We start from the raw sequence: 126026 nt of genomic DNA on the forward strand, positions 1-126026 counted from the left end.
TTGAAGAGGAAGATGACAACGCCTCCTTCACAAAGTCGGTTAATCTTCCTGTGTTCTTGATATCTGGTTCAAATTATTTGGTTTGATGCAAATCATGTAAACCAACTTAATGGGGAAGAGAAAAACCAATTTGAGTTATAAAATAGAGGGTTAATTTGGGTATTTTAAAGTACTAGGGGAGGAGAGGAAATGTTTACTTTTTCTTTTTTATTTTTTTTTTGGGGGGGATCAGAAAAGGAAGTTCATGCAGGGGAGTTTTGAGTAAATAGATTGTAAATATAAGGGAGAGAAATTTTTCCTAATGACAATTCACGTGCACCAACCCCCACAAGTCCTAATCTCTTCCAGCAAAGCCTCCGAAAACCGCTATGGGGAAAAGCAGCTTTTGTGTAATAATGGAGGATGCTACAAAAGAGAAACTTTCGCAAATCCTTACCCGTTGCTTTAAATTGCATAAAGTCTCAGGTTCTTCATATCCATAGTAACAGCAAAAGTAACGTACATAAAAGGACCACAATATGAGAGACCCTGCCAGAGTGTTTAAACAAATATTCTCTTTCTATCTACAAATAGAAGATATTGATAAAAACCTGAATCCATGAAAGAAACAAACAGTAGACTTGCCAAATACAACATATAAACTTACAAGCATGAATGCGCTTCAGCCTTGAAAACAGTAATCACTAACACAATTTCATGGTTTTACAACGGCTTAAATTCATTCATATACAGATGCCGCACAGCAATTTACAAGTTGATAATCCCCTGCAATTCACTACAATTACCATGGCAAAGGTTTAAATTTTTCTTACCAGCAAATCAGCCTTGCTCCCAACTAGTACTTTCGTTCACGTGATACCAATCATATGAGACTGATGGTTTTACTGAAACTTTCCGTCGCAAACTTACTCGGGCTTCCCAAATGTTGTTCATTATACTGCAAATTTTACTTTGAAGCTTCTGCGCTAGAATACATAATTTCTCCTTGCTTCTTTGTTCTTTGGTCATGCTATAAGTATTTCATGGTCCGGTAAAGCATACTTTCAAACCTCTTCGACAAAGTTGGACACAAACTGACATAACTTGCAACAGGATCTGAAAATAGAAAGTCGTCCCACATAGAACTAAATCCAGGAGTCTTTATATAAGAATGATGACAGCATGGCATACTGACTACCCTGCTTTGATAGGTTACATGTTGAAACTAGACCATGCTGAACCAACTCACTTGAAGGTTTACGTTTGCCATTGAACTTCCTATGCGATGCTGATAACCAAGTCCACTGAATGAAGACAAAGTTCTGCAGACTAATCAAGCAACCATGACAAGAGGCTCAAGATTTAATCAAAGACTCATAACTGATGAACTTATTCTGTGATGCTGATATCCAATTCCACCGAATGAAGACTTTGTTCTGCAGACTAATCAAGCAACCATGAAGAGAGGCTCAAGATTTAATCAAAGACTCATAACTGATGAAACCCCCATAATCTTAAAAAACTGCATACTGCTGCAATACTGCTTATGGGATGTATATCTGTAATGTATGCAGCACTTCAAGTACTACCTTCCATTTCCTACTGATAGCAGCAAAGAACTCCACCAGAAATCACAAGTAAAATAGAGGAAGAAAGTGGCATCCCTAATTGTTTGGTCCACCATCTGTAATAACTACTCAAGTAGAAGCTTAACCACTTCTAGGAGACCCTCCTTTTGACTGTAATTATAATATCTACTTCTAATATCCAGGTCCCCTCAACCACAGCTGTTCTTGACTGAAATCAACCACTAGTTTTGGTACCCTACATCTCCATCAGTCTCTGCAACGGTAATACTAATTGGCTGCCAGCCGGATTGATGAGGGACAATCCACCTCTTGATGTCCGTAATCATATTCAAAATCTTGAGCATATCACCCAGTACAAGATCATTCAAGCACAATTTCCTTAGGATGATAGCTGCTGCTTCATACCTGTTAGTAGAAAGGAAAGAGTATAAAAGTTTCATCAGGCATTCAGTCCCGACAGTCAAAGGTAACTCAGCATTGCAAAAAGCATTACCTGCATTGAGAAGCCATTATAGCAGAACGCCCAACAGCGGAAGTTAGAAATTTATGGATTCCATCCCATATTGCTTTTGGATACTGCTTAGGATTACCACCTATAGGGTTCACACACTTCCAAAGTTTGTCATTTTTACTCACATAAAACTGTGATGCACCTACAATTTGCTTCACCACCATTTGTTGCTCAATCGCACAGTCCAGGGCCTTCCTAACATCTGTATTTCGCTGCTTGGGGTCTCCATAACGAATACAATCAGTTATATTTGCTTCCGTTGGTGTCATCTTATCATTTTTTAAAGTGTTCAAGGCAAGTAATACAACCCCTATACGGCCTTGGACATATTCAGAAGGCTGTGGACATCCTGGGGTTCCCCAAACACCATTGCTGGGTACAGGGTTACTACCCATTGCAGAGGAAGACGGGGGTGGAAATTCCAGTCCATGAGAAGGGTATCTATTGTTCAATGGGTCATGGTAAAAAGGTACATTGTTTTGCATCTCTTGTCCATTTTGTGGAACACTTAAACCTGCAGGGTTTGAAGACTCCATAATAGAATTTGGTTCGAACTCCCCCACATTTCGTTGTTGAAAACTACTAGGATTGTGAACACCGCTAGGATGTTCAGAAACATTCAGCTTACTGATATCAAGGACATTTGTAGGATGACCTGAGGTAAAGGTGGGCCCATCAGGCCTTGGAGGCACTTGAGGAGATTGATAGTTATGAGAATTTGGGGCAAACAGATTACCCGGTGCAAAAGAAGGTTGCATAGGGTTGTTGGCTGGCCTTAATGGCTGTGAAAACTGATGCTGATAATTGTTTGGGAATGATATTCCATTGTTCCAAGAAGGATCAGGATAGCCTGGAACATATGCGGGAGTAGGTGCACTTGAGGTGGATTTAGGCCTGTGAGAACCGTAAAATTCATGAGGTGCTTCCTTGAACTGCATTGCTTGTGCATACCCAGGTTGGTTAGTGGATCCATTGGTTTGACCCCCTGGTATCCCAACCGGCATGCTTGAAGTTCTCGATACGTTTGGTTGACTTGGATTTCTCCGAATTAGTTTGCCTTTATATTTATTGTCACCAATCCTTCCACTGTTGAAGAATTTTTGACTCCCGTAAGTTGAGCTTTCAGAAATAGTATCAACAGAGTGGTTTATCTGACCAGGGTCAGCTGTTGGTCTTTTTAAAATGTCAGAGTTGGTTAAATCATTACTATTAGCAAACTGCGATGATTCACCATTTGGAAGTGGCGGTCTTCCTGCCAGAAGACTTGTCCAAAGCCAGACACTCTTGGCGGCGGCAAGAAGTGGGGCAGATGCATTTTGTGGCTGTGCTAGAAGGATATTATATCTCCTCATACGCAACTGATGGAGTGCATTGGAGAAGTCACGATCACCAGAAATCAGCAAGTAATTTGCAGGAGCAGGATTATCCACTGCCCAAAACAGCATATCCACAAGAATCTTCTTATCACTGGCATCCTTAACACCTGTCCAAATTAACATGCCAGTGACTAAAGGCTTAAAACAAATACTTCTATTTTACCATTTGGTATAATTGGCTCATTAAGGGAAACAAGAGATCCTGTGCTCAATAAAGCTCCCTAGGTATGCTGCACCGGTGCTAAGCATCCAGGAATCAAATGCTGTCTACAACATAACTTCGAGAAATCATGGCACAAGGAGAGGACCTAGGCCATGCAAATTAGAAGTGCAAGAGTATAAAATCGAAAATACAAAAATCCATAAACACCATTATGAATACTACAGGATGATCATAAAGTGGTGAAAAGAGCATGAAATCTGATGATTAGAAACAGTTTACAAAGGAAAATGGAAGTAACAAGAATGGAATAAAGATAAAAGGGCATAAGACAATTTGACAGAACATGAGGGGTAGACATATCTCAAAGTTCCATGTATACTAGGAGAAACAAACAGGAAGAATAAATTGATAGAAAAGCACATGCTGGTTCGTGCAACACATTTTGATATGCAACGTGGGCACTGATCTGGCAAAAAATGTGCAAAACAACCAGTTCTGCGAATACCAAACACTTTCCCACACCCCCCCCCCCCAATCAAAAAAAAAAAGAAAAATAAAATGTGTGCCATTCCCCAGAATCATGCCACATTAGATAAGGTGCAAACTTACTATTCTGAATAAAGGTACAGGTTTATTTCCTAGACCCAGTATATATTTGGAACCAAAATGTACTGGATACTGGTAAAGAACAAAACAAAAGGATGGAACTTAGTAACTGTTTTTTTTTTCATTATTTATCATGACACATTCTTCAGGAACATTAGGTGCTAACCAAGGTTTCAAAAAATGGAAATGGGAATCACCGATTTCGATCTGAATCGGCTGGAATCGGCTGCAGACGGAGTAAAGCCGGAATAGGTCATGACCAATTCACCGATCTGATTCCCAATTCTTAAAAACCGTGGTGCTAACATCAAAGTGGAACATCATCTCTGCATTAGAACAAGTATCCTGCCATGGAAACTGGCAACAAGGCTTTAAACCCTAGTTATTGTGTATCCTGATAGTGTAGAATGCAGATGTTGAAGGAGAACAAAGAAGATATAACAAACATCTAGAAGATGCCTAGGGCCAAATTCCCTACAATTAAAATTCACAATCAGTGAAAAAAAAATCGATTTAGAGAATGCAAACTGTGCTTCACTGGGGACACTATGTACCGGTTGCGTGAAACAGATGCTCATGGGTCTGAAGAAAATGAAGAAAAATTAAGGATCTTCATTAAAGAAGATTAAACAAGCAAATATACAAATGATGAGAGTTGAAATTTTTGATAGATTAGACCAAACGCATACTCACAGACATGTCCTCAGGTTATATCTATTAACCATCATTCAACTAAGTTTACGAATCAGATCCAAGTTTTAATCGAAAAAGTATGAGATTCTGCAAGGTGCGATCCAATAAATTAGGGCAGAAAGAGCATCTATTTCATCAGAAGAACAGAAAATCTTAGTTCATTCAGAGATTTCTTTTAGGTCCAGGGGAAGGGAGGGGATTCCGGTGTTTTAGAAGGGGAACTACTTACAGCTCGATTTGAAAGGAGAGCAGAAAGAGTGGAACAATGATGGATTCAGATGCAGATGGAAAAATCTAAGGACCGCCAATGAAGAGAAGCAAGTGAGAGACCTGAGTAAACAGTAACAACCAATAAAATTCGGAACTCTATCTATCATGAGACAGAGTCAACGAACAGTGTAAGCGGGGAACTAGAATTGGCACGTCACAGAACCAGAAAAGCCTATATCTTATTCGTTAATAAGCTCAACAAGGCAAAGCCAGACTTTATCCGCAGGGATCAGAAGAAACAGATGAATTCCATAAATAATAGCTCCTACTCCGTGGAGGGATGTAGTCATCTATTAATCGATAGCGGAAAGAAGAAGAAGAAGTAGTTGGGGGGAGGGGGGAGGGGGGAGGGGGGAGGGGGAGGGGAAGAGAGAATCCACTGCTCTCTCTAATAAATTGAACAAAAGCAAAGAAGAAGACAACTTGGAAGAAGGCCTGTTATAGATCTAAACTTTAGGTAAATTAAAAAAACCTCAACAGTAGAAAATTCAAGATCTCAGAGAAAGGGGAGGAGATAGTGCGGAATCGCAAAACATCTTTAACAAAATTAGACAAAAAACGATGGAACAATCCTAACAGTTAAGCAGTTAGGTAAGCAGTAAGCAAATCGAGGTCATAGCCATGCAAAGAAGAATTTAAAGTGGAAAACTAGGGTTTTGAAGTTGAGAGTCGAAGAACAGAATAAAAATAAAGAATAATACCGGCGGGAACGTGATTGAGCGCGATTCCGGTGCTGGAGAGGGCGTGCTGGACGGAGGCAGGGATACGGTTAGTATCGCCGTAGGATGAGATCGAGACGGGACCGGAATAGTTCATCTTCATCAAGGCCGAGCTTATATTCTGTGCGATCGCGTGAGGATCACAACCTTTTGGAACCTGACAGTTCTCTATGTCCCACCAAACAGATGTCTTCGCCATTACATACTGCGCTTCCGCTCCTACTCCGCCTCCGCCCATCATCGCCGTCATCGTCGTCGTCGTTCATTCACCACCACCACCACCACCACCACCACCCATCCTGATCCTAATATGCTATGGCTATGAGAATCTGTGACTGACAGTCCCTCACTGTTATCTGTACACGCCGGCGCACGATAGCTGACGCAGAACAGAGGAAATGGGATCACTTGAGTTTAGAGAAGGAATCCTCGGAATTTTCAGGCTTTAAAGAGAGATAGAGATAGAGAGGCGTCTTGCGCCTAAAGAAAAAAAGTTAAAGAAAGTTAGATGCGCACCGGGACATTTCTTTTGAGGAGTGGGTGGGAAAGTGGGGCCTTGGGGAGACCTAAGGAATTTACGGATCTACCCCTATCGGCCTATATCACAAAAAAAATAATGAACACAATTGGAAGGAAAAAGGTGTAATAAAATAATATCAATGACGCTTAAGGGGTCTTTTCGGTGACAAAAATACCACACATGGGTCGCGCATCATATCGTGACTTTTACTTAGTTTTTTATTTTCTTTGTAGTACGTGGGGGGGGTGGTCAAGGAAGGTCCATTGGTGATTGGACCATGGACTTCATTCCCATTGGCCGCATGGAGGGTTCATGGATTTCTCTACACACATTTGGATCTAATTCTTTTTTTGTTTTTTTTGTTTTTTGGTATTATAAGATCGAATTCTAATGGGTTTTTATCAAATGCCCTTCTCAAATTACTCATAAATTCAAAATTCATTCCTGAACTTTCACTATTTCCAAATGCATCTTTATTTTCCAAACTTTGTTATATTCTAGTCTAGTCCGTTAGTCTGAGACGTTAGACGTTAGTTTCAGAGAATCTAATGATCAAAATACCCTTATGATAAACCTCTTTATTCTTCCTCTTTTTTTCCAATCTTTTCTCCCATAATACGCAAACTAGGATGAAACCCTGACTATCTCTTCTCTCTTGGCAACCACCATGCTTGTCGTGACCATCATTCTTGCTGTTGAAACCAAGTACTGAGAGAGGAGTTGCATTTTTCACTTCTATCATTTACTTCAGTATCTGGAAAATAAAAAAGAAGGTATACAACAGGGTTGGACTTTCTAGGAATTCTGGCATTTGCAAAGGAATTAATGTGCCTTTGGTTGTTGTTTGACTGCTTTCTGCGACATATATTTCTTCCATACCAACTCATCTGTCAAGGTTTTCTGTACAAAACTCAGCTGAAACTAACGTTTAATTACAACAAAGATCTGAAACTGTATTCCATTCTAGTGGCCTAGTGGCTAACAAGGTTATTCGTCAATTTGTATTTTATGATCAATTTAAAAGCCAATCTCTCCATTTTTGTGAAGTAAAATTGAAACAAAAGAACTTCCAAAAACTGGAGTAGAAAAAAAATTTAAAATGCTCCTGGTCAATTTCTTGATCTGGTAGGATAGCTCTCATCAACTCAAATCTCTATAAAGAATGAATCTTGCAATAGCATGGAGTCCTAACCTCCTTATAATGAAAGTTTCATTAGATTCGTTGAAACTAACGTCTAATGTCTCAGACTAATGTATTGAATTAAAGTGTTACAAAGTTTAAAAAGTAAAGATGCATTTAAAAATAACGAAAGTTCAAGAGTGCATTTGAAATTATGAGTAATTTGAGGGGAACATTTGAAAAAAATCCAATTCTAATTCTTCTTCCCCCATCTCCTTCCTTACGTTTTAACCGTAACGTGTAATGCACGATCTTTTTCAAAATTTCTCTCGTGTGCCTTGGAATTAGAGAATTAGACTAAAAACTAATTGTCAATTCTAAAAATTGGCCACCATTAGTGGAGCCAAACATGTTGGTAATGAACAAGGTTTTAAAAGTATCAAGGACAGAATCAGTCCTGTCGATTTCGTTTCAGATTGAATTAGAATTGGTCCGATCAAGAAATCGGAGGAATCTTCGGGTGAATAAATTCAAAACAGTAAAAAATCTGAATTGATTCTAGCCGATTCACTGATTTTTGAAACCTGATCATGAACCCACAAGTTGGTCAATTTAGATTCCTTTGCAGCCGCCCTGCCCGTGTGGCTCGCATGCAGCCTTATACAGGCAGGGTGTAGACCTTACATGGATACCACCTGGGCAGGATGCATGGGCAGTGGGTAAGGTGATCATTTTGCCCTTGTCTGTGTGAGGTTCCGACAAGAGGCAATAGAGGATCCAAATCCCAAGTTGGTACATGGGTAGGACATAGTGTTGGAGATTCTATTAGGAGTAGATGGTTAATTGTTACCCTATTTCTACCCAAAAAATTAAAAGAGAAATGGTTACATTATGGATAGTTATGGTAGGATAAGTTATATACGTAGTAGTTATTTTAGTAAGAATATGAAAGTAGTGTGAGTTGATACTTGATTATATAACACCTATTGTATTTCTTATTTAAAAACAATACACCAAATAATATAAAAAGAAAGTGGCGATTGGAATTTCTTAATTAATCTCTCTTGATAAAGTGGCCAAGATACCTCAATTAAGACAAGAGGTGGCTTCCTCGTAAGGCCAAATTATTCCTAACTTTGCTCTCTTTCTTTCCCATGCATCTTCTTCTTTCCTTATTTCTTTATTATCTTCTTTCCTCTTTATCCATTTTTGTAATATTACACTAGAATCTTGATAATTCTTTTTTGGGAGAATGTTCTCTGTGCCGCAGTGCAGGCTACGCCCAGGCACATAGGCTTGCAACTCAGGGGGTAGGGTGGTCATTACGCCCACCCCCATGTGCCTGGGCACAACCTGCACTGTGGCACAGAGAACAACACCCCTTCTTTTTTGGATAAGAGTTCTCTGTAAGATAGAGTGGCCCTTGTGAGTGCGGGGCCAAATGGAAGTGTGTGCGGCGTCATCAACAAGTCGGTCATTATCGCCTTTCATAGAGGTGAAGCGGTTATTTCGTCCCCCTCTGTATTTAGACCCAAAGCACACACTAAGGGTGTCAATCGGTCTAGTTCCAGTCATTTGATTCAGTTCCGGTGTGGTTAACATTTTGACAAGAAGAAATCAAAACAGAACCGGATAAAAATCAACAAAAACCATAATCGTTTTGCATTCGATCCTCTTTTATTGGTTTTTATTCAATTTTTGTTATTTAGTTCACAACTTGTTTTCATGCGATTTATAGTACCAATTTTGAAAAAAATAATGAAGACAATCTCAGATTTTCAAACCCCATATATATTCTCGCGTTCTTTTTTTTTTTTATATCAAATATATATTCCCATCCATACCATATATATATATATATATTCTCATTTTCCCCATTCTCTTCCGGTCTACCCCACTCATGCTGTTTCTGCGCTTATGTGGTTTTTTTTTTTTTTTTTTTTTAAATCATCCATCTTCACTTGTCCCCCCTCCCCCGCCACCTCCCTTTTTTTTTCCTTTTCAACTTTCACATGATAAACAAACCATTCTTTCTATTAGCAAATAGGGTTTTGTTAATCCATTTTAACACGACCTATCATTTTCAATCCATACTTTAACATATATAGTTAGTCCAAAGACATTTTACTTATTTTCTGTTTCAAGTATGATGCAACAATTGTTGTTTTTTAAATTAATTATTATTTTATTAATTGACCCAATTGATGTGTGGGCTAGTATTTGAGTGAGAGCTACTAGTTTTTATTTGATTTTAACGATTCCAATTTGGTTTAGAGCCATCGATTTTATGATGCAAATCAAAACCGATTCGAAAAGAGAACTTACGAAATAAAAAACTGGATCATTTTTTTTTGTGCGATGCAATTCGATTTGATCATAAACAGGTCGATTCTAATTCCATTTTGACACTCTTAGTGCACACTCCTCCGTAAAGAACTTTCTTCCTTCTTTTTATTATTATTTTTTTTAAACAGAATCTTGATAATTTCCATTCCTTGACAAAAACTATACCTTCCATAAGGTGGTTTTAAGTGGGTATGATTCCTTGTCCACATCAATTGTATTGTCGTATACATTTTAATATCATGTGTCAAAATAATTTTTTGAAATTAGTTGAAAAGATGGGAGCTAACAAATACAAATTGAGAAACCACAATCTTTGGGCTCATGACAATGTGCTATCCTGCTTACCAAATAAAAAAAACACAGACAATGTGCTATCCATGCTTTGTTGTTTTTTTTTTTTTTTCAGGGTTGGAAATTCATCACCTAATGATGTCGACATATGAATCAGAATACATTTGCTCTATAGGGAAGAAAATAATAAACTTTTCATCAAAGATTTGGATAGATAATAAAATTAAAAAGTAGTTTGATTTTGTGGGGTCCACCTCACAAGGATGTCTCCTAGCTGGAGACTACATTTGTTTTTAAAGGTGGTAACATGTGAGGTGGTTCACATAAGATCACTTCTTACTATGCAACTCTTTTTATATAAATAGGGTGAGAGAGGCGATGGGTTAGTGAGGTGCTTATTTTCCTCATAGGCTTCTTATTCTGGATAAATGTGATATAGCCACAGAGAGATCTAGCATCTATGATGAGTGAAGCTCTCTATACACGTTGTTGTGGTGTGGCGTGCACCTGCACTCAGACACAGCCGAGCGTGAAATGACTTGCACACTCCTAACTATCCATGGGGGTGGGATGGTCACTGCGCGCCCGGCTGTCTGGACGTAGGTACACGTCACCGCACAACACCGGGTGGCCTTCTTTCTCCCCCCAAAAAAGAGCTATTCTCTTGATGTTTGGTAGTCTCTAGCATTGACTAGAGATGATTCTATTCCTATAATATTATTGTGGAGATTTTTTCTTGAGTGAAGCTCTCTATACAGGTGATGTGGTGTGGCGTGCACCTACACTCGGACACAGTCGAGCTTGAAATGACCTGCACACTCCTAACTTTCCATGGGGGTGGGATGGTCACTGCGTGCCCGGGTGTCTGGACGTAGGTACATGTCACCGCACAACACCGGGTGGCCTTCTTTCTCCCCCCAAAAAAGAGCTATTCTCTTGATGTTTGGTAGTCTCTAGCATTGACTAGAGATGATTCTATTCCTATAATATTATTGTGGAGATTTTTTCTTGAGTGAAGCTCTCTATACAGGTGATGTGTTGTGGCGTGCACCTGCACCCAGACACAGCCGAGCGTGAAATGACCTGCACACTCCTAGCTTTCCATGGGGTTAGGGTGGTCATTGCATGCCAGCTGAACACAGGTACACACCACCCACAACAACGGGTGGCCTTCTTTCTTCCCCCAAAAAGAGCTATTCTCTTGATGTTTGGTAGTTTCTAGCATTGACTAGAGATGATTCTATTCCTATAATATTATTGTGGAGATTTTTTCTTGAGTGAAGCTCTCTATACAGGTGATGTGTTGTGGCGTGCACCTGCACCCAGACACAGCCGAGCGTGAAATGACCTACACACTCCTAGCTTTCCATGGGGTTAGGGTGGTCATTGCACGCCGGCTGTCTGAACACAACAGGTACACACCACCCACAACAACGGATGGCCTTCTTTCTTCCCCCAAAAAGAGCTATTCTCTTGATGTTTGGTAGTCTCTAGCATTGACTAGAGATGATTTTATTCCTATAATATTATTGTGGAGATTTTTTCTTGAGCTAGAGTCTCCTGGTTTTCCTTTTCACCTTAAAGGTTTTCTATATTTTAAAAAAATGGTATTTTATTGAGTAAATTACTTGTACTCCGGAACTAGCCCAGAACTCATGTTACCCCCTCGATTTGGAAAAAAAATACACTACCTCCCCCAATTGTACAAACTAATATCAGAGTGGTTCACTCCGTTACTTTATTTCTGTTAAGTGAAGAAAGGCAAGCTTACCATTTCTCCGTTGAAGGCGATCTTTCTGAGGCCATTAATCTCCAATGAAAACATATTGACGACCTGCTCATCGTTTTGATGGTGTCAAGAGGGTGGAGACAGACGTATGCGAAATCTCCAACTATTCCTCCAGTGGCTGCCCCAATGAGAGCCCTTTTGAAGACTGATAGGTTTCTCATTAGTGGCTACACTTTTGAGCTTCCTTTCTTTTCTAGTTGTAGTTGTAGTAGGCATTTCTAAGATGCACTCCTTTTCCCTCTTCTCTCTCGCGCTGGTCCATCTACTGCCATGTCTTCAATGTATCTTGGCATGAGTGAAACCTCTTAACTGATCTATTCAGTTCCCGAGACTATACTAATGCTGGTTGTAATTCGCTTATCTGTTCGTGTTTTTCTGTTTCCCTTGAGTCTGTTCTTTCATTATTTTGGCTGTTGTGCCAAGGTTTTGTTCTGTTGAAACGTGCAGAGTTCCAATTGATGGAATCGAGCTTCTGGAGCTGCAGTGACGGGTTTCATTTTTACCGAAATTCTGGTTTGGGGATGATTTCCATTGCAAATTTGCAATTCAAGAGCTTAATGGTGCTGCATTGGGGAGGATGCGTGATCTTGTTTAGTCTTGACAGATTCGGATCTTCTTTCATCGATTCATGCATCCAATTGTGGTTTGGCCTGGTTAAACACAAGGGGTTGAACTGCTGAGAATATAGGTGTTGTAGGTCTTCAAGCCTTCCAGTCTTGCAGGTCTTCAAAGGTTCAGGTTGAAGGTCTTCAACGGTAGCAAAAGAGGTTTCAAACCTAATGGGATGAGTTTATATGTAGTGAACTTAATTTTGCTTCATATAAATATTTGAATACCATGTAGAGAGACTCCATTTTTTAAAGCGGCACATAATTTATCTTAGTGGGCCACCTAATTCTCCCACATGACAAAATGATGTGACAATTCTAATTGTTGTACAGATAATGATTTTGAATGAGCCACTAATCAAATTTCATAATCAAATTCAATCATATACTTTCTTGTATTGACATGCATCCCCATGTGTATCTGTATATCTATGCACATGCATAAATTTCCAGTACTTCGACCACTACTGCTCACTTTCCCATAATCTTTCCCATAATCCTTGGTTTTCAAATATTTTACCACTTGGAAAAGTGCACATGGGTTGAAACATTACCTTTGACTAGGATGTCAAAAGGTACCTAGGGGTCTACCTGTCCACAAAATTTGAGTCTAACCAACAAACAATGTGACATATTTTTGGATCAATAAGCTTATCTTATCAGGCCGCCCATATACGAAAAATACATTTGGGAGACTTGACTACATAAGTCTATCTGATTGGCTTTAAAATCTTTCACAAGGCATGTGAAGTGTGACCCAAATTTTGTGAACTGGTAGACTCCTAAATCCCCTCTTCACGTGTCAAAGTTTTAACCCTTATAAAATTTGCCAAGTGGCAAAACAAAGCTCTTAAAATCCAATACTATGAGAAAGCATAATAGTAGTTAAGAGTGATGAATTCATTTCTTTTTCAAATACTCATACTCCTGACTGCCTACAAAGGGAATTCGAGAATCTGACGGCTGCATGTTTAAACATAGGACAGTCGCTAGTGCAGTTGAGCCTAGACCCCGGGAGGGTCCGAAATCGAGACTTCTTGTTCCTCATCTAGTTTAGGAATTCCAACCCCACCCTCCCCCCCCCCCCCCTCCCCATAAAAAAAATTCCCCGCCAATAAAAAAAAATACATCTGTTCCGCAACCCTTTTTGCCTTTTAAGGAAATTAGACTATAAAACACCTCTCAAGCAGAATGGTTTAATACTTGCTGTCTTCAGAGTGTCTGTGGTGCTAAAAGTAGAGTGTAACAGGGCTCAGTAACCTGAGCCGTTGGCCCAGAGGCTCACTCATCCCTTGAATAAGATCTGGAATTAACCCGATCCCGATTCCTGCCATTCTAATCTTAATCTGTGTCTGAATTTTGCAGGCAATGTGTGTGAAACAAAACACTCCCATCAAGCACTACACCAAACAATGTGTATGAAACAGAGAAGAAAAACGCTAAAAAACTGCAGTACAATTCTAATATCACAATAAACCACCCTAAATTTGGTCATAGTTACTTGCAACCTGGACAGTGCTCCAAGCAAAAACAAAATTCTGTCTCAATTGGCTCCTGGTTAGCAGATCCCAAGTTGACCCTGAGACCCACAGGGAGTAAACAATAAGACGAAAGAACTTAAGGAACTGTTGTAATGATGTTTTTTTATAAGAGAACAACCACGGAAGGCTAGTGGTAGTATGAGTTATGATGAAGAGACTTCAGCCAGAATGGCAAAATTTCCCTCTGATATAATGCAACAATATTAAACAGATCTTCACCACCATATGTATTGGTTCATACATAGAAACCAACATTTCCATCTTTTCCACCAAACAACAACAATTTTTATAAATAAGACCCAGAGATATGGGGCTCAAATATGCAACCCCCTTGCATGATTGAGCTATTCCGAACACTTATTTTCTTTACAATTCAAGCTTGTAACAGCATAATAGTCTTTGAATCCCATTGTTTAAGCCTCAACCAGGGCTTCAAGGGAGCAGTTACACCTTTGTATCATTTCTTGGCTTTGCCACTCTTGTAGAACCCCCATAACATCCACCACTGCCCAATCTCTCTCATCAATATTCATTTGATATAACAGGGGTAAGGCTGTGTACATTTGACCTTTCCCAGACCCTGCAAAATGCGGGAGCCTTGTGCACTGGGTACGGCTTTTATAAGGGGTGATCCTTGTGGACATAAGCAAAAGGATACATGCTAAAGCACTTTCTAAGTTGGTGAAATTCCACACATGCATATGCCTAAATAAATGGAGCATCATGACGTACCTGATAAAATAGTGTAGGAAATAACCACTACTATAGGGATAAAGTAAGACTTATCTTATTGCAAACAATTCTTCAAACAATGTCACACTTAGGAGAGTCAGTTTTCGAATCATGATCACGATCATGAACATCTACAATAGAAACAAACAACACTGAGACGTGCCAATCGGTCACTCTCCTTAAGATTCTATTTGTCCCTATAGGTGCAAACCGAGTTTACTTGCAAACCAATCTCCCAAGATATAACAACCTTTACAAGCCCACCCAAGAGTCCTTGTACTTGACTGAGGGCCACGTTGATAGACAAAGTAGTGCTCAACATTCAAGGAAAACTCACAAAATGTTTGATTCAACTTTTTCAATGTGAAAAGATACAAGAGAGAACTTTGAACGTATCTGGAGCAACAAAACATACGGGTGACTTGAGATAAAAGGCAAAATCACTTTGCACATGAGGAGACCACTCCTATAAATAGAGAAATGACATATCCTCCAATAAAATCTCAAAAGTCACACCTTTTGAAAACAATATTTGAAAAGGGAAAAGACATAACCATGTGAAAAGGTGCCAACCAAACAATTCGATTTTGACTATTGGGAACGAACTATTTTGAATTTTACTTCGGTTATAAGTATCGAGCACTTTAGAACATATAGGAGATATTGTTGTAGACGTCTTTTGGACTTAAATCTACACTAGTTCTGACAAGCCACGCTACTAAGTACTGGTGAAAACAACGTTTCTTGAACCTTTCCTCATCGGTGTAGCCGACTGACCTGCTAGCCATATCCCACAGTCCGACCATATGTCGTCCTGTTCGGTACACTGATGACCTGCCAGCCATATCCTACAGTCCGACCATATGTCGTCCCATCCGAAATAAATGGACATTCCTCCTTTTAAAGGACCAGCCTTGTCCCATCTCAGGTTAATGGTTTAGACAATTTCGCCTTTAAATTCCCATTAGAAGCGACCCCACTTCTTACAACCACTTAGGTCAACTCATAATGTGCACCACAAATAACACACCCCAATAGTTATGAGTTATAGTTGATTAAGAGCTATATACTCATCCTCTATCATTGTGGTGAGTACTACTTTCCCCATCTAACCAGAATGAGCCAAAATTATAATAGCACTAGCAAGTCATCCAGTGACCTCGTTTTTACCCTTTAAACCTAATTCAGGAATTTACCGCTTCACATAGGTTGGGTTTCCATCACATGACTTTAAGGTTCATTCATTTAGATGTATACAACGCTAGTGGTCAGAGGCTATATAGTGTTAGGTAATTTTTATCTTGAATATATTGAATCGATAACGCTATCTTCCTAAGCCTCACCAAATATATGTAACGAAGACATATATGTCTTTATTTCTCTACTAACCATGCCCTTTGCATTTCGTGTCACCACTTATATTGATTTGGCTTCGGGCATCACCATATAAATCTATGATGTAGACTTAGCCTTGTGGCTCTAGATTTGGCCTTCTTACAAAACCATATAAGTAGAATTATGGAGGAACCTATAACTCAGATTTATATTACCGATTCCATGAATCGCTTCCCCAACACATGTTTGTACATGCCACCTTTAGACCAAAGTAATGTTCAAGCATTTACAAACCAAATCTACGCATATCTAGATTCTATTTCCAAGTAGAGATTAACCATTCTATTTGGCTTTATTTATCTCTTTAAGAAGAGAGACTTGCATACAAATATATACATTCTCACAATAACCCCCACATTTCTGGGTTTACCATATTCATACAACTATATCAACATAATATGAATATATCAAGTGTAGGAAAAAGTGTAACCCCCACACATTTTATTTCATCGCAATCAAATTTCCATATGCCAACTATAGAACGGCACAATGAGTTTGCACATAGTGGGAAATATTGTGATCACCATACTTTCATTCTGATTTACCCATGCAACTTACATGTCACTCGATAAATATTCATGCTCATATACAACTTTATATGTACATAATTAAATGCACAATTACAGATGGACTATGTATTGATCAATAAGCATTATACAATGCCACTTGTCTCTAAAGACGAGCGGTTAGAACAATCTACTTGGTCACTCACTTAATTAGTCAATCTTTGGATTTATTGTAATTCAATCAAATATTAACACATAATAAGCAGGGTCATCCAAACATTAGATTTAGGTATGCAATCACTACAAATGATGCACAAAGTAAATACCTTAGAATTAGCATTAACACAATATCATTTAGATACCTAGGCCAAATGACCTATCACAAGGTCCACATGAAGAGATTGTCAATAAAAAAACAATATAATATTTCCATATTTGAGCCAAGGTCTGATCTTTTATCTCTGTCATAACTGGGTTACTAAATCAGAACAATTCCAAGTGATGATCAAATTTCCAAAAATGGATTCCATATATACCAAGTACTTGTATACAGATGAATATATTTGCATATAACCAAATAATATAGATTACACCTAATCAATAAAGTCAAACAATCAGACTTGGCCCCACAGGGCCATATCAGATTACATTTGATCCCACTAAATCCATAAGATAGGGCCTACTGCTGGCCCCAAAAATTTCAATAGGCCCACTCCTCATTTCTCTTCATTTTACCTATCTACACATAACCTGAGAGAATGAACTCTCTCTCAATTCCGTGTATTATCATTTGTCAAATTTGATTTTAAAACAATAAATGCTCATGCTCAAGACTGAACACAGATTTGAACTATATCATAGAGAAAGAAGTGCATTCCATGGTAAATAATAATACATTAGTATAGAGGAATTATCAAGAGCTCATCCACGTTTATAACCCATATTCTCACTTCAAGATATTCAACTCTTTGAATAAGTGAAATTAACCAAACCTTTAAGAGAACTCATGAAAAAACATGAAGTTTCTAATAACATATGCACTATCTCACGCACTTTTCCAAGGGTCATAACACCATTAGAGATTAACATATCGATCATCAACTAACACATGTGAGGTTTGAAATAAATTGGTCTCTAGACTGTTGCCACCCATTCACACTTAGAAACAAAAAGTTCTCTACAGATGCTCCAACATTATATGAGGCCCATGTCTAATAAAGACAAATGCTCGATAATCTTTAAAGTAAGAAAGAAAAACTTATGGTGGAATCTTCTCAAAGAATATATATAAATGTAGTGTCCTTTACTTGACAAGTCCTACTCTCAAAAGGTACTAGGGCTTGGGCTTAATAGATACGAAGAAAAAGAACCATTACTTACCTACCACCACCTATTTTCAATAACTGTTTCATATTCCAACGTTTCTTAGTCATCAAACAATGTTCCGGCACCATTTCAACTTTTAAAATAATTTCATGAAACGTATATCAATTCATGAGTGAAGAAACAGATCACTTCAAAACAATGTTACGAACGAATCATCCTACTGCAGTTTATGGATCGGTCACCAATGTACAGGAAGAATAATTAAATGGCCTGTCAAAGGATACATGACAATTGGCCTTGCAAACAAACATCCCCACTGTTCTCTTTCCTTTCTTTCACGTACATTTTTACGCAAATTGAAGTCATGGAAAAGAGATACTCCTCCTTTCCAATGTTGATTAGCGGTAGAAGAATAGCATATACTCAAGCCATTCTATAGTCTTAAGAATTACAAAAATTCAAGCAAAAATACAATCTTAAGAAATGTAGAAAATAACCACTTCTATAGGGATAAAGTAAGACTTATCTTATTGCAAGCAATTCTTCAAACAATGTCACACTTAGGAGAGTCTGTCTTCGGATCACGATCATCTACGGTAGAAACAAAAAAGACTGAGGCGTACCAATTGGTCACTCTCCTTAAGATTCTATTTGTCCCCTATAGGTGCAAACAGGGTTTACTTGCAAACCAATCTCCCAAGATACAACATCCTTACAAGCCCACCCAAAAATCCTTGCACTTGACGTGAGGGTCACATTGGTAGACAAGGTAATTCTCAACACTCAAGGAAAACTTACAAAAGGTTTGAACACTATTCAACTTTTTCTATGTGAAAATATACAAGAGAGAACTTTGAAAGTATTTGGAGCAACAAAACATACAAATGACTTGAGATAAAAGGCAAAATCACTTTGCACATGAGGGGGCCACTCCTCAAGACATCCTCCAATAAAGCCTCAAAAGACAAACCTTTTGAAAACAACATTTGAAAAGGGAAAAGACACAACCATGTAAAAAGGTGCCAGCCAAACAATTCAATTTTGACTATTGGGAACCAACCATTTTGAACTTTATTTTTCGGTTATGAACATTAAAACCACAAATAGGAATGGAGAGAAAGAATGTACAATAAAGCCGTGGCTCCGCAAGATACAGGATGATCTGCAAGATATGCCCAGCTTACATCAGTAGTAGGCAGACCTTCCCATTTCATATTTCTTGAATACAACTCGGAAGTTCAAGCAGGTCCTTGGATCATGGCAGGGGTTCTTGTGAATCTCCCAGGCGACTCAAATGAAGGTAGGCATCAGTCCCTGTAGAACACGTCATGGATCTTGATATGAGGATGTATTAAGGTTACTGAGGAAACAAGAAATATAACATAACAAACTTGAATGTCATGAACGTTGGAACCATGAACAACTTGTGTCAAGGATTAATTTAATTGACAAGTCTTTGGTGCATCTAATGAAACAAAGCAATCATCCTGCAATAGCAACAGGGATTCCAAGGAAGAATTAACATCATGAACAGAATTCAATGATAAGCCTGAGCGTCACCATGAGGCAACGTAGGACATGTGTACTCAACAAATGTGCCAAACTGCACAACTAGTTGGCAAATTCGGATCTGCGAAATATTTGGACAGAGAATTACTTGGAACAAGCCGTTTTGTTAATTTAAGATCTTGGTAAAAAAAAGGACAAAATAAAATTCGGCTTCGGATTCAGATTCAGGATTTATTCGTTTACCAAAAAATAAAATCCGTTTTAATATTGGTAGTACACGTTTCACATTACCAATCAATTACCATATGTGCATAATATAAGTGATATAAAAATTGGAATAACATTTGTTTCATTAATCACAAAACATAATAAAAATTCAAAACATAACATTCAATCCAACTAATACCATCATCCAAAACATCATAGAAAGTAAAAGTTGAAGTAGACTCTTGTAGTGCTTTTGACCCTGTTGTGTTTGCTATGTGCCCACCCAAATGCCACATACCCAAGTTACAAGGAAGGAGTGGCAAATCTGTAATTTATCACAAGTTTTCAAAGGGGAGTGGAAAAGATGTAATAAACCAGAATCTGAAAGGGATATTGGGTAACTCACCAAAGAAAGGAGGGGTAATACGGGAAATAATCACAAATGAGGTAATATCGTGGGAGGGTAAGGAGGGTCATCTTCAACCTCCAGCCACAAACAGAAACAATAGTGGAAAAAACCAGTCTCAATTTGGAGAAGAGATCTCCTTCGCTGGTGCCTTCATGACTCTGGGATTTTGGGGCAAGAGTTTCAACCCACAACCTTATTGAATGCCACCAAAGGCCACCCGAAACCACAGGTAAAAGATAAGGGAGTGTACTGTCGAAACCTGACCTAACAGTAGGTATGAGACCAGCAGTATTCCTTGGTCTCACTCTCACAACAGAGGGATTTTCCAGATTTGAAACTCAGCAGGGTAAGTCGATCCTTTGGGAATGAACATGTCTCCAAATCTCAAGACCAAATGGTCTAGGAGCGAAGGAAGTCCAACTATTTTCCCTCTTCTCAAACAACTGCCCAAAAGAGGTTTAAGGAAAGAAAAAAAGAAAAGAAAGGAGGAGAAGAATGAAAGAAGAAGAGAACTGACCTGAAGTAGGATCAGATCTGGAGTCACGCAGGAAAGGAAGAAAGAAGAGGAAAGGGGGGGGGGGGGAGGGGAGGGAAGGGAAGGCCACACAGCCAGCACTCAAACAACTCAATATTCAACTTAATTCCTTCTCAATCTATCTTCCAATCACTGGTAATGCATTCATATAAATAAGAAAAAAGAAAAGAAAACCTATACGTAATCTAAAATAGAAATAGAAACATTCTCAAACAAGGAAACTACAAAGTTACCTTCCTACCCAATTTCCTACCACAATAAAACAAAACAAATAAATTGAAGATACATATTATCCTAATATGAGGGTGGGCCTTGGTGCAACGGTAAGGTTGCTCCATTGTGACCAAGAGGTCACAGGTTCAAGTCTAGAAACAGCCTCTCTGCAAAAGCAGGGGTAAGGCTGCGTACATTATGACCCTTCCCAGACCCTGCAGTGGCAGGAGCCTCATGCACTAGGTATGCCCTTTTTTATTATTATTATCCTAATATAGAAAATAAATCTTTAATTATCCTATTAAACCCAAATACCAATTCGGGTCCGGTTCCCGGTCAGGCTCTCAAACAGATTCAGCCCGGTCCAAGGAAGTGTTCCTACATCAATTCCTTCGCTGTTGAGAAGAACTCGCCCACGAGTTTTGTAGACTGATAGAAATAAAGACACTCCAACGGGGGCTTGCTGCTTCTTGTTTGCAACCCGAATAACAAACAACAACAACTCAGCCTTATCCCAACTAAATGGGCGCTTGCTGCTTCTTGTTTGCAAACTGAATAAAATCCAGATATGAATCTTCGATGTTGCATCTGTGTCTTGAATTTTAAATATGTGGGAGGGGGAGTATGTTGTTGCCTCAACCATAATAACTGTCTCGTCTTCTTTGACCGTTACTTCTTGTCCCACATCCAAGCGGTTTTCCTCATGTGTTGACCCATTCAGCTAGCCCTGTGACTGCATTGTTGGTGTCACTTTCTGTGACTCTGAGCATACTTCATCAACCAATTCTTGAAGAACGGATGTCTGACGCATGTGAGAAGGCTGTAGGGTGCACAAATTTCTATTGCAATCAACAACACCTCTTTGTTTCTCCAACCACTCTTGACCCAATTTAATAATGTGCTAAGAAGAATCAAACACTTCACAATAAGCCCCATCACAATATTGAGAAATGGAGAATTTGACAAATACATCATCCTCAGACTCAATGATGTTCTTGTTGGTTTTTGATAACATGTCCACCATAGATTGAGATACGAGATTTCATCAATGAATATAATAAGAAGTTTTATGTTGGGCAAGCGAACTCTAGTCTTAAGCATAGTTTGAAATCTCGGTCGAAACCACCGAGATTTCGCGAAATATTTCGGTTTTGACAAAGGTTGAAATGAAACTGAGTGTGACTCAGTAGGAATGTACGGTTTCAACCGAAATATCGGTTTCAACTCGGTTTCGGTACAAAACAGTACATATAAAAGCAAGATTCGTGTAAGATTCAAACTTAGATGCATATCCTTTTTCCCAATGATTTTGAACCTTGCCGGAACTTTATGTCGTCTTGACATAGAGTTGAAGGAACGGTTTTGCAAGGGTGTTTAAACCTTGGTTGTACACTTTCACTTGACTGTTTATAACATTTGTACACTTGTACTTCTATCCATGGAACTAAATGTCGGTCGAAACTGACCGAAATCTCCGAGTTGTCCCAGTTTCGGGCTTGGCCGAAACAAAACCTATGGTCAAAAATCTCGTTTAGTTTCAACCTAGGGAGGCCCACCGGCATGTCTTGGTTTCGGGCTTGACCGAAACCATATCCAAAACATCTCTATCCTTGCTTGTAACACTCTGACATTGTGTAATATTAAATGGTTTTCTTTTTCATTCCTAATGCAAATTTTAGTCGTTTTCATTGAATTTTGTGTCTTCGACATTTCGTAATATTAAATGATTTTTCTGCTGAATTACGGTTTATTCAAGTATGTTTTTGGAGATTACTAAGGGTCTTTTTGGTATCATTTTCCATTTTGTTTTTTTGACACAAAAACGTTTTTGTAAGTGTTTAGTATCAGTTATGGACCCTATTTTTATTTAAAAACATCAAAATAATAGAAAAAACCATAATAGAGTTGAGACCTTATTATGGATTTTGGCCAAAAATCGTTTTGTCATTTTTGCGAAAATTTAATGAGCATGTGCTTATAAAGTCCCAAAATCGAGTGTAAAGGAGTCATTTCCTCCTTTAATTAGAAAGTCGAATCCCAACCACCTCCTCCTTCTTCTTCTTCCTCCTCCTCTCCTCCTCTCCTCCTGCTGCTGCTGCAACCCCCCTTCTCCAGAGTCTGGCTCAGTTCCTCGTACGAGGAGCAAGAGATCTCTCCTTGTACGCCCCTTAGAAGACACATCTCCTTCACAAAACCGAATACCAGTTGTTATGGTTTATCATATTTCACCCCACTTTCTCTTCTTTGAACACACCTCCCCGACCCCCTTCTACCTCGCCTCAACCCCCTCTGTTCTTCCTCCTCAGCCCCCTTCTCTTCCAAGCGTGCCCACCCCCATATCCTATCGCCCCCACCCCACCCCTGCTGCAACCACACGCCACCACCACCCCCTGCTTGCCCAAGGCACTGAGACCCCCTTCCGCGGGCAGGGGATGTGTCCCTGCCACTGCAACTCCTCAACTTAAATCAGATTTTGTTATTCTGTGTTCCTGTGAGTCCCTGTTTTGTTCCTTAAATCAGATTTTGTTTTGTTTAAAAAAATCTCTTTTCCACTCATGCTTGGGTGTGCTGAGAGGCATGGGAGCTGAGGAACATGGGGTGTTGCTTCAATCCATCAGAGCTAAACATTCAGTCAACCATAAGATTTTTATTATTATTACTTTTTTTTGAACAACCATATGACCCAGATAGATGACGAGGTCATTATGGAGTGGGACGAACCATCATCCTTTTAACACAGATCCACAAAGAAGTTATAGAGACCCATCAGATCTATGTGGGTTTGCGTTATACACATATACCAGAGCCTTAGACGCCATCTCAAATCTGGTATTGGATATAACTTCCACCAGGATGGATTGCAATTTTGGGGGGCATGTCTAAATCAGATGGGTTTCAGTTATACACATATATGGTGTTTTGAACTTTTGATCCAAGGGAGGATGAATAAAGAAACACAAAAATGTGTAAACAGCTTCACGGGTGGGGCGGAGTTGGTTGCAAAGGGGTGTGGGACAGGAGTCCTGCTCTGTGTTTCAGACTTGGAAAAGAAGATGGGAGATGGGGGAATTTCTTCACCTACCACTAAAAATTGTTTACACATACCTACTTTCCCAAACGATTTCTCATTCTATACTCTATTATGTCTGATAGTTACCAAAGAGTTTCGCCTCAAGTGCACCAACCTCAGCCCGAAGGAACGATTCTGATCCTCGATTTGAGTCTCGTGTAATTAAATTAGCTTTCCGATTCTGTTAGTGTGAGGTGAGCCTGAACTGACTGAACTGATCCAGTCCAGGGAGCGAATACAAAGTCTATTCGACTACTGACTGACTTATGGTATTCTTTCAGGGAGCGAAGCCTCGAGACCTCCTCGATACCTACATTTTATTATTAAAAAACCTTTTTATTAATGATTTTTTTTTAAATAGACCACAAACAAAATGAAAAAATGATACCAAAAAGACCCTAACAGTGTCCCTTATAGGGAAAGGACCTATTTGAACTAGTATATTCTAACCACTCTTGTATGTGTGCAGATTGTTTGAGGCAACAGTCTCTTGTTTGGTTAAGTCTCTATAAGAGCTTGGCCTTCCAATGTGTGGCAGCAAGTGGCAATCTATTTGATTACCACAAACCCTTGTGTAAGCCCACTCTTATAGATTGAAGTGTTTATATACTTTAGTAAGTCCAAACCTTGGCTTGTTAGCATCAATTACAATTGGTATACTTCAAGAGCACCTCGCAAAACCTCCAAAGATTTCATCAGAACACAATTGGATGAAGAAGCCATAACATTGGGTCAAGAGCAGGTCAAGAGAAATCAAAGGAATCACTCTTCAAAGGACTCCATCGGTGTGGATGAATCTTCGTGTGTTTAAGAAATTTATGCTGTAAATTATAAATCTTGTAATTCCTATGCACTTATGTAAGGTGATTCTCACTTACGACATCCTAGACACCTTTGACCAAAAAATCCAAAATATAACAAATTGGTAAACCAATGCTTGGATTTTTTGGTAGCCTGGCCTTGGGAAGACAAATGACCAAATTTGGGATTTTTGACTTAATATATATTTGAAAAGAAATATGAGGATCTTTATACCAACCTAAGCACTAAAGGAGGGGAAAAGGCTATATTTAAGATAGCTAAGATGAGAGAAAGGAAGAGTAGAGATTTCGATTAGGTGAGGTGCATCAAGAGTGAGGATGGAAGACTGTTGGTAAGGGATGAGGACATCGTGAAGAAACGAGATGAGTATATTTGTGACCTTCTAAATGGAGATAGGTTGAGTAGAAGTGATCTGGACATTTACATCCCTCCTCCAGACATCACATAGCATAGATATGTAAGAAAGATTAGTATGGAAAAAGTTAAAGAAGCCTTAAGAAAGATGGAAATAGACAATACTCTAGGCCCAGATGAAATACCGATTGAGGTGTGGAAAACTCTTGGAAGTTGTGGGGTCTATTGGTTAACCAATTTGTTTAACAGGATTATGAACACAAGGAAGATGCTAGATGAATGGAGGAGAAGCATTGTAGTCCCAATCTACAAAAATAAAGGTGATATCCAAAGCTGCAATAACTATAGAAGCATTAAGCTTATGAGCCACACTATGAAACTTTGGGAGAAGGTTATTGAAGCTCGTTTGAGAAGAGAGACCCATATCTCGATGAACCAATTTGGCTTCATGCCAGGTGGATCCACAACTGAACCTATCTACTTATTGAGGAAGCTCATGGAAAGATATAGAGATAGCAAGAAGGACCTCCATATGGTCTTTATTAACTAGGAAAAGCCTATGACCGAGTCCCTAGAGACTTAATCCGTCAGGTTCTAGTGAAGAGAAGAGTATCAAGTAAATATGTGGATATAATAAAGGATATGTATGAGGACGTTGTCACTAGTGTGAGATCTGTGGGAGGTCAAGGCAAGGAATTCCCAATTACAATGGGGCTCCATCAAGGATCAGCCTTAAGCCCTTATCTTTTTTAGCTTATCATGGGCAACCTGACCAAGAGCATTCAAGACAAGGTCCCATGGTGTATGCTCTTCGCCGATGATATCGTTTTGGTGGATGAGACAAAAGCAAGGATTAACGCTAAGTTAGAACTATGAAGATTAACCCTGGAAACAAGAGGTTTTAAGATTAGTAGAACGAAAACGGAGTATTTAATGTGTAATTTTAGTCACAATATGATGGATACTGACATGGTGCAAATAGATACCACAAAGCGACTATTTTAGATATTTGGGGTCAATCATAAATAAGGAAGGTGACATAGAAGATGATGTCTAACAAAGAACTAAAGCGGGATGGTTGAAGTGGAGAAGTACGTCTGGAGTGCTATGTGATCGACGTATTCCTTTAAAGCTTAAAGGAAAGTTCTATAAAACCATTGTTCGCTCGGCTATGATGTATGGGGCAGAATGTTGGGCAATTAAGAAGTGTCATATTGAGAAACTTTGTGTGGTAGAGATGAGGATGTTAAGATGGATGTGTTGAAAAACAAGGAAGGATAAAGTAAGGAATGATCATATCAGAGCTGACTTGGGAGTTGCTCCCATCAATGACAAGCTCTGAGAGAGTCGTCTGAGGTGGTTTGGTCATGTTCAAAGGAGGCCTAGGGAAGCCCCAAGGAGGAGTGATATGATTCCGATTGATGGAGCTAAAAGAGCGAGGGGTAGGCCTAAAATGACCATAGGAAAAGTTGTGAGAAAGGACATGCATAGTCTAGGTCTCGGGCTGTGTATGACCTCAGATAGAGCCTATTGGAGGGCAAGGATCCATGTAGCAAACCCTATTTAGCTGAGATTCTCCTGACTTGCTGAGCTGTGCCTCTTTCCTCTTTCACTTTTCTTGTATTTTCCTTTGTTCATTTGTCATTTTTCATTTTTCACTTCTCATCTCATTTTCCCATTCTTCTCTTTCACTTCGCAGTTTTTACCTACTTTGTTTGATTGGATCCATGTAGCCGACCACATTAAATTGGGATAAGGCTGAGTTTGTTGTTGTTGTTGTTGAAAAGATGATGTCAAAATTCAGATTTCATATATTGGCAAAATCTGCAACCGGATGGATGTAACCGTTTACCAACCGGCTGATCCTTCCTAAGGGCTCTGAGGTCCATCTGGCTGATGGAACTGGCTCACCGGTATCAACCAGATGAAGGGACCTGAGAGCACTATGTGCAACCGGCCCGGTTGATGGACAGCAACCGGCTGATGTACTGGCTCACCTGTGAACAGCCGGTTATTGTTCATCAGTTATTAAACAGCCATATACAGTAACGCCCATTGACAACCAGCTTGCTAGTTGGAGCAACTTTTCAACATGGTTTTAACTGCTTGCTTGAGTAAAGGGGCACATAAACCTGATGCTCATCTTTTCTTATGGCGTAGATGAGTGGGTCATATTTTTGTTCATTCTCTTCGTTTGTTACTCCTAAGTTGTTTGAGTCTGTCAAAGTTTCCTAATTGTCTTGTGAGATGGGTCAGTTGTCCAAGAGCATTGTAAAACCAGTTATCCTTTCAGCATGAATAAAACTGACTCTCTCTTTCATTTAGTGTATTCCGATGTCTGCGGACCTTAATGTAAGACTAGATTACTAGTCCCAAATAACCCACAAACCAAATTAGAAACTAGGACAAAAATTAGAAAGTTGGAGTTTCAAACCAAACCAGCCTTGGGAAGGTATCCAAACTTGGATCGAAGGTTTCTTGTATGGTGGTGAAACACTGCTGGAAATTTCACTCAGTTTGTATGGCTGAATTGGGAGATAAGGCAGCAACACCAATTAGAAGGTTGTTAGAAAACTTGCAAATTAGCACTGCACTTGGTCTCCAAGAAGGATCGAGTGTAAGGCTGGGTATGAAGGAGCTTTGCTGCAATTTTGGTGAGATTCTAATGGACAGAAGTGAGGATATGAGAGTAGAATGAAAATAGAAAGTTTGTGAATATGGAGCAATCCAGCCAATGGGATGGGCCAGACTTGGGATCGAGTGGGTGGTTGATGGTGTGGTTCTATGCTCCAAAGCCCAGTAGATTTCGATGGATGAATGTGGAGATATGCAGCCTTGAAGTTGCAGCAGGAACTTGGGGCAGAACTGAATCCGCAAGGTGTGAAAATCTCCTTATGTTGATCAGCAACAGCAACAGCAGCCTTGGATGGATCTGGGGATTAATTGTAGCCTTCCAGTGATTCTTCACAGCACTTGTATTGATCACAGGGTAGCAGCAACACAAAAAGGGATTGATTGCCCTGGAGGAGAAGATAGAGAAGAGAAGGGGGTAGGGGAATGGCTCTCTCAGCCTGGGTCTCTCATCCACAGCTATTCCAGCTGTTGAAACATGGAATTTCTCCCATAACCGGTGGCAAGCTTGGCCACAAATTCTATTCTCCAAATCTGTTCCTTCCTTATAGCTTAGGCAAGCTTACAATAAAAATAGAAACTAATCAGAAAATAGCAAATAGGGAAATAGAAACTATTAAAATCTAACTAAAATAGAAGGTAACTAAAATTAGAAACTACTAGGCTTTATAGCTCAGCCTTCTAAAACAAACAAGGAAGGACACTAAATAGAAACCACCTTGGGTCTTCTCCTGAGATATTATAGTGTTGTTCCTGCTGGCTATGGTTGCCGTTTACGTAAGGCGATTTATGGGCTCAAGCAATCTCCCCGTGCATGGTTTGAGAAGCTCAGTGATGCTTTGTCTCAGTTCGGTTTTCAGCGTGGTGCCTTTGATTATTCGGTCTTCTTTGTCAGGACAGTGCCAATACTACAGTGCTTCTGGTTTATGTTGATGGCATAATCTTAACTGGAGACGATCCTGAGCACATCACGAATACAAAATCTTTTTGGCGCTAAGTTTGACATTAAAGATTTGGGATTCTTTTAAGTATTTTTTTGGCCATTGAAGTTTCTTGATCTACTAAGGGCATTTCTATCTCCCGGAGGAAATATGTTCTTGACCTTCTGGTTGAGATAGATCTTCTTGGAACAAAGCCTACTTCCACTCCTATTGACGTGAATCATCATCTTCATGATACTATCTTTCCTCCGTTGCAAAAGAAAAAGACTTATCAGAGGCTGATTGGCAAGCTTTTGTATCTCAATGTTACGTGACCAGACATTACATATGTTGTCAGCGTGCTTAGTCAGTTTATGCAGAATCTTTGTGTTCATCAATATGATGTAGTGCTTTGGGTCCTTCGTTATCTCAAGCAATCTCTGCGGAAGGGGTTGTTGCTCACTAATCACAGTCACCTTGATGTTTATGAAGTACTGTTCTCTTTTCCCCAACTCGGCCAGCACTCAAATAACTCAATACTCGACTTAATTTATTTTCAACCTATCTTCCAATTGGTGGTAACACATTCATATAAATAAGAAAAAAATAAAAGAAACCCTATACGTAATCTAAAACAGAGGTAGAAACATTATCAAACTAGGAAAATACGCAGTTACCTTTTTACGTATCCAATTTCCTACCAAAATAAAATAAAATAAAGATTACTTTTTATAAATCTCTACTTATCCTACTTGACCTAAATCCCAATTCGGGCCCGGTTCTCGGTTGGGTTATCAAACAGTTTCAGCCCGGTCCAAGGAAGTGCTCCTGCATCAGTTATTTTATTGAGTATTGCTGCGAAAAAATTCTATCAAGGTAAAGAGAGACTACAAAGTTTTAAGCAATAACAGGCCATCTACTTCAATTGAAATAGGTTAAGCAAGCCTGAATATAAAGGTTCTGATCAGGCTCATGCATCTCTAATGATTATGAAGTCCCTGTTTCAGTTTTTTATTTGTATTTTCTTTGGGGGTGAATTGTATGGTTCAAGGCCCTGTTTTAGGTCACTAGCATATCATTATCATAAAGCAATAGAATAAATACCATTTTGTCTTTGCAATAGAACAGCTACTTGATGCTTTTACCAACAAAAAGGAATAGTTAAAAGAATGAAAGAAAACAGGAACTACATTACACCTAGAGTTATTTGAAACTACATTTCAAACACATTCTTCAGTGACTACAGAAAATTATGGAACCTAATGCAAGCATCACACAGAGTGAAAGAAGGTTCAGAAGTTTTACCTTCATCAATACCTACAATTGTAATGAAAAAAAAAATTCACTCTTTGAAACATAGTGAAGAACTTTCGTCATGAATGGAAAAGGGAGTACAAGAGAAAGAAAGGAATGCCAACCACTAAGATCACTAAAGATATACAAGATAACTACATATATTCTCACCAATAGATCTTTTGTTGAAATATAAAAGTTAGATAAGGAAGATATTGGACTCACCATATCCTTCCATTGAAATAATTTGCAGATCACCTCCAAAGTATCGAGCATACAAGCGACTTATTGGAAGGCCATATCCATATCCAGCCATTGTCACCCCATCAGTTGATCCAAGGTCTGATTGCTCGTCCAATGGGTTTTTTGCTGTACTATAAAGATATGTAAATATCTTTGGAAGGCCACTTCTTGGTATTCCACCTCCTTCATCTGAGATCTGAAATATTAAGGAAATCAATCAATCTGTTAAGCATATCAAGAAGTAAGTATATTTTTTTAGGGGAATCCCTTGGGCCTGTACTCTTTTTCTTTTTAAACAAATTAGGGGGCTTGCACCATTTTTTTTAAATATATACAAAAAACAATTTATTAAACTTGACTAAAACTTAACCCAACCAAATGGGTTGGCTACATGAATCTTATTTCTTAATCCTATAACACATACAGAATATAAACTCAAAAATAATGTGTGTAAGTGAGAGAGGCAGGTGTAGCTAGATGCTATTGGGATGCAATGGCACCAAAAACAAAAGCACTACAGATGCCTGCAACAATGTGTACCCTTATCCCTCATTAAAACGACCATAAACAAGACACCACATGAGAACCTTCTTAAATCTCAACAGGCATAAAGAGTTCCACACTGAGGCTCCCTGTGTTTTGCTGTGAAGTATAGAGAATGTTTTTCTGGAACATTATTTAGTCACAGCCTGGTAATTCTTGTCCTTCATAAAAAATTATGGAGTTAGCTGACCAAAACCGAGAAGAGCTACCCTTCCAAAAACTGACTAATGTAATTATCTACTGTACATCATTCCCATAATACTAGTATATCAAAGCTGTTAATTTATAAATTTTATTATATCCATAGAACTGATAATGTTAATCTAGGTGTAATACAACACTAGTTTTGGGGATATTTTCAACATATTACCTTAAATCAAAGCCTCAAATAAATTATCTGATAATAAAAAATACAACTCAATTCACCAAGCCTTATCCCAACTCAAATACATATAACGAAAAAGAAATTTCCATGTTTCGGATGGATACCTTTATCGTAACATCCTCAATTCCATCGGCAACTATTATTCGAATGGGAGGTGCAACCTTGTCTGAATCCATAAACCGCTCTTGGACAGCACGCAAGGAATTCTTAACCAACTCAAATAACATAAGATGCAAGTGTGTTGGAACATACCTGTTACAGTAACAAACAAAATAAATATACCATAGAATTGAAGGACGTTATGCATTCACTGCAGATACAACCCTAAATGAAGCATAAACAAGACTTTTGTGCACAACACCAAATACTTGGCATCCTAGTTCATGGATTCAGTGATCACCAGGAACTTTCCAAGGAGGATAAAAAATGGGTCATCTAATGGACCGGCAGAATCATCAGCTCTGGTTGGTGGATTGGGTTATCCACTCCAAATCCAAGTCAAAATCAGCAAGGATCAATCCAAACCCCAACCCTAATCCTTAAAACCAAACCCTATTAGAAAGAAATTTTGCATATTACATGAACCTGTTGAACCCTTGCATAAAGGTTCAACTATTGGAAATAAATAAAAAATGAGAATAATACTTGAACTTCTAAATATGCTTAAATCATCAGCGATATTAATTAAATCTTTACATACAATTTTTTAACTTAATTTAAACATTGTTATTGGATTGCAACCAAAATTATTGTGCAGTTACCGAATTGCTGTGTGTTCAAGTTATTACAGGTCAAAAGGTCTTGAGCTAAGCAATGTTCCAAAAACTTTTCATTAGTAGATTAAATAGCAAGCTGCAATGATTTTGGTAGTGTCTTTTTTTTTGGCACACAAGAGTAACAAAGATTCAAAAAACCCAATGAGTTTACTGAACAATAAAAATTCTCACTAAAACTGATCATATCTGATGCATTGACCAATATTACTACCGATCAAAATGCTCTTAACCTCTAACAAGTAGCAACATAAAACAAAAGCTAGATACTGATGACAAGTTCAAAAACCACAAACAAAATTGATTTCCCTAAATCAAATCTTCTACTCAAGCGCTCTCTTTTTTCAGCTTTGCAAGCTCTTGCCTGATAGCTCCACCCCTCTAGATTTTTGCTAGCATGATTTTGAACCTGTCAAAGTCGTTGAGAGAGGCTCTTTTCATTTGGACAATCAGCTTCCTTCCCCATGAACTTTTCTCCCACTTATTCTTGACATCTGCTGCCTCCATGGCAGCAATCAAGGTGTTCTTCTTTGGGATTCTCTTGATGTCAATCTTAATATCTGTCAGCGAGAGCCTCTTGAAATTCATTTGGCTTCTCACCATATCAGGAGCATCAACAAGAGCCCTATTCTAGTCGATAACATCAACTATCACGACAAGCTTCCCATAATCTTTGCCGTAGTTAAAGAGAGCAACTCTCCCGATCCCAACGTACTGCTTGAAAGGCATTGTAGCAGTTGCGGACGAGAGAGACGAAGATTTCAGAAATTAGGGTTTTCTTCTCTCTCAATTTTGGCAGTATCGTCTGTGCTACAAAAACACTATGTAACGATGAAGGATAGAACTTGTAACGTCTGTACACGCAAATAAATAATACCAGAAAATAATGTAAAAAGAAAACCAAAAACCTGAGAACGAGTGACAAAACCAGACCAAGAAAGGAGTGCTATGTTGCCACCAAAAAAAAAAGCAATTATTAAAGCTTCAACAAAATGGCAACGAAGAACATACATGAATGTAAAGTTGGGATCACCATAGATGTTAACATCAGGTGCACTCCCATACTCTTGCAAACAAATAGCACGGGCATCCTCACTTGCATTTCGTGCTATCTCCACAGGAGACATTTTGGTATGTATGTAACCTACACGATCAGGTTGTGGATTTGGATTGTGTAATACCACATGCTGCCCTGAGTTTCAGCCAAAGTCCAAATTCTGATCAGTAAAGTTCTTATAAATATGTAATGGAGATTTTTTGAGAACATGATACAAAATCAAGATAACCAGAGACGCAAATGCTTGTATAATGGGAAACTAAACAAAGGTCAATAAGAATGAAGAAAGACAGAGCTAACCAATGAGCATGCGGATCCCAATTCTTGACATGTAAAAACGATCAAGAAACTGGTGAATTTCATCAAGATCTTCTGTCACAACCTTTGGCTTCAAGTCTTTCTTCAGTTGTTGAACACCCAAAGCCATCATAGGAACCACATTGTTGTGTCTCACTCTGATCATTTTAATCATTTGTGTAAAATCCAACTCATCACTTGTATCTTTGATGGTCGGAAAGCTTCGAAGATCACGGAAAGAATCCAAGTACCAATCTCGAACCTATAAGAGAAATATTAAAATAAGTAAGACGAAATGGCTCTTAAACCTTCAATTTAATAAACCATGGGCCAAATTGCAAAGTCAGCTGCAAAATTCATAATTTTGGGTCTCAACTGGACTAGAATTTCCACACACCCCCACATGGGACCATCTCCCAACAACTCACGGTATGAATAATGTCAACAGACCTGTACTAAAGCTATTAGAAACATCAAATCTAAAATCACATACAGAGTTAAAATGAAACATTGTAGGAACTACACAAGTCACACCCAATTGCAAACTGTTTGCAGAACCAAAATAATGACACCAAGTATCAAAGTTTGTCTGCAGAAAAGTTCAGAAAGATCTAAGAGATAGACATTTATAACTCTATCTGAACTATGCAGAAAAGGACTCAAGAAGACTTTAATATCAAAAATTCTGTAGAATGGTAAAACCCATGTGCCAACTGCCCAGTCAGATAATCATCTCTAAACAATCTATGGTGTAAATGATGCCAACAAGTATTTTATCAAGGGCAAGCAGATCTTTGAAAACATTACAACACGGGTACTTATCAATCCTAGGAATCTGCAAAATGCTGCACCAATTGCAACCAATGTAAGGAAATCCACAAAAGAACACTAAAACCAGGGCGCATGTCTACATAGCAGGACAGAAAAATCTGCACTACATCAATTCTACACCCCTACCAACAACCTCCAGAATAGGTTCAGCCGATTTCTAATACCAACAAAAGAACGACAAAAGGAGGCCATAACGGGAGCTCAAAGTCTCATCCAACATCCACTAGAACCCCTCTGTCAATAGCAAGAATCCACAGGAAGCCTTAGTGAGACAAAAGATCTTATGCAACACACATAAGGAGATATACGCAAAATTTTGTCAGCGATTTAGGAAAAAGGGCGAGTGGAACCACATAAAACAATAGCAAACACAAAGGCCATTGCCCCTGGGGAAAACTGGGAAAAATTAACGAAAAGATACAAACAAGATTATGTCCATAAATAATCAGACATCCAAGAATCTTCTAAAGAAGAGAAAGAAGGAAAAAAAAAATAATCCATTGCCAGAGAGGCCAATCAAATAGTGAAATACCTTCAAAACAGCAGGTTTATCAGACAAACCATAAGGCAAGCTGTCAAGCTCAATGGCTCTCCTTGCAATTCTTATGGGTAACTCTTTATGAAGGAACTGAGCAGAGATAAGCAAGTTTTTGGCAGTGGGGTTAGAGCCAAATTCCATCATGTATCTCAAGCTCACGCCAGTCTGCTTCATGGCACCCAACCTGAGTACATCATCGATCAAAGCTTTAGAGAAATTCTCGTACAAGTTCTTGGCCGCCATGGCTGACGAAGGGAGACCAACAAACCCCGAAAATGTGAACAATAACAAACATGCAAACACAGGACGCAAATCAAAGCGAACATAGAGAGAGAGAGAGATAAACTGTGTGGCATTGAGTGGATTGATTCACAACCGATGAAAGGCTAACTAGGGTTAGACACTCAATTCCCAGGCTACCTTTTTTTGCCCATTGGTGTGGTGAACAAGCTCCGCACGTATTCACAGAAATGGATAAAGACACGTGCCTTTCTTCTGTGAGCCAGCTTGGATGCACGTTGATGATAATAATATGGTGGAAACCAGAGGACACGGTTTCGTAAAACTGGAGAGGGAGAATGTTCTCTGTGCCGCAGTGCAACCTGCGCCCAGGCACATGGGCTGCCTGTGCAAGGGGTAAGGTGATCTTTGTGTCCACCCCCATGTGTCTGGGCTCAGGCTGTGCTGCAGCACAGAGAACAGTGCCCCAATTGGAGAAGTAAAAATTCGTATAAGAAACTTTCATTGAGAAAGTTTTCCTACACCAGTAGTAGGGAAGGAAATTTCCAACACGGTATTGGACTATTGGTTATAAGGTTTTTTAAAACGATGATTATGGTATAAAAAGAGTGATGGAGAAAGAAGTGGCAACACCGGACCATTGCACCAAACTCTTTTTTTTCTTATTTAATAAATGGGAAAGAGATTGCTGGTTGGGCCTCTATAATTTGCACATAGACGCTGATCAATGGAAGCGCATGCGCAAGCATTGCCTTGGATCGAATTTTTTACTTTTTCATAAGTGTAGTGTGGTAATTTTGCGTGCTTCTGTGTCTACGAGCCACATCGACCAGATATCTTTCCCCTTAATAAAATTTTAAAGGGCCCTAGATTTTCAAGTATATATGTGGCCTTGGGCTTGAAAAGTTATATATACAAGTGGCTGAAGGAATGGACCACCGATTGAAAGGAGAATGGATGGAGGACCACCACACCACATCGTTCTTGACCTTTCATTTTTTTTCGGTGAAGTTTCTTGACCTTTCATTTTGGTACCTTTTGGTAGACGAGCTAATATTTTATTCATAGACTTGTAACCACTCTCATGAGTCTCATTTACTTGAACTTAGGCTTCCAGAGTAGTAAAAATTCAAACGTTGCAGCAGTGTTCATGGCCCAGCCCATGAAAGAGTTGGGCAACACCTTGCACTTCAGGCTCGGCCCATTGTCAGGGCCCACTTGCATTCTCCAACTCAGCCCATTCTTGGTTCTATGTGGTGGTTCGTGGAGTGGTAGGATAAGGACGGCATCGTTGTCAAAAATGTCACACAGAGAATACGGTGGTGACATGGTGGTGTGGCATGTCAGCAGGATCGACTTTATCCGACTAGTAGCCCTGGCGGGTCCCACCTGTTTTAAAGAGCCAATCATCCCATCCATTATTTTCTCCATCTTCGTTGTCAAACTGTTGTTTTGTCTAAATTAACGGCAGGTTGTCGTTGTTGTTTGCCGTTTTCTCTTTTTCTGTTTCTGGCCAGGTTGTTATGAACGAGAGTGAGAGAGATGGTTGCGAATTCCCAAAAGTTGCAGCCTTCCCCGGCTGATAGGATTTTGAGAGAATTGGGCTCCTCTTCCAACACGGCACGTCACATGTGTTGTTACGTGTGGAAATCTCCGTTACTCGATTCGTTTTAGGATGAGTCTGCAAAAACTGAGTGAGCACAAAAGAGTCGGTGTGGCTTCGACCAAAGACTCTCCGACACCTAAGTCAGGTCTCCGGTGTAACAGCGTTTCAACTTAGTGAAAAATGAGCTCCATACCTGAGTATTTATAGGATGAATCGAGGCAGCTGGATGAGTCCTCGTATGGTAAGAGTCCTTTTTTGATTGGGCTCTTCCATGTGGAGCAAAAGATGAGAGTTATTCTCGGAGTCGGATTCTTAATAAGGTAGGAGTCCTTATTAGAACGTGATTCGATTCCGTCATGGGATTGCGGCCTGATTCGTGTCCCGTGATTGTCGGGGTGCAATGGCATGGCCCCGTGATTTTGGGCGAGTCATAATTATCACCTCTAGAGGGGCCTCAACCTCGGACGACCGAGTCCGAGGGGCCTCAACCTCGGATGGCCGAGTCCGAGGTGCTCGACTCTGTTGTCGGTGTAGGTGGGGTACGATGTACCGGAATGCTCGTCCAGGGAGCTTCGGCACAAGGCTCAGCTCGGTAGCTTCTCTACTTGTGACCGATCTCTTGGTTGTTCGTCTCGGTATTCGTCCTCGGGGGTTTCAGCTGCTGGGATGACTCCAACGGGCTCGGCAGAGTGCTCGGCCATTTGTGCTCGACTGTGTCAGTGAACGGGATGATCTCCAGGCCAGGGCCTCATTTTATCCTCCGGTGTCCGGTTCGGTGTGACTCCTTTTGGTTTGGCTTGGTATTCGGGTTTAGCCTGAGTACGTCCACATGTCACCCTTCGAGTGGAGGACATTTCTATGACTCATCAACATGCTATGGAGAAGAATTTCAGCTCGGTCATCGTCAGATGTGCGCAATCATTAGAACCGTCCGAAGGGCACTTAGCCATCCGTTAAACTCGGATGGTGCGTCGAACATCTTCCAACGCACAGTGCCAGATCCATTTTTAGATGGTGATTGCATTAGAAAAATAATCCTCTCCAATTCCCTCGGTCGTGCGGTAGTGCTAGGTGGAGATGCTAACACATGGCAGCTCGGACATCCAATGGTTCGAGCTCATTGACTATGTTGAGCTCAGACCATTGGATGCTCGAACTGCCACATGTCGGCATCTCCACCTAACACTGTTGCACTACCGAGCTTTAGGAATTGGAGAGGATAAAAATCCGATTGCATTAAGAAGGCTGCATATTTTTTGAAATGGTGATTGGCGATATAGTTCCTGCATGGTCCACTTATGATGGTCTTGGTTGGTGTCAAAACTTGTGAACAAATAAATCTCAAAGGTCTTATTTATACATCAAATTGGGAAATTTACGAAACACCCCTTGAAAATGGGCCGATACTTAAATCACCCCCTCATATTTGAAAATACTCAAATCACCCTCTCTACACTAACGGTGTTAGTCTACTATTAGTTATTGATGTAGAAGGACTATTTTACCCTTATAATTATTTCACTCTTATTTATTTTTTTCCCCTTCCCCTTGTTTATACCTACCCTTTTGATAATGTAAAATGGGTATTTTGAATTAGTACAAGCTTCTCTCTTTGAAACTTGAAATGAAGATGATCTCTGTCTTTTGATGATAAATGTGGTTTTGAGCAGAAAGAAAAAAAGAACAACCCACCCCCTCTAATCCATGATTTTCTTCTTTTTTTTCCCTTTTTTTAATTCTTCAGGTTTAACTTTTCTTTTCTACTGTTATTCTTTCTCCACTTCTTTTTTATTTGATTCCATATCTTTACTCTTCTTTTTGTTCTTCTTTTCTTTAAGTCCATTCCATTACATAAATGGATGGATTTGCAGGTTTTATCTTCAGGAATGTTGGGTAATTGTATTATAATTTCTTACAAATAATTGAAACAACACGAATTGTAATACAATAGATTAAGCAGTAGAAACTAGGATTGACCTTTGGCTGAAATGAGAAGACCAAAGCTTGAATTTGATGCAGAACCACACCCGCAACAACTTGAACAAGCTTGAGGTTGAGTCACACTTGTGGTGCTGCCTTTAAGGTAATTGATGTCTCCTACTACCAAGGAGTGTTCTGCACCACTACCCCAAGATAAAACAACCTCCAACTAGAAGATGAAACAGTCCTTCTAGTCCCTTGAAGGAGCCAAGAGCTTCAACACAGCAACCCTCTAACACACTTAGAAAGAGAGAGAGAGAGAGAGAGAATAATACTCTTAGTAATTGCTAAGTATGGGCATGAACATGTATCCAAAAGATGTCTCTTACAAAGCAATTGGTTGAGTTTATATAAGCCCAAGACCAATCATTGCACTCCCTTGGAATTTTTAAGAATAACCATCCACTTATGACCAAATTGAAGAATAAGATTTATGGACATGAATATGGACATGAATTTGAGGTTAATTCTAAATTCATGGTCATTCCCCACTAAGGGTCATGAATGATCTTAAAATTCATTCATTCTCCATTAAGACCATAAAGGCCTTAATACCCCATATAGGGAAAGACATCACCTATGGCCATGAATTGATAAATCAATCTCATGCAATATCCTTGACCCACCTTCCCACTCATGATAGTGACCATGAATAGACATTAGGGTACCCATAGAATGTTACAACATTTGGAATTACTTATTTGATCACATGGGTTCCACACCATAACAAAGCAATCAAAATATTTTGAAACTTAAAATAAAATAAAATATATTTTAAATCTAACAATCCCCCACAAGTTTCAAAACGACACGAGACACATATGCTGTAACTGAATTAGACACTATAGGACAAATCATTGTAGGTGTCTTCCGGACTTGAACCTACACTAGGTCTAATGGACCGCGCTACAGAGTAGAGGTGGAGTCAGACTCCTTGAACCTTTTCTCATTGGTGTAGCTGACCGTCCCATCAACCATATCCCATAGGTCGACTCTTGCGCTACCCATCATAAAATCACTTTGGACTTTTGAACCAGCCATATCCCTTATCTTGAACTCGTGAATGTTTTAGAGAACTCGCCTATAAGTTCTCATCGGCGGCGGCCACATCCCATACATTCACTTAGGTTAGTCACTGGTGTGCACCACAACTGACACACCCCCATATTTCCTAGGATTAGACTAATTAAGAGCTTTATCGCTCAACCTCTTTCTTTGTGGTAGTATTACTTTCACCATCTACAGCTTGGAATGAATATTTATACAAGTAGTAGTACAAAATCGGTCAATCGGTGATTTCGTTTGTACCCCTTGAACCTAATTCAGGCATTTAACCTCTTCACATAGGTAGGGTGTCCATCACATGACCTATAGATTAGGCATTAACCCCATTCCTGTAGATGCACTACACAAGTTCTTGACAGACATAGGCTTTGTGAACATGGCAGCTTGGTTACTTTCTGACTTCACATAATCGATAGTTATTATTCCTTCATTTATGTACTGTCTCACAATGTTGTGTCTGAGGCGTATGTGCCTCCTCTTACCATTGTATATCCGGTTATTGGCTAGATGTATAGCCGCTTGGTTATCACAATGTAGTGATACCGATGGCGTCAATTTTTGCCACAATGGAATACCCGCCATTAAATTTCTAAGCCATTCGGCTTCTGTTCCTGCCTTTTCCAAGGCTATGAACTCAGCTTCCATGGTAGAGCCTGTCCCACAAGATTGCTTTGTGGAGTTCCATGAGATTGCACTGCCTGTTAGTGTAAACACATATCCACTAGTAGCTAAGGACTCGTTTATATTCGAAATCCAATTTGCATCATAATACCCTTCCAAAACTGCTAGTTTACCACTATAGTGTAAACTATAGTTTATAGTGCATTTTAGGTACCTTAGTAACCTATCAACCGCGCTCCAATGTTCCTTACTTGGATTATGAGTATGTTGACTCAACTTTCCTACCGCAAGGACAATATTTGGACGCGTACAACTCATTAGATATGTGACCGAACCAATAATTTGAGCATATCTTTTTTGATTCACTGGTTCACCTAGGTTCCTTTTCAAGTGACACCCCATATCATAAGGTGTTTTAACCGCTGGAACTTCATGGTACCCATACTTTTTAAGTATGTTTTCTGCATAACGGGCTTGGGATAATGTAATATGATTTTCTTGCTTGGTGATTTTGATCCCAAGAATCATATCAGCTTCCCCTAAGTCTTTTGTGTCGAAACTAGACATCAAAAGTTTCTTAGCTTGATTAACCATTTCCAAGTTTGTTCTCATTATGAGCATATCATCTACATATAGTAGTATGAATACACCCCTACCACCATGAAACCTGCTATATAAGCATCTTTCAGCATCGTTTACAACGAACCCATTTGAAATTAGAACCTTGTCCAATTTTTCATGTCATTGCTTCGGTGCTTGCTTCAATCCATATAAGGATTTTCAAAGTTTACAAACCTTTCGCTCTTGGCCAATTACAACACAACCTTCTGGTTGTTTTGTGTAAATTTTCTCCTCTAAATCCCCATTAAGAAATGCCAGTTTTACATCCATTTGATGGATGACCAGGTTATATATTGACGTCATTGCCAACATAACCCTTATCGTGGCAATTCTAGACACCGGGGCAAATGTGTCAAAATAATCAATATTAGGCATTTGCCTAAAACCTTTGACAACAAGTCTGGCCTTGAAACGATCAAGTGACCCATCACTTTTTAATTTCTTTCGAAATATTCACTTGGTTTTCAAAGTTTTGGACCCGAATGGTAAATCCACCAATTCCCAAGTGTTATTTGCCAAGATTGAATCTAATTCATTCTTGATTGCCTCTTTCCAAAAGACAGCATCCAGTGATGTAATAACCTCTTTGTATGTAAGAGGATCCTTGTCTACTAAATAGACAAGCCATTCATCATCTGTATATTTGGGTCTTTTGAGTCGCATGCTCATCCTAGGCCGACTTTCGTCATCATTACTCAATTCTTGATTGGTAACCCTTTCATTTGACTCAATTTTCCCATTAGTCAATTGACTATCCTTACTTATAGGTAAGATGGACTTAAAGAGAAATAAATTTTTTAAAAACTCAACGGCTCTTGATTCTATGATGCTAGTTGGTTCAATAACATCATCCATGGCTTTAATCACTATGAACCGATATGCCGTACTATTTGTAGCATAACTCAAAAATACATAATCACATATTTTTTGTCCCAATTTTCTTTTCTTGGAATCCGGTAACAACACCTTAGCCAAACAACCCCAAACCCGTAGATGTTTTAGACTTGGTTTCATATCAAATCATTTCTCAAATGGAACCATACCAGTCTTGCTATGTGGGATTCTATTTGATAGATAACATGCCGATAGCATGGCTTCCCCCCACATATCAAGTGGTACACCTGAACTCAATAACATAGAGTTCATCATCTATTTAAGAGACCTATTTTTTCTTTCGGTAACCCCATTTGATTCTGATTGGTATGGAGCGGTTGTTTCATGGATAATTCCATTTTTCTCACAAAACTTATCAAGGTTAAAGTACTCAGCTCCTCTATCGGTTCTAAGTCTTTTAACTTTTTTACCAAGTTGATTTTCAACTTCCATTTTGTAAGATATAAACGCCTTTCCGGCCTCATCCTTTGATTTGAGTAAATATACCATGGTATATCTAGAGTGGTCATCTATGAAAGTTATGACATAGTTATTTTCTCCCCTAGACTCATATGACTTGTAGTCACATAAGTCATTATGGATTAATTCCAAGAGATCACTCTTCCTATCCATAGTCTTGTGAGGTTTTTTGGTTAACTTTGCCTCTACACAAGTTATACACTTGTTCACGGGGGGTTCCACCTTATCGGTGATTATGCCTAACTTGCATAGTTTGGTGATATATTTCACATTACTATGACCTAACCTACCATGCCACAAATAAAAAAAGTTAGAAGAGACAATCATGTAAACAGAAGAAGTACTAGTTTTCTCAATTACAACATTTCCAACACTTAGTACAAACAACCCCTCACTAAGGTATCCCTTCCCTACAACAACATTGTTTTTAGTGATAATCGCTTTATCACTTTCAAAAGCCAATTTCATTCCTACTTTATTAAGCAAAGGAACTGAAATTAAATTGCGCCTAATATCCAGCACATGAAGAACATTGCTGAGAACCATAGTCTTCCTTAAAGTGAGTTTCAAAGTTACTTTTCCTTTTCCCATAACAGGAGCACTTTGGGAATTCCCCATAAATACCTTTTCATCATCTGTATTCATGGAATAAGAGAAAAACATCTTTAGATCACCACCAATATGTCTTGTGGCACCGGTATCCAATACCCAATCTTTTGATTTTTCAACCAAATTTGCTTCCGTGACCATAGCAATAAAGACATTATCTTCAACTAGGTTCACATTTTCAGAATTTTTCTTCCTGAACCAACAATCTTTCTTAAAGTATCATAACTTATCACACACAAAACAAGTAAGTTTTTTCTTCTTGAAAGAAGGCTCATCATTGTCTTGACGATTCTTCCTTTTCTTGTTTTGTTTGTTGGTCTCTACCAAGTTCGCTTTTAGGCGTCTTTCCCCAAGGTCTTTCTCACCCTTATCGTTGTGCCGGTTCTTCTCCTTAATTTTGATCCTTACAATTAATTGGTCTAGAGTCAACTCCGTCTTCTTGTGTTTCATAGACGCCTTAAAGGCATCCCAAGAAAATGGAAGCTTTTCAATCAAGGCACCGGTCACAAATTCTTCCGATAGAATTATCTTTTCCTTTGCTAGCTTTCTAACCAAAATTTGAAATTGATCAATTTGGTTTGAGACGGTGTCATTATCTTTCATAGCAAAGTTTAGAAAGTTAGCCACCTAGTATTTTCTTGAACCAGCATCCTCAAGAGAGTACTTTTTTACCAACGCATTCCAAATCGAACATGCATACTCCAAAGAACTATACACATGGTATAGGTCATTTGATAATGCATTCAAAATTTGATTCTTGCACTGATAATCCGCTTGAATCCAAGCCACCCTTTTGCCCTCCTTTTCAGGATCATTACTTTTTTTCAGCATGGGTTCAGTCAAGGCAAATACCACCCCAATTTGGGCTAATGCAAACAACATCATTTGCCTCCATCGTTTGAAGTTTTGACCTCCAAACTGTTCGATTTTGTCAAATTCAGAGATAATCCTCATCTTACCCAAATCTGGGAAAAGCTCCGTCACCGACGGGATAACATTGGTGGGAATTGAGTCAATGGTAGGAAAAAGATAAATCTCCTTACCATTGCGGCTAACAGGAACTTCGCCTTCTTGGTTGTTGATTGCTCCTTCAATACTTGTGTTTGAAGGATTTCTTTCATTGACAGCTCAATCAGTGGTGTTGTTGTTCGAAGCATCACCCTTGTTGCTTACAATTCCAAGATCAACCATAAGATCTTATAATATCAATTACCTTAAACTTGTTGGATAATTGTATTACAATTCCTTACAAATAATTGAAACAACACGAATTGCAATACAATAGATTAAGCAGTAGAAACTAAGTTTGACCTTTGGCTGAAATGAGAAGATCAAAGCTTGGATTTGATGTAGAACCACACCCGCAACAACTTGAACAAGCTTGAGGTTAAATCACACTTGTGGTGCTGCCTTTAAGGTAATTGATGCCTCCTACTGCCAATGAATGTTCTGCACCACTACCCCAAGATAAAACAACCTCCAACTAGAAGATGAAGCAGTCCTTCTAGTCCCTTGAACACACTTAGAAGAAAAGAGAGAGAGAGAGAGAATAATACTCTTAGTAATTGCTAAGTATGGGCATGAACATGTATCCAAAAGATGTCTCTTACAAAGCAATTGGTTGGGTTTATATAGGCCCAAGACCAATCCTTGCACTCCCTTGGAATTTCCAAGAATAACCATCCACTTATGACCAAATTGAAGAATAAGATTTATGGACATGAATATGGACATGAATTGGAGGTTAATTCCAAATTCATGGTCATTCCCCACTAAGGGTCATGAATGACCTTAAAATTCATTCATTCTCCACTAAGACCATAAAGGCCTTAAAACCCCATAAATGACCATTCTCCACTAAGGACCATAAAGGTCTTAATACCCCATAAAGGGAGAGACATCACATATGGCCATGAATTGGGAAATCAATCTCATTCAATATCCTTGACCTACCTTCCCACTCATGATAGTGACCATGAATAGACATTAAGGTACCCATAGAATGTTACAATCTTTGGAATTACTTCTTTGATCACATGGGTCCCACACCATAACAAAGCAATCAAAACATTTTGAAACTTAAAATAAAATAAAATATACATTAAATATATTTTAAATCTAACAAGGAATACTTTCAGGTCATGAGGTTGTCAAAATAAAACCCTGTCCCTGTAGCCTTAGTTGAATCAAGTCTGCAACTTGATCTTCTTCCTCTTCTCCTCTCTTTCATTCCTTCCCCTTCAAGACCCATTTCTCCATTATTTCTGCAACTGATAATAAGAAATATTTGATCTTTAAAGACTTTGGAAGTGATGTTGAAAATGATGGTTACCTTTTGCAGCTGTAATTTCTTCACTCTTCATTGTTTAGGGATGTTTGGAGTCATTGCAGTGAGAAAAGTTTGAGATTTGACAGCTTGAGGTGAGGTGCATTTACAAAACTGCACAAATGAGGGATTCAAATAACAGTGGTAGAAATGGAGGTGTAATTTGAATTTGGAGTGGAGGGTATCATGGTCAAGGAAGGAACTGAAATTTTATCCAGTCTGTGGTGTGGTCCTTGTCGCCATTAACGAGGACCAGTCTCTTAGAAGAAGAAGGTAAGAAACGAGATTAAAAAAAAAAAAGAGATTTGGCTGTACAGGTTTTTCCCTTCAAGTTGGTTCGTTGAAACTTCATGTTTCTCGATGAGGTACGTCGATAGCAGCGGCGGTGGCGGTGCTGCGAGCAGAGTTGTAGGAAAAGGGTGGGGTATTTTAGGTTGAAGATGAAGGAATGGTAGTATTGTAAATTTAATTGTACATGTTGGGTTTTTAGATCTAAGGGTAAAATTGTAATTATACTCTTCCCAAGGGTATTTAGGGTTTTCAAAAAATTTAACTAGTTGACTTCATCAGTTAACTAACGGTAGGGTCTAATTTTAGTATAGAGCTCTAATGCAGGGGGTGATCTGAGTATTTTCAAATATGAAGGGGTGATCTGAATATCGACCCATTTTTAGGAGGTGTTTCGTAAATTTCCCTACCAAATTTTAGTTTGTCAAGAGAGTAAATAGAGTTTTGATTTTACCAAAATATTAAAATTTTGTCAAGTGTGAGAAATTATATTGTTTCGTACACATCTAACTAAAGGCAAAGTTCACTTAGACATGCTGATTGCAATGATATTTTTAAGTGATTACTCAAGGCCACAAAAGTACTCAAGGAAAGCCAACTTGACGACATCACCAATCCATACCCCACTCAATTCATTAACTAAGTTCACTAAGACATTCATGAATTTGCCACTCAAACTAAGATTACAAAATATCTCAATAAGGAGTCTTAATATTTTAGAGTGCTTAACTCCTTTCTTAAACAAATTAGAATATTTGTAATATCGATTTTCTACTCATTTTCTAATTCGGTTAATTGACTGTTTTTCGGTTTTGAACCAAACCAAACTGGTAATAGGTCAAAATTGCATTGTTTTTTTACGATGCGATCGTAAACGATCGGTTCTGGTTCCATTTTGACATCCCTACTCCAATCCTTATAAGAACCATGGTCTTCCCTTTGCTCACCAATGTGAGACTATCTTAGTCACTCCCTATGCTAATTTTTGGCTAGTTTTTACCCACAACAGAGGCTAACACATAAAAATAACCCTTCGGCATAAGGCCAGTCGAAGGAGATAGTTGGTCCAAAGCTGATGAGTCCCATATGGAAACAAACTCACCAGCATTAGAGCCACAATAGGACGCAAAATATGCAAAAGAACTAACTCTCACTAGCGAAGTTAAATGGGATCCAGACTCTCCACCTCCTGCAAGAAATTAGGATGTGCCCCCCAATTCAAGTGCAATATGAACTCCACTTCATCACGCATAATCGAACTAACCAAATTTCCCAAAAGAGAAGGATTCTTCTTCAAGGTAGGATTCTACACCCGTCTATCCTTTATATAGGAAAAGCAGGGCACAACCCCAAGGGGCAACGCAGTTGGCAAGGGAGGAGGCCTAAGGAAGCTGAAGGTCTTGAGTTCGACTCCGCCTCCCCCCTTGGGGCCACCCGCTTGAGAGGAAACTCCCTGGTGAACATGGGGGCCCCAGTATCTCCCGGTTCGTGTGTGTTGTAGGGTCGTGCACAAGCCCTGGGGGAATTAGTCGGCCAAAGGCCGGATACCTCCAGTTTCCAAAAAAAAAAAAGCATGAGTATTAAGGCTTTTGTCTCTCTTGCATGTGCAGTTCTCCTTTTGTAATCGTTCGCGTCATTAGATCAAATTCCAGTGGCAACAGGTATCAAAGCCATAGCAAATTAGGTATCTTAAACATAATATTTCATATGTGATAATAATCGATGTGTGGATTTTGAATGAGTACCTAGGTTTGATTTATATATTTGTTATTATTTATTTAGTACTACAAATCCCATTAGGAGCCAAATTAACCAATGGGGCAGCCTGTGGCCAGATCAAAGGTAAAGAGGTTGGATTAGTGAAACCTACGGAGGCACAAACCAGGCCTCATTGTGTGGGAGGGGGGTGTTGTCTCGAACTCGAGACTAGAGAATGATGTCCAAGGTGCAACCAACTGCACTAGACAGAAAGTCCACAGGTGTAAGCGACACAAAGAGCGTATCGTGGAATAAAAATGATTGTAAATCAGCAATCAGGCTGCTCTACGGTGCATCCCAAGCTGGACAATGTATGATGCACCCCTAAAGGTCAACACATGGTCAAGGTGCCATTCGGACGGCAAGGATGGATGCATAAACCCGAGCTGAAAATCCCTCTCTATCACATGTGCACCATGCTTAGATGTGCACATCCATTCTTACCGTTGGAACGCCACCTTGACCACATAACGACCTCTGGGCCCGCGCCGTAGAAGAGCTCCATCCTGCAAATAAGAGCGGTTTTTTATTCTTGGTAAACTTTTGGTAAGAAGTAAGACAGCGGGGCCATTTCAAATGAGTAGGAGAGAGAAGACACAGAAACTAATAGTATGGTACCCCGATGGTTCAGAGAACCGTCTCACATTTTTTTATGCCCTTTCCATTCCATAACCTAAGAAAAAACCATTTTCTGAAAAACGAATAAACGATCCCACGCAGTGACGGACTGACGGCTGACGCAACCCTTACCGTTTTTTTTGACAGCATTTTTATATTATTTCCATTTTCGACATTCTTCATCTGGTTTTTAAAGACCGAGGCTCCGAATATCTTCTCCTCGATATTCTGTAACAAAGCTTCAAATTTGAAGTCTGTAACGATCTCCATTAATCCTACAGCCGAGAGTAATATTAAATTCTTGTTCTCTTCCCTCCACTCCTTCTGTTCCCCCTCCCCTCTTCCTGCTCATTTTCTAGGGTTAGGGTTAGGGTTCGGGTTTCACACTTCTCCTTCCAAAGTTCCGGTAATGGAGTTCGAGTCTTACTTCGAAGCACACTGTTCGAAGTAACTTTCTTTCCCTATTGGGTTCAACGAAATGATGGTTTGAGGTTAGGAAATTGGATAATTTGCTGCAGTCCGTTACTGGATTCGGTGTTCCGGCCACAATGGCGTCCGAGTTACAGATGAGCCCGCAACTGGAGCAGATCGATGGGGAAATTCACGACAATTTCCGGGCTCTCGCGTAAGTTTTCTTTGATTCCAGTTACTTCTTATTTCTCACTTTAGTGCTTTCTTCGTCCTTACACACGCATCCGAAGTACATATTTATCTTAAGATTCTGGTGTTGAAATCTGAATGACTTCCCTCAAGCCCTCAACCCCAAAAATAAATTAGAAAAGAGAAAAGTAATAATCGAAGTATTAGGGGATTTTCGTTCGAATTAAAGAGCTATAAATGTAAGTCTGTCCAGGATAGAGTCGGAACTCTTGGAAGTATTAATTTCACTTACAAGCACGGTAGTTATTTTGGCTATACAGTGCGCCCTCTCTTCCCTCAAGTTGTGCTTGAATTCTTTTTCCTTTTTCATCTTTTTAGGGAAAGGTAGTGGTACCCCACCTTTCTCTCCTAATACATTACCTGCTTCGTCTAAAAGACTCGGATAAAGTTGCTGTCTGGTTTTTAAGCGAGAATTGTAGTATCAATTGTGCAGCCAAAGCCTCCACCAAGACTTCGTGAACTGTGAGGACTGTGTATATCTCTGTTACTTATTTTCAACTTTGAAACCAAGGTTTACAAAAACTACTAGTGGGAAACTTTCACTCAAGTGGGGGAATCTTTGCAGGAAAATTTCTTTTCCACATAGTATGCTGGAACAGTTTTGGACAATGAAATAAAACAGTATGTGTTTTAGAAAATATTGAAATTCATATGATTACGTGCTAACAGCTCAAAGTAATTGATCCTGGATCTTTTGAGGGAGTTGGAGTTGGATTTTCATAGAGATATTTCTTCATGTAAGGTTCCAGGTGGTGGTTCTGGACGGGCTTATGGTAGATAAGGGTTCTCTAATATTAATAGCAGATAGCTCTAATGTAATTAAGAGTTATTTGGATGGATGAATGACAGTTCATAGACTGTTAGTGAATTGAAAAATGGTGTGATATGAGACTGTGATGCAGTTTTGGTGAATAGTGCATCACTTGAGGCTGTAGCCATGGTTTCATTGTAAATTGATGGAGAGAAATAGGCTATAGAGCTTAGCAATGGAGTTCTCATTCAAAAAGAAAAAGAAAGAAAGAAAGAACCGATGAAATAAAAATAGGGCATAATTTGATTGCAATCAAAAGCAGTGGAGACTGGAGAATAGGCCTTGACAGCATTAGCACCTTCAAGAAGAAAGGGGGAGTTTGGAATCTCCACCAAACTGGAGCCCAAATTGAAGTAGTTTATTCATTTGTCATATATTTTTATAACACAAAACCTCCTCTACATCTATCAAGTGAAGCTTCATAACTAAACGTAGATAATTCTTGATTACCATAACTTAAATAAGTTATATGTATATATATATATATATATATTTGTACCTCACGTACATTAAAACAAATGGAATAACAACAGACAATCTATATACATTTTAGGGTAAATTACATTTGGGGTATCTAACGTTTAGAGAACCTATGTCTGGGTACCTCATGTTTGATATATTATGTTTGGGATACCTCACATTTCATAACTATTAGGAAAAATTTTACGGACACCCCCTGTAAGTGAATCGTATATCACGGACACCCCAAAAAATGCTAAAATAACACAGACACCCATTATTTTTTGATTTTATATCGTCTTAGTCCACTCTATTAGATCATAGCAGTTAAGTCCCTGTTAACTCTTTTATAATGGCGAAATCACCTTTACCACAAGGTGAACTTCTTAAGGGTAAACCAAAATACAAACCATTCTCTCATTGTCTTTGTTGGTCTGAAGGCAGAACAAGCAAGAACAGGGAAGGGGTCTACTCTGCAAGATGCCATGGGTCTTTCGTCAGATACTTTTCTCCCCTCTTTCTAACGTATATTGAGTTTCTTGTTTGAACAAACTAGTAAAATTGAAGTTGGTTTTTGCCTTCTTTAGATTTTACCCCTTCTTGAATTTGATGAGGATAAAGAAGCTGTCAGCGTCGGCTTGCTGGGCACAACCGAAGGAGGAGGAAAACACAACCAGAGGTTGTTTCCTCACAATTGATGATACCTGGAAGCAGGGAGAACACTGGAAGTGGGAACCTTGATGTTGTCAATTTGTTAACCATTTTAACATGTCTGCAAGGTGAGGAAATCTTTCCCTCTTGAGATGGATAAAAGTGCAAATAGTAAGGACAGACTCATCTAGATTATCAGCAAGATTAATAATTCGCTATCTCTTGCTACAAATTCTGCTTCTTGGTCACCACCAGGAAGTTTTGGCAGCTCATCTGCTCCATCAACCACAGATTTGCTTGCTGTTCTTTCAGCTGCGTTAGGGTCTTCTCCTTATAGTCTTGGGATTAGGTCTAAAAGAAGCAGCCATGGCAATGATAATGATAAAGCCAAATTAAAGTCCTTTGACCAGGATGCAAGTATCACCTCACGGAAGGAATCAACTTCAAGGTTTCCATTGATTGGAGGAGATTGACAGGAGTAACAATGACTCCCGGAGATGCAGGTTCATCATAGATATTGGCTTATTTCTTTAAAAATAGGCCTAGGGTTGGGTTATATACATGTTGGGCCTTTGTTCCCAAGGGTTTTCTATGTATTAGGTCATTTTAATGAGCCTAAACTAGGGGTACATAGGTTGCATACGGGATTAGCCCAATACTTAGTTTATTTTTATGTTTTCTAATTGAACCGGTTCAAATTGGTTGCATCCAACTGGTTCAATTTAAGTGATCATGTGACTTGGTTAAGTGGTCATGTGACAACTTAAGTGGTCATGTGATGTAAGTTGGGCTGGATTAGGACTCTATAAGTCCAGCTATGTTTTGAGTCTATTTCCTTTAGTATTTTAGTTTCCTAGTCAATTTAAATTACATAATAGGTTAGGGATAGGATTAGGCCATTCTTTTTTAGTGTCTAAGTCTATTTTTGAGTCTTCTATATAAGTTTGTAAGGGAGGCCAGCATTGTACACGAATTTGATTAATGAAAAAAGCTTTTGCTTGTTGGCTGCCATTGTTGCTGCTCCTGTGCTCCTTGTGAGTGTGCATCCTTGTGGTTCTATCAAGGTGGAAAGGGACTGGTGGAATCCGGTTGACTCCTTACGCCGTGACGGCTGGGAGGATCTTCTTCAAATTCGAAGGTGGCTTTATCCTTCACAACTGTCGAAGCTTGCTGCCAGTGGAATCTCCAGTAAGTTTGACGCCAAAATTCTTCTTCTAATCCTCTAATCCTTTACCCCAATTGATCCCCTTTATTTTTTGTTTGAATCCCATAAACCCTAACTCCATTAAAGCCCAAAACCTGCAACTCAATTCTGTCCAGAATTGCAGAATTTCAAAACTCATCCAAACCCTAACCTTTTCATACCATATTGACCCCCTAGACCTGCCTATTAATACCCTATAAACCCCATTCCCAAATTCCCATCCTAAACCCTAATTTTGCCCTAAAACAGCCCCTAATCAGCCCCAAACAGCAGGCTTGACTAGACCTTGCTTTTATCTAGCTCCTAGTAGGATTATCTCCTATTCTAGGACTACATTACCCGGTCTCCAATTGAAATTTCAGATTGCTAGATTCAAAGAGCCTCGACCATGTTTGACGTTCCAGCTTTTTAGCTCCTTTACTGAGGGAGATAGCCCACCGATTGTGATGCCAACGAGAGCGAACATCAGGGGCTGAAGCATTTGTCTGATTGAGCGAGTCACCGATAGCCATGGCTTCGGAGGCTTCGACATATACACTTACGTCTTAGCTTACACTTAGAGTTTTCCATTATTTTTTTTTCGAGAGGTTGCAACGGAGGTGGGCGGTGGCATGGTGGAGTGGTGGTTGAAGAAGAAGAACAAGAAGAAGTGGTGGGTAACAGTGACTTCCGGTCTCCAATTGAGAAAAGGGAAGAAGATGGAATGAGAGGTTATTATTTAAACAACTAATGGGGTTAAAATCGACATTTCAACTTTGGGTGCTAGTTGTGCTTAACGTCAGGGGAAAGGTTGATATTTTGACATTTTTGGGGTGTCCATGATATATGATTCACTTATGGGAGTGTCCGTGAAATTTTCCCTAAATATTATGTTTGGTGTACCTCACATTTGACTAAATGTTTTGATTTTGCCCATATCCCCCACATTCATTACTCTTGCATGGAGGGGAAAGGAAGCACCCTGAGCTCTTACTCCCACTAACAACCATGCCACCGTCATCAACACCATCACCACCACCACCACCACCATAGCAATGGTGCCACCACCGCCAACTCTGCTACCCTAATGTTAATATTCTCTGGTGCCTACCACAAAGCCACTTCATCCGTCAATCACTTTCTGAAGGGACTCCTAGAGGTTTTTCTGCCACATATAGTCACTGGTAGATCCCCGAAACTGAGATTCGGTAAGAATAAGCTTGCGGCGAGCACAAGGGATGAAAGGGGTGTTGTATGGAGGGATAAGATGGTGGGGGAGAGAATGTGGATGGAAGAGAGAAGATCGGGGAAGGAGGGAGAGAGCACAAGGGATGAAAGGGGTGTTGTGTGGATGGATAAGAGGGCGGGGGTGTGGGAGGGTAAAAAGTGGGGAGGAGGGAAGAGGAGCGAATGAACCTGTGAGTGATGAGATAGAATGTATCTCTTTCCTTGGATTGAGCTTCGACAGACAGCTATGGAAGTATCTCTAACCGCGACCTGTTCCTTGTAGGTGAGCTATGAACTGCAGATCGACCCTTCCATCTCGCTTTCAAGTTTCGCTCAATGTGTCTATGTGTGTATTTAGTATTTACAATGGTAAAACCTACACGCTTCCGTGGTTGACCCAAACCTTCTCTCTCTCTGTTTGGTTGGCTGGTTACTTCCGTGTGCTAGGCATTCCTATTTTGAAAGGGGGTGCAGCGGGGAAGGGAGCAGAGGGCAGGAGTGCGGGAAGGGGGCTGCGATGGTTGGTGCGAGTGAGAGTGACACGGGTAAAGTGGAAATATGAAAAAAGGTACCCACACATAATACCTCAAACATGAGGTACCATAACCATTGTTTTTCTAAACGTTAGGTATGCTAGGTGTAATTTATCCTACATTTTATTGACCAGGCAGTCACTTAGCCAAATAGGTGAATTTTTGGATCTCTAAATCCAAAACTGATAATTTTTATATTAGGCACATCATTCTCTGCCATATGCACACATTTGCATATGTATCCATGCTTGTATACATGTTATCAGTCTTTCTGCTGCCAGTCTGCTGAGATTGATCTCTGAGCTTTATCTACATTTCCCTTCCCTGTCATGGCCATTGGGAACATGGTTCGAGGTCTCGGTCTCGAGCATGGTTTTGGCCAGCCCAAACACCGAGTTGTCTCAGCAAGATACTGAGATCTCAGCAGTGATGATGCTTTTTTTGAAATTCCGGCCCTTGGTTTCAGAGGCCATATGACCTAATTAGGTCATGAAACTTGCAGGACAGCCTATTTTAGGCCCTATAAACATAGTGGAACCTTTAGTTTTTTTAAAATCACACCCAAAATGGTTGTTTGACTTAGGGCCCTAGGTTCGTAGTGTACGCTGTATATATACTGAATTACTACTATGGCATATTCCATACAAGTCTCCTCCAAATGTTGTTGGGCAGCAAATCTCCTCCAAATGTGTTACCTACAAGTTCAAATATCCTCCAAGGAAGGTTGTTGGGCAGCAAATCTCCTCCAAATGTTGTTGTTGAGCAACAAATCCTCTTGTTCTGAGCTTGTTTGGGTAAGATTTGGAGCAAATAGGAGTTTTTTTTTTTTTGGGGGGGGGGGGGGGAGAGTCTTCAAAAGCTGATGAAACCAGTCAAGTCCACCGTGACAAGTCGAGTTTTGGTATTTATATAAGGTGGATTGTAACATTTCGACCCAATACGAAATCTCAGACCGAAGTTTCAGCGAGATACCGGAATTTCGGTCAAGATTATGTTCTTTTCTTGTTTCGTTTTCGTTTCTGGTTTCGACTCAGTAGCTTGAAATACTGAGATATTTACCGAGATCTCGGCGAGACTTTGAACTATGATTGGGAAATGATGAGTTCTATTGTTTGTTTGCACCTTATTCTTTAATGATTTGACATGCTCCAGTACTAGAATGATTTCTGAATAATTGTAACTGATGTTATTAATTTAAGTATGACATCTACATGTAACTTCTCTTTTATTTTGCAGAAATGGTTTTCAGAAATTGGATAAGATCAAAGACCCGAATAGGCAAAGTAAACAATTGGAGGAACTCACAGGAAAGATGAGGGAGTGTAAAAGGTATCTTTAATAAACTGCAGAGTGCTTACTGCATTTTATTTTCGCTAATAGATTATGATTGTTTCTACCCTCTGGAAACTTTAAAGCATTCATGCCAACTCTCACCATATATGGAGTGCCAAATTTTGGTTTGTGTTACATAATGGAGTGGGGTTTTAACCAAATGAAGTTGACCTCCATTTTCTGGTAGGATCTTGTTTTAAGGAATCTATGGTTTGACTACTGTTGCATGCTCTAATTATTTGTTTCAGGTTAATTAAGGAGTTTGATCGGGAAGTTAAAGAAGAAGAAAATGGAAATCCTCCTGAGATTAATAAGCAACTCAATGAGAGAAAACAATCCTTGGTTAGTTGTTTAAAATTTCTCTTTACTATTGTATATTCTCAGACAAAGACATATATGTCTGAACAGACAGTCTATTAATGACTATATGCTTCTCTCTTTCTCTATATTTGTTTTGCAATTGAATGAGTAACTGTTTGATTTCAGATCAAAGAGCTAAATTCGTATGTGGCCTTGAGGAAAACGTAAGTTTATTTCACTCATTCCCCTCTCATGCAGTCCAAAAGTTTGATTCTTTTCATCTGGAACTTTTCTGATGCTGCTGCTGTTGATTTGTAAAGGTTTGAAAAGTATAGTAGTAAATTCTTATATTATGACATGGACTCTGCATTTAGAAATTGAGAGAGGTGCACGTCAGAAATATATGAAACATTTGTTTTAAATTTTTATATTGCAGGGGAGTTGTTTTTTTATGCGATAGGAGATGTATTTTTCAATGTTAGTACTTATGTACTATTGTACTTCTAATATATCCATTTATGTCTCAAATATCATCTGTCAGTGCTGCTGTATTGCCTGTCCCAAGCCTGGGTAGAGGAGGAGGGTTGGTGTGTCAGGTTGATGGTCAGCATTGTAAAAGCTCATAGCTGAACCTTCAGCATGAGTCCTGAACATTCTCTTATTGAATGGTGAAACAGGATTGTGTAGCCAGCCCCATTTAGTTGGGAAAAGATTTGGTTTAATTGATTTGAGTATTTATGAAATATCAACTTGCATTAGGAATTGTATGTGCCTCTATCTGATCTAACATGAGCATAACCTGTCAATTTTCTTTTGTGATCCAAACTGACCTATTTTGACATGTCAACCTTGGCTGGCAGTTAAAGTACAGGATAAACGACTAGAACCAAAAGCAACCTGAGATCATGAGTTATTATGCCAGAATGACCCTGATACCTCTAGGGAGTTGTCCCCCTCCTCTCCCCCCCCCCCCCCCAAAAAAAAAAAGGGGGGGGGGGTTTGTATTTGTGCATTGCTTTTTTGTTCAACAATTTTGCATATTTAAAAAACAACATTTTGTCCCCTTATTTTGCTGCTTTCCCCCCCTCCGTTAATTCATGTGGTGCTTATAAATCATTGCCTTCTCCTTTAATATCTGCCTCTCGCAAAGACGTCTGATCCGTTTTGGTGACAATGCAGGTATATGAGTAGCCTTGGTAATAAAAAGGTTGAACTCTTTGACCTGGGAGCAGGAGCTAGTGAACCTGTGGCTGAGGACAATGTTCAAATGGCATCATGTGAGATCTAATCTTTGCTTTCATATCTGGAATAGTTCTACCTTCTGGATGGGTTGGGAGTGTCTGGGTTTCCTAATATGTTAGCGTGGATTATACTTCTTCCTATTATCATCTACTAGAATCCAGTCAATGAGATATTGTTTCTCCTCTATGTATATAGGAAATATTTTACATTAATGCTTCAAATAAAGGAAAGTCTGAAGATCATTAGCTGTGGAGAAATAAGTTTCAAGATCGAAGTGATGTTTTCTACAGTGAATAGTTAAAAATCACATGCTTAGATGGTATTATGTGGATTAAGCATTAGGAATTTTTTCAAGGAATATTCTGAGTGTTAACCAGGCATAATTATACTGAGACTGAACATGTGATGTGGACATAATAATACAAAACAATCATGCATATGATATCATTGAACTTTTGGTTATGATGTGTAATACCATTTCTGCCTCCCTACAATAAAAAGAAAATCACCCCCTTCCACATGTTCGAGGAGAGCAATTCCATCTGGTTGCAGTCTCAGTGTAACTAACTGTGGTTACATATGGATATGCAGATTCATAGTCATCCCCTTTCGATCAGTTCTATTCCTTCCTAATAGAAGGGTGCTGCTATTCCTTACCAGCCACCCTTGGTCAATCATACAATGGAATTTCTGTTAGTGGATATGGCTTCTATTCTTGGAGAAGAGAAATTGTCCTTCGAGTCCTAGCCGATTATGCGCAAAGACCCATTTTTAATCATCCTCACTGTAAACATGTAGTTGGGGTCCTTCGCCCCTGTTCCGACTTCTGACTCATATTTATGGGTTAGACCTAAGTTACTTGGACACTTAGAAATTGGAGCTTTAATTATGTCCAACTTGTGTGGGCACAGATTCCAACGCCAATATGCCTATTCTACTACTACTACAACCGTTGTTTAATCTATTTTTGTATCAGATTTTGATGCTGGCACCATTATCCAATTATCCAATATAGTATGTGGATAAAGGATGTCAAACCACCTCAAACTCTATTTTGCCAGTAACCAATTATCATTTCACATCCAATCCCGCTCTTCTCTATATATTTAGTTGTATTACTGATTGGGCAAACGTGAATGCTTTGATATATCAAATGCTTTTAGCCATGATGTACTTGGTACTGACCGGGCAATTGTGAATGCTTTTAGTCATGATGTTTTTGTTACTGACCGAGGTTGTAATATAGCAATGACTAATCAAGAGCTTATCAATGCTGGGACAAAGACAATGGATGAGACTGATCAGGCTCTTGAACGCTCTAAAATGGTGAGTACCTGAGTAACTAGATCTGAAGTATGTCTCTCGTAAATCATTCTCCTTGTCCTTACCTTGAAGATGGTTTCTTAGGTTGTGCAACAAACAGTTGAAGTTGGATCTCAGACCGCCGTATCCTTGAAAGGACAAGTAAGTACAGTTCTTTCCCGGATTAGTTGTACAGAAAAGATTGTTCAATTGTGGCTAACTTTTTATGAGGTCTTTTGTTATTGAAATTTTGCAGACTGAACAAATGGGTCGTATCGTTAACGACCTGGATACAATTCACTTCTCAATCAAAAAGGCTACTCAGCTGGTGAAGGAGATTGGTAGGCAGGTACACATTGCCACATTGGCCCCTATTCTTGTATTATATTTTCTGTTAAGATTTTTATATCTCAACTGACTTCTGAATCCTTTGTCTTAGGTGGCTACTGACAAATGCATCATGTTTTTTCTACTTCTTGTTGTCTGTGGTGTAATAGCCATCATTGTTGTGAAGGTACCCTTCTCAATTTAGCCACTATTTCCATGACATGCTTTCAATACGAAGTTTGACAAAAAAGTAAATTCTTCATAATTTATGTTTCATGAAATTCACAATCTAATGCTACCTTTGAAGATCTGAAATCTTTTTTTTTTTTTTCTTTTCTTCCCAAACGAAAAAAAGGAATATATGTAATTAAAATCCTATTCAATTCCATGATTTAAAATAAAAGATGTGATTGCATGCATATTTTTCCACATACAAATGAAAATTTGTGAAAGAACCAAGTTCGGTATGAAGCATCTGCATCTTCATAAGAGGTTTAAAGAAAGGAATTCCTGTGGTATTCACATCTTGTGCAATGGCAGCTTACATTTAGTTGTATATGTTTGCTACATTTTCGTGCAACTTTCTAATGCCCTCAGATGATTAAAAATTATCATAACATTAGAAGGTATGCATACTCGTTCATTCATCCCATGAATTTGGTTCTCTACTCTAAGAGTTGATTGTATTCCTTTAGATTGTGAATCCGAACAACAAAAACATCAGCAACATCCCTGGGTTGGCACCTCCAGCACCGGCAAGGAAGTTGCTATCTATGGAAGCCATGGGAGTTTAGTTCCCTTGTTTTCAGAGTAGTTGTGATTCTTATTCCCCAGCTGGTTCAGAGGAAGATTGATCCTCCTATCCTGTTGATGGTTCCATTGTCGCTTGGTTTTTTACGTCTACTCTTGTTTGCTGTGATGTTCATAATCCTGAGTATAATTCTTTATGTAAATCGTATATTGTGAGGCTGTTTTGTTTTATTTTATCCCTATTGAGTTGTATGAGTGATATGTTTGTCATTGTAATCCCTTTGAGGTTGCCTTGTAATACTGCCTTTAACATGTGATAAGGAGACACGGGCAAGAGAGGAGACTGAAACTGTGTGCCAAGTTCTTTTTGCCTCTAGAACATATTTTGAAATGTAAAAATAGAGAACCAGGTTTCATAATGCTTTGCAGTCCCAGAATCTATTCCAAGAATGCGTATTAAACACAGCCCAAAAGTTCCATAATATATGACCTGTAATTCATGAAGTTTCAATTTACCATTATAAAGAAAATATATGCCCCATTGGTTATCTGTCAGACATCAATCAAGCCGCATATTCATATAATCCAACAAGAATAAGAATCAGATATTAATAAGAGAAATGTAGGATTTTATGAGCTTAGCAGTTGGTGCATCCATATTCATAATGTCCCGATTTATAGTCGGATGCTATCCTTCATTGTACAAGCCAAGTAATCGCTCACTGTGTGGTTATTACTTGTTTTGAGGCTATGGAACACGAGCAGGGGCGTCAAACTCTGGCCAGTGAAATCGGACAGAACTACGTCCGCCAGTTTTTGATAAGTTTGAAGTTACACCAATCATAGTGCTGGTCATAGAAGCGTAAGGGGGTCTTTTTCAAAGGGGGAGAAGTTTGATAAGTTTGAAGTTACACCAATCATAGTGCTGGTCATAGAAGCGTAAGGGGGTCTTTTTCAAAGGGGGAGAAGAGAGGATGACACAAGCTGGGCACCATGGTGGGCGTGTCCAGCCTATTTCCATCTTTCTAATTAGGAAAATAAAATATGGGAAATTTTACGTACCTCCCTTGAGGTATCGATTAATTATCAATTCACCAATGACATTTCACTATTTACACGTATCTCCTTTACTTTCCATAATATTGAATAAGTTAATCAAGTCTTTTAATTGTGAACGGTAAGAGCACTTTAGACATTTTATGATCAAAAGAGGGGTTGGATCGTTATGTAAGTATTTATATTATGGCGAAGAGTTCTATGTGGGGAAGCATGACCACTGTGCCCTGGGGATGGGGGATGGGAGCACGCAGAAGAATCAATAGGGTAGGCCTTCAAAGAAGAATATGAAACTAGTTATGCTTCTTTTTCTGTTTTTTTTTTTTTTTTTTGCCCTTTTCAATAAAATAGGACATGATTTGGAAAGAGCCAATAGACGTAATAGACTAAAAGGTAAGAGGCAGACTACATGTTGACAAATAATATTAGAGTTGCTTCTAGGTCATTAAAGATTCAACCTATAACTGATAAGAAAAAGAATAAAAAAATACAAAATACATACATTGAAATTGATACCTAGAAGATTAGCATGAAACCATTGGACAAGAAGAGTTCTGGTTAGGTAGAAATAAATTCATGTCTAAAGTGTTACTGAAATTCCAATCGATTTCCCATCACATTAAGCTTATAACTTGAATCACATTGGAAATTATTTCATTGAGGACAGCCCATTAAGCTTCGTTTGTTCGTTGGGGAGCATGGAGTAGGATAATTAGGAAAGCGGTGGTCTCAAAACAGGGAGGGCAAAATCCAAATTGATATCTTGAGGGACAAAATTATCCAATCCAACCCAATACACCAATTCGTATTAGTATCAGTTTTGATCGCAATTGATACAGGTCCCGGAACCATGTACTAAAACCATGCAACCTTCTAACTCAATTGGATAGGAATAGGAATGTTCGAGTGAGAAATCACATAAGAGAGACCCCAAACAAAAATTGTTTTGGAAGGTCAGAAAAGCTTCTCTTCTTCCTTCTCCCAACTATTCAACTTCAAGTACTGTGTTATTAGTTAAAGAATATGTAATATACATAATCAAAGGAGTAATATATTTTTATTTGTGGGAGGGCAGAAGAGGGGGGGAGGGGGGAGAGGGAGTTTGAAGGGTGGCGAAGCAATGAAACAATTGTTGACTCTGGAACTCAAGGACCTTGTTTTAGTGTCATTATAACTTCGTATAGGCATGTTAGCTTAATAGATTTTAGCAACATTTGCGAAACTCTCCAAACCACGTAAGAGCAATTGTTCAAGAAAGGGCTGCAGTGCCTACAGAAAAACCACAAGAAGAAATATTGAATTATGTCAACCTATCCTGGCTCAAGCAGGATGTAAGCTTCTCAACAAAATATAATTTCAAATATCTGAGAAATATAGTGGTAAGTTCAATGTGATGTATAAAGGATACTTACTGATGCCACTGGAACCAAAATTTGAGGGACTTCATATGAAACAGTAAGCTGTATGAGTTGAGAATCACAAGAATAAGGACCTCTTTTTGAAATTTAAACCAACCAAATAGGAAATAACATCAATGGAATTTTATGGTAGTTTCCCTCCTCTGTTTTCCTTATTACCCGCCCTTGTTAAGGTAAAGTTCATATGTTCAGATCCAATTGATGAGCCTGAACAAGGAGATCAATGAATTGGAAGACTCTTGTGTTTTGTTGATCTGCATGCCCTAGTAATTTTTCCCCTCTGAGCAAAAGAGGGGTCAATCCACAACTTACTACAGATTTCACTTGATTAGGATTGGTCTCCTGCATGGGGTATGAATTGGACTAGCCTGGCCCAATATAGGAACTGAGGAGAGAAAGAAGCATAGAGGAAATGTATAAACCAATATTCATAAACCATACTCACATCTACAATGCATGATGAAGGACCTTTTGGATAAAATCTGACCGCTCCCCTGCATGTCAAATGTCAGTAGATCATTTAACAAAGGGTGGTCAAGAAACATGAGAAAATCCAGTAAACCACAATCACCAGAGAGTTCATGTAGGCATTTCATTAGATATACATGCAAAATAGATACCCCCAAAAAAATTAATGAAAAAAGTTATAGGACAGCCTTCAAAACACATCTGTTCTCAGCACCTGGAGATTTAGGATGCATCCACTTTCATTGACAGCATTTAGTTGACATTTTCTTTTTGTGCAGCTAAAGGTATGTAGCTCTCTGGTGTTGCAATGTACATGCAGTTGCATCTTTCACTTCTTTAATTATCATTTTTTTAATCAGTACCTACTCTAGTTGGGGTGGGGGTGGGTTGAGGTGAGAACCAGAAGGCTCCAACCTGAGACCTCCTGGTAGGATGGGCTTTACCGCACCAGACTCTACCAACTGCACTAGGCAGTTTAATTATGATTACTTGTTTAGAACTTGACTTCTTTAATTATCATTACTTGTAAGAAAAAGGGGTATCAACTTAAGAGGCCTCCAATGTAACAAACAACATCAGCACAAGTACACAAAAGTGAAAGGAGATATATAGGCCGTACCAGTTCATGGAGCTCCCGCCACTGCAGGATCTGGGGAGGGTCATACTGTACGCAGCCTTACCCCTGCTTTCGCGAAGAGGCTGTTTCCAGACACGAACCCATGACCACTTGGTCACAATGGAGCAACCTTACCGTTGCACCAAGGCCCGCCCTTTGAAAGGAGATATATCCATTATGTAAATAAATATAGAGCAAATTACTCAGACCTCCCCTGACCTTTCTGACAATTCAGGGAACCTACCTTGCTCTTCTGACAACTACTCAGACCCCCCTTACTTTTCGAACTGAGCTTCACTTGGCACCAGTCCGTTAACGGTGTTAATAATTAACCTGATGTGACCAAAATGCCCTTACTTAAACGGACAACACAACGAACCTTTTCCCTTTCTTCTTCTCCCTCCTCCTGCAAACCTTGAACACAGATGAGATGCAACACTCTTCTCTCCAAAACCCACCTCCTCTTCCTTATCGTTTCGCTTCCACAGCTTCAGATGCAACAACACTCTTCTCTCCAAAACCCTAGTGGCCGAACCAGAACCAGTCCTCATAGCCATCAAAACCTTCGCACCTGCAACAATCGCTAACCTTGGCTTCCCCGTTGATGGAGTAGGCGATTTCGTTTCTTTATGATTCGATCCAGATGTTCGTCCAGGTGAGATTTCAATATCTTCAATTAATGGCGTAGGAAATAGTTCCTCAAGGCTCAGCAAAGTGGTTCTCGAATTATCTCATTAATTCGCCGTTGAAAACCTAATCTGCATTCCCAAACCTAAGAAGTTGCGTTGCTAGTCCGTTAAATTTTTTACTCCTTCCAGATTCAGCAGAAGTTCTCAAATTATCAATTTCTCTTTTCTAGTAATCAAGTTCTCAGTATTGGAGTTCTATAATCTTCCATGCTCAGACCTTAGTTCTAACCCCTGCAACTATGGGAATCTGTTGAAATCATAGAAATTCGAATCAGGAAAAGTTGGAAATTTTGATTTAATAAAATTGGGGATTTTGCAATGGGAATTTGTTGAAATCCTAGAAATTCAAATCAGGAAGAAGCAAAAAGTTGGGGATTTTGTTAGCAGAGAGAAATTTCATTGATTTTCTTCAATTTTAGCGATTCAAAGAAGGAAACAATGTCAAAAATAAAGATGAAAAGTTCAACCATGGTGATTCAGAAAAGGGTTGCAGAAATCTTTCAGAACGGTATGGGGTGATTCATCCAATTCGATTCCCATTCTCTGGTGGCCTCCAAGGGCCTGACCCGTCTGGAATGTCTTGTTGCAAATTTTGCAGCGATAAGGCGACTCGATTGGGGTTGCAGAGGGGTGGGAGCAGGTGGGTTTGCAGGCGGAGACGGCACTGCCTTGGTTCCAGACAGGGGTAATACCACCTGCAGGGACATACAGTTACTGGGCAGATCCGTGCACGTTGTTCGTGATGGAGAAGGCGCTGATGGGTTTCGCAAAGCACAGGAGATTGTAGGACTGGACGAAGCCAGGGTCGATGGGGAAGCAATACTTCCTTGGGTTTGAGAAGTATCTAAGCGGGTCTGGTGAACCGGTGTGCCCAGGGGTCCGTTTTCAACTCGCTGGGGTTGGGGACGAAGGATGAGAAGGCGATGAAGGAGCTGAAATTGAAGGAGGTAAAGAAGAAGAATAAGTTTGCAGGAGGAGAGTGGGGATTGCAACCTGCGTGGATGGGGTTGCAGAGGGGTGGGAGCAAGTGGGTTTGCAGGAGGAAGAAGAAGAAGAAGAAGAAGAAGAGGAAGAAGAGGAAGAAGAAGAAAAAAGGGAAAGAGTGTAAGGGGCAATAGGGTAACTTCCAATAGGTAAAAAAGTTATAATTTACAGGTTTTTTAGTTTTTTTCTAATTTATCCGTTACCTATCGTTAAAAAACTAACAGACTGGGGCTGAGTGAAGCCCAGTTTGAAAAGCAGGGGAGGTCTGAGTAGTTGTCAGAAGTACAGGGGAGATTCATTGAATTGTCAGAAAGGTCAGGAGAGGTCTGAGTAATTTGCTCTCATAAATATAACTAACTAAATTCTAACAAATCAGGCAGTTTACTGGTATATATATACTACTGTTCCTTATCTTCCAGCAAGTCAGGTCCTGGCAAGATGGCTACCAAAACTTAAAAATAATCATCCCCTCACTGTCACCCCTCCCCACACCCCACCCCACCACCACCCCAAAAAAGGTGGAAAAGAGAAGGATCACACATTTGATATTTACTTCCAACTTTCTTCTCTTGTTATTGTGAACTTTAACTGATGTATAATGGTCCCTCACAACTTACAATATCGGTTTTAGGTTCTCTGTTATTACCAAGATTGATGATTGTTTATGATAGTAGACAAGCACAAACATAACATTAAATCAGTCATAGCTAAAACCAAGATAGATCGATATATTAATAAATCTATGTATTACTGAATAAACATGTCTACACTTTCTCAATTGATATAGCATACTGATATGCTTATGGCATAGAAATTTTCTTAATGGATTGTTGCTGTAATCTGTGGAATGAAGATAAGGGTTGCATAGAATCCTCTGAAATAAAATAACCATAAGATTGTCTGAATTTGCATTTATTATGGTCCTCAGGTAAGGATAGAAATATTTAAAAAAGAATAAAAAAAAGGAGGAAGAAACAACAGGTTAAGAAAGGAGTAATGAGAAGGAAAAGAAAAGGAAAGAAAGGTGCCATTGGTTTGTTGTTTTGCCCTTTACTTATGAAAGCTTCAGAAGTATTCCTCTGTAATACCTGTTAGGAAGACCTTCTACAGAACGCCAGTGGATTTTCTGATTAGGTATCGGCTGCAAGGATGGTGAAAAAGCAGGACTTTGAAACAGACAAATTGCCAAAGCATGTAGACAGCATTCAAAGCCGTAGGGAGAAAAAGTAGGAGATATTACATGGTACTCACCTGGAGATTTTGGGCAAGCCATGAAAATTCAATATCACGACCAAATGCTTCATACTTAAGTGACCAGCGTGATATATCAGGCTTATCCTCCAATATCTGTAAAACACCGGACATATGATTTCCCCAAATTGCTAAATCACCAATAATCATAAGTATTCTAAGTCCTAAGAAAATAAAGGAAATGTGAAACTATAATACTTCCCTAGAATTTAGGTGGCAAGTATTGAACTAGAAAAAGTTCCAATCCCTAGGAAGGTCAGTGTAGTAAACCCGAATACTTGATGAATTTCCTATCTAGTAAAATCATAGCCTCCAAGTCAAATATGGAGAGCAAATCAAACAGGAAACCTATGACCCGTGGACATGGGTAAGGAGTGTTCAATACAGAAAATCCCAATATCCCACAGTATTCTCTGATGGGTTATTTATGTTTGACATGCATTTGAACATCCCAAAATTAAAACATTTCAAGTTTCTGTCAGAAGGAGAAAGAAAATGTAAATCTTGTTCTGCTTGATTCATGGTTATGGAGAGCACTTTTTTTTTATCTCTGGCTTCGTTGTCTTACACATGTACACACTTTAGGCTAAAAAGGAAGTCAATGGTAAATCAAACCAAGGGCAACACATGCACACGAGCACACATGCACAAAAACTTTTTTCTACAATACGTGTTAATTGAGAAACTGAGAAGGAAAAGAGAAAAAGAAAATGGAGGACAGTAAAGCAAAACCATTGAAGTATCAAGTGAAAGCATTGTCAGGAAAAACATGTTTTGAGAAATGGACTTGGCGGAATGACCTAAATAGGTCAGACTAGAACCAGCCACAACACCAGCTTTGCCAGATATTAGATAAGAATACCATCACCTCCCCCTGCCCACAAAAAAATAAATAAATAAAAATAAAAACAGAATGAGTGGTTTGTATCTCTTCTTACAAGCTGTAGATGTATCCACTTTTCCCATGTTTTGCAATTCAAATTTCTTTTCATTCACATTTCCCATGGTAACTGCAAATTTAAACTCCAGGTTGTGGCTTTCCCTATTGAGTTTTCATAAAGATCAACATCTCTGCAGAGTTTCAGATCCTATTAACAGCTAATTGAAATGAAAATGGCTGAGATGGGGGAAAATACAAGGTTCTTATAGGTAAGGCTGCCTAGGGATTTTAAAATGGCTGTGGAGATGTAACAGAGTCCAGTTGATGGCGTTTTTAAAAAGGAGTGATGTTCTAACATTTGTATCCTGTAACTGTGTGAGTCCTACAGGTATTATTAGTTCAGATGAGTGGCCATGAGACAGCATTAGAACATATTGAGGAAACAAGCCATGTAAAATGGCAACCACCACAATGATTGTAAATTTTGTCTCTTTTCATGAGGGTCATTGTTGGGCAAAAAAACCTCAAGGAGAGATATGTCGTGTTTGATGGGTCCTACTTAAATGATGAGTGTTATGCGTCTCTATAGTGGTGTTGAGAGTTCACACTGGTGCGTGTCTATACAACCTAGAGGTCTATGCTGTGCTTACTGAGTAGTGACGTAATGAAAGCCTGTGTAAGCCTTTCTTTTTTGGTTGTCTTTACTTTTAAACAAATCGCGGACCACAGAAATTAACCAGTCACCAGACATTAACCTCTTGATAGTTCAATGACTCGAAAAGTTTTCAATACTATGCAAAAAAGGGCACCTGTCGAGCAGCTCATATATATGAGATACAACACCCCCCTACATGATGCATGTAAAGAGTGAGAATCTATAGGTAAACTGTTAGGTACTTGACCGATATGTCAAAAGCTCCAGAGCTGATGGAATGCGTTAAATCAAGCCCTTTAACCTATCCCATACTAAGCTGACCCAATCTAGAGCCCATACACTAGATCGAACCTCATTAGGCACATAACAGACCACCATGCTTCCACAACCGTCATCCTTGGTGGCTCTCACTCTGGCGGTAGGTAGGGTAGCCCTTTCCAAGCAGCTCCACTCTGCTCCAAGGTTTATGCCTGGCAGCAAGTAGCTCTTTCTTGATGGCTTTCACTCTACTCCAAGTAGCTCTCTCCTTAGTAGTCCTTTCTGTGACTCGAGCCCGTGATGTGGTGTATGGCTCTGATACTAAATGTTAGGTACTTGACCGAAACGGCAAAAGTTCCAAAGCTGAAGGAACACGTTAAATCAAGCCCTTAACCTATCCCATACTAGCTGGCCCAATCTAGCGCCTATACACTAGATCAAACCCCATTAGGCAAATAACATAAAAGGTCTTACAAATGATGGCTGGAAAAATATTCTATAATCTATACTTAGTTACTTACAAGAGTAGCGCCAGATTACTGGTGTGTTTCTTACTTTAAAAACCCCATGTTTCTGAATCAGAAATATAGCCAGAATTTTTCTCCCCATTTGGGTTTGGGGAGGGAGGAGTCAAATCTTGTAAAAAAGAAATAGACCTCTTCAAAATTAGTAAGAGATGAGAAGAATTTGAAGAGTTTAATATGGTGTGGTTGTTCCAGAACCTTCACATTTGAATCATTCAGACAGGTATACCAAAGTAAAAAATACTGAACATTCTGGTTTCTAAATGTGAATGGTATAATCTGATTTATAGAGCAAGAATCTATGGGTATACTTTGGACCTTCATACAAGCTTACTTCATACTTCAAAGCGTTTGGGTAAACATCTGATGCAAACAGAATAATGGAGGCTTGTATGGAGGAAATTTTGTAGATACCAGATAATAAATTTATTAAAATGTGCTTACAATTTACATCACAAATCATGGCAGCGCAAAAAACCCAGGCTTTTCTATCTTTATTTTACTATTGGAGCCTCCTCTGAAATAATATATGGATCAATGTTTGTAGATTGATTCGGTTCTTTTATAATTCAATTTGGAGTGGTCTAGGTCTGAGATCCATACCTCCTAAAACTCCATTTTACACCCTCAAAATACACAACCCTGTTTTGGAAACCCCTATATGTTATTCCTCACTATCAGGAGATTCAAGAGAGCAAGTTCTGAAGACTGAAAATAAAACTATATATCTTCTCCATCTCTCTTTGGAGTTTGATCCCTTGTTCTCATTAATCTTTACATCCAAGAGAAATCAATGGATCCAAATTAGTCACAATGAAATGTTGAGCCTTTCTCTGTTCAGTTATCCACTAGGTAAACAAAGAGTGGAGTTAAGATGTCAAATACAATAATAGTGTTAAAATTTATACTGTAACTATCATAAAAATTATTATATATGTGGTGTTTTGGGGTCAAAGCATCAGTATTGAACATACAAAGAAAAACCTCGAACCATTTCCCTAATGTAATAGGTTTTACTTGCAGTTTACACTTGTACAAACCTGTACAGATGATATAAAAGGCATCCAACGGGGAATGGATTCACGATCAGAGTAACAATTATAGGCAACCGAACAGGGGACGTCAATTTCCATCTTAGCCCTGCATTCACATTTTTATAGCTGATAATAGTAAGTTGGAAAGCATGGGACCAGAAATGGATGCTACGTTGCTAACCTATAGGACGAATGCAAGAGGGCAAAAAATTCCATAATAGATATCTGAAATCCTGGAACCTGTTCTTAAGAATGGTGAGGGTCCAACTGCAATAATCTTCTTGAACCCAAAAAGTGAAAATGGTATCAATAAAGCTACATTGATAAAAGCAAAGAATTACAAAGAAACATGATTGAAGTAATCTACGCACAATGGTTACAAAGGAATCTTGACCCAGCAATATATCTTCTTGGACCCAAAAAGTGAAAAATTGGTAGCAATAAAGCTACATTGATAAAAGAAGAAAATTATGAAAAAACATGACTAAAGTAATCAAAGCAAAATATTTACGAAGGAATCTTGACCCAGCAATATAACTATGCCAATCTTCACCAGTCGGCATCCACACAAGCAAGCATTTAGGCAGTTAAAGAAGGCATGGATTTCTATGAGTGAACTGGTGAACCTCCAAAGCCTCTTCTAGAATCAATTCACACTCCCAAGAGTGACTCAAAGGTCCCCTTCTACGACTAATTAGAAAGGCAAAGATTGTAGGAGTGGGTCTTGCCTCCTTCAGAGTACCAAAGTAAGGTCTCACTTGCTACCTTGAAAAGCACAGGCTAACCTGGACACGCCCAGTTTCCCCTACAAACAACCCCCAGAATATATTTTGTGGCGACCCAAAAGAGGATACCAAGAGATCCTACAACTCTGTGCAACCATTTTAAGAGGGAAGGAGTCCCGTACCAAAAACAATCTCATAAGATAGTGCTGAAGCTTGTTTGCCTTCATTCTGGAGACATAACTGCTCATTAAATGAGCACAGCCTTCGACCTTTCAAAGAGAAGTGAAGGTTGTTATTTAGGTTCTCAGAGATCCTCCAAAGCTCTTTAGTCCTCAAGCCATAAGGCACAAAACTTGAACATAAAAAGCAAGTCACCGAGTCACCATATCCCAAAGTTCAAAGAAAGGCTTCAAATCAGCAACACAACTCAGCAATAAAATAAACAGGTGTTCAATATTTCCACATCCACCTAGCAAGAAGACAAACATGGGGGAGAGGGCCTAACATTTCCTTCTTCTTCACAAGTGTGACACATGCTGCTCACTATCTTTCCTTCCTTTTCTTTTTATAATTAGTAATTTTGTACCAATAATTCCAAGAATGGGAAGGAAACCTAATGTGCAAAGTGATTGTATATCAAAGGATTATACAACAACGGTCAGCTACATGGATCCAAACAAAACAAAGTAAGGAAAACCGAGTTCTATCCAAAAAACGAAAGAAAAGATGGGAAAAGATGGATGGGGGAAGAGAAGAGAAATGAAAAATGGAAAATGACAAATAAAAAATGGAAATAAATAGTAAGAGGAAAGAGGCACAACCCAACACGTCAGGAGAATCTCAGCTAAATGGGGTCTGCTACATGGATCATTTCCCTCTAATAGGCTATGTTCGAGGTCATACTTGGTACAGGACCTAGACTGTGCATGTCCTTCCTCATCACTTCTCCTATGGTCACTTTAGGCCTGCCCCTAGCTCTTTTAGCTCCTTCAAACAGAATCATATTACTCCTCCTTACTGGGGCATCCATAGGCCTTCGTTGAATATGACCATACCACCTTAAACGACTCTCTCAGAGCTTGTCATTGATCGGGGCGCCTCCCAAGTCCGCTCTATTACGTTCATTCCGTATTTTATCCTTCCTTGTTTTTCCACACATCCGTCTTGACATCCTCATCGCTGCTACACATAGCTTATCAATATGACACTTCTTAACTGCCCAACATTCTACCCCATACATCATAGTCGATCGTACAATAATCCTATAGAACTTTCCTTTAAGTTTTACAGGAATACGTCAGTCACACAGCACTCCGAACGCACCTCTCCACTTCATCCATCCCACTTTAATTCTCTGTGAAACATCATCCTCTATGTCACCTTCTTTACTTATGATTGACCCTAGATATCTAAAATAGCCACTTTGCGGTATCTATCTTCCTTAATTTGCACCATATTAGTATCCATCATAGTGTGACTAAAATTACACATCATATACTCTGTCCTCATTCTACTAATCTTAAATCCTCTTGTTTCCAATGTTGACCTTCAAAGCTCTAACTTAGAGTTTATCCCTTCTTTTGTCTCATCCACCAAAACGATATCATCAGTGAAGAGCATACACCAAGGGACCTCGTCTTGAATGTTCTTGGTTAAATCGTCCATGATAAGCACAAATAGATAAAGGTTTAAGGCTGATCCCAAATGTAACCCAATCGTAATTGGGAATTCCTTTCTCTGATCTCCCACAGATGTCACACTAGTCATCACGCCCTCATACATATCTTTAATTACATCCACATAGTTACTCGAAACTCCTCTCCTCACTAGAACATGTCGGATTAAATCTGTAGGGACTCGGTCATAAGCTTTTTCTAAGTCAATAAAGACCATATGGAGATCCTACACAAATCAACTTTTATACATCCATGGAGTTGCACTTGAAATCTTAGTTTCCAAAAATCATTGCTTCAATAAACAAACAAAATTAGAAACATTATGCCACATAGAGATCTATATAGAGATAAACTGGAAGTTATGGTCGATTCATCCCATAAAAAGTTAATCCAGAATCAGCTATTGTAGCTCAAAACATTCTACCTATTGAATGGGAGGAAATATGATGGTATCCCATCCACAGTTTTCATCGGGCAACGAAGGTTGATGCCAAAAGCTAGACTGCAAATTCAATGCAACAGAATTGAGGCCAAAGTTCCCTGGAATCATATCATCTCGTAGGCAATGTGACTCAAAGAGGAATCTTCAAAGCCACTTCACAGAGCCTCTATTAACTACAAACACATGGAGCAAATATCATGAATTCACGATTTTGCAACTTCTTGAAAGAATTCCGGTATAAAATCTTTCTGGGTCAGGGGCCATATCCCTGTAAAGAAAGGGCCATTACCCAATGCTGATACCACTTATGTGAGGTCCTGGAAGGGGTGAGTTTGGAGGCAGTCCTAATCTTTAGTGTTTAAAGTAGCAGCCCTCAAGACTCAAACCCGGGTATTTTCCCTGGAAGCTCGAACCTTTTACCATTGCTCTAAGATTGAAAATGTCCTTCCCATATTCATTGAAGCTTCTCTCGAGTTACTCTGTACTACATTTGTGAATACAATCCCACCCAATAATGTCTACCTTGAGTCTATCCAAACATTGAACAAATAAAAAAGACTATCCAATATTTTGAGGGTAGACGGTCAGACGAATATGTCGACCAACATGGTGCAAAGCCAGTGTTGCCTCTCTCAGCTGAAAGGAGAAACTGAATAGATCATGCAAGGCAAGAATTTTCAAACTAACACCTCTTACAATTAAATTTGAGAAATGGAAGTTAAAGGAAGTCCCCATTACCCCCCACCCCAAACCCAACCCATTGCTTCTGTACTGCTTACTGCAATGACAATGCGATAACAGAATGCATCAAAGATGTAAGGTCTTCACACAGATATGAGCAACCATCCACCAAGCATATAGTTTGTTGGTCAAGAATGTTTCATCTCAGAGACAACAACAAATAATTAAAAAATATATATATATCTGCAGGAGAGACTGAGGAGGTGAGAAAAAGAAAAGATAGAGAAACTAAATTGAAACAGTTGTTTTACTGCACATACACTGACAATTTGAGTACGAAACCTAATGTTTGTCCAGAGAGATACAGTTGCTATACAGCACATGCAATGGCAATTTGAGTACGAAACCTAATGTTGTTAGAATTCTATTTTAAATAGGACTAATATTCTATCTAATTGTGGACTGATATTAAGTCTCCTAAACTCAGGTAATTATTGTTGGTCTAATAAAGGGGTCATTGGGTTATATTAGGAGTCCTATGTGGATTGGCTTTGGTGTGGGCAGATAGATTCCTACTGGGACTATGATGAGAGAGGCCCTATAGAAATTACTATATAAAGAGAGCTAGGTCCCCCTCTACCCATCACAACTAATTATTCTCAATCTTTGTTGAGGAGTGCATTCTAGAAAGAGAGGGCGATATTCAGTGTTCATCATCCCTATGCATATGGTATTCTCATCAAGCCAGTTATCTTTGGGAATAACGGGGAAGCACCTAGATCTTTGGTCTTTATTTTCCGCTGCGATCATCGTCACTATGGATGCGAAACAAGGTTAGTGGTTCTATCCCTGTTCTCTATTATTTATTTGATTGTGTTCTTGAACGTCCTATGGAGATCTTGGATTTTATAATTTTGTCCTGTTTCGATCAAACTATTCAAATAAATGTTTGTTCAGAGAGATTAATGTCGAAATTAAAAGTTAAAAAAAGGGGCATCTATCCAACAAAGTAATCAAGTGAGGCACTGGTAAATCGCCGTACCCCGCTCCCCCACCAAAAGAGCAAACTGATGAAGATGAAGAAGAACGAGGATGAGGAAGAGGTAATTTAAAAATCAGTAAATAACAAAGTATGCTTTATTTTTTAATGATGCAGATCACCAAGCTACCATTTCAGCTCACAAAAAAATACCGATAGCCAAATGCAAGGTTATAAAACAAAGAAATTGACTTTGCTGAAACGTACTTTTGTTTAGTGGATGCAGAGAAAACCTTACGTGCAATCCTGCCATTCCATGACAGGGGATAAGCGTCTAATGTTGGTGGTGGAGATTGAATTTCTCTTGTATCCACGTGAGCTTTTGAGAAAGAGTTCAGTGAAATGCCCCGAGGAACTTCTGAACGTTGGAACGGCGTTCACGAGAATCTTGTTCCCTGTTATTCTAAATTGGGTGAGGGAGTTTGGAGTCGAGCTTGAAGCAATGGCTGCTGCCGCCGCAGACATGGCTGCTAGCAGATAGGTAGAAACTTATAGAAGCTTAAAAGCGGCGACAAGAGTGACTGACTCGAACACCAAATCCACAAAATCACCGATGGAGAACGAGCACGGGGCACGGGCGCGTGTGGTCTTTCTTTTGTTTTTGTGTAATTTACACATACCTCCCCTGAGGTATCACATAATTATAGAACCATCCGTGAGTTTTGGATATTTATACATATCATCCCTGTTTTCCAAAATAATTAATAAGTAAACCCACTCTATTAGTTGTGAACAGTAAGAGTGTTTTAGACATTTTATGACCATTATACCCTTTCATCCCAACTTGCAATTGAAACCCTCATCCCATTGTCTCCGAGACCTCACCTCCATCTCCCATTATCTCACCCTTGGCTACCAACCCATTTCTTCTCCGACTTGATATTATTGGTTCGATTTGAGCTACTGCTTTTGAGGGTTTTTGATGCCTTTGTTGAGAATGGAAAAAGATTTTGAACCCAAGCAAAATAAATGAAGTCTACTTGTTGTGACCGTTGACGTTTCCGCTTGAGCTTGCTGATTAGAAGACTCACGGATATCTTGGTTCGTCTAGCCGCTGCTGCAACTTCTAGCGAAGCCCTTCCCCTGTTTAATTTAATTTTACTTTATTTTTATTCTTGTCTAACGTGGTAGAAGATAGGTGGGCTAAATATCATTCTAGTACAAACATCCCTCGAATCCACAAGGTAGAAGATAAGGACGAAAATGTCAAATTTCAATAGATTTCAAACTGGAGATTACAAACCCTAAAGAGATCTTATTTAATAGGTCAAATACAATTCAAAATAATAAAAAAAATGCTTTTAAATTCAAAATTCAAATTTAAAACTTTGGCGGGTTTTTTCACCTTCGAAACGCACACTTAATGATGGGTTCTATCCAAGTCCTAACAAGTAGTATCAGAGCCAAGGTTGTGGCACAACAAAGGCAGAAAGTAATAATCCTACATTAGATGTGAGTAGCCCGATGTGGAGACTTATAGATACTTGGCACATTCTTCTTAATGGCTAGCTTTTAAGAATAAGTTCTACCAAAGTCCATGCGTATATAGGAGAGTGAGTACATGTGTGGTCTTTCTTTGGTGTTTTTGTCAAGAACAACCATTGGCTCAAGCAACCCTATCCATGCCTCGATGAAGCACTCTATTTAGCTAAAAAGATGTTTGTAAAAAAAAACTCAAAATGTTTGTAAGTGGACGACATTGTTAGCCTTTGAGGTGGTGCAACTCAAAAACAAGGAAGGGGCAGGTGTGAGTTATGTGTTATGACTATGGTGGCAATAAATTAGAATGTCTATGGGGACTCAAGTTTTCTATCACCAAAGGTGAAGATAAAATCTCTTAAAACATTGTTTTAGTGCTTGGATGGTGCTCAGTGCCAAGGGTATTTCGAATTTTTGTACAATATAGGAAAGAGGGAATAATGACACTTCAATGGCTAGATTACCTTCACCCACAGTGAAGAAAAACTTTCATCTATGTAATAAGTTTCTCTCTTATTCTCCCTGCCAAGCTTATAGTCTTACTCATACTTACCTTCACTGCCAAGAAATTGCTTACCTTGTAAGGCATATTTGGAAAATCAGGTTTAATTTTGACTTAGGCAACACTCCAAAGTCGAGTAAAAAATACATGAAACTTGGTCATGAGTCATGAAGACTCGCTCAATTTTTAGAAATGACTAGACAAGGTCCGAGTTTGTCTAGTTTTTATTGACTCAATGTTTTTGCTTGAGTCATGTGAAACCATCGAGTTTATTTTATTTATTGGGTTGTATACTATTCTTAGACCTTAAGTTTACTCTACAACCAAATGAAACCCTAGAATTTTTGTTTGTTGTCTTCAAAATTACACCCCCCGTTTTTTTCTCACGGGAAGCGACCACAACCTCAGTCCCTCCTCACTCGGAGGAAAAAAAGGAAGATATTAAAAAAACTAAAAAAATAAAAGCATGACTCATTCTAACTAGGTTTGACTCACCTGACTCACTAGGTTTTGAAGGACAAGTTGAATCATAAACCTGTTTTTCCAACTATGTGGTAAGGTGTTAACAAATCAGGGGCCTTTGTCTATTGTTTGAATTTCTCTTTTGCAATTGGTAGTTTGAAATGGCTATTGGGTCATGGACTCATGGCCTATATGAGTTACAATAGCCTAAAATCTAATGTTCGCACATTCTTCGACAGGTAAATAATGAAGTCAGAGGTACGTGTACTACCCTTCTACCCGTATCCTACTTGTTTAGCTAAATGGGTACATTTGTGTACCCTTGCCGTCCGATCTCTCCTCATGTACTTAAAGGTTTCGTGCATAGCCATGCATGGTGCATGACCGTGCACATAATCATTGGATGGGTACAATGGTCCCTTTGAAATATCAAAACAACTTATCCCGCAATTTGATGAATCGACCGTGCACAAGCCCTTTCCCCTAAAAATAAATAACATTTTACTTACATGTGATTGGATGATGAGATTATAGGTCTTTTGTAAGGTTAGCCTTTTAATTTATTTATCTGCTCAAAAATGATATTTCACAAAATTATCTACTAATTAGTTGTTGAGATTTTTTTTGTCTTCCTATCTAATGGGATTCGTGATGCCCAAAGATGTGTTTGTGTTTGTGTTTGGAGTCAGGAGTTACGTCAATCAAGTTCTCATGACCTGAGTGGGATCCTTTATCATTACCGAAAAAGGAGGACCCTTTATCTACTTCTATTTGTGTCATGGGCATCACCATCGCTTTTGATCTAAAGGTCCTGAAAATCAGTTACTCCATCTGACTTAGTCAAAACGCAATCAGAATCAAGTAGTCTTGACCAAATTTTATGTCCTAGGAATAGGGATTCTGAGCCCATTTTGCCCCATTTTTTCTCATTTAGTGAGTCCCATGACCCAAAATAACTTTCAAGTTTTTTTTTTTTGGGTAGAAACTAACTTCCAAGTTCACCCCACATTCAACATGACTTGGCCCATTGGAGCGGTTTCCCGGGCCCGCACGTGTGATAGCATGCATGGACATGATACCAAGTTGACATTAAAAGTTTTAATGGAAGAATGTCCTCAAAATGATCATAATAAACTTAAGGGAAAAAGAATGCTATCTAGTCGCATGGCCCCTGCGCCTTGACACAAGAGCAGGTGAATTTATCGTCCCACCCTCCATGAAATCAAATATTCTACCCATGTTGATGTTATTGTTTGTGCTCTCATTGATCCCCCGTTGGTGCAGGACTACACAACTAGATAACGATATCTTGCCTTCAACTTTATAAGCATTCACAAAAATTCCATGAATGAATTGCCAAATTGACATTGTTTTAGGTAATATCTTGAAACCTGCTTCTTCTGCAGGCCTCATCCGAGTTTGGAATTTGTTGAGCAACATTGATAGGCTAACTGAATCAGATTCATACTACATTATTTGGAAAGGTAACTCTAATGGCCTATTTTCTTCTAAATCAGCTTGGGATATTTTAAGATGATCTTATCCTAAGTTACCTTGGACATCATGTGTTTGTTTCACTCTTGTATTCCTTGCCAATCCTTCACCTTCCCTACTTGAAGGTATATGTTGGTTGCACTCCCAACTAGAGACCAACTTCGGAAAAGATCTATTCAGGTTTCTCGATTTTGTTGTTTCTGTTGGGCGGGGCTAGAGATCAATAGAGACCATCCTTTTTTTTATTTTTTTTTATTGCCTCTTCTCCTCTTAGATCTAGGGAGATATCATAAGGTTGTGCTCGCCTTCAAGGAGCTCGAGGCGGAATGTGGAGTTGGAGGCTCAATGGATAGAGAGCTCTTTAACGGAGATCTAATTGGCTACTGCCAAGTTAGCTTTTTGTTGTACTATTAACCACATCTGAAAGGAAAGAAATTTCCAAATCTTTCTCAATAAGACTAGTACTAGACTGACCATTGTCAGTTTCATTCGTTTGGATGTGGAGTAACTATGCCAGGCTATCATTCCCAAGGTGTCAAAAACTCCTCGGAATCAATTCCTCGTGTAGAATTGAGGTGTTCAGCCCATATGGTCTTCTAGATAGTATTGTGAGGTTGTTGTTCACTTGTTTGCTTTTTGTCCTCCATGAGGATTTCCCTTGGGACTTTTCGATTGGGGTCATCTTTCCCTCTTTGGTTCATTCTTTGCTTTGGTTTTATTAAGGGCGTGTTTCGATCTACGGGTAGCCATATTGTAATTGTATATTGGTTTTCCCTTATTTTTCTAAAAATTTGATAGTACTTATAAAAAAAAAAGAATCAATATCAATATCGACGATGATGGATACTAATCCATGCACTGAAACCCTGCAAAATTGACGAGGGGTGAGCATACGTGAATGACTCACAGCCGTTCAGATATGGAATATTCCCACAGAATAGATTCCATCTGAGCGGCTCTGAGTTGTTCATGTATATTTACGTATATGAACTTTCCCTGCACTCCAAAATTGACTGATTCAATTCAGATCCGATTTATAGGACCATTACGCAGCTCTCAAGAAACAAGATCCATCATGAAGCTTTATGATTTATGACGGAAGAAATACTAACCATAGTTAGAAAATAGGTTTAACAAAAGGAGTTGACGGAGCATCTTCCAAAGCAACCGCACATGGCCTCGGTAAACAACCGTTTGACATTAATTGATGGAGCATCTTCTTCCCATTAAATTAATCAATCAATGAAATCTCTCCCTCTCCCCCTCTCTCTCTCTCTCTTTCTCTCTCACAGAGACACCAGCGCCGACGGCCCGCAGCCACCGTACAGCCACTACCTTCAAGTCTACAAAGACAACAGCAACAAATAATGGCTGGCCGGCCGGCTAGGATAGTTGAAGTTAACTGCAACAATAATCATTGGATTTGGTCGTGGGAATAACTACGAGCAATGATGGTGAACCCTCCATCAACAACCAAGTTATGTCCACTAATGTAAACGGATTCATCAGAAGCAAGAAACAGAGCAGCCTCTGCGATGTGAGTAGCCTTCAAGACAATCCCCTTCAAATTGGATATAGCAGCACCGTTAGCTTCCACAACATTAGGCTCCATATTGAAACCATCACAGACCATAGGTGTCGCAACTCCAAAGGGAGAGACGCAGTTGACCCTGATCCCGTATGCCCCAAGTTCACTACAAGTCGATCGGACCAGACCCAGCACGGCATGCTTAGCTGTAGTGTAGGCATGAGGCCCCGAGCCTCCCACCGTCGCGGCCACACTGGCGGTGCAAATGATGGAGCCCCTTATCTTCCTTGCCACCATAGCTCGTGCTGCGTGCTTTATGGTGGCTGCCACGCCGCGTACGTTGACGGCGAGAATGTTGTCGAAGGATGTCAAGTCAAGCTCTAAGATCCCATTCAAAGGGCCTAAGACTCCGGCATTGCTGAACAACACATCGAGGCTACCATACTTATTCAAGGTGAAAGCCACTGCTTCCTCCACTTGCTTCTCGTCTCGCACGTCACAGTGCGCGTATGTAGCTCTCTCCTGGCCTATGGATGCCACAACTTGATGACCTAACTCGTCTTGAACATCAACCACAACCACAAGAGCTCCGTGTTCTGCAAACAACCTCGCCGTCGCCTCCCCAATCCCACTAGCTGCACCGGTGATCAAAGCCACCTTACCCTTTAGCCTGAACAACATGTAATACACAGTTAGAATTACAGAGAGATAGGTAGAGAGAAGCGAAAACAGAAATTTCATTCAAAATGTGTAGGAATTGAGCAGACGAAATATCAATTCACCTTTGATTGGACATCGAAGCGCTTGAAGGGAGGGTAACTAGTGAGGATGTTGATTTTAATCGGTCTCTGAAAGCTGAATTGCTTGGTCAAACTACTTTAATTCATAAGGCTCTTGGATCTGCAGCTTTATATTGACAATCCAGTATAAAATAAAAGGTGGGGCTTTTTTTAATGACCACACCTGTGACGGTGACAAAATTCTTGAGGTGAAAATCATACACGACATTTTCTTTTTTTTTGTTTTTTAAATGAATTTTTCTTTGGGAAGTAGTTTTTTGTCCACTCCCATGTATCTATCTTTCTTCTTCAGGGCGAAGGTGTCTTTTCAAAAGGAGAGGAGAGAGATAGATTCATGGGAGTGCTAGCATAGGCTACACTCCTGGACAAAAAACTTTCTCATTTTTTTAATTTTTTGGTATAACCCAAGAAAAATAACATGTAGGAGAAACTAGAAAATTGGGAAAAGTTCGGCCCACCGTGGGTGTAGAAAAAGTAGAGTTGGGCATACGTTCATGTACGTGAACGTATGGAGAACCGCTCCCAACTGTTCAGATGAAATCCACTCCATATGGATCCCACATAGGGGATTCCATCTGAATAGTTGGGAGCTATTTTCGTATGCTCATGTACGTGAGTGTGAGTTGGATTCGAAGAATTACGTCCATCTAGGATCATAAATGTTCTAGCTCATATCATATGAAGTCAATAATACTCTTTGACCCTATCAAAAAAGAAAAAAAAAAAAATGATACTCTTTGATTGTTCTTGACACCATTAAGAGATTCTCTTTGATCGTAGGTGAACGAAAACTATTTTGTTCAAAATATCACAGCATCGCTTGTTGACAAACTAAAAAGTTTCGTGGCACCGTTGTGTAGGAAAAGTTCATCTATCTATAATCATAAATGTTCTGTCCCATACAGTATAAAGTCAATACTAGCTTTTGATTGTTCTTGGATACTTTCTTGACAATATTAAGAGATAGATTCTCCCTCGATCATAGGTGAAAGAAAACTACTTGTTCAAAATATCACATCCATCATTCAGTCATCGCCCACCAGTTTGTCAAATAAAAAATAGGAAAAAAGAAGGTTACTATGATTGTGCGGTGCTTGTGTTCAAAAACAAGAAGGGTGAAATGATCGCCTCACTCCAGTGAAATGAAAAATCACACTGCTGTTGGATGCTTCCCACACGATCTCATTGGCCCTGCATGGTGTAGACGCCACGTAGTCTTGCAAAGATCCCCCTCCCTAAAAGTATCACATCTGTCATTCAATCATCACTTGTCAGTTTGTCAAACAAAAAATAAGGAAAAAGAAGTTTCCTAAGCTGCGTAGAGCCTACATCCAAACATAGGAAGGGCGAAAATCACCGGCCCACACCCTTGTGAAATGAAAAATTCCATCTCTACTGGATGCCCTTGTGCATGTTCTCTTTGGCCTCGCTGTTGCCACACAACTTGATAGCCATCCTCCTTCCTAAAAAATAATTTTTTTCTCCCATAGTATAATTTTAGGGAGAGGGTACATTGCGAGTGCAATTTCACACTATCGAGAAGGTGGGAAATCAAATCATTTAGTGAGGAAGTTTTGATAAGGAGAGAGAGTGGAATCTACAAGTGGGGTGTGAGAGAGTGTGCGTAAAAATCTACACATTGGAACATGACAATCATTTTACCATAATTTTAACCGTTAATTGCCAACAATGTGTACGCATTGAAAAATCATGGTTTCATAAATTGGATTAGAATCGGTGGAATTTATGATTAAGCATAAACAGGTCGTCCAACCTACATTTCCAATATGTTTTTACCTGTATTTTCTTTGCAAAACTCTGTGTCTTCTTATCTCTTGTATCTCTCTTTATCTCATGTAACTAACACACAATTCATATAAATACAACATACAATTCCACACAAACAGTGTGCGAGCAATTCAATCATAAATGTTTTACATTGCCTATTTTTGAACCAGTCATGAATGCATTTGAATTCTTTTGCCCTTTTTTAGTGAATAAAATTTAAAAAAAAAAAAATTAATACTTTTTTTTAGCATAATCTATAAGTATTTTGAATAAAAGCACTCAACAAAAGTATATCATAAACGGTTATGTATGACACATTAACATCTCAACCTTCGGATAAGAATACTCGATTCTCTTATCTATCTAAAAAGTAAAATGTTAGACCATATTTCATGCACGGTTGTTGTAGAAATGACATACTATAACAATGTAAAAACGAATGGGAATAGTAAATAAATAATAATACAATACAAGAATTTACATGATTCAACAAAAGTGTCTATGTCCACGAAGAGATGAGATTGATTTTCATTAACAATGGAAAATAAAGTTACAACTTCTGCTCCTCACGCCTTTTGTATTTACAAAGAATTCCTAATAACCCTAATAACCACCCAATTCAACAATTTATGGGGAAACATAGAGATACAACTTTTTCAAATTACCCCCATCCCTAAAAAGCCATCGGCCTTAAGGGCTTTTAATATCCCTTTGAAATCATCCCACACACCCATGGGGGACTATATATAGCAGAGTTTCAAAGTATTAAAATCCTCTGCAGTAAAGGGGGGTGGGTGACAGTGTACATTCGACGGCACAATAGAGACCATGTGTGCCATGTGTGTCATTGAATGTGCACCGCTGCCCACCGATACTGCAAAGGATCCTGGTCCGAGATTCAAAGCCTCACATCACCAAGTCACCATCTTTTGTAGATCGAAAACCATGAGAAGCAGTGCAATTTATCCGATCGTCACATGATTCACAGACGAACATGGCAAGTAGTGATTTTTAATTAGTAAGCTAAATAAATTAAGTATGACTATGTAATGTGGTACGACCCTAGACGTGTTTGCAGGACTATGAGGATGAGGAGTAAGGGAATGAATGATAAAGTCAAGGGATCAAGGGGACACCATACGCCTAGCCTTGTTGGCTTTGAACATATAATGCCCAGACACTCCAACTCAATTTAATTGTTTTCAGCTAATAGATAGGCTTCTTATTATAGGAGCCTATCACACCCTATGGTCCCCTCTTTGTCGCCTATAAATCTCATACCGAAGAAAACAAGTGGATATAACGAGAGTAAGCTTCAAACATGGCAATTCATCTATCGCTGTGTTTGGTACGCATTTTTTGAATAGATTTTGGGTGTAGAATATTTTTTGATACCAAAAGAGAGAGACACAGGATTTTAACTGTGTTCTAAAGTACTAAAATTGAAAAATAAAATAAAATACGTATGTCTGAATGAGTGAGGGAAGATAGAGCTAGCTGATTGTTTTAATGAGAAATTTTCACCATTTAAGATGAAGAAGTCCACATGATTGTGTTGAAAACGAATCCTAAAATGATGCAAAAAAGAAGAGAAATTGTAAACAACAATCACACAAAAGAACACAAGGATTTACGTGGTTCAACAAGATTGCTTACGTCCACGATGAGATTAGATCAGTTTCATCATCGATAGAGAATAGGGTTACAGTTGCACTTCCTTACACCTCTCTTAGGTTGCGTTACAGAGAAAAAACCCTCGTTACATATTTATAGCAAAAAACCCTATACAAAAATTTTACCGAAATACCCATATATTCCTCAAAAAAAATTTCTCCTCGAGGCTTCGGCCTCTTAACGGCCCTTCGGAATTAACCCAAAAATTAAGCGACGGAATACAAGATAGTGTACCCACCAACAAATTGAACTTTCGGATAGTGATTAGTGAATTTCATCATTAAACTCCAGTCCCCTATTATTCCCCTTCACTGATGGCTTTAATGGGATTGAGATAAATGTCATAATAGCTTGACTGACATTTTGTATTTCGAACCTTCAATTAGGAGGGGAAATTAAAAATGATCACAGATTCGTGGGTGAATCCTTCTTACGGGTGAAGGAAAACTTTCTCATTGATTTAAAACTTGAAAACTTCACTTGACTAGAAATTTGAATTGAATAACCTTGATGAATTATGAGTTGTCTCTTTCATTGATTAAATTAAAATTTTAAAGCGGGACAGTTGGGCACGCCATCTGCTCCAAGTAAGCGGGCGACTTTGTCCAATGGGAGCTAGGGGTGGGATAAGAGGGTCAGGATGATCCTTTCTCATGAGGAGGAAAGAGTGATAGACATAAGGTGGCCTTTTCCCAATATTTAAAATATACAATGCTGACATACGCATTGGATATAATGGTTTAACTTTATAATGCACAAAAGTCTATGGATAGACAGTGGTGGATGGTTGTAAATATCTCCTCTTCAAAGATAAAAATTTGAGAGGGAACCGAGAACCCAATATGTTTCAAAATAGACGTAAAGACATTAATGGCTGCCTCGACGGAGGAAGGGACTGGGAAGAGAGATTTAAAATAAAATTAAATAAAACTTGGTAAGGGAACCACAACTATATAACTAGCCGTTTATAGTTACCACACCACAATTTGCCTAACACAAGGATTTAATTAATGCTTAGTTTGGCCTGACCATTTGTTGAATTTTGGGCTAGGCACAGTTTATCATACATTGAAAAAAAAAAGTAGTTGAAAAGTCAATACATTGATAAGATAATTTAATAGAGAATTACATAGAAAAATATTAAATAAAAATTGGTTATATGATCAAATTGGACCACCAAATATAATATATAACTATCTCCAAAGGGCACCCTATATGTCCAATTGTTTAGATTGCCTGCATAATCTCTCCATTTATATATTTGGCAAACATCTCTCCATGTAGTTGAAATAAGGATCCTATGAATTAGGTTTGGCATAATTGTTGATACCTATTTTATCCCTTTGTCTTGGGAGGGCCCCACTATGATCACATAATTGCCATGCCATAGTTTGCTAGCTCCAAATTGGTGCACATGACATGACATGATATGACATGAATAGCCATCCCTCAAATTTGATATGGGAAAGGATTCTCTAAGTCTTCAAGGTAAGTAAGCTAAGCATCTATATATATCTTTTATCTCTTACTTTTTCACACGAAATGATCTCGCTGCCCTTTATGTGATACTATTTTGTTGCATCTTATTGGTGTACTCTCCTATGTTGCATGCTCAGAAATCCTCTCCCACTTGATATAGGACCGAGTTTCCCTTCAGCCACAGTGAATGGGATCGACGGATGAGGATGGGAAAGGATATCAAGAGGGTATTTTAGGCAGATATTAAAACCTAGCAGACCGGGTTTGTAAACCCTAGAATGGTAGCTTGACCATTTACCGAATGGTGAAGGAAAACTTAGTCCTTTGATATATATTATGTAAAAGATTTAAAAAGAATTTCGTACTGCGAAAGTTACAATAATATATACCCAGAGGTAAAATTTAAGATTACGGGACAACACTCCATTGGTAATGCATCAATCAATTTGAGGACATCCTAGCAAGGCAATTCTCGATCGAAGGGTTAGATTTGTCCAATCATCAATCCACACTACAAATAAATAGAAGCATGAAAATGGGTCTGAGTGAGAGAGATGGACCCTTTCTTGGTCTGGTTCACCCTTAGGCAACCCTATTCCTAGGGGTAAGAATGTTAGTTTAGATTCGAAACCAAAAACCAAAATCAAAACTGTTTAAATTTAATTCTTGTTGAGACTTATCCAATAAATGTATATCCATCCAAATATTAAATATAATATAAAGGGGGAGTGTTCTCTACATTGGACAAGGGGCCATGCCACGCGTGACAATGAGAGCCCGCCCGTTTAGCTAATCAAGACAGGCCTGGACGGGCTTTGGTCGGTCTCAGGCTATGGGCCTGGACGGGTATTAGAATCGGGCTTTAACCGGGCTATGGGCCTGTTTATCTCTAAATGGTCTTTAAATGGACTCTAAACGGTACAACCTTAAAATTGGTCATATATCACCTCCAGGCACCTGCCCCCACATAGGATTATACACCTATGTCATTTAATTTAAAAATTAAAAGAATAAAGGGACTAAAATTGGTCATATATCACTCCCACCCACTTACCCAGAAGAAGCAGCTTTAAAAATTAGTTTGGATTCTCTAACGGAAATAGTTAAGAGACTATGCATGCATGAAATAAAACCCTCTTGAAGATGACTTGAAAGGTTTCTACCAAAAAACAAAAAATAAGATGACTTGAAAGGAGAAGAAAAAGAGTAATCTAACCATTGAGTTAAACAGGCCCATAGCCATTTACCAAAACAAAAAGGCCCATAGCTCTAAAAATGGAAATTTCAAGGGATATTAAAGGGTTGGGCTAGGTCGGATCGGGCGAGCTAGGCCGGGCTTATAAACGATCGGTCTGGTCCAGCGCCTAACTAGGACCCCACACCTGGAATGCCAAAAGGAGGTGTAAATTGATCCAATTCCTCACACTGCCACCTCACTGATAGAGTAATAGTCTAATATGAGGAAAATTATCGTCTCCATTTATCTGCCCCTCCATTACATTTAATAGGGGGGAGTGGACCCCACCAAGGCAGTGTGTTCGGGCAAGGGGTAGGGTGGTGATTTCCACCTCCTATGAGATGTAATGGAAGAAATGGAGGGGCAGATAAATGGAGACGATAAAGATCGCTAATATGACTAGGGGTGCAAGTTTGGCCCTGTCTGCCTGAACCTGCCCTGAGCCCGAACAGGGCCTGGGCTGAGATATTTGGCCTTGAGGATAGGTCAGGACTGGAAATTTCTGGGCCTGAGTCAGGGTTAGGTCGGGTTAGGGTTGAGGCCTCGGGCTAAGCTTGGCCCGGCCCCACCTGACCCTGAAATTTTTTTTTTTGACACAAACCTGACCCTGATTTAAGTTATACTATAAAATATATGTTGATATAATTTATAGATTATAAACTTTAAACATCACCCACATTTTTTTTATATAATATATTATATATGAAGACAATAAGTGATATAATACATTTTATTAGAGTGTTCTTTTATGTAAAATTGATAATGTTCTCCCTAGCCCATTCCAGCCCATGCATTTCTTTCCCCCTCCTCATGATCAGGGCCAATCAAGGTCAGCCCCGCCCGACCCTCAGGGCGGGTCAGGGTTGGATTTTTTTTGGCTCTGAGTCAGGGTCGGGTTGGGCCTGGGCCTAGTTAAGGGAACTTAGGGTTGTGCTAGAGTTCTACAAAGCCCGGCCCAACCCAACCCTGTTGCAACCCTAAATATGACCCCATGGGCCCTGACTGAGGAGTCGATGGGGAGGGAAGAAAGCCGGAAACAAAAGTAAGAACTAGGGCTACAACAGGGTTAGGTTGGGTCGGGTTTTTTAAAACCCTAGCCCAACCCTGAGTCCCCTTAGCTCGGCCCAGACCCGCCCTGACCCTGACTCAGGGCCTAAAAACCCTGACCCTGACCCTAACGGGCCAGGCCTAGCCCAAGTCCGCCCTGATTGGCCCTGACCCTGGCCCTGACCCCGACCCTGACCCTGACCCTGATAGACTATATGCTTTCATTGTATAGAGTGCAAACATACTATATCTTTAAGCCATGACCACGCATGCTTTCACACAAGCAGGTAACACTCTCTCATTTTATAATATAAAGTTATAAAATTTTCATTATCAAATAACAACAAGCATTACCAGTTAACTGGTATAGAAAAACTCTCTCAGTCACTCACTCTCTCAGCCTTTTATTTGTTCAATGAATTTACACATTAATCCTTTCCAATCCTGATTATAGATTATATAATATATATAATGTACTTAAAAGTCTAATTTATGAACCCTTGTTAGTTGTTATTTGTTACATTAATAATTTCTTATATAATATAATATCATATTATCATTATACATAATCAGGTTCAAAATCAGGGTCTAGCTCAGGGTCAAGATCAGGGCAAAGATCAGGGCCAAGATCAGGGTCAAGATCAGGGTCAAAATCAGGGCCAAGATCAGGGCCAAGTTCAGGGCTAAGTTTAGGGTCAAAAATCAAGGCAACAAATCAGGGCCAAAATCAGGGTCGAGCTGAGCCCGAAGCCTCAACCAGGACCCAATCCGACCCTGACTCAGGGCCAGGCATTTTTGACCCTAACCCGCCATCAGGGCTAGAAATCTTTAGCCTAGGCCCTGTTCGGGCTCAGGGCGGGTTCGGGCCAATAGGGCCAAACTTGCACCCCTAGTAAGAACGCAAACGTGAGTCATGCACGCTTTCTCCAAATACTAAAACCAAACAAACGGTCGTCGTAGCTACCAGCCCACCAATTCACTCGAAAATTAGGGAGTCAGTTTAAGGCTTTAAGCTGTAAAATTGTCGCTGCTACTGCTAACTACCATTCTCTCAAGGAGACGATGATAATACCCACGAGTTTCATTCCATCACTTGCTTTGATGGTCGTTTTGTTAAAAAGTTTATTTAATTTTTATTCAATCTTCAATCTTCACCCCCAGTTATGGCTTTTGAGTGAGTGAGAGAGCAGTTTCTGGAATCTCAATATGGCGCTGGTGATCTACTGGTACGATTTCATCTGCTTCGCCATTGTAGCAGGAGCTCTCTTATTCTCTCTGTGGATGCTCAGGATGAAAGAAGGTAGCGGCAAAGGCGAGTACGACCAGACCATGTACGAAAGCCTCTTGGTTGCTCACTCGGACCGTGATGGCTTTGAGGCTGAGGGTTTTCTCAGGCGCTCCGGTCATCTCGAGTCTACTCAGCTTTGGACTACATGCTGGCGAGGACTTCACCCTGTATGCCTCTTGGCTCTTCGAATTCTCTCCGCTGCCATCATGGCCGCTCATATGCTGTGGGACGTCCATAAATACGACACCAGCATCTTCCTTTATTATACCGAGTGAGTCCCAGACTCGATATGACTCTTCTTCAGTTTCTCTCCTCTGTCCTCACTCCTCAGTGCTCAAAGAAAGTAACGGCACAACCCCACACACAATAGACGGTAGTCAGTGGTAGTTGGAGTGTGCTCGGAATTACCCCATTTATCATACCCTTTTTGGTCATTTCAAAAATGAAGTCTTATCTGATATTTCTGTGTATGAGAGTTAAGCGTGTTTGACTCTCTCCCAAAATTGAGGCTAAAGCAGTCTCTGCAAAATCTGGGTTCGAGAGTTCGTTCATAAATAATACTTGATCGATCTAGGGCTTCAGTTTGAATTTATCGAAATGGGGAATCCGGACGAGCAAGGGTTGGAGTACTGGCTTCGATGGCAAGTGCCTGTGTGTGCTCTGATCTTCATGGCTCCAACCGTGATAGCTTTGATTCTCATCTCCAGAGTACAGAGGGCTCCTTTATCTGCCCACGATCTATGGCTTCCGTGCTGGAGAAGACTCAGTCCTATTTGGATTCTGATCTATAGAGCCTTCGTATTTGTTTTCATGTCTTGGTTACTGTATCAGATAGTCGCCTTACACGGAGCTTTTGCCTTTTATTTTTATACTCAGTAAGATTAACTCTTCACTCGTTCCCCATACCCTATCGAGACTAGAGAAGACTCTTTAGTTGGAATTGTCTTATCTTTTAATTTTCTGAATTCTGTTTTAAGAGTAGTGATTGCCAGCCGATCGACAAACTAGGTAGCCTTTGTTCATAGTCTGAATTTAACAACTATAGCAAGTATTAGGGGCTGGAAGATTGATAAGCAATGAGAAAGTTTCCTTCGAATTGCAAAATTTAAGCTACCATAGCTGCAAATGCAATTACAAAGTATATCTTCGATCATGCCTCGATGATACTTGGAATGAGAAATTAGACTCTATTAAATGACCTAAATTATTTGCCTCCCGTTCAAAAACAGAGCATAAATGAAGCTATGCAATTATCTGCAAAGGACTAACAGCTTGTATTCCATAAATTTTGTTAATGGAAATGTTAGATAGTGCATACAAGTGCACTACTTTTCAACTCTTAGTTCTGCCTCTCTCAGTTTGAATTCTCTTCCTGCTTTTGCCCTTTGTTCATTTGCTATGTAATTGATGACAGCTTTCATTATTTGCTCGATATTTACTTACTAAGGTGCCCGAATTTGGAAATGGTTGGTTTAAAGAAACAAGAAATAATGATAGGCAGAACATTTTTACAAAATTCACGAAAAAGTCTAGTATGGCATGTCATGAGTTTTCATTTTATTATGTTGAATAGTGCACAGTTGTCATGGTGTCCAAGCGCTCCTTGCTGGATGCCTTCTTGGGTCGCCTAGGCATCCAGGCTCCTACAATGCCTTTGGTTGCCTTAACAATTATGGAGTGGTGGCTTTGAATCCTTAAGCTTTTGTTCCTCTGTCATGAGGGTACACATATGACTAGGAATATATGGCATGACCTCCTGACTGTGCTGTTTTTCAGCTTCCTTTGCACTTTAAGAGTCCTACTGCCAATTTAGGCTAGTAAGAAGGTGCAATGGATGACAAATTTCATTCTCCACTATGCTTGCTTACTTTCTTCCTTTTTATGTAATTGAATATCCTTATGTTCTGGTGAGTTCTATTTCTGGAGTCTTTTGCATTGCAGTCCTTTTTTCTGCATAAGAAGGGTCCTAATAACTTAAATCAAGAAGATTTAGATCCATGAAATAAAATAAGGTGGAGTTAAAATGGCTTTTTTTCCCTCGTATTCTTTTGATGGCTATTTTACATCGTACCTATTTGCTAAGTATGATCTGCTGCTCATGGTGTAAGGTGCTATATTTTTTGTTGTCAACTCCTCAAGGCCTTATTCAGCCATTTGGGATTCCCCATACTAATCCTGTCCAACTATTCACCATCCCAGTTCATTAAGGACCCTGTCATCCACTCAATCATAAGTTTCAATCTTTTCCAACGGAGGGAAAAAAAAGAAAGAATTTATTGTCCTTGTTTTATGATTCATTTTGGTTTGTTAATGGTCTTTTTTTGTCATATTCAACGAGATTTTCGTGAGATGCATTTCCTTTATTAGGAGGGCATTTAATTTGCCCCAATCATGTCAAAGATTTTGTTATATTGGCCTTTTCTTCCCCTTCTTTTGATGGATATTGTCCAACAATAACTCCACCCCCCCCCACCCCCAACCCCGAAAAAAAAAATAAAAAAAGTTCTCTGCATCCATCCAGATTTACAAGTATTCAGAAGTATTGTTTCACATTAGATCACCAACTAGAAGTATTCTCATTCAGGATATAATCATAGTCTCTATACAGCAATTACAGTTTCTAGATAAACAGTTTTGGAAACAACTGGTGCCTAAACTTCTATTTTTATGATGCAACTGCTCTACAGGTGGACTTTTACATTGGTCATTATCTATTTTGCGGTATGTCCTGCTTTGCATACCCCTTTTTTTCGTCAACAATAAGAATGTAAAGTTTTCGTTCTTTCTTCTAGATGTTGGTATGTTGTGGATAGTATGTACATAGAAACAAATCTATTCTAGAACCCCAAATATTACACAGGTGGATTTCATTTTTGCCTTATTTCTCAGAGGCAAGTTAATGGTGCCATTTATCTTGATCAATAATTCAGCTGAATGCTTGTCCTTTTTGCTTTGTAGCTTGGCACCGTTATATCTGCCCATGGATGCTGGACATGTTCAAAGAAACCTGAATATGAAGAAGGTGATCATTTACTGAAAAGAGATACAGAAGAGTTTAATAAATCAAAAACCTCAACATCTTCCAGAACAAACAAAATCAAGGGTACCATAAAGTTGCAGAGTCATCAGGAGCAGGAGACTGAGCATAAGGCTGGATTTTGGGGATATCTAATGCAAGCTATTTATCAGGTTAATTTATCTGAGGGATCTTTCATGATTATTGTGCAAAGCTGTTGTCCAGATGTTCTTTTTTCCTCTTTATATTTCCTTATTTCTTCTGATTACTCACTATGTATTTTTGCTGAACCTGGTGCCTTTTTTTTTGCAGACTTGTGCAGGTGCTGTACTGCTCACAGACATTGTCTTTTGGTTTATTATAGTTCCATTTTTGTCAACTGAAACTTTTAGACTTAACCTGGTGAGACTCTTTCCCTGGACATGGAAAATGATTAAAATTTATGTCATATGAATTCTGTTAGATAAATTGATGACAATTTAGCTGGTAATACATTTCCCTTTACAGTATACTTGGAGTTGTGGGGTATGCATGGAAGAAACACTGTTATGGAACAAATCATCTGAAAGAGTTATTGTTGACCCAAAACTTCTATATGGTTATTTCCAGGTTATTTGTTGCATAAAATAAATGTTATAGTACAAGATCTGGTTCCTAATCAAGGATCATTTTATCATACATAAAATGCATGGCCTCACCTGGGGTGAAGTATCTCTTTGCACCCCTACGTACCTTCTTTGTATCTCATCATTAATATTTACACAAAACAAGATCAAAGTTAAGTGGTAGACCCCTGCATACTTTCTTTGTATCTCATCATTGATATTTATACAAAACAAGATCAAAGTTAAGTAATAGAACACAATGTTCTGAAAGGGCATACCCAGTGCACGAGGCTCCTTGCACTGCAGGTCTGGGGAGGATCACAATGTTCTGAATCTCAAAAAAAGTTTTTAAGTGCTCATAGTGATAAGATTCGTCAAGATCATCACAGTTCACATCTGGTTGCTGGTGTAGTTCTCTTCATGATAAGGGCGATTTGCTCAGTTTTCTGTTGCTCCTGAACTTACCAGAATACACCCAAGGTGCCATTCCAGCTGCCATGTTTTGAATTTTCTTGTGCCCTTCACCATACTATTACTTTTATGAGTTTTGTGTTCTCTAAAGAACAGAGTTGTACTTTTGTGATATTTGCAATCGTAATTCCTTATAGAGGATACTATGCAAATAATTTATTACTTTGTTATAAGAATATATTCAAATCCTTCATATCACACTGATTTATCTTAAGATGATTAAGACTTCCCTACCCAATTTTTATATTTGTATACATGGGTACTTTGATCCTCAACTTTGGATTTTTCTTTTTCTATTGAGTCAATACTTAAGAACTCTCATAGGATGGATCGATATAAATGATTCCTGATGGACAATGAGTCCAGGGAAGATATCTTAATAGGGAAGGATATTCCTTTTCCTTTCACCTCCCACTACTTCAGTATCTATTTGAACAAGTTACTTTACAAACTGTTATATTTGGAAGTTCTGGAGCTTTTATTCATATTACTTTTACTAAAAGTTGCTCACTTTTTCTCGACAGTTGATGGGGTGCATGCATACTCTCAATGTTGTTTTTCTTCTCCTTGACACCGCTCTTAACAGGCTCGTAAGTATGTTGGCATAGTGACAAAAATTTTCATTCTATTTTGTGGAAATATAAGGTATCAACCTGTCGATGGCTCTATCAATTGTGTAATGGTAACACATGGTGCACATATCATGTAGAGCATAACATTCTTTTGATTCTTTTCACAACCCTTGTTTCAACCCGAAGCATTGTTTTCACCTCCCAACCCCAAAAAGAAAAAAGGAAGAGTAAAGCGTAGCCAATTACTTGTAGAAGGCCAAAAATCAAATGGTTTTGGCTTGCAAATTGCAATAGTCAGACCTACCACAAACCCGCCCAATTATAGGCCAGCTCTTTGTATTGCGCAACATGTATTTGTGACCTAAATCCTTGCAGTGCACCCAGTGGTTATCTTAGGTATCCTGAATGGTTACTCTTTTTTCCTCATCTCCTTAAAGAAGACATTATGAAATTATTTCTGGTTTTCAGCCCTTCCCTTGGTTCCGGTTTGCGTATTTCGTGCTCTGGAGCTGTATCTATATCACTTTTCAATGGGTTCTTCATGCCTGCGGCGTTACATGGTAACTTTCTTCTATTTTTCTGGAACACACTATAATGTTTGCTATCAGATTTTTTTTTTTTGGTAATACACTATAATGTTTGCTATCAGAAATGAAGAGACATTGTTTGAGGTATGGTTTAAATAACTAAGACAAGTTATTTGTGCTTTCTCCTAGGTGGCCTTATGCTTTCCTTGAGCTCTCTACTCCATGGGCACCACTATGGTAAAAAAATTAACTCTGCTCACTCTTCTCTTTTCATTAAAATGCTGGGATAACAGTCACTGCAAAGAAGACCAATCCTGGTTTTTTTAAAGCTTTTTCCATTTCTTTTCATCTATGAGAAATTCCATTGCAGCGACTGTCAGACCCACAATACTCTTTCCTTTTTTAGCTCTTTCAGATATCTAATTGGGGATGTTATGTCACAGGTATTTCAGCTTGGCTGTGATTCACATTCCTTGTTATGGTATATATGCACTAATTGTAAAAGCCAAAAATGCAACTTTCTCTAAGTTCTTCCCATACGCATACGTAAGGCCAAATTAGTTTCTTGATTTACTTCTGATGTTAACCATAACATAGAAAAGATCTATATTATACCAGGGCTGGATTCATACTATTTTGGATGGGAGTAAGTAGAAGCTTTTTATGTGCTACTGCTTACCCCTTTGAATGAAAAACAATGTAATATACAAGTTCTGGGTGAAAATTCCATCATTGCCTGCTTGGTTCTAATACTATAGTGTTGGCGTTCTGTTAGGAGAAAGGTTTTACATTGACTCCTTAAAATGCTGATGGTGAATTGTGGATTTTGAGCTGTGCCAAGTTTAAAGAAAGCCGCTACTATGATTGCTCAGAAAAATGGGATTGGGGTGTCAATTGGAACGGTTCCAGTTAATCGGTACGGGTCCTAATCGATTCCACCTTTTAAGGCCAGGACCAGAACTGTCATGATTAACTAATCAATTATAAACCTTGGAACTAATGCCAATTGGTAATGGGATAGTCCGGTTCTGGTTCTTGATCGGTCCGAAAGACACTAACATCAGTCAATTAAGCCTAAAGAAAAGAAATTTTAACCCATATTTCGGCCCCATATACAATCTATGATAAAATTAGGCCAAGTGCTGTGAAATATAAAGCATGTGGATTCAATAACCCATTTTAAAATTTGGGAAGTAGTTTTCTATTCGAGAGTGTAGCCTACGCCAGCACTCCTATGTGTCTATTTCTCTCCTCAAAATAAGGGGGGCAGAGGTGTCTTTTCATATGGGGATGAGAGAGATAGACTCATGGGAGTGGTGGCATAGGCCACACTCTCGGACAGAGAATCTTCTCCCCCTTTATACTTTCGTTTATTTTCATGAGTTAAATCTGTTTGTAACCAAGCTGGTTACTACAACGGATTTATTTATCCACCCCCACACCATTTACCAATATTTTAAGATAGGGTGTTTTTTGTAATTTCTCTCTCCATCATTTTCACTCTCTCGGTCTTCTCCATCTCCAGCTCCCCTCCCTTGTTGGGTTCGGCGGTTTGACTGTCTCTCCCCCTTCGTCCTGGACCTTTATCCGCTGTTGTGCCATCGTACTGTGCAACAACGGCCATGTGTGTACAGTGGGGCCCGCTGTGCACACATGGCCGCTGTTGCCCAGTACGATGGCATAGCAGCGGATAAAAATTCCTCTATCCCTCCCTCCTACCCCTCTCTGTCTCCGCTCCCCTACGGCATCCTACACCTACCTCAACTGCATTGTCACCTGCAACTTCTCTCTTCGTCTTTGGTATTTTCTCGAAGGGAAAAAGTTCTCTGTCCGGGAGTGTGGCCTACGCCAGCACTCCCATGAGTCGATCTCTCTCCTCCCCATGTGAAAATACACCTCTACCCTCTTGTTTTAAGGAGGAGAGAGATAGACACAAGGGAGTGCTGGCGTAGGCCACCCTCTCGTGCAGAAAACTACTTCCCTTTCTCGAAATATTGGACAAACTCCTCCGCGCTGACATCGTAACTATTGCAACCTTTGCTATTGAATATAAAATTCCTTAAGATTTTTTTTCCTTTATTTTTTTAACCGACCAAAGATGATTCAGACCATACTCCTCAAAACCCAATCTCACTCACGCAGATAACAAGTGGAGATGCCCACCAAAGCTCACCTACTTGGAAGCCTCTTCATAATCAGAACTGAACCCTATTTTCATTCCGTAAATTTCGTTAACAAAAAGAGAAAGATGGAAAAAGATGGAGAAGGAAAAGAGATAATGGGGGCAAGTCATCCGTAAGGGTAATTAAGAACACATGGAAGAGGAAGCATGAGACTGTGGAATAGATCAAAATTTGTATTTTTGGTATGGAAAACTGTCAATAACCAAATATAGAGATAAGATGAGTGGTTAATTGCTGTCTCTAAGAGACAACAAAGCTATATTAATGGAGTGCCATTTTATCTATAAATTATCCATTCCATTCCATTCCATTAGCAGAAAGAAAAGATCGAAAAGAAAAGAAAAGATAAAGACAAGAATTATATATGTATCAAAGCCAAACCATGGTGGCCCTTCAAGTCGGATTTGCATTACTTTTTCTTCTATCAACTTATAATTACTTTGGGGTAGAAGCTGAATTCATGGTCTGTGACAGTACAGCATTCCAACAAATGAAAATTGAAATGGGCAGCTTACGCTTTTGTGACAAGAACCTGCCTTACGAGGTGCGAGCCAAGGACTTGATAGATCGAATGACACTGGAAGAGAAAGTGGCACAGCTTGGAGACAAAGCCATGGGAGTCCAACGCCTAAACCTACCAGGATACGAGTGGTGGTCCGAGGCACTCCACGGTGTCTCCGATGTCGGTCCGGGCACTCGTTTCAATCAAACAGTGCCTGCTGCCACAAGCTTTCCTACTGTTATCCTCACCACCTCCTCTTTCAATGAGACCTTGTGGAAAACCATAGGCGAGGTTGGTTGGTTGGTCATATAACTCATGATCATCATAATCCTCCTATATCTTTTCTTTTCTTTCTTTCTTTCATTTTGTTGTTTTAATTTTCTTAATTTCTCTTTCGATCAGGTGGTGTCGGATGAAGCAAGAGCTATGTACAATCTAGGATTGGCTGGATTGACATTTTGGAGCCCAACCATTAACGTTGCTAGAGATCCAAGGTGGGGAAGAATTACAGAAACACCTGGGGAGGATCCCTTTGTGGTTGGAAGTTATGCTGTCAATTACGTAAGAGGTCTCCAAGATGTGAAAGGCTTTGAAATAAGTAGGACTCCAAACTCAAGACCTCTCAAGGTTGGTGCATGTTGCAAACACTTTGCAGCTTATGATGTTGACAATTGGAAGGGGACTGATCGCTACCATTTCGATGCCCAGGTAAGTAATTAATTAATTATTTCAAACTGTTACAAGAAGTTTCCAAGTCAGTAAGTACCTATAAGTCTTCACGTCAGGTCACTTACATCCGATGTGGGATTATTACTTTCACCTTTCGCGTTGAACCCTAATTAAAATACTAACAGTATTTAATGACGATCTTGTCAAATATTATTAGGTGACGGCGAGGGATATGATAGAGACCTTTATTGAACCATTTAGGATGTGCGTCAAGGATGGAGACGTAGCCAGTGTAATGTGTTCATATAATCGAGTGAATGGCATTCCAGTCTGTGCTGATCCTGAGCTCTTGAATGGGACAATCAGGCAGCACTGGAATCTCAATGGGTGAGTTCGATATCTTCTCTCCCAAGTTCCATCACATTATTCTCAACCAAAAGGATTCTGTCCAGCACCCTACCCGGGCTGCACATACCGGACTGTGTGAGGCATGAAAAGACCGCCTCACCCCTGCCCGAGGAGGGGTGAGGCGGTCTTTTCACGCCTCACTATTCTCAAATACTACTACTACTACTACTACTACTTCAAAATCTCAAATGAAGTACACCTAACTTGACTTTCTGCATGTAAATACATAAATAGTTATATTGTGGCTGATTGCGATTCAGTTGAAGTTATGGTTAATGGTCATAAATTCCTTAACGATACACCAGTAGAAGCTGTTGGGCAAGCACTAAATGCCGGTAAGTTCATTGATACATAAACACTCAACCCTAATCTCTTTTTCTCTGATATAATTAGGCTTTGAGAATGTTTATATTTTGATTATTATTATTATTATTATTATTACCAGGGATGGATTTGGATTGCGGGAAATACTATCCAAATTATGCGACATCAGCAGTGAAGCAAGGGAAGGTGAAGGAGTCTGAAATCGATGAGTCTCTGAAGAACCTTTTCATTGTTCTAATGAGGCTTGGGTGGTTTGATGGTAGCCCTGGTGGGTACTCAGGACTAGGGAAGAACGACGTATGTTCTCCGGCACATCTTGAGTTATCGGCCGAAGCCGCAAGACAAGGCATTGTCTTGCTCAAGAATGATAAGAATACTTTGCCATTGATCATTGGAACTGGAAAGCCCAAGTTTGCCGTTGTTGGACCCCATGCAAATGCCAGTGTAGCAATGATCGGTAACTATGCACGTAAGTTGATTCCTTTCAAGTTTCTAGCTATTACAAATCTCTCTCTCTCTCTCTCTCTCTCTCTCTCTCTCTCTCTTTATATATATATATCCGACACATGGACCTGCCACTTAGGGGGCAGGGTGGTCATTGCACCTACCCCATGTGCCTGGGAGCAGCCTGTGCTGCGGCACAGAGAACAACGCCCCTATATATATATATAATTTTTGAATGAATCATCTTATTGATGGACAATTCCTTATCTTCCTCCACCACCACCACCACCAGTAAAGAGTGGTGTAGCATGCCATTATTCAATACCAATTGATGAGATCGCCGAGAATGGAGATGTGGTCTATGCAGCTGGATGCCAAAACGTGAAATGCCCAAACAGTGATGGGATCGGTCAAGCAGTTCAGGTCTCGAAGCAAGCCGATGCAACCTTCATCTTTGTAGGACTGGACCTTTCAATTGAGGCCGAGAGCTTGGATCGAAATGATCTCAACTTCCCTGGCTTTCAGAAGTCACTCATCACCCAAATCAGTGAAGCTGCCACCAAGCCAGTCATTGTCGTCATTTTCTCTGCAGGAGGCATCGATATCTCCTTCTTGCAACAAGACCCCAAGGTTCAAGCCATCGTTTGGGCCGGCTACCCTGGGGCCGAGGGTGGCCGTGCCATCGCGGACGTGATTTTTGGCAAGTACAACCCAGGTATTGAGAATCTACTTAAATCATGAAGAAATTGCATTGAGACTTAGATAGAACTCATTCTTAAAAGGTAAGGATCACGAAGGTGTCAAAGTAGAGGTTGGGTCAGGTTCTCCTACGTTTTCATACGCCCTTATATTTAAAGGCTTACAAGAATCTGATCTAGATTCATCCAAGTATTTATAAGCCTTCACGTCAAACCATTCACATCCTATATGAGATAATTGAATTTTTTTCCTCTCAGGTTCCCTGCCCGGTCAGGTTCGTAGGTTCCTCTCATAAGGAGGGTGGAAATGACAACCTCATCCTACCCGGGTAGTGTGTTCGGGTAGGGGGTGAGGTCGACATTTTCTGTCCCTTATGAGAGGAACCTACGAACCTGACCGGGCAGGGAACCTGAGAGGAGTTAGATTAGAGATAATTGCTTTTACATGGAACCCAAAATTATTTATTGAATCAAAAGAACTATATGGATGGTGCTGTGCAGCTGGTCGTCTTCCGATTACATGGTACCCGGCAAGCTATGTAAATCAACTACCGATGACATCAATGCCGCTGAGGCCAATCCCGGAGTCTAATTACCCAGGAAGGACATACAAGTTCTATAATGGATCAACCATCTATCCCTTCGGCTACGGATTGAGCTACACCACCTTTAAGTATGCCATTAGGTCGACAACAAATCCGGTTATGTTGAACCTGGGGCAGTTCCAACAATGCAAGCCGCTCCAGTTCTTGGACGGTAGGAAGACAGATTGCCCAGCCATCCTAGTGGATGAAACACATTGCACTCAACTGGTGATGGTAAAAGCAATGGTGACCAACACTGGAAAAAGTGATGGACCACTTGTTGTGTTTGTTTACTCCGTCCCACCATCCGGCATTGTTGGAACACCCATCAAGAGACTTGTTGGATTCAAGCGAGTGTTTGTAGCAGCAGGAACGTCACAGGTAGTGTTGTTCAAATTGAATGCTTGTCGTGATTTCAACATTGTCACTGACGATGCTTATGAGCTATTACCGTCTGGACAACATACGATCATTGTGGGAAATGGAGATGATGCAGTTTCAACTCAAATTACTATTGGTTTTAACCACAATTAGTTTTACCCCTCTACCCTTCTTTCAATGTTTAACTAGTTTGTTAATGTCAATTTTTGTCTTTTTAACACTTTCAGTAACTTACCAAAAAAAAACAAACAAACAAACTTTCAGTAAAGAAAATAATTCATTATTGCATCAGTCACTTCATCTTCAGCTCGGTGTTATTTTTTTGCCTGCTTGGAAGGCGTTCATTCCTTTCCTTGCTGTGTCTTGATAGTAGGGTCCTACCGGGCAGTTGGCAGTAGAGGATCCAAATTGTATTTTTTCAGTCTCGAAGTCTATATTTTGCTACGACATACATGTAGAAGTGAAGCACCCTATGCTACTTAGTGGCAACAAGGTTCTAGGAAGTGGAATCGGCAATTGAATCGGCTTCCATCGATTTCAATTCTCTTTTTTTTTTTTGGTAAGAGAAATTTATTATCTGGGGAGCAAAGTTCATGAAGAGTCAACAAATAACAAAAGGTTAAAACAATGAAGGGGGGGGAGGGGGTGATGCCAAACAGAAGGATGACATAGTTTCAAAATATCTCCTCAAGATTTGTTCAATGAATCTATTGATTCGGAATCACAGGATGGGTAGATGTTATAGATGATGAATCAATCTTTTTTTTTTCTTCCTCTAATTCTGTCACTTTATCTTTGTTAGTGCTGTCTATAATAATAATAGTGTAATGACTAACGAACCAAAAACTTTTAACTGGAACTTCTTTTGTCAATTGGTGTCAATTGGTATTTTTTCTTATCCTTTGTCCTCTGGTCTTGAAAAAATTGAAATTTAGGTAAGTATTTTATAAACAAACATATGTAGAAAAAAACGTATCTCATTTAGCTCTTTCAGGCCTACTATAACTAGTTATTTCGGTTTTCTATTGGCGGCTTCAACTATACCTCAGCTCTATTTATTAGTCTGAACAAAATATGACTTATTTGAACTTAATTGAATGAACAATTCATAAACATAAAAATAAATCTTTCTGCAATATTTCACATATTCTATAGCTCCTTCCCGAGTTAATTGCCAAATTTTGGTCATTAAGATTCATAGGTGATTCGGATTAATATTTAGGGATAAATATTACAAACTAAACTCAAATAAATCAAAATGATTGAAGTTTTTCTCTTTGGAATCGGGTTAGGTCTAATTCTTATTCCTTTGGGTAGATTATTCGTCACTGCATATTTACAATATAGATGTGGTGATCAGTTGGACCTTTGATTGATTAACATATCTTTTTGTTTTATTGCCCTCCTGCAAATTAAAGAAATGAAGAGGTCAAATCAAATATAGTACAACCCGCTGTTCAGTCCCGTAAAAAGGTAATCAAAAAATAAATGATCTCTACTCTCCAACCTCACCCAACAGAGGCAACAATAAGGGTTCGCCAACACATTGTAGCTGATCTTTGGTAGGCAGACTGTCTACCCACTTTCTCCAAGAAGTTATCGAGTGCCAAGAAATACAACTCTTGAACCATACAGTTGTCTCCCAATCCACCTTAGAAGAATGGGACCTCACAATGTCCCAAGCTGATCTGGTAGAGAAGGTCCTTGTGAGGGATCCAATCCATATACCAACAACTATCTAGTGTAGTTGGTGAGTTGTCTTGCGCTTCATGCTCATGTTCACCAGGAGGTCTCGAGTTCGAGTCTCCTGGCTGGTACTTTTCCCCCTCCCTATTCCCCCCCTAAAAAAAATGGATCCACTTCATATGATGAATTCTTAACCTAAATAGATATGACATCGAATAATGTCCAACTGCCCCCACACCTGGCCAAGATCCGTCGAAGTGGATGGCCCCTGATTCCACCTCCCATCTATCAAAATGGTTTGCATGGAAGCCATTCTATTAGATCCTGCATCATAACGGATACAGTCTCCATATCTATTCAATAGAACCCTTGGAGGAGGCCACGAATCAACCCAAAGCAATGTAAAAGATCCATTCCCTATAATGTGGTGAACAAATGGTCTGACTCGATCTAGATACTTATAACTTTCATCCAAACCCAAGAGCTATTTTGAATCGGTTGTATCATCCAAATAGAGTCTGTCTTCAAGTATCTATGTTGTACCCACTTTACCCATAAGGAGTCTTTTTTTGAAGCCATCTGTTGGGGTAAATTCCACACATCACCCATTATGGTTTTGATGATAACAAATAAGTTAGTTGTACTAACCAGTGATATTGTATAGAGAGACTTCATAAGAGATGAGCATCAAGTAAAGGGGAGCATGTAGAAGCTTGATGCACTAAGACAAAGATTTCAAAAGAATGTTGTGAACTGAAGGACTACGTTCAAGACTTCTATTCAAGTAACTCACTGGGATACAAGACCTCATAGAACTTGTTTAATCTTGTATCATGTTGTATCATGTTTATAGTCACAATTAATGTATTGCACACACTTGCATACATTCATTTAGGTGGACTTTAGGTGGTTTAAATTAAACCCAATCCATGTGACCAAACCCAATTGGATTAATCCATGTAAGTCCAATAAAGGACTTAACAAATTTCAACAGAAATTTGATGAACCAGCATGGCAGATCAAAATCCAGCATATCGGATCAGTGTTGGTCTCAGGGTAATGGCCACAGTAGGCCTCCGGAGTACGCTGGATTATGATCCAGCATACTGGATCCTTTTTTGCTTAGTTTTGCCCTAATACGGCATACCGGATAGCCATCCAGCATACCGGATCAGTGTATTACTATTATGATTTGACCGTTAATCCCCTATTCTATATGGAAATTAGGTGATCCGGCATACCGGATTGACATCCAGCATACCGGATTAACATCCAGCATACCGAATATGGGGGAATATTCAGCTAAGTTATAGAGCATCTTCAATTTGGCCTGGAGTTAGAAGAATGTGGAGTTTTGTGGCTTCAAATGAACGATGGATCTTGGGGAATGGCAAGAAAATTAATTTTTGGTTGGATAGATGGTTGGGTCCGTGGTCTATTAAAGAAGCCACCCGCCTTGGTGATTCTTTCTTTAGGAACGATGGGACCAAAGTGGGAGACTTTATTGAAGCTGGAGTTTGGAAATTACCGCCAGTCCGGTCCACAGCCCTGGTCGATATGTTTCAGGTGATAAAAAATACTCAAATCCCTAATTTTGATGTGGAAGATTCAGTTTGTTGGAGCCTTTTGAAGTCGGGTGAGTTCACCTCTGCCTCTGCTTGGGAAGGAATTAGATCAAAAGCTCCAAAACCTCCCTTGTATAGGCTTGTGTGGCATAAACACCTTCAACCTCGTCATTCTCTGTTTGGGTGGAGGGTTGCTCATGGAATGCTCCCTACTGATGAGGAATATCAAAAGCGTGGAGTCAGCCTTGCGTCCAAATGCAATTTGTGTAAGAAGGATAGCGATTCTTTACACCATATTTTCCTCAACTACGACTTTAGCACTGCTGTTTGGTGTGATTTTTGCTCCTGGTTTGGGCTTAATTGGGGACGACCCTCCTCTATTTCTGACTTTTTTGAGTGGTGGAATAGAAAGTGGAGGTGCACGAATGTGAAGGAGCCTTGGGCTATAGGTGCTGTTGTCATTTGGGCTGCCTTATGGGGGGAACGGAATTGAAGAATTCATGAGGGCATTTATCGTAGTCTGAGGCAGATTCTTGATGCTATTAAAGGGGAAATTACGAAGTGTAAATTGGTGATCAAGGGGGTTAAGACCGTCCAAGATCTGAGCTGTGTCAGAATGTTAGGTCTGGTTACCTCTAGCTCGGTCTCAAACGACATCTCTGAGGTGTTCTGGTGCAAACCTCTCCCCAACTAGATCAAGCTCAACATTGATGGTAGCTCTCTTGGGAACCCTGGAAGGGCTGGAGCGGGGGATGTCTTTCGCAATAACCATGAGCAGGTGGTGCATTCTTTCAGCAGGTTCTTGGGTGTCATAAGTAGTTTTGTGGCAGAATTTGAGGCCCTCCTCAATGGTCTTTACATTGCTAAGGAGTTGGGAATTAGGGATCTGTGGATTGAATCTGATTTGGCATCAGGGGTGGGGCGGTCTTTTCACACCTCACTATTCTCAAATACTACTACTACTACTTCAAAATCTCAAATGAAGTACAACTAACTTGACTTTCTGCATGTAAATAAATAAATAGTTATATTGTGGCTAATTGTGATTCAGTTGAAGTTATGGTTAATGGTCATAAATTCCTTAACGATACACTAGTAGAAGCTGTTGGGCAAGCACTGAATGCCGGTACGTTCATTGATACATGAACACTCAACCCTAATATCATTTTCTCTAATATAATTAAGTTTTGACAATGTTTATATTTTTATTATTATTATTATTATTATTACCAGGAATGGATTTGGATTGCGGGAAATACTATCCAAATTATGCGACAGCAGCAGTGAAGCAAGGGAAGGTGACGAAAGCTGATATCGATGAGTCTCTGAAGAACCTTTTCATTGTTCTAATGAGGCTTGGGTGGTTTGATGGTAGCCCTGGTGGGTACTCAGGATTCGGGAAGAACGACGTATGTTCTCCGGCACATCTCGAGTTATCAGCCGAGGCGGCGAGACATGGCATTGTCTTGCTCAAGAATGATAAGAATACTTTGCCATTGATCATTGGAACTGGAAAGCCCAAGTTTGCCGTTGTTGGACCCCATGCAAATGCCAGTGTAGCAATGATCGGTAACTATGCACGTAAGTTGATTCGTTTCTAGTTTCTAACTTTCTATTGCAACTCTCTCTCTCTCTCTCTCTCTATATATATATATATATACGGCACATGGGCCTGCCACTAAGGGGGGTAGGGTGGTCATTGCACCTACCCCCATGTGCCTAGGCACAACATGCGCTGCGGCACAGAGAACAGTGCCCCTATATATAATTTTTGAATGAATCATCTTACTGATGGACAATTCCTTATCTTCCTCCACCACCACCAGTAAAGAGTAGCGTAGCATGCCATTATTCATTACCAATCGACGCGATCGCCGAGTATGGAGATGTGGTCTATGCAGCTGGATGCCAAAACGTGAAATGTCCAAATAATGATGGGATCGATCAAGCAGTTCAAGTCTCGAAGCAAGCCAATGCAACCTTCATCTTTGTAGGACTGGACCTTTCAATTGAGGCCTAGAGTTTGGATCGAAATGATCTCAACTTCCCTGGCTTTCAGAAGTCACTCATCACCCAAATCAGTGAAGCTTCCACCAAGCCAGTCATTGTCGTCATTTTCTTTGCAGGAGGCATCGATATCTCCTTCTTGCAACAAGACCCCAAGGTTCGAGCCATCGTTTGGGCCGGCTACCCTAGGGCCGAGGGTGGTCGTGCCATCGCAGATGTGATTTTTGGCAAGTACAACCCAGGTACTGAGAATCTACTTAAATCATGAATAAAATACATTGGGACTTAGGTAGAACTCATCCTTAAAAGTTAAGGGTCAAGAAGGTGTCATACGCCCTTATACACACAGATAGAATCCCGTCCTATTCAATTCCATCTGTAAGTGTAAATGTTAAAGGCTTATAAGAATCTGATCTAGATTCATCCAGTATATATTCATAAGCCTTCACATCAAACCATTCACATCCTATGTGAGATAATTGCTTTTACGTGGAACCCAAAACTATTTATTGAATCAAAACAACTATACGGATGGTGCTTTGCAGCTGGTCGTCTTCCGATCACATGGTACCCGGCAAGCTATGTAGATCAATTACCGATTACATCAATATCGCTGAGGCCAATCTCTGAGTCTAATTACCCAGGAAGGACATACAAGTTTTATAATGGATCAACCATCTATCCCTTCGGTTACGGATTGAGCTACACCACCTTTAAGTATGCCATTAAGTCTGCAACAAATCCGGTTATGTTGAACCTAGGGCAGTTCCACCTTTAAGTATGTCATCTTCAGCTCGTTGTTATTTTTTTGCCTTACTTAGTAAGGCGGTCATTCCTTGCCTTGCTGTGTCTTGGCAGTAGGGTCTTGCCGGGCAGCTCGGCAGTAGAGAATCCAAATTGTATTTTTTTAGTTTCGAAGTCTATATTTTTCTACGACATACATGTAGAAGTGAAGCAGCCCATGCTGCTTAGTGGAAATAAGGTTCTAGGAAGGTGAATCGGCAATTGAATCGGCTTCCACCAATTTCAATTCTCTTTATTTTTTTTTTTTTGGTAAGAGAAATTTATTATATGGGGAGCAAAGTTCTTGAAGAGTCAAGAAATAACAAAAGGTTAAAACAATGAAGGGAGGGGTGATGCAAAATTGAAGGATGACATAGTTTCAAAATATCTCCCCAAGATTTGTTCAATGAATCTGTTGATTCGGAATCATAGGATGAGTAGATGTTATAGATGATGAATCAATCTTCTTTTTTTTCTTCTAATTCTGTCACTTTATCTTTGTTAGTGCTGTCTATAATAATAATAGTGTAATGACTGATGAATCAAAAACTTTTAACTAGAACTTCTTTTGTCAATTGGTGTCAATTGGTATTTTTTCTTATCCCTTATCCTCGGGTCTTGAAAAATTGAAATTTAGGTAAGTGTTTTATAAACAAACATATGTAGAAAAAAACGTATCTCATTTAGCTCTTTCATGCCTTCTATAACTAGTTATTTCGGTTATCTATTGACGGCTTCAACTATAACCTCAGCTCTATTTATTAGTCTGAACAAGATATGACTTGTTTGAACTTAATTGAATGAACAATTCATAAACATAAAAATAAATCTTTCTGCAAGATTTCACATATTCTATAGCTCCTTCCGGCGTTAATTGCCAAATGTTGGTCATTAAGATTCATAGGTGATTCGGTTTAATATTTAAGGATAAATATTACAAACTAAACTCAAATAAATCAAAACGATTGAAGTTTTTCTCTTTGGAATCGGGTTAGGTCTAATTCCTATTCCTTCGGCTGGATTATTCGTCACTGCATATTTACAATATAGACGTGGTGATCAGTTGGATCTTTGATTAATTAACATCTCTTTTTTTTTTTATTGTCCTCCTATGAATTAAAGAAATGAAGAGGTCAAATCAAATATAGTACAACCCGCTGTTCAGTCCTGTAAAAAGGTAATCAAAAAATAAATGATCTCTGCTCAACAGAGGCAACAATAAGGGTTCGCTGACACATTGTAGCTGATCTTCGGTAGGCAGACCGTCTACCAACTTTCTCCAAGAAGTTATCGAGTGCCTAGAAATACAACTCTTGAACCATACAGTTGTCTCCCAATCCACCTTAGAAGAATGGGACCTCACAATGTCCCAAGCTGATCTGGTAGAGAAGGTCCTTGTGAGGGATCCAATCCATATACCAACAACTGCCTAGTGCAGTTGGTGAGCTGTGGTCCGCTTCATGCCCATGTTCACCAGAAGGCCTCGAGTTCAAGTCTCCTGGCTGGTACTTTTCCCCCTCCCTATTCCCCGCCCCTAAAAAAAATGGATCCACTCCATATAATGAATTCTTAACCTAATCGATATGACATCGAATAATGTCCAACTGCCCCCACACCTGGCCAAGATCCGTCAAAGTGGATGACCCCTGATTCCACCTCCCATCTATCAAAATGGTTTGCATGGAAGGCATTCTATTAGATCCTGCATCATAACGGATACAATCTCCATATCTATTCAATAGAACCCTTGGAGGAGGTCACGAATTAAGCCAAAGCAATGTAAAAGATCCATTCCTTATAATGTGGTGAACAAATGGTCTGACTCGATCTAGGTACTTAATGACTTTTATCCAAACCCAAGAGCTATTTTGAATCGGTTGTATCATCCAAATAGAGTCCGTCTTCAAGTATCTATGTTGTACCCACTTTACCCATAAGGAGTCTTTTTTGGAAGCCACCCACCAAACTTGTTTAAGGATCCCAACTATATTCATGTCTTTAATGCATTTAACACCTAGACCCCCTTCTTCTTTGGGTTTACAAATGTCAACCCAAGAAACGTAATGGATTCTTCTCTCCATAGATGGGTTTGACCACAAGAAGTTAGAAAACATAGATTTCAGCTTCTTTATGACATGCCCATGCATACCAAACAATCCAAACCAATAAATGTATCCTCCTAGTAACATAGATATAATTAGTTGTAGGCGGTCTCTTGGGAAGCTCTTGGGCATCCATACTATAGATTCACATAATTTTCTTCTCTAATTTTTGGGATTTTTCCTAATTCTTTGTAAAGATTTTTAGGGTCTACCTCTTTAATGATGGCAATGCCGAAGGTAAATGGCAGATTTCTGAGATTTTCTTTTGGTAGTTTTCCAGTCACTCTTGTAACTCTAATTATTTCATTTTCTAATACACACTTTGCTGACCATTAGCAAAAAAGAGTTTGTATTCATTTTACATTCATGGATTGCCTCTCTTTCTTACTGCCAATGGTGGCCAAGAATCAAATAGCATGCCTCCATAGGAAACACATCACACCACACTTCCAAAAAATATCGAGAAGCAATTCAAAAAGAAACCAAACACAATTTAGAAATGATTACATTTTTTTGGTAAAGGAAACTATTACTTCAACACCGTTTTCTATCAATGTGATTTTGTATGGCGTCCAGTATTCTTTCATCTCTCATTGCAACTTTTGTGTCTCTTCTTCCGAAAGAAATTTTCTATGTATGTTGGAGTTGATAATTCACCACATTTGAATAGTTGAATTAGCAACTGGGTGAGCGGAAAGAAAAGAAAATTAAGAGCTATGCATAAAAAACAAATCATGGTGACCCTTCAAGTCGGATTTGCAATACTCTTCTTTATGTCAACTAATAATTACTTCTTGGGCAGCCTTAGTCTCAACTGCAACCGCTTTGATCCAATTCCCATCGTCATCCGTGTTGATGGTGGAGGTGTAACTTCTTCAAAACCCACTGCTACATCCTGATCTTAACCACGAGCAAGAGCAAATGATGTTGTGATAATTATGGGAGACGACGTCTTTTGCAACTGCATGTGTTGGCGGAGTCTTCGCCAAGAGATTCTGGCGTTTCTGATCTCATGCTCCACTCTCTGATACACGATCAAAATTGAAAACACCAAAGTCCCTATTGTGGTTGTCGTTTGGATTGGATAATGAGAGGCAGGGTGGGTCGAGGAAGACGGTGTGATGGGGCAACTGGTTAGGGGCGAGGTTTTACCTAGACAGAGGGGTAATATATGGATTTTAAAATACCTGGGAAATAAAGAGTGGCAGAAAGAGAGGTGGGAATTTACTTTTGTGGGCGAATCTGAACAGAAGTTCTTAATTGAGGACTTTGAATAAATATAGGGTGAGTATAAGTGATAGTAATGCCTATCTTGAATGAGAATTAAATGGATAATAGATAAGTTTATTGGAAGTTAACAATTTAAAACTTGGGGTAATTTTTCAGATCTACTAGATAAAAACCTAAATTACTAGATAAGTAGGTTTTAAAGTTGTTTTACATCTACTATTTTTCATTTTGAAAAGATTTACTTAATTCTCAAAGTTGGTTAGCACTCATGCCACCCAAGAATAAAATAAAAGCAAACTTCCAAAATTGCACAAAAAAATCAGTTTTAAATCACAATGGGAAAATAGGAGAGAAGGATCGTGCAACTTTCTCTACCTTTATTATTATTATTATTGTTTCTCTCACTCTTGTGTTTTTTTTTTTAATTGAGTTTTCTTCCACCCATGCCCATTCACCGTGGGGCTGAAAAAGGGCGGGAATAGGTATCGCGAGGGTATTTTGGAACATACAAAAACCATAGTAGAGGTTTGTGAATCCTAGGATGGTGGGTGAACCATCCTTTTTTAATTTTGTTTTATTTTGTTTTATTTTTTTTAAGGGGATAGTTTTCATACACGGCTGTGTAAGCCGTGAATGTGAGAGGGTGAGAGTTTCAAGGCATTAAAATAGGAGTGGGGTTTTGGCCTTTTTTTAATAAATTTCTATTGTTTTCTATTTCAACAATTAAGGTGTACTTCCCTTTGGACTTAGCTTTGTTCTCAATTTCTTTTGGAGAGGGTAATAGGAGCTTTGATTTCTACTCTTACAATTAAGGTGCACGTTCATCGGATTTCACGGCTTTTTAAAATAATTAAATGAGGTTGAGGCAATTTTGGAAGTTTACTTTTATTCTTGTGGGGCATTAATACTAACCCACCTAACCCACTTTGGTGGATTAAGTAAATCCTTTTAAAATATAAAATAATGAATGTAAAACCAATTTATCTTGTAATTTCTGTTCTTATCTAGTGGATCTAAGAAATTCCCCCTTTAAACTTTCTCTTTTCTTTTATTTTCATTCCTTAAATTTGGTTAACAAAAAGAGAAAGAGAGAAGAACAAAAAAAAAAAGATAATGCAGACAAGTCATCCGCAAGAATAAGCACACATGGAAGCAAAGTAACTACTCTCACATTACAAGGAAGAGGTTGCATGGGACTGTCGAATAGATAAAAGTTAAGTATTTTTGGTAAAGAAAACTGTCAATAACCAAATATAGAGCTAAGATAAGTGGCAATTGCTGTCTCAGTTACTCGTGTAAGAGAAGAGAACATCCCATTTATCTATAAATTATCCACTCCTTACCCATTCCATTCCATTGCATTCTATTGGAAGAAAGAACAGAAAAAGAAAATTAAGCACTAGTTCACCTAGTAGAGATAAAGGCAAGTCGTAGTCTATGCATCCAAGCAAAAACATGGTGGCACCACTTCAAGTCGGATTTGGGATACTTTTGCTTCTGTCAACTTATAATTACTTTGGCGTAAAAGCCGAATTCATTGTCTGCGACAGTACTACATTTGAGCAGATGAAAATTGAAATGGGCAGCTTACGGTTTTGTGACAAGAGCCTGGCTTACGAGGTGCGAGCCAAGGACTTGATAGATCGAATGACACTGGAAGAGAAAGTGGCACAGCTTGGAGACAAAGCCATGGGAGTGCAGCGCCTAAACCTACCAGGATACGAGTGGTGGTCTGAGGCACTCCATGGTGTCTCCGATGTCGGTCCGGGCACTCGTTTCGATCAAACCGTGCCTTCTGCTACTAGCTTTCCTACTGTTATCCTCACCACCTCTTCTTTCAATGAGACTTTGTGGAAAACCATAGGCGAGGTTGGTCATAATTAATTCATCTTTCTTTCTTTCAATTCCTTAGTTTTAATTTTCTTAATTTCTCTTTCGATCAGGTGGTGTCGGATGAAGCAAGAGCTATGTACAATCTAGGATTGGCTGGATTGACGTTTTGGAGCCCAACCATTAACGTTGTTAGAGATCCAAGGTGGGGAAGAATTACAGAAACACCTGGGGAAGATCCCTTTGTGGTTGGGCGTTATGCCGTCAATTACGTAAGAGGTCTCCAAGATGTGAAAGGCTTTGAGAAAACTAGGAATCCAAACTCAAGGCCTCTCAAGGTTGCTGCATGTTGCAAACATTTTGCAGCTTATGATGTTGATAATTGGAAGGGTGTTGATCGCTACCATTTCGATGCCAAGGTAATTAATTAATTATATATACTTACAAGAAATTACAAGATGTCACTGCAAGTACCTATAAGTTTTCACATCGGGCTACTCACATCTGATATGAGATTATTATTTCCACGCCATAAAACCCCAACAAGTTATTACAGTAGCAATAAACACAAATAGTAATTAATTAATGATGATCTTGTGAATTAATTATTAGGTGACGGAGAGGGATATGGTGGAGACATTTCTTGAACCATTTAGGATGTGCGTAAAGGACGGAGACGTAGCCAGTGTAATGTGTTCATATAATCGAGTCAATGGCATACCAGTCTGTGCTGATCCTAAGCTCTTGAATGGGACAATCAGGCAGCACTGGAATCTCAATGGGTGAGTTCGGATCTCCTCATTCTCTCCCAACTTCCATCACATTATTCTCAACTGCTACTACTACTACTACTACTACTACGACTAACTTGACTCTTAAATATATACATAAATAGTTACATTGTCGCTGATTGCGATTCCATTGATGTTATGGTTAATGGCCATAAATTCCTCGGCGATACACCAGTTGAGGCTGTTGGGCAAGCACTCAAAGCTGGTAAGTTCTTTGATACATAAACCACTCCACCCTATCTTTTTCTCTCACATAATTAAGTTGACAACGCTTAATTTTAATTATTATTATTATTATTATTATTATTACTAGGAATGGATCTGGATTGCGGGAAATACTATCCAAATTATGCGACAGCAGCAGTGAGGCAAGGGAAGGTGATGGAGTCTGAAATCGATGCGTCTCTGAAGAACCTTTTCATTGTTCTAATGAGGCTTGGATGGTTCGATGGTAACCCTGGTGGGTACTCAGGACTTGGGAAGAACGACATATGTTCTCTGGCACATCTTGAGCTCTCGGCCGAGGCGGCAAGGCAGGGCATTGTCTTGCTCAAGAATGATAACAACACTTTGCCATTGACCATTGGAATGGGAAAGCCCAAGTTTGCGGTTATTGGACCCCATGCAAATGCCACTAAAGCAATGATTGGTAACTATGCAAGTAAGTTTTTCCAGTTTCTATAATTACAAATCTATATATAATTTCTGAATGAATCTTCTTACTGATGGATAATTCCTAATTATCCTCCACCACCACCACAGTAAAGAATGGTGTAACATGCCATTATTCAATACCAATGGACACAATCGCCGAGTATGGAGATGTGGTCTATGCAGCTGGATGCCAAGGCGTGAAATGCCCAAATGGTGATGGGATCGGTGAAGCAGTCCAGGTCTCAAAGCAAGCCGATGCAACCTTCATCTTTGTTGGACTGGACCTTTCAATTGAGGCGGAGAGCTTGGATCGAAATGATCTCAACTTCCCTGGCTCTCAGAAGGAACTCATCACCCAAATCAGTGAAGCTGCCACCAAGCCAGTCATTGTCGTCATTTTCTCTGCAGGAGGCATCGATATCTCCTTCTTGCAGCAAGACCCCAAGGTTCAAGCCATAGTTTGGACCGGTTACCCCGGTGCCGAGGGTGGCCGTGCCATCGCAGATGTCATTTTTGGCAAGTACAATCCAGGTGAGAATCTAGTTAAATTATGAAGATTTCATGAAGAAAATACCGTTGGAACTTGCTTAGAACTCATTCTTAAAAGTTAGCCATTATGGAGAAGCTAGTCACATCCAATGCGAGATAATTGAATCCAACACTATTTATAGAATCAAAACAACTATAACCTTATAAATGTTGTGGAATTTTGGATTAGTTGATTTTCTTATTAGATTCTAGATTAGAATTTAAGAATGACCTGGATGTTGCTCTACAGCTGGTCGTCTTCCGATTACATGGTACCCGGTAAACTATGTAGATCAATTACCGATGACATCAATGCCACTGCGACCAGTCCCTGAGTCTAATTACCCAGGAAGGACATACAAGTTCTATAATGGATCAACCATTTATCCCTTCGGTTACGGATTGAGCTACACCACCTTTAGGTATGCCATTAAGTCTACAACAAATCCGGTCACGTTGAACCTGGCACAGTTCCAACAATGCAAGCAACTGCAATTCTTGGACGGTAGGAAGACAGATTGCCCAGCCGTCCTAGTGGATGAGACACGTTGCACTCGAGTAATGACCATAAAAGCAGTGGTGACCAACAGTGGAAAAAGAGATGGAGCACACGTTGTGTTCGTATACTCCGTCCCACCATCAGGCATTGTCGGAGCACCCATCAAGAGACTTGTTGGATTCAAGCGAGTGTTTGTAGTAGCAGGAAAGTCACAGGTAGTTTCGTTCAAGTTAAATGGTTGTCATGATTTCAGCATTGTCACCGATGATGCTTATGAGTTATTGCCGTCTGGACAACATACAATAATTGTGGGAGATGGAAAAGAAGCAGTTTCAGCTCAAATTACTGTTGGTTTTACCCACAATTAGCTAGTTTCAATATAACTTTATTCTTTGGGGTCCCTTCTACCACTTCTTTCAATGTTATTCTATTAATGTCAATTTTTGTGCTAATACTTCCCAATGAAGAAATTTATTTCATTATTGCATCAATTGTCTTTTCTTCTTCTCGTGTTGTGTTTTTAATCCCAAGACTCAAATTCTATATTTGCCCCATGAAAAGGTGGAAATCCCATGGGGCAAGGCAGTTAGGCGGTTATGTGTCTAGGCTTTGGAGCTACACTTAGAGCGTGACCAACGTTTCTTTTATCATTATTTTTTTAATATTTTTGTTCGCAACTAAGCATGACAAAAGTTTCTCTTCTTCTGTGAGGATAAATTTCATGGAAGACAAATTGCTTAATTCAGTTGATTGCCAGCACTACCATCATCACCTCATACCATTTAAGCTGTAAAACATATGGGACCAGATCCTCTTTAGCATGCTAGTAGATGAAGGGTGCTAAATGTTGTCATGTACTTGTACAAGGACATGATCCATGATAAGTTATAAAATCCCCATCCAACCATGAAGCGCCACGTGGAGGTACTGAGGCTGAACCCGAGGACCGAGCCGAGCTGACGGATGCCGTGCCTAATCGGTCAGCCGATGTGAGACCATCACTGTAATTCTCCATATGGTCGAGCACCCTGGCCGAGCATTGGGTCTACTGAGCACTGAGTCGTGCCTACCAGGGTCGGCCATACAAACGAGCGTCTCTAAGGGCGAGCACCGAGCCGAGCACCAGTGCGGTCCGAGAATGGCCCAGCTGAACCCGATACTTAGGGCACCGCACACTCGCCACCCGTGTCGAGCATGGGGCAGAGCACCAAGGGCCCGGCCATCCGAGGCCGAGGCCTCACCAAAAGCAGTAACACCAACTCCCCCGAAATCACGGAGCCACATCAGCACGCCCCGACAATCACAGGATACGAATCGGGTCACGATCCTGTAATAGAATCAAGTCACACTCTCACAAGGACTCTTACCTCTTTAGGAGTCCGACTCCGAGAATAACTCTCCATTCTGCTCCGTACGGAAGAGCCCTGCTAATAGAGGACTCTTACCATACAAGGACTCATGTCGCCTCATCTCACCCTATAAATACCCAGGTATAGAGCTCAAACGCTCATCTCACTTTTCACTAAGTTGTTACGTTGTTGCACTGGAGACCGGACTTGAGCATCGGAGAGTCCTTGGCCGGAGCCACACCAACTCTTTTGTGCTCACTCAATTTTTACAGGCTCATCCATGGGCGAACCGGCCGATGGAGGTTTTCACATGTAATAGATTTGGCATCGTCTGTGGGAACGACATCAACTAATCATTGTCGTTTCTGCCAATCAAGAGAGCAAGGATAATGGTCGTGCAAACAAGATTGGGACAACATGGCTCTGCCTCTCGTGGGGATGAGTCGTAGCCCGATAGGCAAGCAAGACAGTCGCCGCCCCCTGAAACATCACTGTAGGGTGAGACCGAAAGATCCCCACGAGGGGGAGGAACTCAGCGCAACGTGGGCGTCGCTGCCAACTTGGCCCCGTCGGTAAATGGAGGAAATGGGGGAAGCGTGTTGCACACGGCAGCAGAGAGTCGACCCCGGGTTGAGCTGAAACTGAGTAGGTTGAACCAGCCGTCGCCGCTACCAGTGCTGGAAAATTTGGATCCGGAGGCCCCGGCGAACAATCGACAAGTTATGGACCTTCAACTACAAGTGCTCCACACTAATGAGATGCTGCGTACCTTCATGGGTCAGATGGCCCAGGCGCGGTTGTTGGGCCAGCCCCCGGCTGCACCCCCTTTAGTACCTGCACTCATCGAAGGCAACTTGTAGTAGAACCTTGGCCGCCGCAGAGCCGTACCAAGCCGAGCAGCGTCGTCTCATCCGCCCAGTCAGAAAACTCCACCCCCGTGTCCCAATAAGAGTGCTTGACGGGATGAGATGGAGCATCGTCGGAGCCCGAGGGCAGGGCCAGAGATCGAGCCAGCAGCTTCTGTCGCTAGAAGATCGGTATTTTTTGACCGACTCAGGGAAGACGGGCCGCCGAGGGGACGTCGAGAACAACGGGAGGAGCCCAACGGGTGGTGTGCCATAAGGGACGGAGAAAGATCTCACCATAGCCCTTGATGTCGAAGCCCGCCTCACTGACAAGAAGAGCAAAGGAGCCCCCGCGGATCCAACTTCCAAGGGGAGAGAGGAACAAGATGAGGTAAAGCTGGCCGAGCAGAACAGAACGGCCGACCTCGATCGAACGAGGGCGCGAGTCGATCTCAGGACGAAGGGCAGAATGGTCGACCTCGGTCGGATGAGCAGGAAAACCAGCATCGAGCTGAGAAGCCGAACGGCCGAGCACCTGAAACTGAAGTAGAAAGGAAGCTATGAGAGTTGGCCGAGCAAGTTGAGGGACTAAAGAAACAGGCGACACCAGATGCCTACTCACTAGTCGGGCGGCACCCTTATCCTCCCGAGATCATGACCGCACCATTGTCGGCCGGGTTCAAGCCGCCCCCCTTCAACCGGTACGACGGAACCACTGACCCAATGGATCACATCAATTACTTCAATGCGATGATGACCATGTATAGGGGAACCTAAGTTGTCTCTTGCCGAGCTTTCCCTTCATCTCTTAAGGGTGCGGCGACCTCATGGTTCTCGTGGCTGCCGTCGAACTCCATAACAAGCTTTGCTCAGATCTGCCGAGCCTTTGTCACACATTTTCAAAGTAGTATGAAGCATAAGAAGACGACGGTCAACCTCCTAAGTGTGAAGCAAAAGCCTGACGAGTCGATCAGAGCGTTTGTCTCTCGCTTCAACAAGGAATCCTTAGATATTAAGGACTTGGACGAGGCCACAACCCATACAACAATGAGCAACGGACTTACAGACATGGACTTCATCAAGGACTTGGCCCAAAAGCCAACCAAGAACATGGCCGAGCTCTTGGAGAGGTGTAACGAGTTCGCGAACATGGCAGAGGTGCTCCAAGTATGGAAGACGAGTGAAAACAAGGCTGAGAAGAAAAGGCCAACAACTGATGATCGAAAAGATGAAAAGCGGACCAAAACTGATCGTCGAGCCAAGAGATCAGACCGAGCTCGAAGCCCCGAGTATACTCCCTTGAATATCTCAAGCTAGGAGATTTTGATGCAAATACAGGAAGACGAGTACATCCGTCGACCTTGACCAATGTAACCTGGGTCATCCCGGAACCCCAACAAATACTATCTATTCCACAAAGACACCAGTCACGACATCGAAGATTATTATCAGCTGAAAAGGGAAATTAAAGAGCTGATCAAGGCAGGGCACCTGAAGCGATATATCAAAGGGAGCTGAGAAGAGCGTGGAGGTCGGGGATCGGATGACCGCGATCAGAGAAAGGCTGAGCCGAGGGCAGAAGGCCGGAGGGCCTAGCATGATGAACCTAAGGCCCGAACTAAAAAGAAAGATGAGGAATCGGGGCTGAGCAATGACAAGGGAGTGCCCATATACACCATCCTTGGAGGACCCGGGCAAGAATCCACCCGGAAAGCCAAGGCTAATGCTAGGTTCGTTGGAGTCGTAGAAATGCCGAGCAAAAGGCCGAAGTCTGAGGCGACTATCTCCTTCTCCGAAGCTGATCTCGAAGGTATAAGTTTTCCTCACGATGATGCTTTGGTGGTACAGGTGGAAATCGCGAAGAGACCCGTTCACCGGGTATTGTTCGACACGGGGGCATCAGTGGATCTTATGTCGCTCGATGCATATCGATAATTTAGCTTCGGCGATGATGCACTCAAGCCTAAAGGAACCTCCCTCCATTGATTCTTGGGGGCAGCCGCCATGATCAAAGGGTCGATAAACCTACTGGTTACGTTCGGGCAAGCCCATGTCAAGCGACGATCCAAGTCAGGTTCATGGTGGTACGGTCGGTGGTGGCCTTCAATGCTATACTTAGTCGCCCATCACTCACCGCCCTCCAAGCCATCATCTCGTTGATGCATTTAAAGATGAAGTTCCCCACGGAGAACGGGATTAGAGAAATCCGAGGCGACTAAAAGAAGGCCCGAGAGTGCTACGCTACATTCGTCAAGAAGAACAAGGGAAATGTTTGAGGAATGGCTATGTGCGTTGAGCACCTCCCTGAGGACCAGCGGGATGAGCTCACTGAGAGGCGCAGAAGGCCTGTAGAAGACCTCATCCCATTCTCCCTCAGCGATGAAGATCCAATGAAGACAGTACAGCTCGGATCATTGCTGAGTGAAGAACAAAGAAATCGGCTAAAAAACTTCTTGAAGACGAATGCCGACGTCTTTGCTTGGTCAGCTCTCGACATGCCCGGTATACCAAGGCACATAGCTGAGCACCGACTCCACGAGGATCCGAGCCAAAAGCCGGTCCAACAGAAGAGAAGAAATTATGCTCTCGATCGACAGGCGGCAATCAAAGAAGAGGTGGAGAAACTCCAACGGTCGGGGTTCATCCGAGAAGAAAAATTCCCCACTTGGCTGGCGAACGTCGTCATGGTTCCCAAGACGAATGGGAAGTGGAGAATGTGTGCCGATTATCCTGACCTCAACAAAGCATGCCCGAAAGACGAGTATCCGCTACCCCGGATCAATCTGTTGATAGACGCCACTGCTGGGCCAGAGATGCTGAGCTTCATGGATGCGTACTCCGATTATAATCAAATCCTGATGCACGATGAGGATGAGTCCTACATGGCTTTCTAAATCGACCAAGAAAATTTTTGCTACAAGGTCATGCCGTTCGGATTGAAGAAAGTCGGAACGACGTATCAACGGTTGGTAAACCAAATATTCCGTGAGCAAATTGGTAGAAACATGGAAGTCTATGTGGATGACATGTTAGTTAAGAGCTTGAAGGCCGAGCATCACTTGGCTGACTTAGAAGGGGCCTTCGGCGTGTTGAGGAAGAACCAAATAAAGCTGAACCCGGCCAAGTGCGCTTTCGGTGTAACCTCGGAAAAATTCCTTGGCTTCATGGTCTCCATACGAGGTATCGAGGTCAACCCAGCAAAAACCAAGGCAATTTAAGAGATGAGCCCTCCAAGGACGATCCGAGAAGTATAAAGGTTGAACAAAAAAGTCACAGATTTAGCATGGTTCATGTCGAGATCGGGCGACAAATGTCTCCCATTCTTCAAAGCTTTGAAGAACATTCAAAGCTCGAAGGATTTTAAGTGGACCGACGAATGCCAGCAAGCTTTTAAAGACTTGAAGTACTTAGAGAATCCACCTCTCCTCTCCCGACCCGAGCCTAAAGAAGAGCTCCAAATTTACCTCGTCGCGACCCCGATCGCGATCAGTGCGATACTAATCAGGGAGGAGGGCCGAACACAAAAGCCCATATACTGTATTAGCCATGTTCTCGTTGATGGCGAGACTAGATACTCCAAGTTTAAGAAGGTAGCATTTACCCTTATCACGGCCGCAAGAAAGTTGAGGCCATATTTTCAAGCTCATCCAATCACGGTGTTAATCGATCAACCCCTCAAGAAGATACTGCACAAGCCAGATGTGTCAGGTCAGTTGATCGCATGGGCAGTGGAGTTGAGTGAGTACGATATAAGATACCGCCCGAGAACAGCGATAAAGGGACATGCTCTAGCAGATTTCATCGCGGAATGCACGATACCCGACCCCGAGGTGCGGGATATCGAATCAACGGGAGAGATCGAGGCTGAGCTCGAAGTCGAATAGTCATGGGTCATGAACATTGACGGCTCGAGCAATTTCGGTGGGTGTGGAGCGGGCTTGATGTTGGTTAGCCCCGAGGGGTTTCGCATCTAATACGCCCTAAGATTCAAGTTCCCAGCCTCCAACAACAACGTCGAATATGAAGCCCTCCTAGCCGGACTCCAAGTCAGCAAAGCTATAGGGGTCAACCGACTAAAAGTATGGAGTGACTCATAACTTGTGGTCAACCAAATCAACGATGAGTACGAGGCCAAGGATGAAAGGATGGTAGCATACCTGAGCCGAGCCCGAGCACTGATCTTCGAGCTTGAGCACTTTGAGATGGTCTGAGTATCGAGACAAGAGAATGTTGTGGCTGACTCCCTCTCACGGCTAGCCGAAGCCAACCTCCCAAATCTGAGCCAATCGATCTACATTAAAATTCTAGAAAGACCATCCCTACAAGAAGAAAGTGTCAAGCACATTGAAGAAGACGGGCAGACCTGGATGAACCCAATCGTGAATTATCTGGAAAACGATCAACTCCTGGAGAATTGAGATGAAGCAAGGAAAGTCAAGATCCGAGCCACGAAGTACACGATGATCGATGGCGTATTGTACAAGAGAGCTATCTCGGCTCCCCTCCTCCGATGCCTCGGGCCGAAAGGTGCCGAGTACACTATGGCGGAAGTACACGAAGGCATATGCGGGAGCCACATGGGTGGCCGAGCATTGGCATACAAGATACTTCGGCAAGGATTCTACTGGCCGAGAATGCAAGAAGAGGCTATAAAATATGTAAAGACATGCGAGAAATGTCAACTATTCGCACCCGTTCCAGGCCGACCCCTGACGAAGCTAACCCCAATACTGAGCCCAATACCGTTTGCCATATGGGGAATGGATATTCTCGGGGATTTTACCCCGGCATCCAAAAATTGGAAGTATTTGGTGGTTGCTATCGACTACTTCACCGAGTGGGTCGAAGCCGAGCCCCTGGCCACCATTACCGAGAAGAACATGGAGAAGCTCTTCCAAGATAAAGTTATCTACCGGTTCGGGCTACCCAAAGTGCTCATCACAGACAATGACGCACAATTCAACAACCCGAGCTTTCAAGAGTTCTGCAAGCACTTTTACATAGATTTTCTCCCGGTGGCGGTAGCTCATCCACAAGCTAATGGACAAGTAGAGGTGTCGAACCAAACATTGCTAGCGGGGATCAAGAGAAGGTTGGATGAGGCCAAAGGAAGGTGGGTGGAAGAGCTCCCGAGCGTCCTTTGGGCCTATCGAACGATAGTGAGAACAACCACGGGAGAAAGCCCATTTCAGCTAGCATACGGAACTGAAGCCCTCAGCCCCGTGGAAGTCAAGGCCTCGTCGTATCGAGTGCTCAACTTTAACGAGAAGACATATGAAGATGGACTCAGGGCGAATCTCGACTTCCTCGATGAAGTAAGAAAGAATGCGTTGCTTCGGAACACGGCTTACCAACAAAAGACGACAAAGTACTACGACTCAAAGGTAAAGAAAAGGCACTTTCGCCAAGGAGACCTCGTCCTCAGAAAATTAGCGCAAAATTGGGAAGGTCCATATATAGTCTCCAAGCAAATTTGCCCAGGGACGTATCGCTTGTAGACTCCGGGGGGCAAAAAGGTACCGAGGCCATGGAACTCGGAGAATTTGAAGAAAATTTTCCAATAAAATGATAAAGTGTTCTGTTCGGCTCGGCTCGATTTAGGCGTACTTGTCTTCACCTATGTTCTCGGCTTCGGCCATTGCTTTTATATTCAGTTCAGCTTGGATGTTTACTTCAAGTTTTGAAATTCAATAAATTGAAGTTCCTCTCCGTCCTTGAGTTTGTTTCGAGTCTAAAACATACCGAGTCATAAGACCAGTCCTCATAGACTGGCTGACGTGCTCCTCTTCATTCTTGAGTTTATTTTGAGTCTAAAACACACAAAGTCATAAGACCAATCCTCATAGATTGGCCGACGCCGAAGACCGACCCTCATAGGTCGGCAACAAAGTCATAAGACCAGTCCTCATAGACTGGCCGACGTCGAAGATCAACCCTCATAGGTCGACAACACAAAGTCATGAGACCAGTTCTCATAGACTGGCCAACGCCAAAGATCGACCCTCAAAGTTCAGCAACAAAGTCGTAAGACCAATCCTCATACATTGACCGACAACAAAGACCGACCCTCATAGGTCGGCCATAAGGTCATAAGACCAGCCCTCATAGGCTGGTTGACTCGCAAGATTATTCATGATTAGCCATCTCAACGCCAAGCAGACTAGCGCCTGAGGTATAATAAAAAATTACCCAATGCATTGAGCTTGGCCGAGTGGACGGCTCGGAGCAATAACCCCATGCTAACCCCGACTGAGCCGAGTTAGTAACTAATGCTAGAAAGCATGCTAAGGCATTAAGCCCGGCAGAGAGCTCGGCCTCGGCCCAGCATCTGAAGACGTTCCCGAGCACCCTGGCCAAGTCGACGGATAGGGCTAAACCAAGCAAAAATTGCTAAGGCATGAGGCTCGGCTGAGCACTCGGACTAAGTACTCGGCCTCGGTGCTCGGATATAGGAGCAGCGTTCACGAAATAACAGAAAGAAAAGGCTGAATGCAAACACTTAAATGAGAAAAAGTCACTTTTCATTAATCTAAGGCCGATGGCTCAGCGCGGTACAAAAAAGCCTTTCGGCTCGGTGCATAAAATAATAAAAAAAAAAGAGGAAAAAGATAATTGTTCAAACCCCGAGCATGGGGACATGTACATCAAAAATAGAAAGAGATAAAAAGTTTTAAGATTCGGGGGCGTCGATGGGATCCTTGGCGGCTAGGTCCTCGGTAGCATCCTCGACGGCGTCCTTGGAAGCTGATGTCCGCGGGTACTTGGCAAAGTTGGACGGCTCTCCCCGGGGGGTGACCTCAGTCGGGACGGCTTGCTCAACCTCCACCTGATCCTCCTCGCCCAACTCCTCTACCACGGTGGCCACGTCCTCTTCAGACCCAGAGAAGTTAAGGTGGGGGAAAGTAGCCTTGAATTCAGCCAGGGTGTCAGCTCGGCCCTCATCGTACCCCTCCGTGTACAAAGGTTTCTTCAAGCCATGGCACATTTCGTTAAACTCCTCCGACCGGAGGTACGCGTCCACCACCTCGGCTCGGGTACCCACCAGGTCAGCCTCGGCCTTCTTCTTGGATTGCTCGAGCTGGGTCTTCAGGGCCTGCATCTCCTTCTTATGCTAGGACCTGAGAGAGCTCGCCTCGTCTTGAGTGGCTTGGAGGTCAGACTCGGCCTTCTTAAGCTTCCCCTCGACCTCTCGACGTGCCTGGATGGCCGAGCTGGCCTCCTTCTCGGCCTTCTTGCACTGAGCCTTTAGGGAAGCATTATCATTGATAGCTCGCTCGAGCCAGAGGGTCGCCTCGATTGCCTTGGCGAAACCCTGAAATAACGAGCCAAACGTGAGTACAGCTGAGCTTGAAAAGAAATATCACTCGACAAGAAATGAGAAGAGACTCACCATCGCAAAATCCTAGAAGAGGGTAGAGAGGAGCTCGGGGTCGGTCAGCTCCTCCAGCATGGCCTTGTCCTTGGGAAGCCGACCCGCATCGAGTCACTCAGTGGTCAGAGCCGAGTCCCCCAGAAAAGCCGCCAGTGGGGTCGGATCAGGACGTTGCTGGCTGAGGCCCTCCCCAAAGCCAGCTAAGCAATCCCCTGGCTCGAGGCGACCCTAGGGGGATTACCGCCCGAGGTGTTGAAGGAGAGCTTTTGTCGCTTAATCTCCCTCGGGGGGGTCCATTCGCCTTGGTCCCTCTTGGGCTTGTCCCTCTTTGTGGGGCTGAGGTCGCCCTTATTCTTCTCAGCCTTAAGGCCGACCACTGTCTCCTTAGAGCTCGGCAGGACAGCCTTGCCCTTTTCGGTCTTGGAGATCCCGGCCTTTGACTTGCCCTTATCGGCAGCCTTCCTCCTCCTCTCTTTAGAAAGCTCGACCTAAAGCCGAGCCGAGTCCATCGGGGGGACGTGGCTGACCACTGCAGGAACAGAAAAGCAGAGTCAGAAAACAATGAGAAAAATCACAAGGAACGAGCTCGGCTCGGATTTCCTACCCGGGGTCAGGTTCAACGCCCGCAGGAACTCCTCTTCCTGGAGTTGCAGGACATCGAATGGCGGGTACTAACGAATTAGGTCATACGAGGTCTGCTCGTACTTGTTGAGGGGTAACACCCTATTGACAGAACTCAACTTTATCTCCTTTCACTCGGTTCTGAAGGGATAGTTTGGGATGGAGGCAAAAAAGAACCGAGGCTTCCAATGCTTGTTGGAGGTCGACACTCAGTCCAAGTACTTGTAGGTGTTCAACGCCGAACCCTTTTGTGCTCAACGAGTGAAATAATACCACCCCTTCTCAGTGGATTTCTTCATGTACCAGAGCCGAGAGAAGAGGTTCACGCTCGCGGCTCGGTCCATCTGGCGGAAGAAGACGTGGAAGCCATACATCAGCAACCACGCGTTCGGCGTCAGCTGACCAGGGGATAGGTGGAAGCGATCCAAAATTTGGTCCACCAGCCAGAGCACTGGGAACCTAAAGGCATATTTAAACGCGATCTCATACAGGGCCACCTCGCCGGGCCGAATGAAGCAAGCCGTCTCCCCAGGGTTTGGGGCTCGAAGCTTGATGTCCTCCGGGATGGCATAAGTGTCCCTCAGGGGTTGGAGGCCAGCCTCGATGACCGTGCTTTCAACTGTGCCAACACTCCCCTCCTCAGGCTCAAGGATGTCAGTTGTAGAGTCGCCCGAGTCAACCCCATCTTCGAAAGATTTCTCTTCGTCTAACTCTTCATCGTCTGTTGGGGACGATCCCGAGCTCTCGGCTCAATCTTTGGCAATAGGCTGAGCCTCATGGCCAGACTCCTGGGGTAGGGGGACTTCGGCAGCATTGCCCTGGCGGGGCTCCATCGCGGCGGGCTCGTCTGAGATCGAGCCCAGCAAGTCTATGAAGGGTGAGTGGGTGGAGAGCTCTCGGCTCGGACTCATAATTTCACCCACCCTGGAGAGCACTTCACCCTCGTGACCACTACCAACTGACATGTCGAGGAGAGAGGACTTACTGGTTGACGAAGCATGAAGAAGAGATAAACACGAGACGAGCTAAAAGGCTTGAGGACACCGAGCACCTGAAGAGCCAAAGATTCTGAGTTAGCCGAGCGCTCCAAAGATTTGAAACAGTGAGAAATAAGGGAAGAGCCTTCGCCTATTTATAACCACCGAGCGGCCTAGATCCAACGACTGAGGAGAGTTCAAAAAAAGAGATCTAATGGTTCAGATCTTGCAACGATTCGAATTCCCGAGCCATTATTGCAGTAGGTGATGTGGCACTGACACCTAACTGCCAGAATCCGTACAACGTCAAATCCCCGCAGATGAAGAGCTCGGGCTCGGGCTCGGGATGAAATAAATGGCACGCCGAAAGGCTGTACTCATCAAGGACGAGCCGAGCCTTGATGAGTAGGGGGGTCTGTGATAAGTCATAAAATCCCCATCCAACCATGAAGCGCCACGTGGAGGTACTGAGGCTGAACCCGAGGACCGAGCCGAGCTGACGGATGTTGTGCCAAATCGGTCAGCCGGTGCGAGACCATCACCAAAATTTTCCATACGGCCGAGCATTGGATCTACCGAGCACTGAGTCGTGCCTACCAGGGTCGGCCATACAGATGAGCGTCTCTAAGGGCGAGCATCGAGCCGAGCACCAATGCGGTCCGAGAACGGCCCAGCTAAACCCAGCACTTAGGGCACCGCACACTCGCCACCCTTGCCGAGCACCAAGGGCCCGGCCATCAGAGGCCGAGGCCTCACCAGAAGCAATAACACCAACTCCCCCGAAATCACGAAGCCAAATCAGCACGCCCCGACAATCACGGGATACGAATCGAGTCGCGATCCCGCAATTGAATCAAGTCACACTCTCACAAGGACTCTTACCTCTTTAGGAGTCTGACTCCAAGAATAACTCTCCATTCCGCTCCATACGGAAGAGCCCTGCCAATAGAGGACTCTTACCATACAAGGACTCATGCAACCGCCGCATCTCACCCTATAAATACCCAAGTATAGAGCTCAAACGCTCATCTCACTTTTCACTAAGCTGTTACGCTGTAGCACTGGACACCTGACTTGAGCGTCGGAGAGTCCTTGGCCGGAGCCACATTGGCTCTTTTGCGCTCACTCGGTTTTTGCAGGCTCAACCGTGGGCGGACCGGGCGACGGAGGTTTTCACATGCAACAATCCGGTCTCAAAGTAATATTACACAAAAAAAAATGAAAGTTATTTAATACAATATTATGTGAAATGACAAAATTTACTTTCATTAAAGAAAAAGTTTTAAATCTTTTATTTTTTAATAAAAAAATATGTTATCTTAAAAAGACAAAAAAATAATGTTACAAGTTTTTAGTTCACCACTTTGGCTACAATGAGATTTTCCCTTGAGAAAATAACCCCAACTTGTTCGAAGGTTTGATCAATCATGACCCATGAATGGATTCGGAAAAAAAGAGGGAGAATATTATTCACAACAGAAAGGGATTATACAACTTAAACACTATTATTCTATCCAAGCATTTGTTTGTTGTTTCACCCTTAAATTGGCATAACTAATAGGTCACCTACATTGTTTTGTTTTTTTTTTCCGATGAAAATGTAATCACACAAACCACACACCAATCCCAAAAGATTAACCAACTTTTATGACCGTGGAATGGTGGATATACACAACACACACCATACTCACCACACACCAATCCCAAAAGGTCACCAACATGAATTAAAATCCTCTGCAGTACTGGCGGGGCGACGGTGCACATTCGGCGGCACAACAAATGCCACGTGTGCCATGTGGGCCACCTGGCCTCTACTAGGTCGTCGAATGTGCACTGTCTCCCCGCCGGTACTTTAGAGGATCCTGGTCCCACCTACATTGTTGGATAGCTAATAGGTAGTGTTTGATGGCTGCGAAGAATTTATAGCTGCTAAATGCTCCTGTAAATAAAGCTGTTCGTGAAAGAAATAGTTCTAGCAAACAAACCTTTAAAGCTTGCTATAAACATTGCATCTATATACAAAGCTTTGTGGATGCATTGAAATGGGCTGGGCCCTG

General features: G+C 40.5%; 8 protein-coding genes and 1 pseudogene across 12 annotated transcripts; 4 read left to right on the top strand and 5 right to left on the bottom strand.

The window, feature by feature from the left end:
• Positions 1-540: 540 nt before the first annotated feature.
• LOC122659920 lies at positions 541-6192 on the bottom strand. Its single transcript, XM_043855080.1, has 3 exons — positions 5889-6192; positions 2062-3562; positions 541-1973 (listed from the first exon to the last, which is right to left on the bottom strand). Exons 1-3 carry the CDS (start codon positions 6154-6156, stop codon positions 1790-1792), a joined length of 1953 nt encoding a protein of 650 aa, XP_043711015.1. The 5' UTR covers positions 6157-6192; the 3' UTR covers positions 541-1789.
• Positions 6193-13995: 7803 nt separating this feature from the next.
• On the bottom strand, positions 13996-35041 carry LOC122659921 (pyruvate dehydrogenase (acetyl-transferring) kinase, mitochondrial-like). Of its 2 annotated transcripts, XR_006332581.1 has the most exons (8): positions 34705-35041; positions 33345-33603; positions 32999-33179; positions 31319-31466; positions 30269-30482; positions 19328-19394; positions 19182-19279; positions 13996-14165 (listed from the first exon to the last, which is right to left on the bottom strand). XR_006332581.1 is itself a non-coding variant. In XM_043855081.1 (6 exons), exons 1-6 carry the CDS (start codon positions 34951-34953, stop codon positions 19336-19338), a joined length of 1110 nt encoding a protein of 369 aa, XP_043711016.1. In that variant the 5' UTR covers positions 34954-35041; the 3' UTR covers positions 19182-19335. The 2 variants fall into 2 exon arrangements, 1 of the variants encoding a protein (XP_043711016.1); XM_043855081.1 differs by lacking the exon at positions 13996-14165 and having other exon boundaries at positions 19182-19394.
• On the bottom strand, positions 32102-32769 carry LOC122659922 (annotated as a pseudogene).
• Positions 35042-47995: 12954 nt separating the features above from the next.
• On the top strand, positions 47996-61461 carry LOC122658607 (novel plant SNARE 13). 2 transcript variants are annotated; one of them, XR_006332469.1, is made up of 11 exons: positions 47996-48420; positions 54556-54648; positions 54900-54993; positions 55138-55175; positions 56131-56228; positions 57440-57519; positions 57601-57657; positions 57752-57844; positions 57935-58009; positions 58518-58695; positions 61429-61461. XR_006332469.1 is itself a non-coding variant. In XM_043853631.1 (10 exons), the coding sequence occupies exons 1-10, from the start codon at positions 48344-48346 to the stop codon at positions 58614-58616; spliced, it is 804 nt and encodes a 267-aa protein (XP_043709566.1). In that variant the 5' UTR covers positions 47996-48343; the 3' UTR covers positions 58617-58886. The 2 variants fall into 2 exon arrangements, 1 of the variants encoding a protein (XP_043709566.1); XM_043853631.1 differs by lacking the exon at positions 61429-61461 and having other exon boundaries at positions 58518-58886.
• LOC122658608 lies at positions 60716-73492 on the bottom strand. The gene is made up of 7 exons (XM_043853632.1): positions 73207-73492; positions 68412-68511; positions 65055-65150; positions 64892-64944; positions 61492-61540; positions 61041-61088; positions 60716-60897 (listed from the first exon to the last, which is right to left on the bottom strand). The coding sequence occupies exons 1-7, from the start codon at positions 73431-73433 to the stop codon at positions 60823-60825; spliced, it is 648 nt and encodes a 215-aa protein (XP_043709567.1). The 5' UTR covers positions 73434-73492; the 3' UTR covers positions 60716-60822.
• Positions 73493-78319: 4827 nt separating this feature from the next.
• On the bottom strand, positions 78320-79289 carry LOC122659617 (short-chain dehydrogenase reductase 3b-like). The gene is made up of 2 exons (XM_043854715.1): positions 79216-79289; positions 78320-79103 (listed from the first exon to the last, which is right to left on the bottom strand). Exons 1-2 carry the CDS (start codon positions 79227-79229, stop codon positions 78320-78322), a joined length of 798 nt encoding a protein of 265 aa, XP_043710650.1. The 5' UTR covers positions 79230-79289.
• Positions 79290-87639: 8350 nt separating this feature from the next.
• Positions 87640-93687, top strand: LOC122660336. 3 transcript variants are annotated; one of them, XM_043855594.1, is made up of 9 exons: positions 87640-88017; positions 90434-90467; positions 90705-90935; positions 91075-91164; positions 92363-92428; positions 92879-92970; positions 93127-93174; positions 93381-93528; positions 93572-93687. In XM_043855594.1, the coding sequence occupies exons 1-8, from the start codon at positions 87665-87667 to the stop codon at positions 93496-93498; spliced, it is 1032 nt and encodes a 343-aa protein (XP_043711529.1). In that variant the 5' UTR covers positions 87640-87664; the 3' UTR covers positions 93499-93528; positions 93572-93687. The 3 variants fall into 3 exon arrangements, with proteins under 3 accessions (XP_043711529.1, XP_043711528.1, XP_043711530.1); XM_043855593.1 differs by having other exon boundaries at positions 93381-93687; XM_043855595.1 differs by lacking the exon at positions 87640-88017 and adding an exon at positions 88313-88621 and having other exon boundaries at positions 93381-93687.
• Positions 93688-95466: 1779 nt separating this feature from the next.
• On the top strand, positions 95467-99283 carry LOC122657840 (beta-xylosidase/alpha-L-arabinofuranosidase 1-like). The gene is made up of 7 exons (XM_043852633.1): positions 95467-95913; positions 96025-96330; positions 96509-96678; positions 96934-97034; positions 97145-97492; positions 97760-98182; positions 98667-99283. Exons 1-7 carry the CDS (start codon positions 95485-95487, stop codon positions 99281-99283), a joined length of 2394 nt encoding a protein of 797 aa, XP_043708568.1. The 5' UTR covers positions 95467-95484.
• A 10834-nt stretch (positions 99284-110117) lies between these two features.
• Positions 110118-113173, top strand: LOC122659618 (beta-D-xylosidase 4-like). Its single transcript, XM_043854716.1, has 7 exons — positions 110118-110372; positions 110447-110752; positions 110946-111115; positions 111229-111329; positions 111438-111785; positions 111887-112309; positions 112557-113173. The coding sequence occupies exons 1-7, from the start codon at positions 110151-110153 to the stop codon at positions 113171-113173; spliced, it is 2187 nt and encodes a 728-aa protein (XP_043710651.1). The 5' UTR covers positions 110118-110150.
• The last annotated feature ends 12853 nt before the right edge of the window (positions 113174-126026 follow it).

This window comes from Telopea speciosissima, chromosome 4 (assembly GCF_018873765.1).
Source record: "Telopea speciosissima isolate NSW1024214 ecotype Mountain lineage chromosome 4, Tspe_v1, whole genome shotgun sequence".
In the NCBI taxonomy this organism is placed as follows: domain Eukaryota; kingdom Viridiplantae; phylum Streptophyta; class Magnoliopsida; order Proteales; family Proteaceae; genus Telopea; species Telopea speciosissima.

Coding starts and splice junctions, on each gene's coding strand:
- LOC122658607 (XM_043853631.1), top strand. CDS start 48,344: ATGGCGTCCGAGTTACAGATGAGCCCGCAACTGGAGCAGATCGATGGG. Junction 54,994..55,137: donor ATGAGAGAAAACAATCCTTG/GTTAGTTGTTTA, acceptor GTTTGATTTCAG/ATCAAAGAGCTAAATTCGTA. Junction 58,010..58,517: donor TAGCCATCATTGTTGTGAAG/GTACCCTTCTCA, acceptor GTATTCCTTTAG/ATTGTGAATCCGAACAACAA.
- LOC122658608 (XM_043853632.1), bottom strand. CDS start 73,433: ATGTCTGCGGCGGCAGCAGCCATTGCTTCAAGCTCGACTCCAAACTCC. Junction 65,151..68,411: donor CTTTTATATCATCTGTACAG/GTTTGTACAAGT, acceptor GGTGTTTTACAG/ATATTGGAGGATAAGCCTGA. Junction 61,089..61,491: donor CTTCATCATGCATTGTAGAT/GTGAGTATGGTT, acceptor CAACTCATACAG/CTTACTGTTTCATATGAAGT.
- LOC122659618 (XM_043854716.1), top strand. CDS start 110,151: ATGACACTGGAAGAGAAAGTGGCACAGCTTGGAGACAAAGCCATGGGA. Junction 110,373..110,446: donor TGTGGAAAACCATAGGCGAG/GTTGGTCATAAT, acceptor TCTTTCGATCAG/GTGGTGTCGGATGAAGCAAG. Junction 112,310..112,556: donor TTTTGGCAAGTACAATCCAG/GTGAGAATCTAG, acceptor GTTGCTCTACAG/CTGGTCGTCTTCCGATTACA.
- LOC122659921 (XM_043855081.1), bottom strand. CDS start 34,953: ATGGCGGCCAAGAACTTGTACGAGAATTTCTCTAAAGCTTTGATCGAT. Junction 33,180..33,344: donor TGGGATCCGCATGCTCATTG/GTTAGCTCTGTC, acceptor GCTGAAACTCAG/GGCAGCATGTGGTATTACAC. Junction 31,467..32,998: donor GATCCCAACTTTACATTCAT/GTATGTTCTTCG, acceptor TTACTGTAACAG/GTATGTTCCAACACACTTGC.
- LOC122657840 (XM_043852633.1), top strand. CDS start 95,485: ATGTATCAAAGCCAAACCATGGTGGCCCTTCAAGTCGGATTTGCATTA. Junction 95,914..96,024: donor TGTGGAAAACCATAGGCGAG/GTTGGTTGGTTG, acceptor TCTTTCGATCAG/GTGGTGTCGGATGAAGCAAG. Junction 97,035..97,144: donor TGGGCAAGCACTAAATGCCG/GTAAGTTCATTG, acceptor TATTATTACCAG/GGATGGATTTGGATTGCGGG.
- LOC122660336 (XM_043855593.1), top strand. CDS start 87,665: ATGGCGCTGGTGATCTACTGGTACGATTTCATCTGCTTCGCCATTGTA. Junction 88,018..90,433: donor ATCTTCCTTTATTATACCGA/GTGAGTCCCAGA, acceptor ACTGCTCTACAG/GTGGACTTTTACATTGGTCA. Junction 90,468..90,704: donor TGGTCATTATCTATTTTGCG/GTATGTCCTGCT, acceptor TTTGCTTTGTAG/CTTGGCACCGTTATATCTGC.
- LOC122659920 (XM_043855080.1), bottom strand. CDS start 6,156: ATGACGGCGATGATGGGCGGAGGCGGAGTAGGAGCGGAAGCGCAGTAT. Junction 3,563..5,888: donor GCTCAATCACGTTCCCGCCG/GTATTATTCTTT, acceptor TAATTTGGACAG/GTGTTAAGGATGCCAGTGAT. Junction 1,974..2,061: donor ATAATGGCTTCTCAATGCAG/GTAATGCTTTTT, acceptor TTCTACTAACAG/GTATGAAGCAGCAGCTATCA.